Here is a 144,179-nt window from a genome sequence, read left to right as displayed (position 1 = left end):
AAGTGGTAATCCATATATTACAACAAGCAAGATAACAAAACTATAGGTTTATCTAAAAACTTTAAAATGCCCGTGATAGAAGTTTCAAGAAGAAAATAAAAACATTCTAGAAACAAGTTATCAGTGATCCCTCATGAAAGAAAAACTAAAATGAAACAGTAAAATAGTCTCATGTAAAGACCCTAAATGTCTATAGATGAATACAATCCTCATAGAAATTCTGAGATTCTTCATAAGATAAATACACAAAACAACCTCAAAAATCATATAGAAGGGCAAAAAAACCCTGGATAGTCAGAGCAACCCTGAAAGAAAAAGAATGATGTTGGAGGTATCACCAGAACTGAGTTTAGGCTACACTATAGAGCATGGTGCCACAACAAAAGCAGACACATTAATGAATGAATACAAAAGAGATCCACAAACATAAACACACACAGCTACTGTCACTGAAATTTTCACCAAAACTACATGTCAGCGAAAGATCGGCTCTTCAACAAATTGTACTGGGAAAACTAGGTACCAACATATAGAAGAATGAAATTAGATCCATAGCCATTCTGTGTAAAAACAGACTCTAAATGGATTAAACACCTTACTGTGAGGCCTGGAACCCTGAAATTGTTACAGAAAAAAAATAAAGACAAGAGATCAAGATGTAGGCATAGGCAAAGAGTCCCTGAATAGGACTTCTGGCTTCTTTACAGCAAAGGAGCCAATGAGTGAAGAGAGAGATCTGCTGAGAAAGGCAGTAAGCCCAGACAAGCTCAGATGGTCTAGGGAGACATGTGTTTCCCAAAAGGTCTGTTCACAAAGACAGTAAACAAACTGCCTATTTAGGGCCAGACGGTGTATTCCAAAGACACCTCAGTTACAGATGTCAAAGACAGTCGAGAATCTTTGCTTACTCAGGGCCAAAGTGATGGATAGCGTTAAGCACTCTCTTTCCTAAATCTCTGTAATACATGTTCACCTTCTGCCCTCCAGCTTAGTATATGGGAAAAACAAATTCTCTACTCAAATCTTGAGTAAATTACGTTTGTAGACACTGTAACCGAGAATGCAACAAGATCAATACACACACAGACACACACAGACACAGACACACACACACACACACACACACACACACACACACACACACACACACACACCCCACGCATGCAATTAAATAAACAGTTCAATTAACATACTAAGTTATAAGGTGGTTAGTGGTTCAGCAACAGCTACTAAATAAAATAACATTAAGAGGGGATGCACATGTAATATGGTATGCACTGCTTTGTGATCAATCCAATTTTGTCTGCTCTCTACAGTTTCATACCTAGTTCTCCATGTATCACTATACATGACTGCTATGGGATGGTCTGTATGGCAAATGTGTTGCTGATTGGTCAATAAATAAAACACTGATTGGCCATTGGCTAGGCAGGAAGTGTAGGCGGGACAAGGAGGAGAATAAAGCTGGGAAGTGGAAGGCTGAGTGAGAGAGACACTGCCAGCTGCCACAATGACAAACAGCATGTGAAGATGCCGGTAAGCCACGAGCCACGTGACAAGGTATAGATTTATAGAAATGGATTAATTAAGCTGTAAGAACAGTTAGCAAGAAGCCTGCCACGGCCATACAGTTTGTAACCAATACAAGTCTCTGTGTTTACTTGGTTGGGTCTGAGTGGCTGTGGGACTGGCAGGTGAGAGAGATTTGTCCTGACTGTGGGCCAGGCAGGAAAACTCTAGCTACACATGACAGTAATATGTACTTATATTTGCACATATTTTCCAAGCCTCCACATGCCCCAATGTCTATGACATTGCTGGCACACACAGGTTTAGGTGTCATCGGCTCCAAGCCTTTCTTAGCCCCCTGTGCTTACTTCTTACTGCTCACCTTCACAGCATTTCACATGCAATTTTTTAAAGCACTGGTTCACTTGACTATTCTCTAAATTTCCTGTGATTTGGAACTGTAGTTTTTCTGGACAGCCTGACATGCTCCCCAACATACAGTAAATGGATATTATTAATTATTGAATGACGAATTATAACATATACAAAAAAGGGTATGGTTTTCCATTTTTTATAAATTTGAAGGCCATTTAACAACGAAATCCACTCTTTTCTAAATTAGCTTTCAGGTCTCACACAATCTGGAACAAAAAATGAATGATTAGAAGAAAATCCATTGGAGCACTGTCCCTGGATTGCTCTGTCCATGTCTTCTAATCCCTCTACTCATTCCAAAATATAGATGTCTATGTGTCCAAATGCTGCTACTGAGGAAATATAGATTCATCCTCAGTACTCGAGCTTAACACAGATGCCCCAGGATTTCACTCTGTGACTTCAACAAACAAACACACCTGCTTCTCCAGTGAGAATGAATGACTTTTACAGAAGAGTTATTCTGAAACAGAGGGGAATTCCCAATGTCATCCATTCCTCCAGAGAGTGTCTGTCTCAGGTTTCTGGGCCACCATCTGTCTAATGAGTCCCTTTCCTTCTCTGTGTTTAATTCTCCCAGGGGCATACTTACTGATCAGAGCAACTAAGAAAAAGATTTTCAACAGCAGTAAAAATATTATGAATAAGGTGAGGAGCAACTTGGAGAATTTGTGACAACTTTCATGACTCATGGTCTTCTTTTGAGGAGCTGAAAGACAAACCAAATTCATGTCTTCAGCTCTGTTGCTTTTTCCTCTTCTTTCTCCTATTCGACTCTTTTTGTGCATGATAAACACTAAAACATGACGTTCAAAATAATAAAAAAATGCTAACAGAAAATATCAGATTAATTATAGAAACATTACAATTTGTACAAAATCACTCATTTCTGACACTCAGAATGATTGTTGTCAGTATTTCGGCAAAATATTTCCAACAAGTTTAAAGCTTTAACATATAAATGTATACTTTCCACAATTGGAACATCATAAACACTGATTTGTAACCATCATTTTTTTTTACATTATATCACAATTTCTTCCTTTATGATTTTTTTGTTTTATTTTTGAGACAGGGTCTTAGTATGTACCCCAGGCAGACTTTGAATGCATTATATAGTCCAAGCTGGCCTCAAACTCACAGGAAACACCATGTTTCTAACTCCTGAGTTTTGTGACTACAGACTTGTGCCAGCACATCTGGATGAACATTATTCTATATTATCATGTCTTCTTTATCAGTTTTATTATGATTGGATAGTATTTTATTATATACTTTTAAAGACATCCAGCTTGCTTCCAACTTCAAATATGCAATAGTCAAGAAGTCACATTTTGTGATAAAGTCACCACGTTTTTAGTCACCACTTCTAAAAGAGTTACAATACTTCCCAACCATGTATGAGGTCCTGGTTCTGTCCCCATCACAGAAGGGAGAGAGTGAAAGGAACTACTTAACACCTGGATGCCAACAGACTATGACATGTCACCGGATAGAGGGGAAAATCAGTATGTCATGGTTTAACACTGAAAAAATTGTTACACATATAAATGTGTGTTTATATGTAGAAAAGATACAATAACATGTATGGTGGGATTTTCTCTAGATGGTAAAAGACAACACCTTCCTTCTCCATTGTACAATCCCACAACCTTTCACATCTGTGTACAGGCAACACACTTGGTTGAGACTCCAGTGACCCAGAGACATGGCCAGAGGCTAACATCATCTTTGTCCTTTACATCATCACTAACTACGAGCAGCACAAAATGCTTTCTTACCTGGAGGAGAGTCTGCTTCCTTGTTGGAGGAATCAAATTTATTTTTGAGGTTCTTGCTAATATAAATGTTTTCTGAAAATCTTCCCCTGGCCTCAGAAGATGTGTGTCATCCCTTCTTTAAAATAGATCCTGAACAAGAAACAAATTATCCCAATAACAGCTAGAGATGAGAGGCAGTAACAGACAGCTGCCCTGATCATACACCATGAGGTCCAGTCCTCTGACCTGCAAAGGGAGAATCACAGGTGGAGAATACACCCAGGATCTTTATACAGTCATAGACATATGAAGAACTCAATGGGGGAGAGAAGAAAACAAGAAGGAATGAAAAAGAGGAACCAGGCCATTAGAGACGTCAAACTCCTCACAGAGTTGAGATTTTGACACTGGGTCTGAGCTGACCTCTACAATAAAGCCTCCATTTCCAGTCTTGTGCTGTGATTCCTACTCCTTCCTGGTCTCCATAGCTGCTTCTTGGCCTCTCTGAGGCTTTAACACCACACTCAAGTTGCCCCCATGAACAGAAGAGTTCCTCAAACCAAAGGTACCTAGTATACACCCTAGACTGTCCCACCTCATGGGGACAGTGTCTTCACCCTGCTCAGTCTGTAGAAACCACGACAGCTCTGTCTGAGGCCTGGATACTCCCCTAAACCTGCCTGAACTCTGACAGCCCAGTTCTTACACACTCCAGCAAGGATTTCCTCAATCTCTTGTAAGTCACTGAGTTCCCACCTTGTGTTTTGCACTCCCACATTCTGTACCTTGCCTGGTTCCTGAAATCCATGCTTTGTTTACCCTCTGTGAGGAACTTCTCCTCAGTCTGCTGAGTCCCCGGACCTCAAACAGACTTGCAGCTAACACTGCACTGGAGCCCACACTCACCTCCTTCAAGTGCTGAGGTGTCACACCAGGCTGTCCTTGAGAACCCTCTGCTCACTCACTCATTTAGGGTTCTGACTTCCCACAAGAAGTGGCCTCAAGCATGGATGCCTTCTCCCCCTGCTTCAGCTCAGAGGCTCTGCACCTGCCCACTCTCAGACACAGACCTTGTCACCTCTCATGCTCTGAAGTCTCACATTAGGCTGCTGCTTGTGGACTCTCTCCCCATTCAAGACACATTTCCCCTCACTGCTCAGGCTCCAATTCTGCTGTCAAGCCAGCCCTCTGCACAGACAGATCCTTGCTTCCCCACACCCCACCCTACCATGGACGCCTACCCTGCCTTGTCCTGTATAATGCTTTACTGGAAATTGCATTACTTAGTAAGGAAAGGGAAAATAGTATTTTTAAAAGATAGAAGAAGAACAAGAGAATTAGTAGTTCTTCATTATATGGTTTAGGGTCCCTGTGATACATGCATAGACACTCTCCCAACTGTAACCACTTATTCCAGAGTCTCTATCATCCAAACTCCTTATATGAAATTGAGTTTTAAAGTTACCTCTATCTCCCTAGGAAGATAATCACATTGTGCATGAATTATGTATACTGTGTCAACAACCATTCCAGTACCTAACTGGCTTACAACATCATACACTTATTTTTTAATCACATTTTATTTGTGATTAGGGTCTGCCTAAGAATGGCTAATTCTGCCTAGATCATTCTGTGCATTTCCTCATTCTGGAGCCAAGACCACAGAGTAGTTGAGTATGCAATGTACTCCGTTATTTAATATGGTGGTCAGGGCTAGTAATATAGCTTAGCAGGTATAGGTGTTTGCTACCAAGTCTGACAACCCAAGTTCAATCCCTGAATATAAGAGAGAAACATATCCTACAGGTTGTCCTAATGTCCATGTCCATCTCTACACACACACACACACACACACACACACACACACACACACACACACACACATAAATAATGTAGTGGTCATTAAAAAGTCACTCTTATAATACTGGTCAATGGCAGTCACTTGCACAAACCTATAAATAGGTAGAAAGCCAGACTACCTACACTGTAGGTCCCACAGGAAAATGTGTCAAAAGCATCGAAGTTTAATCCTTCCACAGAGAATTATGCAAACACACTTGATCAATTGTGCAAACTCCTTTGATCACTTTACAATATCTAGCTAAAGGACTGCTGACAGCATCCTCAAAAATGTGGTGTAAACAGCAAAAGAAACAATTAACAGGATGGAGAGAGAGCTTATAGGATAGGGGAAAAAAATCTTTTCCAAAAGGACTCATGAACTGAACAGAGAGTTCTCAAAGTATGAAATACAGATGGCCAATAGATACGTTAAAATGTATTCAAAATACTTAGCCATAAAGGAAATAAAAATTTGAACATTTTTGAGATTCCATCTCACACCAGTGAAAATGAAGTGGAGACAAGATTCCCTGGAAGAATCGTGGGCATATACCCAAAGGAATATCAATCATCCCACAAGGATTCTTGCTCAACTATATTCATAGAAATGTTATTCGTAATAGTTGGAACCTGGAAACACCCTAGCGACAGTGTAGCAGGAATCTTGAAAGTTCTTATTAATAAAATCAAACCCAGAGCCAAGTATTGGGGTGAACACTGGAAGATCAGAGAGACAGAGCAAGCCACAGCTTCCTCACCTGGCCAATTTTTCAGCTGTTCTTGTTTCCTCAGACTGGAAGCCTCTCAGTCCTCATCCAGAATGAATCTCAGCTGAACTGCTGCTAGAAGCCTGAAACCTTAACCAGCTAAAAGCTTCTAGTTTCTGGTCCTCATGCCTTATATACCTTTCTGCTTTCTACCATCACTCCCTGGGATTAAAGGCTCGTTTTCTGGGATTAAAGGTGTGAGTCACCATGCTTGGCTATATCCTTGAACAGATGGATTTCTGCCTCTGGAATGCTAGGATTAAAGGCATGTGCTACCACTGCCTATCCTAAGTATCTAGTGGCTTTTCTGTTCTCTGACCCCAGATAAGTTTATTAGGGTACACAATATTTTGGGGAACACAATACCATCACACGACAGGGTTTCTCCCATGATAGGATTTGGTACGACTTGGGCTTGTACATTCTGTAACAACCACTGTGAGTCCACATATTCAGGTGTCCTGCTGTATCCAAAAGACACTGTTTCCTTACAGTCATCCATCACATTTGGCTCTTAAACTTTCTGTTCCCTCTTCCACAATGTTCCCTGAGCTTTGTGGGGAAGGGAGTTGTGGTATATATATATGTCCCACTTAGGGTCGAGCATTCTGCTTATTCACTGTACCTTGGCTAGTTTTGGGTCTCGGTGTTAATCATCATTTACAGTAAATTGAAGCTTCTCAGGAGAAGGTTGATACATTGATAGAGGTTTAATGATAAGTCTTTAAGAGTAAGTATACTTTGTCACTTTAGCTAAAAAATAGTAATAGATTCTCCCCTATGGCCTATGATCTGCCTAGCCATAGGTTCTTAGCCTAGTAATGGTTTCAGGGGTGTGTTTCATCTTATGGAGCAAAACTTTAATCAGAGAGTTATTGGTTGCTGTCATGATGTTGCAGCCACTATTGCACCAGTGGACAAGTCTTGCCAGGTCAATCATAATTGTGGCTCCCAGGGTTCAGAGCTGGATAAGATTGATGACTACCCTTCTTCTCCGGTAGCATTGGTAGCACCTTCAAGCACTATGATAGCTTGATATTAGGGTTGAAGTTTCTAGGTCAATGACAACTTGATTTTTTATGTGATCTGCAGCAACAGGATCTTATAAAATTCTGGAGCATTACTCACAATAGCTAAGTTATAGAACAAACCTAGTTGTCCAACAGCAGAGGAATGGATAAACAAACTGTGGTATATGTGTACAATGGAATTTTTCACTCATAAAGAAATTAAAGTTATGGCATTTGCAGGAAAATGTATGCTAGTAGGGATAATTATATTAACTGGATGAACCCAGTCTCACCATGAAAGACAGCATATGTTTCTCCTTTGTGATCCTTAGATTTTAGACAGATGTATAAACTCTGGTTGCACACAGGACATGAAAATAGAAGTAAAATCTTCTAGAGGAAAGAGGGATTGATGGGAGGCACCGGGGAGAGGAAGGGCAAAGTCAGGGAGTATGTGGGAAATGAGCTCAGTGTGTATTCTGTAGGTACATGAAAATGTCATATATGTAATTGTACCACATCAAAGAATAACACAATGAAACTTTTCCAAAATAATAAAATAAAATAAAACTAAGAGGAGCATTCTGGAGAGTAGTCAAGAGTGATGGCAATAACCTATGATGTTCAGGAGTCTACCAGACCTACAACTAAAAAGAAGTAATACGTTCCTGCCACTGGGGTTTTAGTTACAAACCCTGTCTAGTTGGGACATTGTTTCCCTATTATAGGATAACTCCATTGTAACTCGTGTGTGTGTGTGTGTGTGTGTGTGTGTGTGTGTGTGTGTGTGTGTACATCCACGTGCATAGGTATATGTTAGAAATCCTCTATGGTAATATGTTTCCATATGACTTTTTCATAAGATTTTTAGTATTATTTATCCATCCTATATTACTTCACTTACCCTACCCTCCTCTCCCTGACCCCAATATAACCTTTCCTGTTTCATTATTTCCTTTTAACCCTTTATACCATTACATTCTATTGCTCCTCCTTTGAAAGCCCCTCCTCCTGACCCCTTAGAAATTTCTTGACCTCTCTGGGTGTTACAAACCAAACACATATCTGAAGATTCAAAGCTAGCATCTACAACTGAGAAAAAAATATGCAACATTTGTCTTTCTGTTTCTGGATTACCTCATTCAGAATGAATGTTTTCTGCTCCATTCATTTACCTATAAATTAAATAATTTCATCTTTTTTTTTTTTTTTTGGTTTTTCGAGACAGGGTTTCTCTGTGTAGCTTTGCGCCTTTTCTGGGACTCACTTGGTAGCCCAGGCTGGCCTCGAACTCACAGAGATCCGCCTGGCTCTGCCTCCCGAGTGCTGGGATTAAAGGCGTGCGCCACCACCGCCCGGCAATTTCATCTTTCTTAACAGCTAAATGATATTCCATTGTGTAAATACATATTTTCATTATTCATTCATCAGCTATGGGCATCTAGGCTTTTTCCTTCTCCTGGTTACTGTGAGCAGAGCATCAACGAACATGGATGAGCATGTGTCTCTAGATTCGGATACAGAGTCCTTTGAGTAAATGCCCAAGAGAGGTACAGCTTGATCATGTGGCAGACATTATTTTTAGCTTTCTGAGGAACTCCACACTGATATTTACAGTCATTATTCCAGTTTGCACTCCTGCTGGCAGTGAATAAGTGTTCCCCTTTCCCACATCCAACTCCGCATTTGTTGCTGCTGGGATTCATTGTTGTTGTTTAGTTGTTTTGTTTTTCATTAATCACTCTGACTCAGGTCAGATGAAAATCTCAAAGAATTTTTAAATTGTGTGGCTAAGGATTTTTCTTAAGTTGTTCTCTTTCTTTTTATTGAGTTGTTCATTTCTGTCCTTTTGGGGGAGTACTTTTCTTTCTCTAAAGCTGTTTGTATATTCTAGGTAATAACTCTCTGTCAGATGTATAGCTGGTAGAGAATTTTTTTCTCATTCCATGGACAGCCTTTGCTGTTCAGAAGCCTTTAGTTTCATGAGGTCACATTTATTAATTATTTGTCTTATGCCTGGACCATTAGAATTCTGTTCACAAAGTCTTTTACTGGCATATCACTTTGATAAAGTGATGAGGTGCTATAACAAAGTCCATCAGAAGAATAGCCCAAGATTATTGAGAGTTGCTGGTAGTAAAAGTCCATGGGAGTATACATCAGTGACAACTGGAGTTCAGAAGGCCAACCTATCAGAACTAACAACGAAAAGGGGGAAATGTGGTGATATAGTGTACACCTCAATATATTGTGTACCCTAATAGCGTACCCTATAAACTCACCTAGGGATCAGAGAACAGAACAGCCACTAGATTAGACATAGAAGTCAGGCAACAGAGAGCCCACCAGCACTGATTGTACTAAGAGGTGAGTCTTTGTTCTCATAGCCAAACACCCCAGTCTCTAGGTTTGGGGCCCAAGGGCACAACCCTGCACCCATACACCACCATCCTCTGCAACCCCAGTTTCAGGACAGCAGGCAGGTATCTTGCAGGCAAGTCAGACTACCACCATCCCCCACCAGACCCTGTAACCCACAAGCCCCACCTCCCCCAAACCCACCCACCCTCTGAGACTGCAGCTGCTCACTGCAACAAAGCTCTCCAGCACCGATTGGACTAAGAGAGCCTGCCAGTGCCAATTAGACTAAGCGCTGATCCCTGAGACACAGACTCCATCAGCACCGATTGGACCAAGAGCCCCGATTAGACCAAGAACTTTCATTAGACCAAGGGTACCCATCAGACTAAGAGAGGCTCCCTCAGACACAGACACTGCTTGCACTGAGTGGAGGAAGAGATGGGTAGATGCCAGCGCAAAAATACAGTCAACAACATAAAGAGCAATATGGCACCATCAGAACCTATTGGTTCTACATCAGCAAGACCTGAACATCCCAATGCAGAAGAAGCAGAAGAGATCTACCTTAAAAATGATTTTAAGAACGTGATAGGGCTCTTTAAAGAGGAAATGAAAAATTGCCTTAAAGAAATTGAGGAAAAGACTGTAGCAAGATTCTCAAAGAGTCTTATTAATAAAAACAAACCTGAAGCCAGATATTGGGATAAATGCTGGAAGATCAGAGAAGCAGAACAAGCCACAGCTACCTTACCTCACCAGTCCCTCAGCTGATCCTGTGTCCTCAGACTGGATGCCTCTCAGTTGAACTATGCTGCTCCAAAGCCTAAAAGCTTAACCAGCCAAATGCTTCTAGTTTTTGGTCCTCACACATTATATATCTATCTGCTTTCTGCCATCACTCCCTGGGATTAAAGACTCACTTTCTGGGATTAGAGGCTGGCTGTTTCCAATGTTGCCTTGAACTCACAGAGATCCAGAGGGATTTCTACCTCTGGAATGCTAGGATTAAAGGCATGAGTGCCACCATTTTCTAGCCTTTGTATCTAGTGGCTGTTCTGTCTCTGACCCCAGATAAGTTTATCAGGGTGCACAATATTTTGGGGAACACAATACCACCACATTTCCCCTTATTTTGTCTAAAATTTTAAAAAGCTTATAACTAATACAAGAAAAACTATCCAATAAGTATATACAATATATACAGTCAAAATTTACATTAACAACTTCTAGTCCATTAACATTTGACAGATTCAGACAAAAAACTCCATTATATATATTAACAATGTCCAGTCCAGTAACATTTGATAAACTCAGACAAAAAAAATTTCATTACTTATCCTATTTAAAACAAGTACTTCTCTTTTAAAGGTATATTCCATAATCTCTCTATTTATCTTATCAAAAGACAAACAAAAATTTGGAAGAAATCAATAAATCCCTTAAAGAAGCCAAGGAAACCATGAAAAAGCAATTAAACAGGTGAAGAAAACAGTTCAAGACTTGAAAAGGGAAATAGCAACAATGAAGAAGACACAAACAGAGGGAATGCTGGAAATGCTAAATCCGAGTAGATGAACAGGAACTGCAGATATAAGCATAACCAACAGAATACAAGAGATGGAAGAGAGAATCTCTGGCATTGAAGATACAATAGAGGAAATAGATTTGTCAGTCAAAGAAAACACTAAAGCCAACAAAATCATAACACAAAACACCCAGGAAATTTGGGACACCATGAAAAGGTCAAACCAAAGAATAATAGGAATAGTAGAAGGAGAAGAATACCAACTCAAAGGCACAGAAAATATATTCAACAAAAACATAGAAGAAAACTTTCCCAACATAAAGAAGGAAATGCCTATGAAGATACCAGAAGCTTACAGAACACCAAATAGACTGGATCCAAAAAAACAGTCCCCTCACCACATAATAATCAAACCACTAAACATATAGAATAAAGAAAAAGCATTAAGAACAGCAAAGGAAAAAGGCCAAGTAACTTATAAAGGTAGACCCATCAGAATAACACCTGACTTCTCAATGGAGACATCCTGGATAGATGTTATGCAGACACTAAGAGACCATGGATGCCAACTCAGACTATTATATCCAGCAAATGTCTCAATCACCATAAATGGAGTAAACAAAATATTCCATGATAAAACCAGATTTAAAGAATACTTATCACTCTAAGACCCAGTTGACTCTGCCCCAGTTGATGATCAGCAGGGAAAACTCCTGCAGGAAGACCCCCACCACCAAAACCTCCCATCAGACCCAACAATCTACAAGTTCCACAACCTACCCCAATACCCATCCGCCTGTGACCCCAGTAACTTCCTGAGACACAAAAACCAACCTCCAGTTCTGATTGGACCAAGAGGTGAGTGACTCTTCTCCCACCCAGAGAGTCCTGCCTCTAGGACCCAAGCCGAGGACAATTTTAAGAGCCATGCCATATTGCCTGCCTGAGTTAAGTTTTGGTTGTCCAGTATTGAGCCACTAACCAGAAACTTTTGACATGCCTGGGCAAGTCCTGAGTTATTAGAAAATAACTTAACATTTTCTTATCTTTCTGCTACAGTGACCATTAGTAACAATGTTTTGTGGTTGTGTTGCTTGGTTGGGTTGCTTGGCAAATCCACAGTCCCCTGATCTTTTCCCAAAGAAAATTTCCTGGTCTGCTTCTATAAAACTCACCTGAGAAAAATAAAAGTTTGCGCTTGATCAGAATACTGTCTTGCTGTCAATTCTTTGTGTCTCTTGTCCCTTTCATTCGCCATTCCCCCTTCTAGGGTCTCTGCTGAAGATCCCGCTGGTCAGAACAGGCCCAAGCCCTGGGACACATCCAGTCCCCAGGAACCCCCATCCAACTCTGCCCTAGTTGCCAGTCAGCAGGAAAAACTCCTGCGGGAAAGCCCTCCCACCAAAACACCCTCCATCGGACCCTGCAGTCTACAAGTTCCATGCCCTACCCCAACACCCATATGACTGTGGCCTCAGTAAGTTCCTGAGCCACAGAAACCAAATCGCCAGTTCTCAATGGACCAAGAGTGGCTTTCTGGGACAGAATCTTGCAGCTCTCATTGGACCAAGAGAGGTTTCCTGACACACAGAATCTGTCAGCTCTGACTGGACCAAGAGCCCTAATAAGACCAAGAGCAGCTCTCTGAGTCACAGAATCAGCTAGCTTGGATTGGACCAAGAGCATCTCCCAGAGATACAGAATCTCCCAGCTCCAATTAGACCAAGAGCTAAGATTGGACCCAGAGGGGCCCCCGGAGACACAGACACAGCAAGCACAGACTAGACCAATAGCACCTCGCTCAGACATAGGCACCTCTTATACCTATTGGAGGAAGAGATGGGTAAATACCAGTGCAAAAATACATACAACAACATAAAGAGCAATATGGCATCACCAGCCCTTCTACAACAGCAAGACCTGAACATCACAATGTAGAAGCAGAAGAAAGTGACCTTAAAAATAACTTCATGAAGATACTTGAGGCCTTTAAAAAGCAAATGAAAAATTCCCTTAAAGAAACTGAGGAAAAGACAAACAAAAAGTGGGGGAAAAGATCAATAAATCCCTTAAAGAAGCCAAGAAAACCATGAAAAAGCAATTAAATGTGTGAGGGAAACAGTTCAAGACTTGAAAAGTGAAAGAGAAACAATGAAAAAGACACAAACAGAGGGAATGCTGGAAATAGAAAATCTGAGTAAATGAACAGGAAACACAGATGCAAGCATAACCAACAGAATACAAAAGATGGAAGAGAGAATCTCTGGTGTAGAGGATACAATACAGGAAATAGATTCTTCAGTCAAAGAAAATACCAAAGCCAAAAAGAATCATAACACAAAATGTCCAGGAAATCTGGGACACCATGAAAAGGCCAAACCTAAGAATAATAGGGATAGAAGAAGGAGAATACCAACTCAAAAGCACAGAAAATATATTCAACAAAGTCATAGAAGAAAACTTTCCCAACATAAAGAAGGAAATACCTATGAAGATACAAGAAGCCTGTAGAACACCAAACAGACTAGACGCTCCCCAAAAAAGTCACCTCACTACATAATAATCAAACCACTAAACATACTGAATAAAGAAAGAACATTAAGAACAGCAAAGGAAAAAGGCCAATTACTTATAAATAAGAATCACATCTGACTTCTCAATGGAGACTTTGAAAGCCATAAGAACCAGGACAGATGTAATACAGACACTAAGAGACCATGGATGCCAGCCTAGACTAATATACCCAGCAAAATTTTCAATCACCATAGACGGAGTGAACAAGACATTCCAAGACAAAACCAGATTTAAACAATACCTATCCATAAATCCAGCCTTGCAGAAAGCAATAGAAAGAAAATTCCAACCTAAGTAAGTCAGATACACCCATGAAAACACAGGCAATAGATAACCCCACAGCAGTAAATCCCAAAGAAGAGAAATACACACACTCTAACACCAAAAGATAACAGGAATTAACAATCACTGGTCATTAATATCCCTTAATATCACTGGACTTAATTCACCTATAAAAAGACACAGACTAACAAAATGGATATGAAAGCAGGGCCCATCTTTCTGCTGCACACAAGAAACACACCTCAACTTCAAAGACAAACACTACCTCACAGTGAAAGACTGGGAAAAGTCTTTCCAATCAAATGGTCTTAAGAAGCAAGCTGGTGTAGCTATCCTAGTATCCAACAAAATAGACTTCAAACTAAAATCAATCAAAAGAGATCGAGAAGGACATTACATACTCATCACAGGAAAGAGCCACCAAGATGAAGTTTCAATTCTGAACATTTATGCCCGAAATACAAGGGCACTCACATATGTAAAAGAAACATTGCTAAAGCTTAAACCATACATGAAACCCAAACATTAATAGTGGGAGACTTCAACAGCCCGCTCTCACCACTGGACAGATCTGCTATATCGAAACTGAACAAAGAATAAGGGACTTAACTGATGTTATGACTCAAAAGGACTTAATCAATATCTACAGAACATTCCACCCTAATAAAAAAGAATATAACTTCTTCTCAGGATCCCATGGAAACTTCTCTAAAATTGACCACATACTCGGTCACAAAGTAAATCTCAACATATACAAATAAAAATGCAATAACTGGGCTGGAGAGATGGCTCAGCCGCTAAAGGCTAGGCTCATAACCAAAAAAAATGCAATAACCTCCTGTATTCTATTGGACCACCATGGTTTAAAGTTAGATTTCAACAACAACAAAAATTACAGAAAACCTACAATATTATAAAAATTGAATAATGCTCAAGTGAATCGCCAATTGGTCAAGGAAGAAATAAAGAAAGAAATTAAAGACTTCCTAGAGTTCAATGAAAGTGAATGTACTACATACCCAAACTTATGGGACACTATGAAAGCAGTACTAAGAGGAAAATTCATAGCACTAAACTCCCACATAAAGAAGTTGGAGAAATCTCACGCTAGTGACTTAACAGCACACCTGAAATCTCTAGGACAAAAAGAAGCAAACTCACCCAGGAGGAATAGATGCCAGGAAATAATCAAATTGAGAACTGAAATCAATAAAATAGGAACAAAGAGAACAATACAAAGAATCAATGAAACAAAGAGTTGGTTCTTTGAGAAAATCAACAAGATAGACAAGCCCTTATCCAGACTAACCAAAAGGCAGAGAGAGAGCATCCAAATTAACAAAATCAGAAATGAAAAGGTAGACATAACAACTGACAATGAGGAAATCCAGAGAACCATCAGGTCATACTTCAAAAACCTGTACTCCACAAAATTGGAAAATCTAAAAGAAATGGACAGTTTTCTGGATAGGTACCACATACCTAAGTTAAATCAAGACCAGATAAACTATTTAAATAGAACAATAACCCCTAAGGAAATAGAAACAGTCATTAAAAGTCTCCCAACCAAAAAAGCCCAGGACCAGATGGTTTCAGCACAGAATTCTACCAGATCTTCAAAGAAGAGATAATACCAATACTCTCCAAATTGTTCCACACAATAAAAACAGAAGGAACATTACCAAACTCCTTTTATGAGGCTACAGTTACTCTGAAACCCAAACCACACAAAGATGCAACAAAGAAAGAGAATTACAGACCAGTCTCCCTCATGAACATTGATGCAAAAATACTTAATAAAATATTGGCAAGCAGACTCCAAGAACACATCAAAAAAATTATCCACCATGACCAAGTAGGCTTCATCCCAGAGATACAAGGTTGGTTCAACATATGAAAGTCTGTCAATGTAATACACCATATAAACAAACTGAAAGAAAAAAAACCACATGATCATCTCATTAGATGCTGAAAAGGCCTTTGACAAAATCTAACACCTCTTCATGATAAAGGTCTTGGAGAAATCAGGAATACAGGGAACATACCTAAACATAATAAAGGCAAGTTATAGCAAGCAGACAGCCAACATCAGATTAAATGGAGAGAAACTCAAAGCAATTCCACCAAAATCAGGAACAAGACAAGGCTGTCCACTCTCCCCATATTTATTCAATATAGTACTTGAAGTTCTAGCTAGAGCAATAAGACAGCAAAAGGAGATCTAGGGGATACAAATTGGAAAGGAAGAAGTCAAACTTTCACTATTTGCAAACGATATGAAAGTATACATTAGTGACCCCAAAAATTCTACCAGGGAACTCCTACAACTGATAAACTCCTTCAGTAATGTGGCAGGATACAAGATTAACTCAAAAAAATCAGTAGCCCTCCTATATACAAATGATAAAAATGCTGAGAAGGAAATCAGAGAAACATCACCCTTTACAATAGTCACAAATAATATAAAATACCTTGGGGTAATTCTAACTAAGCAAGTGAAAAACCTGTATGGTAAGAACTTTAAGTCTCTCAAGAAAGAAATTGAAGATGTCAGAAAATGGAAAGATCTCCCATGCTCACAGATAGGTAGGATCAACATAGTAAAAACGGCAATCTTACCAAAAGCAATCTACAGATTCAATACAATTCCCATCAAAATCCCAACACAATTCTTCACAGACCTGGAAAGAACAATACTCAACTTCATATGGAAAAACAAAAGACCCAGGATAGCTAAAGAATCCTGTACAATAAAGCAACCTCTGGAGGCATCACAATTCCTGACTTCAAGCTCTACTATAGAGCTACAGTAATAAAAATAAATAAATAAATAAATAAATAAATAAATAAATAAATAAATAAATAAATAAATAAATAAAACCTTGGTAAAGGCATAAAAACCACAAGGACACATGTTTACCTGTGTTTATAGCAGCATTATTCATAATAGCCAGAACCTGGAAACAACCTAAATGTCCCTCAGCTGAAGAATGGATAAAGAAAATGTGGCACATGTATACAATGGAGTACTACTTAGCATTAAAAAAAAACAATGATGCAGGCAAATGGATGAAACTAGAAAATATCATCCTGAATGAGGTAACCCATACTCAAAAGGACAAACATGATAGGTACTCACTCATAAGTGGATGCTAGATATAAAGCAAAGGAGAACCAGACTGCAACCCACAGCTCCAGAGAAGCTAGCTAACAAGGAGGACCCTAAGAGGGCTGCATGGATCGCCCAGTGAAGAAGAAATAGATGAGATCTACATGAGCAAACTGAGATGGGGGGAGGGGAATGGAGGGCAAGGGATAGGGGATGAGAACATAAGGGAATGGGAGGTTCCAGCTGGAACAGGAACAGAATGGGAGAGCAAGGAAAGAGATACCATGATAAATGAAGACATCATGGGAATAGGGAGAAACAGGGTACTAGGGAAATTCCCAGGAATCCACAAGAATGACCCCACCTTAGACTACTGGAAATAGTTGAGAGGATGCCTGAACTGGCCTACTCTGGTAATCAGATTAGTGAATACCCTAGCTGTCATCACAGAGCCTCTATCTAGTGACTGATGGAAGCAGATGCAGAGATCCATAGCTGGGTCCCAGGCAGAGTTCCAGGAGTCCAATTGATGAGAGAGAGGAGGGATTCTATGAGCAAGAGATATCGAGATCAGGACGGGAAAACGTACAGAGGCAGCCAAAGTAGTGAAAACTCATGAACTGTGGACCAATAGCTGTGAAGCCTCCATGGGTCTGAACTAGGCCCTCTAGATAGGCGAGACAGTTGTTTAGCTTGAACTGTTTTGGGGACCCTTAGGCAGTGGGATCAGGATCTATCCCTGGTGCATGAGCAGGCTTTTTGGAGCCCAGTGCCTATGGTGGGATATCTTGCACAGCCTTTGTGCATGGGGGAGTGGCTTGAACCTGCCTCTACTGAATGTACCAGGCTCTGCTGACTCCCCATGGGAAACTTTGTCTTGGAGGAAGTGGGAATCGGGGGTAGGATGGTGGGGAAAGCTGAGGGGCAGGAGGAGGGAGGATAGGGAGATCTGTGGTTGGTTTGTAAAATGAATAGAAAATTTCTTAATAATTAAAAACATGAAAAAAAAGAAGTCAGGCAATGGTAGCATATGCCTTTAATTCTAGCAATTGGGAGGGAAAGATCCATCTGGATCTCTGTGAGTTCAAGGCCACACTGGGGAATAGAACCAGGCATGGTGATACATGCCTTTAATCCCAGCACTAACCATAGAGGTCTGGAGGTCTGTACAGACAGACAGGAAGTGATGTAGCTGGGCAGAGAGAGGAAGTGAGATGCAGAACAGAAAGCCATGTAAGCGTGGATATAAAGGAAGTAGGTCTCTTTGGAAGCTGAGGTGTCAGTGAGGTGAGGTTGGCTGTGGCTTGTCCTATTGCTCTGATCTTTCAGTTTTTCACCCCAATGAAAGGCTCTGGGTTTGTTATTAATAAGACCATTTAGCAATTTGTCTTACATAAGAGTTCTGTTAGAGAAAACCCTCATGCAAGGTGATATGGAATTACTGCCATTTGAATGAGCTGGCTGTTTCTAGTGATAAATCTCTTGTACATTAACAGCTATGATTCTCCCCATTTAACATGCATTTCCATGTTATGTGTGCATTCCCCTGTTGTGGCAGGAAGTCATACATGCAGATAGAGCACTTCACATATATAAATAAAATACTCAAACTTGTGCTTTACTTATCTCTGGTATTGAACTAAATTAGTGTCATATGGGTTTAGTGTTGGGTGTCTGTCATGTACAACATGGGGTCTGTCAGGAAGCAGTGAGGGATGCCTAGGACGGAGATGGTGCATATTCTCCTGTTGACCTACATCTACAGTCATATCATTTTACACCTACATGTAAAAGAATGAATTTCTCTGGACTTATAACCCGGTCATGGGAGGTGACCTCTCTAATTCTTTGGAATTCCTGGAGCTATTGGGAAATCTATTTTACCATGGTAGGCCATGAAGCCTTATGCTGCTCAGTTCTTTCATACTTCATGCTGACAAGATGATTCATGGTGGATGCTCACTATTTCAAAAGCACTGACCATGTGATTAAAATGTGGTGCTTTTGAGCCATGAGATGCTCATGCTGGCAGGGAAGTGATGCTGAAGACTGAGTTCACTCTCTTATCAACCAAACACTCACACCTATATAATGAACCCTGGTCAATCTCTGAACATCAGAGCTCAGATGAGTGCCCGCTGATTGGTTATCCTGTATACTGCCACTCATTAACATTCTGGGAAGGAGATGCATCCATGGGGTCAATGGAAGTTCCCTTTATGGGACCCTCCCTGACCTCACCTGAAATGTCACTCACTTTAGTTCTGCTTTGTACCTGTCTACATAAAAAAAAAACTACAATCCTAGTAGAACAGAATCGTTAGTTCAGTGTGTCATCCTAGCAGCTCATAAATCTGCAGGTATCATGGGATCCTGGGACTCTGCAGACAGATGACTTAAAGTAATGGCATCCTTGGGAACTCCTGAACTTGAAGCTCGAGTCTGAAATGAGGACAGCCTTGTGGAGGCATGGCCTGAAGTTGTAGAACAATTTAATTAGTAAATCTAATGTTTGCAGCTATGGATAACCAGAACAGCCATAAGAAACATTTTGGGGATGGCTGAGGAAATACAAGCAATATCACATACCATATCAGAAAAGAGCTGTTAAATTTTCTAAGAGTGATAGTGGTATTGTTTTCTTGTACACTGACAATTTCAGATGATATATACTGAAATATTGCCAGAAGTGTTATGTATCAAACTAACTCTCAAGTACCCTATCAAAATATCAACAATTGATAATATCATCCAGTCAACTTCTGTTTCAAAATTTGAAAGGGCCTCCAAAGTGTTAAGCAGCATGCAGGCTTTCATGGGACATATGGCTCTCCTCAATGTTCATCCACAGGGCAGAGGCTGTCCCTAATGTGGCAGGCACAAGGTGGGACGCCAAGAATAACTGGTAGTGCCAATAGAAAGTTGGCTATCATCTTCTTTTTTTTTTTTTTTTTTTTTTTGGTTTTTTTGAGACAGGGTTTCTCTGTGTAGCTTTGCGCCTTTCCTGGAACTCACTTGGTAGTCCAGGCTGGCCTCGAACTCACAGAGATCCGCCTGGCTCTGCCTCCCGAGTGCTGGGATTAAAGGCGTGCGCCACCACTGCCCAGCGGCTATCATCTTCTTAAACTTGCTCTTGAGGAAGGTCACCCAGTCCAGGATCAGCCACCATTAGAGGCCCACATCAGCCTCACGGCACCCACAGCACCTGACACACTAGCCATGGGGACCAAGTTCCTGAATGGGTCCTGGAAGTGCAGGTTTGGGGGACAGGAGAAAATGCTGATGGAAGGGCACAAACTGCCAGACAAAGTGTGAGTAAGCACTGAGGATCAAAGTGACAATAGGTAACAATGTCACCCTGTCTGTCTGAATTTGCTAAAGAAGATCTAAATGGTCTAACGACAGACACACAAAACAGACAACTATGTTAGGTAATAGAGGCTGTTGTTCACCTGATTGTGGTAGACATTGCATAATACATTTCCATATCAAGTCAAGACAGTGTAATGTACATATACATAATTTATTTTTCAATTATACATCATTAATCTAAAGACAGAGGAATAAGAAGAGAGAAATTGGTGGAGGGTCCACACCATACAATTGTGTCATCAAATAAGACTTTAAGAATCTAAGAATGGACAGAGAAGCAGGAGTGCTTCCACATATGCACAAAGGGACCTGTAGAGTCTCGGGCACATGGGAAATTCTCATTATATAAAGAGCTAAGGATGAATAAATAAGTATATGGGGACCAGAATTATCATATGGATAACTGTTGATGCCTACCTAGATTTCTATGGTCATCTCTTCCACAAGAAGGTCTTTCCAGGTGTCTGTGTAATGCTGGAAAAAATGCAATCCATGTCCATGGAAAAAACTTGATTCATAAATATATTTTCTTCATCTGACAAACTGACTTCCTCATACAATTGCAAGGGATGTCATTCCAGTCCCATTTGGAAGATAGATGACGTATTACAACACATTCTTCGTTGTTCTTGTCGTTGTTGGGCTCACCCGGGTGCCAGAACCTGGAAGGGAGGAAAGAGCATCAGGGTGTTTCCCACAGTGATGCTGGGAAAGAGAAAACAAGAGTAAGCAAGCCTGAGGATGCGGTGGGAATTTGTGGAAATCAGATTCAGGTGTGTACAAATCAACCGTTCTCCACCACCCATGTCTGACATGTCCCTGGAAAACAGGGTCCACCACACTCAATATTCTCTTAGCTTGTTACCTAACTGTTCTCCCAGAACACATCCCAGAGGCTACTTTATTCTACTTATCCCTAGGTCTTGGTACCCAGGGACTATCATTCTGTGTGCTTCCTTACATGATGAAAAGGTCTCTCCTTATTCTTGTGTTTTAATACAGGGTTTTTTTTTTCATTTTACAAGAGTCTTATTTTAGAGACTGAAAAGATGTTTAAATATCTAGATAATCTGCTTATTTCTAATATCTAGGACAAGTAATTTAACATCCTCGATTTCTACTTTTCTTCTCTGAAGACTGAGAACGAGAATAACATCACTACCTATATCTCACAACAGAAATCAGGAGAGAATATGGGAACATACTAAGATATTAGAGTTTTTAAATAATTATATAAATACAACAAAAGACAATATCAGAATGCGGGCTTTTGATTTCAGAGAATTAATCATTTATGATCTTGACATTAATTTTTATTATAACGCTATAAATGAGAGCTAGGGAGAGGACTCAGACATTAAAAGTGCTTGTGCTTTTGCAGAAAGTGTGCGAGTTCTGTTCCCAGCACACATATTGACACAGTCACACCACCAGTGACCTCACCTCCAGTGAATCCAACACCCTCTCCTGGACTCCATGGGCACCCACATACACATGGCACACACTCAAGAGAGACACTGATATACACACAAATAAAAATAAATTAAATCCTATTGTTAAATATAGATGAGAGACTGAAAGCATAATGAAACCCACCATGATGTAGCACCTTGGTTGGGTGCCCTGGGTACTTATCATGCTACACTCTTCAAACTCAATTTTCTCATTTCTCCTGGAGTATCAGTGACATGTGTCTCACAGGACTCCTTGGTGAGGAAATGGGGATAAAGTAACTCCATTGCCAGCACTCACACCAGGAGTAAGCTGTTTTAGTTTCATAACCAACAGCTGGAACACCCTAAAGTCTTCTCATGCTACAGGACCCAGGACTCCTCTAGGTAACTCTGGACTCACGTGGCACTTTCATTGTATGGTGTCTGATCAACCCATCGCCACTGTCGGTGACCAGGATCCGAAAGCCCAATATAATAAGCAGCTTTAGGATCCAGGATCTTGGTGATGAAATCCTAAGAGGAAAGAAAGATACAGCATTTAGCCTGGATGGAGTGTTCCTTTTTCTGTTATACAATTTTTATAAGATCTTTTAAAAGTTTTCTAACTATACAAAATTAGAGGTCAAATATGATGCACCTATGGAAATATATAATAATCAAATCCTATTCATCTCTCTAGGCCCCTCAACAGTTTTCAAATTATGGACTAATACTCACTAACTATACATTTTAGAGCTACACTGTGATATTTTGACTGACTTATTTCTGCTCACACAGAGATGAGAAGACAAAGAGAGGATCAAGGAATAGAAGAGCCACCCCCACCCCCAGGAGTGCCATCTTCTCCAGCTGACCAGGTCACAAAGTCATCACTCAGAGGCCTGATTTCCATGACATTGGAAACAATCTCTGTTCATGATCATAATGAATTCTCATCTCAGATTTACTCCATCTTTTCTTCCCCAACACCATTCTTAAAAGTTGTGCATGAGAGAATTTAGCAGATGTAAGCATTCTCCATTCATAACCTCAGATATTTCATTTCTGATGGCTGGCTGTGACTCTCCTGATTTGATCCCCTTTCCCTAGTCAGCTCTGCGCCCTCCTCTGTTAGGCAGTGGGTACTACAGGAAGCATTAGAGAGCTGAAATCACAAACTGCTCTTTCAAGCACAAACATTTCACCCTTCACTCCACCTCAGATGTTGCATTTCTGTTGCCATTGTTCCTTGCGGGTTGTTCAGCTTCACTGATGCAGGGACAAGGTGTAGAATGCCAAGGCTGAAGCAACCTTCCCGGCTACCTGATGGAAAGGATTCTGCCACATCAGCAACACCCATGTCAACAAAACTCCCTCTTAGTAAAAAGAGGCAGAGAGCAGGCCAGGCCCAGGCCCCATTCTCTCCCAGGATGCACCTGCTCTTCCTGGCTGTGGATCACCATCAGATGAGCACCCATGCTGGAGCACTTCTCCTCACTCTCTTCCCAAGATGCCGTGTCATTCGAAGTGAAGTAGCAGTGGGAACTAAATGGCTTCCAGTCCTTTGGGCAACAGCTCCAGACTTTGTCTTTGGGGGAAGAAGGAAATGTAAGTGCAATGTCATAGAGTCGTTTTAAAAGCTGTTTGATATGGAGACCACATGGAACCTGGGGCTTCAGACTTCTCCAGATACAACAAGGAGTCCCTCAGATGTCAAGCAACACCAGTCTACCTCTGTGGACACCAACTTCAAGGCCCCATTGTCCTACTGGGGTGCTGTCAGGAAAACAGAGTGTAAGAACACTCAGACCCTGAGGACATGATGCCAAACAGTCTGGGTCTCCAAAGAAGAGAACTCATCATACCAAGAACCAGAAAGTTCTCATATTACATAAATATATACATATTTATACATGAAAACAATAGATAGCATTAACCAAGGCAGCAAAATTTCAGAGTTAGCAGACAGATATTTTTAATTAGTGATGATAAAAGTGGTAATCAATATATTACAACAAACAAGATAACAAAACTATAGGTTTATCTAAAAACTTTAAAATGCCCGAGATAGATGTTACAAGAAGAAAATAAAAACATTCTGGAAACAACTTAAAAATATGTAAATCATCAACAATGAAAGATATAAAGAACTAAATGGAAAATTTTATCTGAAAAATATATTTGAAGTATTCCAGGATGTTAATTACATCCTGAAGGCAACAGAGATATCAGTGAACCCTCAAGGGCGGAAAAGGGGAAATGAAACAGAAAAATAAAGTTTCACATTAAAACCTTAAATATCTACAGATGAATGAAGTTCCCATAGAAATTCCAAGATTCTTCATCAGATAGATGGACAAAACAATCTCAAAAATCATATAGAAGTGCAAAAAACGCTGAAGAGGCAGAGAAATCCTGAAGGAAAAAGAATGATGTTGGAGGTATCACCAGATCTGACTTCAGGCTACACTATAGAGCATGGTGCCACAACAAAAGTACGCACATTGATCAATGAACACAACAGAGAACCACAAACATGAACCCACACAGCTACAGCCACCGGACTTTTCACTAGAAATACATATCGGAGGAAGATCGGCTCTTCAACAAACTGTGCTGGGAAAACTAGGTACTGATGTGCAGAAGAATGAAGCTAGATCCATAGGCATTCTGTGTAAATATTATCTTCAAAACAGACTCTAAATGGATTAAACACCTTACTGTGAGGCCTGGAACCCTGAAATTGTTACAGAAAAAAATAAAGACAAGAGATCAAGATGTAGGCATAGGCCAAGACTCCCTGAATGGGACTGCAGGCTGCTTTACAGCAAAGAATCCAGTGAGGGAAGAGAGAGAGATCTGCTGAGAAAGGCAGGAACCCCAGACAAGCTCAAATGCTCTAGGGCAACATGTGTTACCCAAAAGGTCTGTTGACAAAGACAGTAAACAAATTACCTATTTAGGGTCAGACGGTGTATTCCAAACACACCTCAGTTACAGATGTCAAAGACAGTCGAGAAACTGCTTACTCGGGACCAAAGTGATGGATAGCCTTAAGCACTTCCCTCTCTTTCCGAAATCTAAGTAATACACGTTCTTCAGTCCACCTTCCAGCTTAGTTTACGAAAGACAAATTCTCTATTCAAATCTTGAGTAAATTGTACTTTGTGGACACTCTAACTGAGAATGCAACAAGATCATCTCTCTCTCTCTCTCTCTCTCTCTCTCTCTCTCTCTCTCTCTCTCTCTCTCTCACACACACACACACACACACACACACACACACACACACACACACACACACACACACACAGATACACACACACACAGATACACACACACACACACACACAGATACACACACACTTATGAAAACACTCAAGGGACTACAGAAATGGCTCAGTGGTTAAGAGTGTGTACTGCTCTCACAGAGGACTCGAGTTCAGTTCCCAGCAGCCACCACCTGTGACTAACAACCACATCTAACTCCAGCTCCAGGGATCTGACATCCTCTTCTGCCTCTGCAAACAATGCACTCACGTACACCAACCCACACACAGGCACGTGTATATATATGTATATTAATTAAAAATGAAATCTTAAACACACACCATTGAGCATGACTCCCTGGAGACACTCACATTCACGCCATTAGATTTGCTTTATTCTTTCTGGAACTCCTTTCTGTTTCTAATAAAATTCTGCTCAGCCTAGTATTACTTCTCCCTCCTTGAAACTCTTCTTTCTTGACACTAGGGGGCACAAATCCCAATTATGTCTGAGTGGAGACCTCTAAAAATAACCCCACAGGCAGCTGGTACTGAGTGTGGGGTATGAAGTCGTGTCTCCATAGTGCCCATTGCTGATGGAGCTATGTGAGAATCGTGTTGGAAATGCTGATTTTAGGCACATTAAGTTTTACCTTTCGAGAGTGAATGCTGTTTTGTACACTCCAAGTCAGTGTAATTCAGATCTCTTGTAATTGCTTTTTCATCAAGAAGTGGAGAATGTTTTTTAAACAAAGCTGTAAAACAGAATAAAAACAATTCATTTTCCTGGTAGTGCTAAGACTTTTTTTTTTACTTTTAACTTCTTACATTCTTTGTAGAAACAAAGCCTATAAATGTACAGTTACCTGAGTCGTTAGAGTCTGCCTGGGACAGATTCCCCATCACCACAGAGTGTGGAGCCTGTGGTCCTAACACTTGGGTATTAGAGTGTGGAAGAATGGAAGTTTCAGGTCATCCTTAACTATACAAGTTAGTATAGTTGGGTGGTTGGTTTAGCTAGCTAGTTAGTTTAGTTTAGTTGGCTGGTTGGTTAAGTTAGTTGGTAACTTAGTTTTTGTTAGTTGATTAGTTAGTTAGATAATTAGTTAGTTAGTTAGTTCATAGCTAGCCTGGGCTACATGGGACCTTACCACAAACAGAGATATTTTTCCAATCCCTCACAGCCCAGTATTACCCTGCTCCTAGGGATTTATGACCACAGATAGCTTCAGGAAGAGCTGGAAGGACAGGACAGAACCATGACCCTGGGGACTCTTCAACATTTCATGGAGGACACACTAAAGACTACATCTAAGGTGATAAGTTCTATTAAGTATGTGAGCACCCCCAGGAAAGGTGAGGGAGAAATGAGCTAATCGAGAGCAGTTCCAGGTTACCTGAGAACGGAAGTTATAAAAGCCCGACTCTGATCAAAACGACTTTGTTTTCCTCCTCTTCTTTCCTGTATCTCCCTCCACCCCAGCTCTGACTTCTCAGGGTCCCCACACTTTCACAGTGCTCCTAACTTAAAACTAACTCACCTTTCCTCTAGAAATTGAATTTTCTTTCTTCTCTTCCTCATCTCCCACTTGTTCCTGGAGTCACTAGATTCTGGCTTTCCCTTCTGCTCATTTATCAAACATTCCTGAACTAGATGTCAATGGCTCCTCCTGTCCACTGACCAGTCATCTTCCTGTGGGACTTCTCACATGACCCTGCCTGCTTCTCTTCCTCCTTAACTGTTGGGAGACGGTAACTCCCTCCTGTTTTGCCTGGCCCTGTTTGCTGCTGTTTCCTGTGCTCTTTCCTACCTTTTTCCTTCTACACCCACCTCTCTTAAAATGGAACACTGCATCCAGTTCCTTCTGTATCTCTCTTTCTCCTCCAAATTCCTCTTCCTTAGTGATATTCATTGTTCTGGGTTGTTGGGGCTGGAGTTAGAAATGGTTGTTTTGGTTTTTAGTCTGTTTTTGTTATCTGCTGCCTATAAGCAAAGGTCTTCTAAAATGTACACCTCTTTCCTAAAACATGTTAATATGCATCACTAAACTGTGCATCTGAGATTTAGATAAACATAAACAAAACTTACATCATCTTATTCCAACTCAAATCTGCTACTCATCTTCTTCCTCTTCAAATAACTTCATGACTGCTGACTTTATGAAATAAGAATATTAAAGTCATATCTCACTCCTGTGTGCCCTAATTCTCAGCTATCAATAATTGACCAAAACGTCACATCATTTGTTCCAACTTATCTCCTCTCCTGTGTATCACTAGCATGATCTTTAGATCAAACCCCTAGTGCTGCTCAAATGGATTCTGAATAACATCCTAATTTCTGCTTCCCTTTGTTTTTATATCTCTGTAAAAGCACATTTCTCTAAGTCAGTTTTAATTTTATCATGTCCTGCTTCACATTCTTCAGGGGATCTCCATGACTGGGGCACATTGCAAAACTGGACACACTTCTTATCCTTCCCTATATGAATATTCATTTAGACTATGCCTTTGCAGTTCCCTTCTCAAGAGACTGGTCTGTGTCTACTTCATCTGATCTGAGCTGCCTTTAAGAGCTCTTTGGCCATTAAAACACACAAAGGCAAATGTGTGTGCGCTCCATGTTGGGCTTGGCTTACTGCCACCATCATCCTGAAAGTCTGAAGTGGCCATGGGAAGCTGGGTTGTCTGTTACTGATGTATGACTACATGAAAATGAATAAGCTCACCTAGGACCATGGGAATCTCCCAAGAGAGACCAGTCTCGGCTAAGCCACCAAGAAAGAATTAAATCAATAGTTCAATTAACATACTCACTTTTATGTTGGTTAGTGGCTGAGCAACAGCTACTAAATAAAATAACATTAAGAGGGGATACATGTGTAATATGGTATGCACTGTTTTGTGATCTGAGTCCAGTTTTGTCTGCTCCTACAGTTTCATGCTTAGTTCTCCATTGTTGGAGCCCATGTAGGTTTCCTAGCAGCTTTACCCAGCATGTCTGCATAAAGAGGAGGATTGGATCACAGGCCCCAGTACCAGGTGTCTGGGATGGTCTGCACTTGGCTGTGCTGGGGAGGTCTTTTGCTCCACCCATTGGCATTCCTTTTCAAACCCTAGGGCAGAGACAGTCAGGGCCCGATGGATTAGGATCCAGGCCCACACGAGGATATCTTGTTTTGTCTATCTTTTTCTCTCCCCTCTATCCTTCTATCTGATATTTCTGCTGCTTCTACTCAAGAGTACTCTGGGGAATCGTAGGGTGTGATGGCCCCCACACTCCATGTAGCACTATACATGACAGTAATGTGTACTTATATTTGCCCGAATTTCCCATGCCCCCACATGTCTAGGACATTGCTGGCACACACAGGTCTAGGTGTCATCTCCTCCAAGCTTTTCTTAGCCCCATGTGCTTACTTCTTACTTCTCACCTGCAGAGTATTTCACATGCAATTTTTTAAAGCACTGGTTCACTTGACCATTCTCTAAATTTCCTGACACTGGAGTCTGTAGTTATTTCTGGACTCTCTGACATGCTGCCCAATATATAGTAAACGGATATTACTAATTATTGCATGAATGAATAACACATCTACATGAAAATATAGTTTATGCTTTTTAGTTTTTGATAAATTTGAAGGCCAGTCTATAAAGAATTCCAGTATTTTCTAAATTAGCTTTCAGGTCTCACAGAATCTGGAACAAAAAATAAGTGATTAGAAGGAACTCTACTGGAGCACTGTCCCTGGAATAGCTCTATCCATGTCTTCTAATCCCTCTACTCATTCCAAAATATAGATGTCTATGTGTCCAAATGCTGCTGATGAGGTAGTACAGGCTTGTTCTCCTTACTGGATCCTAACACAGATGCCCCAGGATTTCACTCTGTGACACCAACAAACAAACACACCTGCTTCTCTAGTGAGAATGAATGACTTTTACATAAGAGTTATCCTGAAACAGAGGGAAATTCCCAATGTCATCCATCTCTCCAGAGAGTGTCTGTCTCAGGTTTCTGGGTCACCATCTGTCTAATGAGTCCCTTTCCTTCTCTGTGTTTAATTCTCCCAGGGACATACTTACTGATCAGAGCAATTGAGAATAACATTTTCAATAGCAGTAAAAGTATTATGATTGAGGTGAGAAGCAACTTGGAGAATCTGTGAAAACTTTCATGTCTCATGGTCTTCTTTTGAGGAGCTGAAAAACAAACCAAATTCATGTCTTCAGCTCTGTTCCTATTTCCTCTTCTTTCTCCTATTCTACTCTTTTTGTGCATGATAAACACTTGTAACATGATGTTCGAAATAATAGGAAAATGCGAACAGAAGATATCATTAATATTATAAAATTAATATCTATTAATTATAGAAACATTACAATTTGTACAAAATCACTCATTCCTGGCACAAAGAGTGACTGTTTTCAGTATTTTGGTATGTATCTTTCCAACAAGTTTAAAGCTTTTAAATATAAATATATATTTTCCACAATTGGAACATCATAAACACTGATTTGTGACCATCATTTTCTTTGACATTATATTACGATTTTTTTAGTTTATGAGTTTTTTGGTTTTATTTTGAGACAGGGTCTTGGTATGTACCCCAGGCAGACTTTGAATGTATTATGTAGTCCAAGCTGGCCTCAAACTCACAGCAACCCCACTGCCTCTAACTCCTGAGTTTTGTGACTACAGTCTTGTGCCAGCACATCTGGATGAACATTATTCCATATCATGTCTTCTTTATCAGTTTTATTATGATTGCATAGTATTTTATGATATACTTTTAAAGACTTCCACCTTGCTTCCAACTTCAAATATGCAGTATTCAATAAGTCACATGTTATGATAAAGTGGCCAATGTTTTCAGTCACCACTTCTAAAAGAGTTACAATACTTCCCAACCATGGGTGAGTTCCTGGGTTCTGTCCCCATCACGGAAGGGAGAGAGTAAAGAAGATACTCAACACATGGATGCCAACAGACTATGACATGTCACCAGATAGAGGGGGAAATCAGTATGCCATGGTTTAACTTTGAAACAATTTGTTACACATATTTATGTGTGTTTATATGTAGAAAAGATACAATAACATGTATGGTGAGATTTTCTCTAGATGGTAGAAGACAACACCTTCTCTTCTCCATTGTACAATCCCACAACCTTTCACATCTGTCTACAGGCAACACACTTGGTTGAGACTCCAGTGACCCAGAGGTATGGCCAGAGGCTAACATCATCTTTGTCCTTTACATCATCACTCACTAGGAGCAGCAGAAAATGCTTTCTTACCTGGAGGAGAGTCGGCATCCATGTCTGAGGAATCAAGACTATTTATGAGGTTCTTGTTAAAATAGATTTTTTAGAAAGTGTGTTGAGAAGAAATCTTCCCCTGCCTTCAGAGGATATGTGTCATCCCTTCTTTAAAACAGGTCCTGAACAAGAAAGAAATTATCTCAATACCAGCTAGAGATGAGAGGCAGTAACAGACAGCTGCCCTGAGCGTACACCATGAGGTGCAGTCCCCTGACCTGCAAAGGGAGAATCACAGGTGGAGAATGCATCCAGGATTATTATACAATCATAGAAATACCAAGAACTCAATGTGGGAGAGAAGAAAACAGGAAGGAATGGAAAAGAGGAACCAGGCCATTAGAGAAGTCAAACTTCTCACAGAGTTGAGATTCTGACACTCGGTCTGAACTGACCTCTACAATAAACTCCATTTCCCGTCTTGTGCTGTGATTCCTACTCATTCCTGGTCCCTGTAGAGCTGCCTCCTGACCTCCCTGAGGCTTTAACGCCACACTCAAGTCGCCCCCATGGACAGAAGAGTTCTTCAAACCAAAGGTACCTAGTTTACACCCTAGACTGTCCCACCTCATGGACACAAGGTCTTCACCATGCTCAGTCTCTGGAACTCACACCAGCTCTATCTGAGGCATGGATACTCCCCTAAACCTGCCTGAGCTCTGACGGCCCAGTTCTTACACATCCCAGCAAGGATTTCCTCGTTCTCTTGAAAGTCACTGAGTTCCCACATTGTGTTTTCCACTCCCAAACTCTCTACCTTGCCTGGTTTCTGATTCCACGCCTGGGTTTACCCTCTGTGGGGAACTTCCCCTCAGCCTGCTGAATCCCCGGACCCCAACCTGACTTGGAGCTAACACTGCACTGGGGTCCACACTCACCTCCTTCAAGTGCTGAGGTGTGACACCAGGCTGTCTTCTAGGACCCTCTGCTCACTCACTCATTCAGGGTTCTGACTTCCCACAAGAAGGGGCCTCAAGCATGGATGCCTTCTCACCCTGCTTCAGCTCAGAGGCTCTGCACCTGCCCACTCTCAGACACAGACCTTGTCACCTCTCAGGCTCTGAAGTCAGTCACATCAGGCTGCTGCTTGTGGACTCTCTCCCCATTCAAGACACATTTCCCCTCACTGCTCAGGCTCCAATTCTGCTGTCAAGCCAGCCCTCTGCACAGACAGATCATTGCTTCCCCACACCCCACCCTACCATGGACGCCTACGCTGCCTTGTCCTGTATAATACTTTACTCAAAATTGCATCATTTAATAAGTAAAGGGAAATAGTATTTTTAAAGGGTAAAAGATGAACAAGAGAATTACTAGTTCTCCATATGTGGTTCAGAGAACCAGTGATTCATGCACAGACATCCTCTCAACTGTAACCACTTATTCCAGAGTCTCTATCATTCAAATTCCTTATAAAAAATTGAGTTCTAAAGTTACCTCTATCTTCCTAGGAAAAAAATCACATTGTACATGAACTATACTGTATCATCAACCATCCCAGTACCTAACTAGCTTACAACATAAAACACTTATTTCTTGATCACATTTTGCTTGTGCTTAGGGTCTGTTTAAGGATAACTAATTCTGCTTAGATGCTTTCGTGCATTTCCTCATTCTGGAGCCAAGACCACAGCATATTTGAGCATGCAATGTACTCCACTATTGTGGTCAGGGCTAGGAATATGGCTCAGCAGGTATAGGTGTTTGCTACCAAGCCTGATCATCCAACTTCAATCCCTAAACATAAGAGAGAACCATCTCCTACAGGTTGTCCTAACTTCCATGTCCATCTACACACACACACATACACACACACACACACACACACACACACACACACACACACACACACACAAATGAATAATATAGAGGTCATTAAAAAGTCACTCATATAACATTGGACAATGGCAGTCACTTGCACAAACCTATAAATAGGTAGAAAGACAGACTACCTACACTGTAGGTCCCACAGGAAAATGTGTCAAGACCATCGAAGTTTAATCCCTCCACAGAGAATTATGCAAACTACTTCCAATCACTTTACATTATCTAGCTAAAGGATTGCTAACAACGTCCTCAAAAATGTGGTGTAAATAGCAAAAGAAACATTTATCAGGATGAAGAGACAGCTTACAGTATGGGGGGGGGGGGTCCCAACAGGACTCATGAACTGAACAGAGTTCTCAAAGGATGATACAGATGACCAATAGATACGTAAAAAAGTGTTCAAGCCGGACAGTGGTGGCACATGCCTTTAATCCCAGCACTCGGGAGGCTGAGCCAGGTGAATCTCCGAGAGTTCAAGGCCAGACCGGTCCAGGATAGGCCCAAAAATACAAAGGGAAACCTTGTCTCAAAAGAACCAAAACCAAAAAAAAAAAAAAAAAAAAAAAAAGCAAAGAAATAGTAAGTTTATGGAGCTCAAATACATGAGGTGTTTTTCTTCAGATTTACAGTTTAAAATAAGTATGTTTAATGTGCCATAAGAAAAAAATCAATATTGAGAATTTCTATGAAGAACTGGAAAATCTTTAAAAGCAAATGGTGAAAGTTAAGGGTTGAAGAATGCAGTGTCAGCTCTGAAGTACTCAGTGGCTGGGTCATGCAATCTGCAGTCATCATGAGATCCTTGGGACACATCAGCTAAGTGTGGAGAGGCCAGAGCCTGCAGGCTTTGCAGATTCCCGGTTCTGAACGGTGCTTTCCTGTGAGCACGGCAACAGCGGGTAGAAAGCACTGGATCCAGACACCGTGCTCAGACCTAAGCCAGTCAGAGGTTCTTGGAGGAAGAGGCTGCACCTTCCTGCAAAGGAAGAGCTGTTGGGATGCCAGTACAGACTGCGCAGTCCGTGAGGCCACCAGATCCAGCGAACCCTGAGCTGTGTGCAGAGGGCCAGCAGGGTGAGGGGCAGTGTACACAGTCCCCGAGGCTGCAACAGGTACAATTGAGAGCAGTCACACATGGCCGCAGGAGCCTGGCCTGGATGGAGGGAGGCGCTTCGGGCGGCAGTGCCCTCCTGTGTTCAACATCTCCTTGAGTCAGGCACTACAGGATCCTTTCTCAACCTTCCTAACGATGTGACACTTTAATACAGTTCCTCGTTTTGTGGTGACCACCAGCTAAAAAATTATTTTCATTGCTGATTCATAACTGTAATTTTGACACTGTTATGAATCGTAATGTAAATAGCTGCGTTTTCCAATGGTCTTAGGAAACCCCGATGAAAGGGTCCCTCGAACCTCCCAGGGATTGTGACAAACATGTTGAGAAACCATGTGCTACACGGACCAGAAGATCTGAGTTCTGCTGGGGAGGAGGGTGACCACGCCCTTCTCCACCTGGTTCACCATTCTGCTGCTCCCACCCAGCAGTGCTCATCCAGGACAGAGGCTCTGGTGTGGTGGGGGACTCACACCTCATCTTCACACAGTGCCCTTCCTGGGGTCCCTGGGGAGATGGAAATGAGGCCCAGTGGCTGGTGGCACTACTGCCATCTCTCCTCATCCCACTGTGTGGACCTCAGATACAAAGGACCCAGCTCAGTGCCCAGCACTTTCCTGTCTCACTGTGCATGCTGCACATCTCGTCTGTGGTCTGAGCAGCTTCTGCTGCTGGGCGCCTTTTCAGACATCAAGTCCAGCTGAGACTATGCGAGAGACAGAAAGCCAAGTTTCAGTATCTGACCCCAGACACTCGCGGGGATGCTTGGAAATACTGGCTATTCTGCAAAATGTGCAAATGAGCTGCACAGGAAGGTCCAGAGATTGCAGAGGCCTCCCCAACGCACAGCAGTTCAACCATTCCGATACCAGTGCACAAGTAATAACAGTAAGTCTGAGCAAACATTTCTTAGAACTCCAGTAACAGAAAAGGAAAGCCTGGCCCAGCCCTCCCACAGATGTTTTTCCAGAGAAGTAGGTCTAGGAGCTAAGACACTCAACAGTGCCGCTGTCCTAGCTTCCCTTGGAGGCTTTGTCCTTACCCTGGGTTTGTTCTAGCAAGTGTCAGGGCTAAAACAGAACATCATCTGCAGTTAAACCCAAGCTCCGAATATTTCAGCCAGATGTAGCAGCTCCCACACACACACCACGGAAACAGCCACTGCCTAGAGGCATGGGCTCCATGTGACAGGAGACTGGGCTCCTGGAATGGGCTCAGGTGATCAGAATTCTCCTGGCTCCTGGCCCTTTGCCTCCAAGAACACAAACAGCTCCTCTCTGGTCCATAGAGAAACTTCCCTGCCCTGGCATTGTGGGAATTTTCTGGTAAAACTGTTCCCTGTTGCCCCCGTGTGGTTTAAATTACAAACCACAGGTCTCTCCTCTCCTGACCCCTCTACTCCACTTCGGAACCAAAAGTGACACTTGTTTCCCATTACTTGGGCAGCACCTAGTCCCAGCACTCAAGACCAGAGCAGGATGATCATGATATTAAGGGGTGTTTGGTACATTGGAAATGGTTGAATTTTGTAGAAGTAGAAGGTGATTGAATGTGCTTTGCAGAATCTTAGTTCGGAAACATATAATACAATTAAAAACTTGTTTCAGTTGAGGAGCTGATGAATCACCCAAACCCTGGACCTACAAGAAACTGCCAATTCGGTTTTTCTTACAGGACCATTCATTGACCTGGGCTCACCTGGGTAGTTTTTAGTTTATTATTACCCTGCAAACACAGACCTTATTTAATTTTGTGACATGTCTGTGTATTTAAAAGTGCTCTGAGGAAAATTAAAGAGCACATAATATACAGAGTAGCATGAAGCCGTCAACACTGAGTACTGGGGCGATGTTACAGTTCAAGTTCACTCTACTGTGCAGTCAGAGGAGCTTAGTGAAGTGGGACCTTTCTGCTTCCTTTGTCCCGACCCTGTTGTAGAAACAATAATGGTGAAAGTTCACTTTAAACAAAGTAAAAGTCCCCTAGATGTCAGGCAGTGATGGCCCACACCTTTAATCCCAGCACTTGGGAGACAGATCTCTGATTTCAAGTCCAGACTGCTGTACAGAACAAGTTCTGGGACAGCCAGGGCTATACAAAGAAACTCTGTCTACGGAACAAAAAAAAAAGCCCCCCAGAATTATTGTGCACCTTCTTCTCTGGGAAGTGAACTTGTAAATCTGAAAACACATGCAAATGAAACCTGCATAGAAAGAACTTGAGTTTGATTGTGGTCAGGAAATGAGCAGCTAATGAAAGGCACAGTTGCAGGAACTCTGGTGGTCACATTGGGATGGCCATGTGTAGATAAGATCCCACTTCTGTGTGGAATCTTCACAAGGAAATCTCACAGGATAAATTCAAGAGCAATTTCAAGGTCCTGGGTATTAGGAAAAATAGGATGATGATGGTGAACTGAAAATTCAGATCCAAGAGAAGTTCTGGAGACCAGTGTGCACCGTGGTGACAACAGTCAATAGTATTACAGCGTGACAGGAATTTGTTTAGGAAGACCTTAAGTGTTCTTTCTGCACAAACACAAATAAATAGCCACTGTCTTCTGTAATGCATGTGTTGGCTAACCTGTAATCATTTCCTAGTATATACGTACATCAGATCAGCACATCAGTATCTTAGGCATACAGAAGTTTATTTGTCAGTTATACATCAACAGAGCCAAAGAGGAAAGACAAACGGCAGATGGGGGCAGAACCACAGCATCCAATCAATGAGTAAAACCTTAGCATCAGACAGACCTTATCAGAGAGACACATGTGCATTCTGTGTGTGCACAAAAGGCTCTCTAGCATAGTGGCTGGCAAGGAGAAAATGCTTCTTTTATGATTGAGAAAATGGATGAATAAGAGCAAATGTGAGCCAATGTTCCTGTAAGTGGAAGAATCTGTGACCCAGCTGACTAAAATTCTGCAGACATGGAGAAATTACTAGAGTCTGGGTGCAGTGTCAAATGCCTTTAATGCGAGCACTCGGAAAGGAAAGGCAGGAGGATCCTTGTGAGTATGAGACCAGCCTGGTCTACATAGTGAGTTCTAGAACAGCCAGAGCTACATAGTGGAGACCCTGACTCCTGAGACAGAGAGAGAGACAGAGACAGAGACAGAGACAGACAGAGAGACAGAGAGACAGAGAGAGAGAAAGAGAGACAGAAAGACAGAGAGACAGAGAGACAGAGAGAGAGAGATTATTAAGACACTGATTTACTGATACAATGCTAAGCACTTACGTTTGATCCCTAAGAGGACCAAATGAGGACCTCTCTAGCTATCTCCATGATTATGGATTCCACTCCAACCATGTCATGTGTCCATAGAGAATGTGTGATTCATAAGACAGCTGCATCATCTCACAAACTTGACTATAATAACCATCATAAGAGATATCACTCAAGCCCCATTCTTTAACGTTTGGGTGATAATTAAGCATAACACAAAATCCCTTCTTGCCACTGGGTTCCTCTGATTGCCAGAGTCTGAAAAAGAAAAAGATGAGGGTAATTCTCACAACAATACTTTGAAAAGAGACAGAGGCAATAGGGGTCTGAAAGCAGAGAGTGAACTTTGTGGAAATCAAGGTCATGTGTGCCCAAATTACCCATCCCCCACTAGGCATGCAGCTTCTCCTCCACTTGAATCTCTGACTTTCCCTTGAAAACTGAGCCCACAGCACCTTATTGTATTATGTAATATGCAGGCAAGTATCCCAAAGGCTCACCTCTATTTGATCATTCCTACACCCTTTCTAAAGCTCTCTTATCGGATGAAAATATTTCCCGTCAGTACTACGGGCCGACAGTTCTATCCTTTTCTAAATAACATTTTTATTTACTCTTTGAGACCTTAATACAACATATTTTGATCATAGTCTTTCCCGTCCTCACCTTCTTCTGGATCTTCCCCAAACTCCCTACCCACCCAACTTCATTTTTATTTTCTCTCATTAAAAGAACAAAAACATGGAGTCCATTTGTGTTTGTTGACTGCTCATAAGCATGGGGCCTGCCCTGGAGTGTGGTTGATATACCTAGTGACACTCCACTAGGGAAAGCTGGTTTTCCCTCTTCCAGAAGCTATCAATGGGAAGAGCATCTCTGTTAGGGGTGGGACTCTGTGCCCACGTCCCCTCCTCCATGCTGGGATTTGGTCTGACTTGAGCTTGTAGGTCTAATGTAGCTGTCACAGTCTCTGGGAGCTCATCTGTGCATCTGACCTTCTTAATGGAATGATTTACAGCCTGAGGAACTAACTAAAGTATACACACCTTCTATTTATTATACCTTGGGCAAGTCATTTAATTTCTTGGTATTCTCAGTTCCCTATCTTAAAATTTGGGACTACAGTACCATGGGAATAAGTTGTCATATCACACAATTGTATAAGAGAAGAGGAATTTCCCGATGGGATATACCACATGAGAATGAGAAACCACGGAATCACTTGGGCCACATACAGAGATGCAACATCTTAAAACAAGAGGAAAAGAATTTTTGCATTCGGCCGGGTGGTGGTGGCGCTCGCCTTTAATCCCAGCACTCGGGAGGCAGAGGCAGGCGGATCTTTGTGAGTTCGAGGCCAGCCTGTTCTGTAGAGCAAGATCTAGGAAAGGCTACAACAGAAAAATCCTGTCTCGAAAAACCAAAAAAAAAAAAAAAAAAAAAAAGAAAGAGTAGTGGCATTCAACCCTACTCAGCATGATATGCAAGTACTTTAAAGTGGGAACTCAAAGGGGACGGGGAAACATAGGAAGGAGGGGTGAAGAGGAACCATGCGGTTAGAGAACTCCGTCCTAAGACACTCTGCAGCAAACATAAGTTCATGCACTTCTGTATGCTAACATGGTTTCAGACGAACCAGACAACATGAGCAAACACTCAAGGCATGACAACATCCATTTTGACTGAACAGCCAAGTTCTGACACCACATTCTAGAGGACCATTGGCCCCTCAACATTGTGTGGGCTCCCACTTCCCACTCAGCTGCCTCCTGCAGGGGGAAGGCAAAGCTCACATCCTGCTTTTTCTGAAGCTGCTCCTCTGAGCTCTCTGCTTCCCACTGTCTTCATAACTCACTCATGGGCACTCTCCACTCACTGGGCCATTGACCACATCCTGACACAGCTCTGGTTAGCGGCTGTGGGAGGAGGCTGTCTCTCTCCTCATGCCTCTCCTCCCTTGATCCCTGCACTGCTCAGCACCAGCCTTGAGCCTTGTGGGTTCACAGCACTGTTGGGAACAGTTGGGAGAATTAACGGATCACAATATACCAGAGGGAAACTTAAACTAGTTACTAATAATGGGATCATTTGAGTTCCACCTGCAAATGTCTTCCAGCTCACACCCACATGCTCAGCCTCCAACTCTTCCAAACACTTCCCTTCTTGAAATCTCCTGTGGCTACTCGCATGTTCATACACATAACAAGCAAACAGCATCTGGTTGCTGCCTTGAGGACCAGCTTCCAGCAGCACAGGGCTTGAGGACATGGACTTTTTTATCTGCTATAGAGGGAACACACACACACACACACACACACACACACACACACACACACACACACATCTATCATCTCTCTCAGTTTTTCATTTCTCTCCTCACCTCTATCCATAAATGTCCCTTCTGTCTCTCCTGATGTCTTCATTCTGACTAATTTGATTTTTTCCCTTACAGCTTATATACCCCAGCAACATCTTTCAAGCAATATAAAAATTACAGTGTGGTTACATTGTGTTTTTCAAGTGAATGATTACAATGAATACAGGTAAAAACATGTTTTTCATCTCCCTTACATAATTAAACAAAATCATCCCAAGAACCCACATGCATTCACCTCTAAGTAACTTGTTATAGATTAACAGAGTGTGAGCAGTCAGGGTTTTTTTTTTCTCAGCCAGTTCTTTTGCTGGCAGGCTGTATACTGTGGTTACAAAGAAAGGACCAATCATTTTATTATTTATCTCTAAAAGTTAACTTATAAGAAATCTTAGAATAATCACAAATCTAAACTTTTATATATGAAAAACAATCAGTCATCTCTACTTTAAATCTTTAGGATGCATACCCATTCATCAACAGGAAATTGAGAGCAGAAACGGGTACAAGGAATTAATCATCACCTTTGGTCATCAACCAATCATGCAAGAAAGGCACGTGAGCTAGTAATAATTGGGCTGTTTGTTCTTCTTCCCTAACCTTATCGAGTCCTCACTCAACTATGTGCCTTTCTAAAACTTTAGATTGTTTCCTGGATTTTCCCCCTCAAAGCTATTCACAAAAATTTCACAATCTAACCTTAAGTTACTTTTCAAAGCTTTGTTTCAGCTGTGATGCACTCTGAAACCTATGAACACATTTTCCAACACTAAGATTAAAAGAATTTAAGCTCCCTAGGCTGCTGGGACTTAATCGTTAACCTAAGCCACAGTCTATATGACTCTTCAAGAGAAATAGTTGTGTGACATTTCCTAGTTTTATTTTTTATCCTCTGCAGGCTCTGCTTCATCAGAGGCAGGAGCAACATTTTATCCTCCCTTTACCTATGTTAATTTTCCCACTAAACTAACCTCTATCATAATCCCTTATTATGTTGATTAAAAACCCTCAATCAGCCGGGCGGTGGTGGCGCACGCCTTTAATCCCAGCACTCGGGAGGCAGAGGCAGGCAGATCTTTGTGAGTTCGAGGCCAGCCTGGTCTACAGAGCGAGATCCAGGAAAGGCACAAAGCTACACAGAGAAACCCTGTCTCGAAAAAAAAAAAAAAACCCTCAATCATCAGACTTTTCTATACAGTAACACTATTATTGTATAAAATCATTACTTCAGTTAAACAGTAAAGCTTAGGAGGATATCATCTCCACAATAATCCTCAGGTAAAAATGTCCAGTAGAAAGGGATACTACCAAGAGATTATCATACTGCTTTTAGGGTAGTGGGGATCTCCCCGTGCCCATTCACACCATGCCAGATACCAGAGAAAATGGCAGCAGCAAAACTGGAAATGCACAGCAGTAGCAAGAGAAGTTCTGGGCCTAAGATCTTGGAGCCATACCTATCCGAGATTCACCCATCAGGGTTTTGTTTCCTGGTAGGCCAGCTCTCTGAACCTTAACTGCCACCTGCTGCTCCTCTGACACAGCCATGGGCACACATTCATGCAGAACACAAACACACACACACACACACACACACACACACACACACACACACACACACTTAGTTCATGTTTCTAGGTTTTCTCATGCTTTTGTATCCAAACATACTGAAAACCATGGGTTCACACTATTATCCCATTTTAATTTAATGCCACCACAGGTCTTATTTCTTTCCCAAATTTCAGCATTTCTAACCTACTTCTTTTTTTTTTTTTTTTACAGTTTTTTTTTTTATTTATTTTGCAATACAATTCAGTTCTACATATCAGCCACGGATTCCCTTGTTCTCCCCCCTCCCATCCCCCTCACCTTCCCCCCAACCCCCCCCCCCATTCCCATCTCCTCCAGGGCAAAGCCTTCCCCACAGACTGAGGTCAACCTGGTAGACTCAGTCCAGGTAGGTCTAGTCCCCTCCTCCCAGGCCGAGCCAAACAATCCTGCATAGGCCCCAGGTTTCAAACAGCCAACTCATGCAATGAGCACAGGACCCGGTCCCACTGCCTGGATGCCTCCCAAACAGATCAAGCCAATCAACTGTCTCACCCATTCGGAGGGCCTGATCCAGTGGGGACCCCTCAGCCATTGGTTCATAGTTCATGTGTTTCCATTCATTTGGCTATTTGTCCCTATGCTTTATCCAACCTTGGTCTCAACAATTCTCGCTCATATAAACCCTCCTCCTTCTCGCTAATTGGACTCCCAGAGCTCTACCCAGGGCCTAGTCATGGATCTCTGCATCCAGACCCCTCAGTAGTTGGATGAGGTTTCTAGCATGACAATTAGGGTGTTTGGCCATCCCATCACCAGAGTAGGTCAGTTCGGGCTGTCTCTCGACCATTGCCAGCAGTCTGTTGTGTGGGTATCTTTGTGGATTTCTGTGGGCCTCTCTAGCACTTTGCTTCTTCCTATTCTCATGTGGTCTTCATTTACCATGGTCTCCTATTCCTTGTTCTCCCTCTCTGTTGTTGATCCAGCTGGGATCTCCCGCTCCCCCAAGCTCTCTTTCCCTCAACCCTCGCCTTCCACTACCCCCACTCATGTCCAGGCTGTTCATGTAGATCTCATTCCATTTCTCTGTCATTGGGCGATCCCCGTGTCTTTCTTGGGGTCCTGTTTTCCAGGTAGCCTCCCTGGTGATGTGAGTAGCAGACAAGTCATCCTTGTTTCATGTCTAGTATCCTGCTATGAGTGAGTACATACCATGTTTGTCTTTCTGAGTCTGGGTTACCTCACTCAGGATGATTTTTTCTAGATCCATCCATTTGTCTGCAAACCTCATGATGTCATTGTTTTTCTCTGCTGAGTAGTATTCCATTGTGTAAATGTACCACATTTTGTTTATCCATTCTTCAGTTGAAGAGCACCTAGGTTGTTTCCATGTTCTGGCTATTACAAATAATGCTGATATGAATATAGCTGAACAAGTGCTCTTATGGTGTGGTTGAGCATTCCTTGGGTATATGCCCAAGAGTGGTATAGCTGGATCTTGGGGGAGATGGATTCCCAATTTTCTAAGAAAGCGCCATATTGATTTCCAAAGTGATTGTACAAGCTTGCATTCCCACCAGCAGTGGAGGAGAGTTCCCCTAGCTCCACATCCTCTCCAGCATAAGGTGTCTTCAGTGTTTTTGATCTTAGCCATTCTGACAGGCGTAAGGTCTAACCTACTTCTATGAGTGAAAGATCTGTGTTCATTATCTCTATGGAAAGCTCTCAAGTGACAATCTCTTGGATGCTGCCCATCACCCTCCCACATCCTCTACTAAGCTGCCTATCTCTCCAGGATGGGCTCCAGCCCTGAGGTCAAGCCTGTGTCCCCTGAACTGATGCCTTCCTCCCTTTAGCTGGATGTTCCCTCTCATATCAGACACCTTGCTGAAGTTCTCACACTAAGGCTGAGGAAAGCCTCCTTCACCAGTCTTTTGTGCTGACTCCTGTTGCTAATGCCTGAGGAATCTCTACTTACCCCTGAGGCTTTAGCACTCCACCTAGGTCACCTTCATGTGCAGAAGCCCTCATCCCCCTGGAAGGTACTGAGTGGCCACACAGAGCTATCCCACCAGGTAGACAGCATCCTTACTTTGCCAGTCTCTGAAACCCATACCAGCTCTGCCTTCTGCACAGACACTCTCCTCAGCCTATTTGACCAGTGCACCCAATGCCAGGACATCCACAACCAGGCAAGGATGCTCTCCTCACCCTACTAGACACTAAGGTCCCATGTTCACATCCACCATAGAGACACTCTTTACCCATGTCTGGTCTGCCCTCTGCAAGGAAGCTCCTTTCAACCCTCTGTGTCTCTGAATTCAACCCATATGGAGCCAACACTATGGACAGGTGACCTCCTCACTATGCCTGGTGCCCTCCTCACCATGCATGGGTACCATCGTCACCATGCATGGATGTCCTCCTCACTCTACACAGACGCCTTCCTCATTCTACACAGGTGCACTCCTCACTCTACACAGGTGCCCTTCTGCTTATGCATTGGTACCTCATCACTCTAAACAGGTGTTCTACTCTGTAGTCAAAGTTTTCTTGACCCAAATGCTGGTCCCCCAAATAACTGGCAGCTATTTCTTTAATAACTGACTCAGGAACTTAATACAAATTATAAATCCTCAGCCAATAGCTCAGGCTTGTTACTAACTAGCTCTTACACCTTAACCCATTTCTATTAATTTATGTGGTGCCCTGAGGCCCATGGCTTTTTACCTCTATCTCATTTTGTGTCCAACTCATGCTCCTGGAGACTCCTCTGACTCCACCCTTCCTCATTCCATCATTGTCAGGTCAGCTTTACCATCTAACATATCCTGTTAAGATACTGGCCAGTCAGTTTGCTTATTGAACCAATCATAGTGACCTATCTTCACAGTGCACAAAACAATTATACCACATCACTCCTCACCCTGCATAGGTGACCTCGAAGTCTGCCCGGATGCCCTCCTTCACTCTGCACAGGTGTGCTCCTTACCCTTTTGAACACCCAGTTCCTCCATCAGAACCCTCTCCTCTGCTATTTGCAATTCTGACTCCCCACAGAAAGTGACCCAATGAGTTGATACCCTCCTCACAATGCTGGAGCACTGATTCCCTACAAGTGACCATTCCACAGCATAGCTGCCCTCTTCACCTCTCAGGCTCTGGCGTCTCACACCAGACGGCTGCCTGGAGACTCTCTCCTGAATCCAAACACTTTCTCACCAGCATGCTGACATTCCCCTCACTGCTTGGGCTCCAGTTCTGCTGTCAGGCCAGCCCTCAGCACGGTCACCCAGACCCTGGACCAGACCATTGCTGCCCCACACCTGACCCTTCCACAGACACCTGCCTTGCCCTCCCTACACCATTCTTTATTCAGTAAGTTACTAAGTAACTGAGGTGCTGCAAGAAAAGAAACTAGATATGACAGAGTTAAAGTCCTGTGTAATTATTGAACTTATCGAGTATTTCCATGGTAATAAATATGCCTACACACCACTTCATTCCAGTTATAGATGCTCAGGGGTTTTCCATTCTCAGCAAAATATATTTCTAAGTTATCATATCCTACATATACTAGAATAATCTATACACAATATTCAAGTGGCTTCCAATGACAAATATTTCTCATTTGCATATGTCCTAAGGATTTGGTTATGGGTCACTGAAACGCTGTTCATCTTCTTTCCACATTTATCACTTTGGAGCTAGGTCAGAGAATCACAGCTTCTTGTAAGTTGAATGTGTAGTAGCCGCCTATATTTAGATAATCAGATTGTTTCTCATTCTATGGGTCAGTGAAAGTGACCTGGACAAACCAGACAATTAGGGTTGAAAGCATACTCTGTAAAAAGAAAGATGAGTCAAAGGCTTTGAAACAGTCCTTTAACAGAGAATTATGAAAGCACTGGGAACCAGCATAGCATCTACACCTAATCCCTTTACTGTTACTCAAGAGATGTATGTTATTGGGTTTTAAAATGAAACATTAGTCCCATCAGCAGAAAAGAGGTATCATTGCAACACAAGCATGAAATACTAAAACTCGCTGGAGAGATGGCTCAGTGGTTAAGAGCACTGACAGCTCTTCCAAAGGTTCCCAGCAACTATATAGTGGCTCACAACCATCTCTAGAGGGATCTGATGCCCTCTACTGGCATAAAGCCATACATGCAGATAGAGAACTCATACATAAAAATAAATAAATAAATAAAATATTCAACTTGAGCTTTATTTTCTCTGATAGTGAAGTAAACTAGTGTCATACAGGTTTAGTGTTGGGTGTCTGTCATGTACACCATGGGGTCTGTCAGGAAGCAGTGTGGTTATGTCTGGGATGGTGATGGTGCACATTTTCCTGTTCATAAACATCTGTATTCATATCTTTTACACCTGTCGAACAAAGACTTTATCTAGACTTTTACCCAGTTCATAGGAGGTTACCTCTCTAATTCTTTGGAATTCCTGGAGCTATTGGGAAGGCTGTTTTATGATGGTAGGCCATGAAGCTTTATGCTGCTCAGTTCTTTCACAGTTCATGCTAACAAGACAATTCATATTGGGAGTTCACCATTTCAGAAACACTGACCGTGCTATTAAAGTGTGTTGGCTTTGAGCCATGAGATGCTCACCCTGGCAGGGAAGTGATGCTAAAGGCTGAGTTCAGTCTCTTGTAAACCAAACAATCACACCTATATAATGAACCCTGATTAGTCTCTGAACATCAGAGCCCAGATGAGTGCCTCCTGGTTGGCCTATTCTGTATACTGTCTCTCATTAACATTGTGGAAAAAGATGCATAAATGGGGTCAATGGAAGTTCCCTATTTGGGACCCTCCCTGACCTCGCCTGGGATGTCCCTCCCTTTAGTTCTGCTTTGTGTTCTTCTACATAACAAAACTATAATACTAATAGAACAGAATCATTAGTTCAGTGTGTCATCCTAGCAACTCATAAATCTGCAGGTATCATGGGATCCTGGGACTCTGCAGACAGTTAACTTGAAGTAATGGCATCCTTGGGAACTCCTGAACTTGAAGCTCAAGTCTGAAATAAGGACAGTCTTTGGAGTCATGGCCTGAACTTGTAGAATAATTTAATTAGTAAATTAAATGTCTTCGGCTGTGGCTTACCAGAACAGCCATAAGAAACATTTTGGGGATGGCTGAGGAAATACAGGCAAGATCACACATCATCTGAGAAAAGAGTTGTTAAATTTTCTAAGAGTGATAGTGGTATAGTTTTTTTGTACAATGACAATTTCAGATGATATATACTGAAATATTGACTGAAGTGTAATGTATCAAACTAACTCTCAAGTACCCTATCAAGTAACATGTGCATATATGTGCACATACATACACATATCAAATTATCTAAATGTCAACAATTGATGATACCATCCAGCCAACTTCTGTTTCAAAATATTTCTGACAAGAAGTTGAAAAGCCTTCCCAAGTGTTAAGCAGCATACAGGCTCCCAAGGGACATGTGGGTCTCCTTAATGTCCATCTACAGGGCAGAGGCTGTCCCTAACGTGGCCTGCACCAACCTGAGACACAAAAAATCATGGGTGTGGCAGTAGAATGTTGTTCATCGTCTTCTTAAACTTGATGTGGATAAAGTCCACCCAGCCAGGATCAGCCACCATTAGAGGCTCACATCAGCCTCACGGCACCCACAGCACCTGACACACTAGCCATGGGGACCAAGTTCCTGAATGGGTCCTGGTAGTGCAGGTATTGGGGGATATGAGAAAATGCTGATTAAAGGACACAAACTGCCAGAGAAAATGTGAGTAAGCACTGAGGATCAAAGTGACAATAGGTAACAATGTCACCCTGTCTGTCTGAATTTGCTTAAGAAGATCTTAAATGTTCTACACCACACACACACACAAAACAGACAACTAAGTTAGGTAATAAAGGGTGTTGTTAACTTGATTGTGGTAGCCATTGCCCAATACATTTCCATATCAAGTCAAGACAGTGTTATGTAAATATATATACTTTATTTGTCAATTATACATCAATAAATCCAAAGACAGAGGAACAAAGAGAGAAAAATGGGTAGAGGAACCAAACCATACAAAATTATCATCAAATAACACTTTAGGGATCTAAGAATGGACACAGAGTCTCTGGTATATGTAGCATGAATCTTAAAGAGTCTTTATTAATAAAGTCAAACCTGAGCCAGGTATTGGGGTGAACACTGAAAGATCAGAGAGACAGAACAAGCCGCAGCTAACCTCATCTGGACAACTTCTCAGCTGATCTTGTTTCCTCAGACTGGAAGCCTCTGTGTCCTCATATCTGAATGACTCTCAACTGCACTGTCCTGCTCAAAACCTAAAAGCTTAACCAGCCAAATGCTTAACCAGCCAAATGCTTCTAGTTTCTGGTCCTCACGCCTTATATACCTTTCTGCTTTCTACCACCACTCCCTAGGATTAAAGGCTTACTTTCTGGGATTAAAGGCGTGAGTCACCATGCTTGGCTGTATCCTTGAACAGATGGATTTCTGCCTCTGGAGTGCTAGGATTAAAGGCGTGTGCTACCATTTCCTCTCTTTTTGTCTAAAATTTTAAAAAGCTTATAACTAATACAAGAAAAACTATCTAATAAGTGTATACAATATATACAGTCAAAAAATTCCATTATATATATTAACAATGTCCAGTCCAGTAACATTTGATAAACTCAAAAAAAATTCATTACTTATCCTATTTAAAACAAGTAGTTCCTTTTTAAAAGTATTTTTCTTTTCATAATAGATTCAGTAATCTACCTTTTGTCATTTTTATATCTTCCCCTTCTTCTTTCTAGAGTAGATTCAATTATCTACCCATTTATCTTATTATTTCTTTATCTTTTTTCTCAGAGTAGACTCAATGATCTACCTCATATCTATATTCTCTTTTTTCATTTTCTTTTTTTTAAACAAAACCTCTGAATATAATCTCCATGTTCAGCTTTTTTCCTGACCATTGACAATTAACAACTTGTAACCAACCATTGTAAACAATGACAATACCCAAAACTCATTAAATGACCGAAAAACCTTCCATCCCACCTCTTGGGAATGTGGGTGTCATTTTCTTAAAATTACTTCCTCTTTCTAGGGTGAAGGCATCTTTAGGGGATTCTGAAAAGAAAATTTTTGGGTTAATTGTCAAGTCCTGTCATTTGTACAGTCTCTGCATAATAGGAAAGTTCAGGGCTTGTCACAAGTCCTTGTTCGAGTAATCTGTCAGGCTGGATCATCTCAGCTAGCCATCTTGAAATTGTCCTGAGCAGTTTGTAGTCCAAAGCTGTCAGCTTAATGGCTTTACCATAGTCCATGTGGAATCATCTTTGTGGGGTCCTGTCATCCTTTTGAAGATTCCAAAGTCGCTGTTAGGCTTGGTCATGGTTCCCTGCAGATTTTTTGTGTGTGTGCCTCCTCTGTGGTTTGGAGCAATCACAGTCAGATAACTATCTGTCTCTTGGAACCATGAATGTTCTTCCCTAGAAGAGAAAAATCTTCACAGCAATTTCTCCCCACCATTTGTCTTGCCAAACTTTTCCAAACTGACCTTTGCCAATGCTTTCTTGTAACATGATGATCCTGTCAATTTTTCTCTGAACAAGCAGCAGTAAACCCTTCATCCCAGGTGGCAGCATCACCACAGTCACCAACAGGATGAGAAGGAGACAGCAACTAGGAACAGCAGCCGCTGCCTCCATGGTCCCGCTGCCTCTGTTTGTGGTTCAGTCCAGGCCAAAGCTTCTCCCAAGCCTCCTAGGCCAGCCTCAAACTCGGGATCTTCCTGCCTCTGCCTCCCTCAGTAAATCCTACCAGCGTGTACCACAACTGGCAACATGTAGCTTAGGTCTGAGCTGGGGCCCGAAAAGCCACAGGCAAGCAGCTTTTTCATGAATTCGTAACACGAACGTTGGGCACCAGATGTAGCATGAATCTTAAAGAGTCTTTATTAATAAAACCAAACCTGAGCCAGGTATTGGGGTGAACGCTGGAAGATCAGAGAGACAGAACAAGCCACAGCTAACCTCATCTGGACAACTTCTCAGCTGATCTTGTTTCCTCAGACTGGAAGCCTCTATGTCCTCATATCTGAATGGCTCTCAGCTGAACTGTGCTGCTCAAAACCTAAAAGCTTAACCAGCCAAATGCTTCTAGTTTCTGGTCCTCATGCCTTATATACCTTTCCGCTTTCTACCATCACTCCCTGGGGTTAAAGGCTGGCTTTCTGGGATTAAAGGCGTGAGTCACCATGCTTGGCTGTATCCTTGAACAGATGGATTTCTGCCTCTGGAATGCTAGGATTAAAGGCGTGTGCTACCAGGTATATGGGAAAGTCTCATTATATAAAAGAGTAAAGGATGAATAGATAAGTTTATGTGAAGACCAGTATTATCAAATGGATAACTGTTGGCTGCCTACCTAAATTTCTATGGACATCTCTTCCACAAGAAGATCTTTCCAGGTGTCTGTGAAATGCTGGATAAAAATGCAATCCCATGTCTGTGGAGAATAATTGATTTATAAGTATATTTTCTTCATCTGACAAACTGACCTAAATTTAGCACTGCAAGGAACGTCATTCCAGCCCCAACCAGAATATCGATGATTTACTACAACACATTGTTCGTGGTCACTGCTGGGCTCACCCGGGTGCCAGAACCTGGAAAGGAGAAAAGAGCATCAGGGTGTTTCCCCCGGGGATGCTGGGAAAGAGAAAACAAGAGTAAGCAAGCCTCAGGATGTGGTGAGAATTTGTGGAAGTGTGTACAAATCAACTGTTCTCCACTGCCCATGTCTGACATGTCCCTGGAAAACAGGGTCCACCACACTCAATATTCTCTTAGCTTGTTACTCAACTGTTCTCCCAGAACACATCCCAGAGGTTACTTCATCCCTAGGTCTTGGTACCTGGGACTGTCATTCCATGTGCTTATTTGTATGATGAAAAGTTCTCTCCTTATTCTCGTGTTTTATTAAAGTTTTTTTTTTCATTTTACAATAGTGTTATTTTAAAGACTGGAGAACTACTTAAAATCTCTAGATATTCCACTTATTTCTGTCATCTAGGACAAGTAATTTACTATCCTGGATTCCTACCTGTCTCCTCCAAAACCTGAGAATAATATTACTACCTGTTTCTGACAGCAGAAATCAGGATAGAATGTGGGAACATACTATATATTAGATTTTTTAAATAATTACATAAATATAACACACAATATCAGATTGAGGACTTTTGATTTATGAGAAATAATCAGTTATCATCTTAACATTAATTTTTATTATAAAGATATAAATGAAAGCTGGAGAGATGGCTAAGGAATTAAGAATGCTTATACTTTTCCAGAAATTGTGAGAGTTCTGTTCCCAGCACCCATATTTGCACAGTCACACCACCTGTAACCCCAGCTCCAGGGGATCCAACACCATCTTCTGGGCTCCATGGGCACCCACATACACACTACACACACTCATAGAGAAACACAGATATACACACAAATAAAAGTAAATTAAATCTTATTTTAAAATATAGAGAGAAACTGAAAGCATAATAAAACCCACCATGGTGTAGCAACTTGGTTGGTGCCCTGGGTACTTATTATTCTACACTCTTCAAACTCAGTTTCCTCATCTCTCCTGAGAGTATCAGTGACATGTGTCTCACAGGACTCCTTGATGAGGAAATGGGGATAAAAGTAACTCCATCCCCAGCACTCACACGAAGAGTGAGCTCTTTTAGTTTCATAACCAACAGCTGGAACACCCTAAAGTCTTCTCATGCTACAGGACCCAGGACTCCTCTAGGTAACTATGGACTCACGTGGCACTTTCATTGTATGGTGTCTGATCAACCCATTGCCACTGTCGGTGACCTGGATCCGAAAGCCCAATATAATAATCAGCTTCAGGATCCAGGATCTTGGTGATGAAATCCTAAGAGGAAAGAAAGACACAGCATTTAGTCTCAATAGAGTGTTTCTTTTTCTGTTATAGAATTTTTATAAGATCTTTTAAAATTTATTTCAACCATACAAAATTATAGGTCCAATACTATGCACATAAGCAAATACATAATAATCAAATCCTACTTCATCTCAGTAGGTCATTAAGTAGTTTTCAAATTTTAGATTAATACACATTTATTATACATTTTAGAGGTATACTGTGATACTTTGACTGACATTTTTCTGGTCACACAGAGATAAGAAGACAAAGAAAGGATCAAGGAATAGAAGAGCCACCCACACCCCCAGGAGTGCCATCTTCTCCAGCTGACCAGGAAACAATGTCATCACTCAGAGGCCTGATTTCCATGACATTGGAAACAATCTCTGTCTATGATCATAATGAATTCTCATCTCAGACTCACTCCCCTCTTTTTTTCCCCAGCACCATTCTTGAAAGTTGCGCATGAGAGAATTTAGCAGATGTAAGCATTCTCCATTCATAACCTCAGATATTTCATTTCTGATGGCTGGCTGTGACTCTCCTGATTTGATCCCCTTTCCCTAGTCAGCTCTGCGCCCTCCTCTGTTAGGCAGTGGGTACTACAGGAAGCATTAGAGTGCTGAAATCACAAACTGCTCTTTCAAGCAGAAACATTTCATCCCTCCCTCCACCTCAGACGTTGCATTTCTGTTGCCATGGTTCCCTGTGGGTTGTTTAGCTTCACTGAAGCAGGGACAAGGTGTAGTATGCCAAGGCTGAAGCAACCTTTCCGGCTTCCTGATGGAAAGCCTTCTGCCACATCAGCAACACCCATGTCAACAAAACTCCCTCTTAGTAAAAAGAGGCAGACAGCAGGCCAGGCCCAGGCCCCACTCTCTCCCAGGATGCACCTGCTCTTCCTGGCTGTGGATCACCATCAGATGAGCACCCATGCTGGAGCACTTCTCCTCACTCTCGATCCAAGATGCCGAGTCATTCAATGTGAAGTAGCAGTGGGAACTAAATAACTTCCAATCCTTTGGGCAACAGCTCCAGACTTTATCTTTGGGGGAAGAAGGAAATGTAAGTGCAATGTCATAAAGTCATTTTAAAACCTGCTTGATGTGGAGACTACATGGAAGCTGGGACTCCACACTTCTCCAGATACAACAAGGAGTCCCTCTCTGTCAGGTGCCAAGAAACCCCAGACTACCACTAAGGACACCAATGTCAGGGCCCCTTTATCCTAATGGGTTGCTGTCAGGAAAACTGAGTGTATAGAACACTCAGACGCCCAAGACATAATGCAAAACAGTCTGGGTCTCCAAAGAATAGAACTCATCATACCAAGAACCAGAAGTTCTCATATTACATAAATATATACATATTTATACATGTAAACAATAGATGCCATTAACCAAGGCAGCAAAATTTCAGAGTTAGGAGACAGATATTTTTAATTAGTGATGATAAAAGTGGTAGTCAATATATTATAACAAGCAAGATAATTAATTATAGGTTTATTCTAAAAACTTTAATGCCCATGATATTTTAATTTTCAGGATGAAAATAAAAAGATTCTGGAAAAGGTTTTAAAAACATGTAAACCAGCTCTGTGAGTTTGAGACCAGCCTGGTCTACAGAGCAAGATGGAGGACAGGCACCAAAACTACACAGAGAAACCCTGCCTCGAAAAACAAACAAAAACAAAATATATGTAAACTGAACAGAGAGAGATGTAAAGAGCTGAATGAAAATTTTATATCTGAAAAACATATTTTAAGTATTCCAGGGTGTTAATTGCATCCTGAAGGCAACAGAGATATCAGTGAACCCTTAAGGAAGAAAAAGTGAACTGAAACACAAAAATAAAGTCTCATGTAAAAACCCTAAATGTCTACAGATGAATGCAATCCTCATAGAAATTCCAAGATTCTTCATAAGATAAATGAACAAAACAATCTCAAAATTTATAAAGAAAGCACCAAAAAACCCTGGATAGCCAAAGCAACCTAAAGGAAAAAGAATGATTTTGGCGGTATCTCCAGACCTGACTTTAGGCTACACTAGATAGCATGATACCACAACAAAAGTACACACATTGATCAATGAACACAAAAGAGAACCATAAACATAAACACACACAGGTACAGCCACCGGACTTTTCACTAGAAATACATATCGGAGGAAGATCGGCTCTTCAACAAACTGTGCTGGGAAAACTAGGAACCGATGTGCAGAAGAATGAATGTAAATCCATAGCCATTCTGTGTGAAAATTGACTCTAAAATAGAGTCTAAATGGATTAAACACCTTACTGTGAGGCTTGGAACCCTAAAATTGTTACAAAAAAAAATAAAGACAACATTTCAAGATGTGAGCACAGGCAAGGACTCCCTGAATAGGACTGCAGGCTTCTTTACAGCAAAGGATCCAGTGAGCAAAGAGACAGAGATCTGCTGAGAAAGGCAGGATGCCCAGACAAGCTCAAGTGGTCTAGGGAAACGTGTTTCCCAAAAGGTCTGTTGACAAAGACAATAAACCTTTGAGCATGACTCCCCTGGAGATGCTCACATTCACACCAGCAGATTCGCTTTATTCTTTCTGGAGCTCCTTTCTGTTTATAATAAAATTCTACTCAGTCCAGTATTACTTCTCCCTCTCTGAAACTCTTCTTTGTTGACACTAGGCTGCCACACATTCCAATTATGCCTGATTGGAGACCTCTAAAAAAAAAAAAAACTCCACAGGCAGCTGGTATAAAGTGTGTGGTATGAAGTCATGTTCCCATAGTGCCCACTGCTGATGGAGCTACCCCAGAATCTTGTTGGAAATACTGATTTTAAGCACATTAAGTTTTACCTTTCAAAAGCGAATGCTGTTTTCTCCACTCCAAGTCAGTGTAATTCAGTTCTTTTATGATTGCTTTTTCATCAAGAAGCTAAGAATATTTTTTAGACAAAGTTGTAAAACAGAATGAAAACAATTCATTTTTCTGGTAGTGCTAAGACTTGACTTTTTACTTTCACTTTCTTACATTCTTTGTAGAAACAAAATGTATAAATGTCCAACTACCCGAGTAGTTAAAGCCAGCCTGGGGAAGATTCCCCATCACCACAGAGTGTGATGGCTTTGGCCCTAACACTTGAAATGAGAATAAGATATAGAATAAGAATCAGGTCATCCTTAACTATACAAACTAGTAGAGTTGGTTGGTTGGTTTAGCTAGCTAGTTGGTTGGTCAGTTAGTTTGGCTTAGTTAGTTGGTTGATTGGTTGGTTTAGTTAGTTGATTAGTTAGTTAGTTCATTGCTAGTCTGGGCTACATGAGACCCTACCATAATAAAGACAATTTTCCATTACTCCACAGTCAAGATTACCCTACTCCTAGTGATTTATGACCACAGATATTTTCAGGAAGAGCTGGAAAGACAGGACAGAACCATGACCCTGGGGATTCTTCAACATTTCATGGAGGACACACTGAAGACTACATCTTTGGTGCTAAGTTCTATTAAGTATGTGAGCACCCCAGGAATAGTAAGGGAGAAATGAGCTAATCCAGAGCAGTTCCAGGTTACCTGAGGACGGAAGTTATAAAAGCCCAACACTGATCAAAAGGACTTTGTTTTTGTCCTCTTCTTTCCTGTATCTCCCTCCACCCCAGCTCTGACTTCTCAGGGTCCCCACACTTTCACAGTGCTCCTAACTTAAAACTAACTCACCTTTCCTCTAGAAATTGAATTTTCTTTCTTCTCTTCCTCATCTCCCACTTGTTCCTGGAGTCACTAGATTCTGGCTTTCCCTTCTGCTCATTTACCAAACATTCCTGAACTAGATGTCAATGGCTCCTCCTGTCCACTGATCAGTCATCTTCCTGTGGGACTTCTCACATGACCCTGCCTGCTTCTCTTCCTCCTTAACTGTTGGGAGACAGTGACTCCCTCTGGTTTTGCCTGGTCCTTTCTGTTTGCTCCTGTTTCCTGTCTTTCCTACCTGTTTCCCTCTACATCCACCACTCTTAAAATGGAACATTGTGTTCAGTTCCAGCTGTATCTCTCTTTCTCATCCAAATTCCTCTTCCTTAGTGATATTCATTGTCCTGGGTTGTTGGAGTGGGGGTAGAAGTGGTTGTTTTGTTTTTTAGTCTGTTTTAGTTATCTGCTGTCTATAAGCAAAGGTCTTCTAAAATGTACACCTCTTTCCTAAAACATGTTAATATGCATCAACTAAACTGTGCATCTGAGATTTAGGTGAGCAAACAAAATTAAATCATCATATTCCAACCCAAACCTCCTGCTCATCTTCCTCTTCAAATTACCTCATGACTGCTGACTTTATGAAATCAGAATATTAAAGTCATATCTCACTCCTCTGTGTCCTCTATTCTCAGCTATAGATATTGACCAAAAAGTCACCTACTTTTGGACCAACTTATCTCCTCTCCTGTGTGTCACTAGTATGATCCTTGGATCAAACCCCTAGTGCTGCTCAAACGGATTCTGAATTAGTGTCCTAATTTCTGCTTCTCTTCGTTTTCACACCTCTGTAAGAGCACACTTCTCTAAGTCAGTTTTAATTTTATCATGTCCTGCTTCAGATTCTTCAGGGGATCTCCATGACTGTGGCACATTTGAAACACTGGACACACTCCTTATCCTTCCCTATGTGAATATCCATTTAGACTATGCCTTTGCAGTTCCCTACTAAAGAAACTGGTCTATTTCTAATCACCTTATATGAGCTGCCTTTAAGAGTTCTTTGGCCAATAAAATACACAAAGGGAAATGTGTGTGTGCTCCATGTTGGGCTTGGCTTACTGCCACCATCCATCCTGAAAGTCTGATGTTGCCATGGGAAGCTGGGTTGTCTGTTACTGATGTATGACTCCATGAGAATGAGTAAGTTCACCTAGGACCATGGGAATCTCCCAAGAGAGACCAGTCTCTGTGAAACCACCAAGCAAGAATTAAATAAATAGCTCAATTAACCTACTAATGTTTAAGTTGGTTAATGGTTTAGCAAGAGCTACTAAATAAAATAACATTAGAGGGGATACCTGTGTGATATAGTATGAGCTATATTGTGATCTAGGTCCAGTTTTGTCTGCTCCCTACAGTTTCATGCTTAGTTCTCCATGTAGCACTATACATGACAGTAATGTGCACCTATATTTCCCCTATTTCCCATGCCCCCACATGTCTAGGACATTGCTGGCACACACAGGTCTATGTGTCATCTGCTCCAAGCTTTTCTTAGCCCCCTGTGCTTACTCCATACTTCTCACCTGCAGAGCATTTCCCATGCAATTTTATAAGCACTGGTTCACTTGAATATTCTCTACATTTCCTGAGACTGAGGACTGTTGATCTTTTTGGACTCTCTGATATGTGGCCTGATATATAGTAAATGGATATTATTAATTATTGAATGAATGAATAAACATCTGCATAAAATATATTTTATGCTTTTTATTTTTGATAAATTTGAAAGCCAATCCATAGAGAAATCCACTATTTTCTAAATAGCTTTCAGGTCTCACATGATCTGGAACAAAAACAAATGATTAGAAGGAACTCCACAGGAGCATTGTCCCTGGAATAGCTCTGACCATCTCTTCTCCATCACCCTGCTCATTCAAAAATATAAATATTTGTATATCCAATGGATCTGGCTTCTAAATACTGCTGAGGAAATACAGATTCATCCTCAGTACTGGAACCTAACACAGATGCCCCAGGATTTCACTCTGTGACACCAACAAACACACAAATGCTTCTCCAGTGAGATTGAATGACTTTTACAGGAGTTATTCTGAAACAGAGAGAAATTCCCAATGTCATCCATTCCTCCAGAGAGTGTCTGTCTCAGGTTTCTGGGTCACCATCTGTCTAATGAGTCCCTTTCCTTCTCTGTGTTTAATTTTCCCAGGGGCATACTTACTGATCAGAGCAACTAAGAATAAGATTTTCAATAGCAGTAAAAATATTATGAACGAGATGAGGAGCAATTTGGAGAATCTGTGAAAACTTTCATGAGTCCTGGTCTTCTTTTGAGGAGCTAAAAGACAAACCAAATTCATGTCTTCAGCTCTGTTCCTATTTCCTCTTCTTTCTCCTATTTTACTCTTTGTGCATGATAAACACTAAAACATGATGTTTGAAATAATAGGAAAACATAATTGGAAATAATTATATTCCTTATATATTATGTTTATATACTATATACATAATGTATACATATATAATTTATGTTAATTATAGAAACATTACAATGTACATAAAATCATTCATTCCTGACATTGAGAATGATTGTTCTCAGTCTTTTGGTATGTATCTTTCCTAAAGTTTAAAGCTTTTACATATAAAATACATATTTTCCATAATTAGAACACCATCAATACCACTTAGTGACCATCATTTTCTTTGACATTATATCATGATTTTTCCTTTGTATTTTTTTGTTCTATTTTGAGACAGTGACTGGTGTGTACCCCAAGTTGACGCCAATTCATTTTGTAGTCCAAGCAGGCCTCAAACTCACAGCAACCCCCCTGTCTCTAACTCCTGAGTTTTGTGATTACAGGCTTGTGCCAGCACATCTGGATGGTAATTTTTTTTGTATCATCATGTCTTCTTTATTAGTTTTATTATGATTGCATAGTATTCCATTATATACTTTTAAAACTTCCAGCTTGCTTCCTACTTCAAATATGCAATAGTCAAGAAGTCACATTTTATGATAAAGTCACCACGTTTTCAGTCACCACTTCTAAGAGAGTTACAATACTTCCCAACCATGGATGAAGTCCTGGGTTCTGTCCCCATCACAGGAGGGAGAAAGCGAAAGAAGATACTCAACACCTGCATGCCAACAGACTATGACATGTCACCAGATAGGGGGGAAATCAGTATGTCATGGTTTAGCTTTGAAACAATTTGTTACACATGTATATGTCTGTTTATATGTAAAAAGGATAAAAGGATACCATAACATGGGTGGTGGGATTTCTCCGGATGGCAAAAGACAACACCTTCTCTTCTCCATTGTACAATCCCACAACCTTTCACATCTGTCTACAGGCAACACACTTGGTTGAGACTCCAGTGACCCAGAGCATGGCCAGTGACTAAGATCATCTTTGTCCTTTACATCATCACTCACTAAGAGCAGCAGAAAATGCTTTCTTACCTGGAGGAGAGTCTGCATCCATGTCTGTGGAATCAAATTTATTCCTGAGGTTCTTGTTAATATAAATGTTTTCTGAAAACCTGTGGAGAACCTAATCTCACAAAATGTATGCCATCCCTTCTTTAAAACAGATCCTGAAAGAGAAACAAATGTGGCAGCAAATTGTCCCGATACCAGCTAGAGATGAGAGGCAGTAACAGGCAGCTGCCCTGAGCGTACACCATGAGGTGCAGTCCCCTGACCTGCAAGGGAGAATCACAGATGGAGAACGCACCCAGGATCTGTATACAATCATAGAGATACCAAGAACTCAAAGGGCAAGAGGAGAAAACAGGAAGCAATGGAAAAGAGGAACCAGGCCATTAGAGAAGTCAAACTTCTCACAGAGTTGAGATGCTGACACTGGGTCTGAGCTGACCTCTACAATAAAGCCTCCATTTCCCGTCTTTGTGCTGTGATTCCTACTCCTTCCTGGTCCCTGTAGAGCTGCCTCCTGACCTCCCTGAGGCTTTAACACCACACTCAAGTCGCCCCCATGGACAGAAGAGTTCTTCAAACCAAAGGTACCTAGTTTACACCCTAGACTGTCCCACCTCATGGACACAAGGTCTTCACCATGCTCAGTCTCTGGAACTCACACCAGCTCTACCTGAGGCATGGATACTCCCCTAAACCTGCCTGAGCTCTGACAGCCCAGTTCTTACACATCCCAGCAATGATTTCCTCATTCTCTTGAAAGTCACTGAGTTCCCAAATTGTGTTTTCCACTCCCAAACTCTCTACCTTGCCTGGTTCCTGATTCCATGCCTGGGTTTACCCTCTGTGGGGAACTTCCCCTCAGCCTGCTGAATCCCCGGACCTCGTCTTGTGCTGTGATTCCTACTCCCACAACCTGAAGAGCTGCCTCTTAGCCTACCTGAGGCTTTAACACCACACTGAAGTCACCCCCATGGACAGAAGAGTTCTTCAACACAAAGATACCTAGTATACACTCTAGACTGTTCTACCTCATGGGGACAGTGTCTTCACCGTGCTCAGTCTCTGGAACCCATGCCAGCTCTGTCTGAGGCATGGATACTCCCCTAAACCTGCCTGAACTCTGACAGCCCAGTTCTTACACACCCCAGCAAGGATTTCCTCTTTCTCTTGAAAGTCACTAAGTTCCCACCTTGTGTTTTCCACTCCCACATTCTGTACCTTACCGGTCCCTGGAACCCATGCCGGTTTACACTCTGCAAGAAAGGTTGTCTCAGCCTGCTGAGTCTCCGGATCCCAACCTGACTTGGAGCTAACACTGCACTGGAGCCCACACTCACCTCCTTCAAGTGCTGAGGTGTCACACCAGGCTGGCCTTGAGGACCCTCTGCTTACCCACTCATTCAGGGTTCTGACTTCCCACAAGAAGTGGCCTCAAGCATGGATGCCTTCTCCCCCTGCTTCAGCTCAGAGGCTCTGCACCTGCCCACTCTCAGACACAGCTGACCTTGTCACCTCTCAGGCTCTGAAGTCTCACATCAGGCTGCTGCTTGTGGACTTACTCCCCATTCAAGATACATTTCCCCTCACTGCTCAGGACCAATTCTGCTGTCAAGCCAGTCCTCTGCACAGACAGATCATTGCTTCCCCACAGCCCACCCTACCATAGACACCTACCCTGCCTTGTCCTATATAATACTTTACTCGAAATTGCATTATTTAATAAGGAAAAGGAATATAGTATTTTTATTTTTGGTTGTGAGCCTAGCCTTTAACGGCTGAGCCATCTCTCCAGCCCTGGAATATAGTATTTTTAAAGGATACAAGAAGAACAAGAGAATTAGTAGTTCTCCATATGTAGTTCAGGGACCCAGTGATTCATGCACACATACCCTCCCAACTGTAACCACTTATTCCAGAGTCTCTATCATTCAAACTCAGTTTACAAAATTGAGTTCTAAAGTTACCTCTCTCTCCCTAGGGTAAAAAACACAATGTGCATGAACTATACAGTGTCATCAACAATTCCAGGACCTAACTAGCTTGCAACACCAAACACTTATTTCTCAATCACATTTTATTTGTGCTTAGGATTTAGCGAAGGCTAATTCTGATTGGATCCTTCCATACATTTCCTCATTTTGGAGCCAAGACCACAGAGTAGTTAAGCATGAAATATACTCCTCTATTCTAATGTGGTGTTAGGGCTAGTGATATGGCTCAGCAGGTATAGGTGTTTGCTAACAAGCCTGATCATCCAACTTCAATCCCTGAATATAGTAAGAGAACAAAATCTCCTACATGTTGTCCTAACTTCCATGTCCATCTACACACACACACACACACACACACACACACACACACACACACACACACAAATGAATAATGTAGTGGTCATTAAAAAGTCACTCTTATAATACTGGTCAATGGCAGTCACTTGCACAAACCTATAAATAGGTAGAAAGACAGACAACCTACACTGTAGATCCCACAGGAAAATGTGTCAAGAGTGTCAAAGTGTAATCCTTCCACAGAGAATTATGCAAACACACTTGATCAATTGTGCAAACCACTTCCAATCACTTTACATTATCTAGCTAAAGGATTGCTGACAGCATCCTCAAAAATGTGGTGTAAACAGCAAAAGAAACAATTAACAGGATGGAGAGACAGCTTACAGGATAGGTTAAAAAAAATCTTTCCCAACAGGACTCATGAACTAAGCAGAGAATTCTCAAAGGAATAAATACAGATGGCCAATGAATACCTAAAAATGTGTTCAAAATACTAAGCCTTAAAGTAAATAAAAATATAAACAGTTTTGAGATTCTATTTTGCACCAGTTAAAATGAAGTGGAGACATAAGAATCCCTGGAAGAATATTGGGCATATACCCAAAGGATGATCAATCATTCTAAAAGGACACTTGCTCAACTATGTTCATAGCAGTGTTATTTGTAATAGCCAGAACCTGGAAACAACCTAGAGACAGGTTTTCTCCCATGATAGGGTTTGGTATGACTTGGGCTTGTGAGTCCTATATTCAGGTGTCCTGCTCTATCCAAAAGACACTGTTTCCTTATAGTCATCCATCACATTTGGCTCTTAAACTTTCTGTTCCCTCTTCCACAACGTTCCCTGATCTTTTTATGGAAGGGAGTCATGGTATATATGTCTGTACCTAGAAGTTGCCCTGTGTCCCGCCCAGTCCACAGCTGCTCAGACCCAAGTAAACACACAGAGGCTTATATTAATTAAAACTGCTCAGCCATTAGCTCAAGCCTACCACTGACTAGCTCTTAGCATTTAAACTCAGCCCATTTCCGTTAATCTATATGTTGTCACATGTGTGTGTGGCTTAACCTGTGTGCCATTACATGCTGCTCTCTGAATGGCAGGATGGCATCTCCTGAATCAGCCTTCCTCATCCCAGAATTCTCCTTGTCTGCTTATCCAGGCTATACTTCCTTCCTGGCTACTGGCCAATCAGCATTTTTATTAAATCAGTGTACAAAAGCATTATCCCACAGCATTTCCCCCTTTCAATTTAATTAGAAAGGAAAGTTCTAACTTTAACATAGTAAAATTATGTATAACAAAACAGTTATCAAACAAAAATTACAGTTACAATATCTAGTCTATTTATATTTGGCAAATTCAAAGAAAAAATTCTATTTATCCTATATTTGTGAGTCTAAGGTTTCATATCTAACTTATCTTTTATCATAACTAAGGAAAATTATAACTATATAGTCTTCAACTACATCAAAGACCTCAGAAGGATATAATATTACCTAATAAAAGGGAAGGGATAGGTATAGGATACTAAGGTAGATTATTGTATATACTAGTAAACTAATTTAGTAAAATATCAGCCTTAGATAAATTGCACTGTTATGGATTCTTATATATTGATGCAAATGTAAACTACTTTTATATTCTTATTCCAGATAATTTGTATATTGATACAAATACAGAACCATATTTGTTGTAATGTACATATATTTCTACTCTTATTTGAAATGTTTTGTATATTGATACAAGTGTAAAATTATATTTGTTATACTGTATGTATGTTCTACCTCTGCTTAGGATATTTGGTATATTGATATATATTTAGAATTATTGTCATATTGTACTATACATTCCTACCTGTGCCTTAGCTATTTTGTGTATTGTCACAATTTTGAAGTCATTGTCCTTTTACCGCACATTTGCTTACAGACTGTTTACCCTGTTTACATGAGGCCTTAGTCCTTAGGTTATCTAGGTAGATAAGACTTACAGATTTATAGTCACCTATGTTTGTCATCTCTATAGTTATGTTAGTTAGGTTCTCCAGACTTACAGAAACGTATGTCAGATAGGTAAGTAATCATCAAAACTTTATAGACCTGGAGAATATGGTCATTAAATAACATTTAAATGTTTTGATTGCTCCTGGCAGCACTGATATGTACCCAAGACAATGTTGAGCTTCTGAGACATTTCCATTTGGAAGTTTGTCTTCATCTTGGTACAAAATGGCCTACTGGGCAAACACCTGCCCTTGCCTCGACTGCTTACAGTAAAGTGGTCTGACAGATACTCTAGGCCTGTAGCCAACTTGAATGCACCAGCAATGCTGAGTAACTTTAGGTGACTGTTCAGGCTGCCAGCTGTCTCTGTCTACTCTTCCAAGACTCTGGAAAGTTGCTTGCATCCTTCTCCCATTTCTCAAGTATTATTGTATTCCTTCTCAGGTCTTTGATGGGATTGAAGACTAACAGTTGTAGTTACAATCTTTTTGTATCTTAGCTAGAACATATTAAGTATTAGATTTAGGTTCTTTAGGATAGGACACCTTTTGGAATGGTCTTTGTAACATTCCATTTACCTATGTTCTGGACATCTCTGAACTTTAGTATGTGTCTCTTGTTTGATATTGTTCGTGTTGGTTGTAGCTCCATCTTATCTAGGTCATTATCCCTTATTCCTCATGGACAATATTTGATAATCATTCCTATAGTGTATAGTTTTGTATTAGGTTAGAACTTTCTTATTTAGACAAAAGGGGGGGATGTAGTAGGTAGCTGTTCCAGCTTTGACCTGGAAGTTCTACCCCCAGTGAGGCTTTTGGTAACTGTCACCCCTACCTAAGACCTGAGATCTGGATGTGCCAGCTCTCTTGGTTCCTGGTGATCCTGGGTGTTGGATGGTAGACCGAGCAGAGTTCTCCAGAGAACACCACTGGACTGCACTTCACCTCTCCCGGATCTTGTAAACTATCCATTTACGTGTTGTAAGTTACCCCAAAATAAACCTCCCTTCTAATTACTTGGAGTTGCCTTAATAAATCCCCGATTACATGTCCCACTTAGGGGTGAACATTCTGCTTATTCACTGTACCTTGGCCAGTTGTAGGTCTCTGTATTAATCATCATCTACAGCAAATTGAAGCTTCTCAGGAGAGGCCTGATACATTGATTCAGGTTTAATGATAAGTCTTTAAGGGCCAGTATATTATGTCCCTTTAGCTAAATAATAGTAATAGATTCTCCCCTATGACCTATGATCAGTCTAGCCATAGGTTCTTAGCCCAATAATGGTTTCAGGTGTGTGCTTCATCTTATGGAGCAAAACTTAAATCTAATCAGAAAGTTGTTGGTTGCTGTCATGATGTTGCAGCCACTATTGCACCAGTGGGCAGATCTTGCCAAGTCAAATCATACTTGTAGCTCCTAGGGTTCAGAGCTGGATAAGATTGATGATTACTTTTCTTCTCTGGTAGCATGCATAGCACCTTCCAGCACTATGATAGCTAGACAGTAGGGATGAATGTTTCCAGCTTCATTCATTTACCCAAAAATTTCACAATTTTATCTTTCTGAACAGGTGAATAATATTCCATTGTGTAAATATACATTTCATTATTCATTCATCAGCTGATGGACATCTAGGCTTTTTTCTTAAGGCTATTGTGAGCAGTGCATCAATGAACATGGATGAGCATGCATCTCTAGATTAGGATACGGAGTCCTTTGGGTAAATGCCCAAGAGAGGTACAGGTTGATCGGATGGCAGCTATTAATTTCAGCTTTCTGAGGAACTCCACACTGATATTTACAGTCATTCCTCCAGTTTGCACTCCTGCTGGCAGTGAATAAGTGTTCCCCTTTTCCACATCCAGCTCAGCATTTGTTGATGCTGGGTTTCATTGTTGTTGTTTTGTTTTGGTCTTACATTAATCACTCTGACTGGGGTGAGAAAAAAATCTCCAAGAACTTTTAAATTATGTGGGTAAGGATTTTTCTTCAGCTGTTTTCTTTCTTTTTATTGAGTTGTTCATTTTCTTTCTTTTGGGGGGAGTACTTTCCTTTTTCTAAAGCTCTTTGTCTATTCTAGATAGTAACTCTCTATCAGATGTACAGCTGGTATTGAATTTTTTTCTGATTCCACTGACAGCCTTTGCGGTTCAGAAGCCCTTAGTTTAATGAGATCCCACTTATTAACTATTTGTCTTAATTTCTGGTCTATTGGAGTTCTATTCACAAAGTCTTCTCCTGTGCCATTGAAGTCAAGCATATCCCCTACTTTCTGACCCATCAGATTCAGGGACCAAAATCTTATGTCAAGGTCCTTGATCCATTTGAATTTGAGTAAGTCTGAGCAAACATTTCTTAGACTCCAGTAACAGAAAAAGAAAGCCTGGCCCAGCCCCTCCCACAGATGTGTTTCCAGAGAAGTAGGTCTAGGAGCTAAGACACTCAACAGTGCCGCTGTCCTAGCTTCCTTTGGAGGCTTTGTCCTTTCCCCTGGGTTTGTTCTAGCAAGTGTCAGGGCTAAAACAGAACATCATCTGCAGTTAAACCCAAGATCCGAATATTTCAGCCAGATGTAGCAGCTCCCACACACACACACCCTGGAAATGGCTACTATGGGGAAGCAAGGGCTCTGTGCCCTGGCATTGTGGGAATTGTCTGAGAAAGGCTGGATTAAAACAGTTCCCTGTTGCCCCAGTGTGGTTTAAATCACAAATCACAGGTCTCTCCTCTCCTGACACCTCTGCTCCACTTCTGAATCAAAAGTGACACTTGTTTCCCATTACTTGGGCAGCACCTGATCCCAGCACTCAACACCCAGAGCAGGATGATCATGATATTAAGGGGTGTTTGGTACATTAGAAATTGTTCAACTTTGTAGAAATAGAAGGTGATTGAATGTGCTTTGTAGAATCTTAGTTCGAAGCATGTAATACAATTAAAAACTTGTTTCAGTTGAGGAGCTGATGAGTTACCCAAACCCTGGGGCTTAAAGTAACAGCCAATTCAGTATTTCTTACAGGACCATTCATTGACCTGGGCTCCCCTGGGTAGTTTTCAGTTTACTATCACCCTGCAAACACAGACCTTATTTAATTTTGTGACATATCTGTGTATTTAAACGTGCTCTGAGGAAAATTAAAGAGTACATAAAATACAAAATAGCATGAAGCTGTCCAGCACTGAGTACTAGGGCAATGCTACAGTTCAAGTTCACTCTACTGTGCAGTCAGAGGAGCTTAGTAAAGTGGGACCTTTCTGCTTCCTTTGTCCCGACCCTGTTGTAGAAACAATAATGGTGAAAGTTCACTTTAAACAAAGTAAGAGTCCTCCCAGATGTCAGGAAGTGATGGCCCACATCTTTAATCCAAGTACTTGGGAGAGAGATCTCTGAGTTCGAGTCCAAACTGCTATACAGAGCCAGTTCTGGGACAGCCAGGTCTACATAGAAACCTTGTCTAAGGAAGAAAATAAAAAGTCCCCCCAGAATTATTGTGCACCTTCTTCTCTGGGAAGTGAACTTGTAAATCTGAAAACACATGAAACAAAAACCTGCGTAGAAAGAACTTGAGTTTGATTGTGGTCAGGAAATGAGCAGCTAATGAAAGGCACAGTTGCAGGAACTCTGGGGTCACATTGGGATGGCCATGTGTAGATAAGATCCCACTTCTGTGTGGAATCTTCACAAGGAAATCTCACAGGATAAAGTCAAGAGCAACTTCAAGGACCTGGGTGTTGGGAGAAATAGGATGGTGATGGTGAACTGAAAAATCAGATCCAAGAGAAGTTCTGGAGACCAGTGTGCACCGTGGTGACAACAGTCAATAGTATTACAGTGTGACAGGAATTGTTTAGGAAGACCTTAAGTGTTCTTTCTGCACAAACACAAATAAATGGCCACTGTCTTCTGTAATGCATAACTAGATGGTTAAGTTAGCTAACCTGTAATCATTTCCTAATATATACTTACATCAGATCATCGCATCAATATCTTAAGCATACAGACGTTTATTTGTAAATTATACATCAACAAAGCCAAAGAGGAAAGACAAAGAGCAGATGGGGGCAGAACCACAGCATCCAATCAGTGAGTAAAATCTTAGCATCAGACAGACCTTAGCAGAGAGACACATGTGCATTCTGTGTGTACACAAAAGGCTCTCTAGCATAGTGGCTGGCAAGGAGAAAATGCTTCTTTTAAGAATGAGAAAACGGATAAATGAGGACAAACGTGACCCAATGTTCTCATAAATGGAAGAGTCTCTGACCCAGCTACATAAAATTCTACAGACATCAAGAATTTATTAGAGTTTGGGTGCAGGGTCAAATGCCTTTAATCCCAGCACTCAGGAAGGAAAGGCAGGAGGATCTTTGCATGAGACCAGCCTGCTCTATATAGTGAGTTCTAGGACAGCCAGAACTACACAGTGAGACCCTGACGAGAGAGAGAGAGAGAGAGAGAGAGAGAGAGAGAGAGAGAGAGAGAGAGAGAGAGAGAGATTACTAAGATCCTGGATTACTAATACAATTCCAAGCACCTATGTTTGATCCCTAGCTATCGCCATAATTAGGGATTCCACTCCAACCACGTCACGTGTCCATAGAGAATGTGTGATTCATAAGACAGCTGCATCATCTCACAAACTGACTATTGCTGTGGGATGGTCTGTATGTCAAGTGTGTTGCTGATTGGTCAATAAATAAATCACTGATTGACCAGTGGCCAGGCAGGAAGTATAGGCAGGACAAGGAGGAGAATAAAGCTGGGAAGTGGAAGGCTGAGTGAGAGACACTGCCAGCCGCCACGATGACAAACAGCATGTAAAGATGCCGGTAAGCCACGAGCCATGTGGCAAGGTATAGATTTATAGAAATGGATTAAATTAAGCTGTAAGAACAGTTAGCAAGAAGCCTGCCACGGCCATACAGTTTGTAACCAATATAAGTCTCTGTGTTTACTTGGTTGGGTCTGAGCGGCTGTGGGACTGGCAGGTGAGAGAGATTTGCCCTGACTGGGGGCCAGGCAGGAAAACTCTAGCTACAGACTATAATAACTATCATAAGAGATGTCACTCCAGCCCCATCCTTTAACTTTAGGGTGATAATTTGCACAACACAAAATGCCTTCTTGCCCCTTGTTCCTCTGATTGCCAGAGTCTAAAAGAGAAAAGGATGAGGGTAATTCTCACAATAATTACTTTGAAAAGGGATAGAAGCAATAGGGGTCTGAAAGCTGTGAGTGAAGCTTGTGGAAATCAAGGTCATGTGTGCCCAAATTACCCTTCCCCCACTACGCATGCAGCTTCTCCTCCACTTGAATCTCTGGCTTTCCCTTGAAAACTGAGTCCACCATATACCCACAGAATGCTCAAGCATACCACAAAGATACATGCTCAGCTATGTTCATAGCAGCACTATTTGTAATAGCCAGAACCTAGAAACAACCTAGATGACGGTCAACTGAAGAATGGAATAAGAAAATGTGGTACATATACACAATGGAGTACTACTCAGCAGAGAAAAATAATGACAGCATGAGGTTTGCAGGCAAATGGATGGAACTAGAAAATATCATCCTGAATGAGGTAACCCAAACCCAGAAGGACAAACATGATATGTACTCACTCATAAATGGATACTAGATATAAAGCAAAGGACAATCAGACTGCAACCCACAGAACCAGGGAGGCTACAAAGCAGGGGGGACCCTAGGATGATGTGGCTTATAATAAGTTTTGGTTTTACTCAATCACTGGGCAAGCATCAGTGAAACATTTCACTAGTAGGATAAGAATTTGTACTGTACAAAGCCGATAATAGAAAAAATAAATAAATAAATAAAAATGAAAAAAAAGAAACAAAAAAAACTGAGCCCACAGCACATTATTGTATTATGTAATATGCAGGCAAGTATCCCAAAGGCTCACCTCTATTTGATCATTCCTACACCCTTTCTAAGACTTTCTTATCTGATGAAAATATTTCACATCAGTACTATGGGCCGACAGTTCTATCCTTTTCTAAATAACATTTTTATTTACTCTTTAAGACCTTAATACAACATGTTTTGATCATAGTCTTTCCTGTCACCACTTCTTCTGGATTTTCCCCAAACTCCCTACCCACCCACTTCGTATTTATTTTCTTTCATTAAAAGAACAAAAACCGGCCGGGCGGTGGTGGCGCACGCCTTTAATCCCAGCGCTCGGGAGGCAGAGCCAGGCGGATCTCTGTGAGTTCGAGGCCAGCCTGGGCTACCAAGTGAGTTCCAGGAGAGGCACAAAGCTACACAGAGAAACCCTGTCTCGAAAAACCAAAAAAAAAAAAAAAAAAAAGAACAAAAACCATGGGGTCCAGTTGTGTTTGTTGACTGCTCCTGAGCATGGGGCCTGCCCTGGAGTGTGGTTGATATACCTAGTGACACTCCACTAGGGAAAGCTGGTTTTCCCTCTTCCAGAAGCTATCAATTGGGAAGAGCATCTCTGTTAGGGGTGGGACTCTGTGCCCACGTCCCCTCCTCCATGCTGGGATTTGGTCTGACTTGAGCTTGTAGGTCTAATGTCGCTGTCACAGTCTCTGTGAGCTCATGTGTGCATCTGATCTTCTTAAATGGAATGATTTACAACCTGAGGAACTAATTAAAATATACACACCTCTTATTTATTATAACTTGGGCAAGTGATTTAATTTCTTGGTATTCTCAGTTCCCTATCTTAAAATTTGGGACTACAGTACCATGGGAATAAGTTTTCACATCACACAATTGTATGAGAGATGAGGGATTTCCCGCTAGGATATACCACATGAGAATGAGAAACCACGGAATCACTTGAGTCACATACAGAGATGCAACATCTTAAAACAAGAAGATAAAAATTGTAGCATTCAACCCTACTCAGCATGATATGCAAATACTATAAAGTGGGAACTCAAAGGGGGAAGGAAAGAAATAGGAAGGAGGGGTGAAGAGGAACCATGCGGTTAGAGAACTCCGTCCTAAGACACTCTGCAGCAAACATAAGTTCATGCACTTCTGTATGCAAACAAGGTTTCAGACGAACCAGACAACATTAGCAAACACCTAAGACATGACAACATCCATTTTGACTGAACAGGCAAGTTCTGACACCACATTCTAGAGGACCATTGGCCCCTCAACATTGTGTGGGCTCCCACTTCCTACTCAGCTGCCTCCAGCAGGTGGGAAGGCAAAGTTCACATCCTGCTTTTTCTGAAGCTGCTCCTCTGAGCTCTCTGCTTCCCACTGTCTTCATAACTCACTCATGGGCACTCTCCACTCACTGGGCCACTGACCACATCCTGACACAGCTCTGGTTAGCAGCTGTGAGAGGAGGCTGTCTCTCTCCTCATGCCTCTCCTCCCTTGATCCCTGCACTGCTCAGCACCAGCCTTGAGCCTTGTGGGTTCACAGCACTGTTGGGAACAGTTGGGAGAATTAACGGATCACAATAAACCAGAGGGAAACTTAAACTAGTTGCTAATAATGGGATCATTTGAGTTCCACCTGCAAATGTCTTCCAGCTCACACCCACAGGCTCAGCCTCCAACTCTTCCAAACACTTCCCTTCTTGAAGTCTCCTCTGGCTACTCCATTCAGACATATTATAAGCAAACAGCACATGTTTTGCTGCCTTGAAGACCAGCCTCCAGCAGCACAGGGCTTGAGGGGAAGCTTAAGGAACCAGTAGACCTGGACTTTTTTATCTGAGGGAGTAAAACTTAACAGTCTGGGGCCTGCTAGAGAGGGAACACACACACACACACACACACACACACACACACACACACACACACACACACACACAGAGGAGCTTTCTATCATCTCTCTCAGTTCTTCATTTCTCTCCTTAGCTCTATCCATAAATGTCCCTTCTGTCTCTCTTGATGTCTTCATTCTAATTAACTTGATTTTTTTCCCTTACAACTTAAATACCCCAGCAAAATCTTTCAGGCAATATAAAAATTATAATATGATTACATTTTATTTTTCAAATGAATGATTACAATGAATACAGGTTAGAAAAATATGTTTCTCATTTCCCTTACGTGATTAAAACAAAATCATCCCAAGAACCCACATGCATTCACGTCTAAGCAACTTGTTTTAGATTAACAGAGTGTAAGCAAGCAGGGTATTTTCTCAGCCAATTCTTTTGCTGGCAGGCTGTATACTGTGGTTACAAAGAAAGGACCAATCATTTTATTATTTATCTCTAAAGGTAAAGTTATAAGAAATCTTAGAATAATCACAAATCTAAACTTTTATATATGAAAAACAATCAGTCATCTCTACTTTAAATCTTTAGGATGCATACCCATTCATCAACAGGAAATTGAGAGCAGAAACGGGTACAAGGAATTAATCATCACCTTTGGTCATCAACAAATCTTGCAAGAAAGGCACGTGAGCTAGTAATAATTGGGCTGTTTGTTCTTCTTCCCTAACCTTATCGAGTCCTCACTCAACTATGTGCCTTTCTAAAATTTTAGATTGTTTCCTGGGTTTTCCCCCTCAAAGCTATTCACAAAAATTTCACAATCTAACCTTAAGTTATTTTTCAAAGTTTGTTTCAGCTGTGATGCACTCTGAAACCTATGAACACATTTTCCAACACTAAGATTAAAAGAATTTAAGCTAGCAAGGCTACTGGGACTTAATCGTTAACCTAAGCCACAGTCGATATGGCTCTTCAAGAGAAATAGTTGTGTGACATTTCCTGGTTTTATTTTTTATCTGCTGCAGGCTCTGCTTTATCAGAGGCAGGAGCAACATTTTATCCTCCCTTTACCTATGTTAATTTTCCCACTAAACTAACTTCTATCATAATCCCTATTATGTTTATTAAAAACTCTCAATCATCAAACTTCTGTTTACAGTAACACTATTAGGGTATAACATCATTGTCTCAGTTACACAGTACAGCTCAGAAGGAAATCATCTTCACAATAATCCACAGGTAAAGATTCCCAGTAGAATGGGATACTACCAAGAAATGATCATACTGCTTTAAAGGTAGTGGGGATCTCCCTATGCCCATTCACACCATGCCAGATACTAGAGGAAGATGGCAGCAGCAAAGATGGAAATGCAGAGATGTTCTGGACCTAAGCTCTTGGGGCCATACCTATCCGAGATTCACCCATCAGGGTTTTGTTTCCTGGTGGGCCAACTCTCTGAACCTTAACTGCGACCTGCTGTTTCTCTGACATGGCCACTGACACACGTTCATGCAAAATACACACACACACACACACACACACACACACACACACACACACACACACACACACACACCTTTAGTTCGTGTTTCTAAGTTTTCTCTTACTTTTGTATCCAAACATACTGAAAACCATGGGTTCACACTATTACCCCATTTTGATGTAATGCCATTACAGGTCTCATTTCTTTCCCAAATTTCAGCATTTCTGACCTATTTCTGTGAGTGAAAAATCTGTGTTCATTATCTCTATAGAAAGCTCTCAAGTGATAATCTCTTGGATGCTGCCCATCACCCTCCCACATCCTCCACTAAGCTGCCTGTCTCTCCGGGATGGGCTCCAGCCCTCAGGTCAAGCCTATGTCCCCTGAATGATGCCTTCCTCCCTTTAGCTGGATGTTCCCTCTCAGGACCAGACACCTCGCTGAAGTTCTCACATCAAGAGGGAGGAAGCCTCTTCACCAGGCTCATGCTCTGACTCCTGTTGCTAATCCCTGAGGAGTCTCCACCTACCCCCTGCGGCTTGAACACTCCACCAAGGCCACCTCCATGTGCAGAAGCCCTCATCCCCCTGGAAGGTACTGAGTGGCCACACAGAGCTATCTCACCAGGTAGACAGCATCCTTACCTTGCCAGTCTCTGAAACCCATACCAGCGCTGCCTTCTGCACAGACACTCTCCTCAGCCTATTTGACCAGTGCACCCAATGCCAGGACATCCACAACCAGGCAAGGATGCTCTCCTCACCCTACTAGACACTAAGTTCCCACACTGAGGTCCACCATAGGAATACGCTTTGCACATGCCTGGTCTACCCTCTGTGAAGATCCTTTCAATCTTCTGTGTCTTCGAATCAAACCCAGTTTGGAGCCAACACTATGCACTGGTGCCCTCTTCACCACAGATACTTTCCTCACTCTGCACTGGTACCCTCCTCACTAAGCACAGGTGCCCTCCTCACTAAGCACAGATGCCCTCCTTTCACTTCCAAATGCCCAGTTCCTCCATCAGGACCCTCTCCTCTCCTAATTGCAGTTCTGACTCCCCACAGGAAGTGACCTAATGAGTTGGTACTCTCCTCACCATGCTGGAGCACAGACTCCCTACAAGTGACCATTCCACAGCATAGCTGCCCTCCTCACCTCTCAGGCTCTGATGTCTCACACCAGACTGCTGCTTGGAGACTCACTGCTGAATCCAGACACTTTCTCACCAGCATGCTGACATTCTCACCAGCATGCTGACATTCCCCTCAATGCTTGGGCTCCAGTTCTGCTGTCAGACCAGCCCTCAGCACGGTCACCCAGTCCTTGGGCCAGACCATTGCTGCCCCACACCTCACCCTTCCACAGACACCTGCCTTGCCCTCCCTACACCATTCTTTATTGAGTAAGTTACTAAGTAACTGAGGTGCTGCAAGGAAAGAAACCAGAAGTGACAGAATATGAACTCCTGTGTAATTTTCAAACCTATCGGGTATTTCCATGGTGATAAATATACCTACACACCACTTCACTCCAGTCACAGATGCTCAGGGGTTTTACCCCCTCAGCAAAAATATATTTCTAAAGTTATCATATCCCACACACACTGGAATAAACCATGCACAATATTCAAGTGGCTTCCAATGACAAATATTTCTCATTTGCCTATGTCCTAAGGGTTTGGTTATGGGTCACTGAAATGCTGTTCAGCTTCTTTCCACATTTGTCATTTTAAAGACCAGATCATAGAGATTCACAGCTTCTTGTAAGTTGAATGTGTAGTAGCCTCCTGTGTTTAGATAATCAGATTCATTCTCATCATATGGGCCAGTGAAAGTGACCTGGACAAATCAGCCAATTAGGGTTGACAACATACTCTATAAAAAGGAAGATGGGTCAAAAGCTTTGAAACTGTCCTTTTACAGAGAATTATGAAAGTACTTGGGAACTAGCATAGCATCTACACCTAATCCCTTTACTGTTTACTCAGGAGATGAGTTGTTATTGGGTTTTAAAATGGACCATTAGTCCCATTAGCAGAAAAGAGGTACCATTGCAACACAAGCATGAAATACTAAAACTTGTTGGAGAGATTGCTCAGTGGTTAAGAGCACTGGCTGCTTTCCAAAAGGTCCCGAATTCAATTACCAGCAACTATATGATGGCTCACAACCATCTCTAGAGGAATCTGATGCCCTCTATTGGCATAAAGTCATACATGCAGATAGAGCACTCATACACATAAAATACTCAAACTTGCGTTTTACTTATCTCTGATATTGAACTAAATTAGTGTCATATAGGTTTAGTGTTAGGTGTCTGTCATGTACAGCATGGGGTCTGTCAGGAAGCAGTGAGGGATGCCTGGGACAGTGATGGTGCACATTCTCCTGTTCACCTACATCTGCAGTCATATCATTATACACATGACCTGTTGAAGAAAAATTTTCTCTGGACTTCTAACCTGGTCATGGGAGGTGACCTCTCTAATTCTTTGGGATCCCTGGAGTTATTGGGAAGTCTGTTTTATCATGGTAGGCCATGAAGCCTTATGCTGCTCAGTTCTTTCACACTTCATGCTGACAAGATGATTCATAGTGGGAGCTCACCATTTCAGAAACACTGACCTTGTGATTAAAGTGTGAAGCCTTTGAGCCATGAGATGCTCACCCTGGCAGGGAAGTGATGCTGAAGGCTGAGTTCACTCTCTTATCCACCAAACACTCACACCTATATATTGAACCCTGGTAAATCTCTGAACATCAGAGCTCAGATGAGTGCCCGCTGATTGGTTATCCTGTATACTGCCACTCATTAACATTCTGGGAAGGAGATGCATCCATGGGGTCAATGGAAGCTCCCTATTTGGGACCCTCCCTGACCTCACCTGGGATGTCCCTCCCTTTAGTTCTGCTTAGTATCTTTCTACATAACAAAACTATAATCCTAATAGAACAGAATCGTTAGTTCAGTGTGTCATCCTAGCAGCTCATAAACCTGCAGGTATCATGGGATCCTGGGACTCTGCAGACAGTTGACTTGAAGTAATGGCATCCTTGGGAACTCCTGAACTTGAAGCTCGAGTCTGAAATGAGGACAGTCTCGTGGAGGCATGGCCTGAATTTGTAGAATAATTTAATTAGTAAATGAAATGTTTTTGGCTATGGCTTACTAGAACAGCCATAAGAAATATTTTAGGGATAGCTGAGGAAATACAGGCAAGATCATACATCATACCAGAAAAGATTTTTAAATTTTCTAAGAGTGATAATGGTATTGTTTGTTGTGCAATGAAAATTTCAGATAATAAATACTGAAATACTGACTGAAGTGTTATGTATCTAACTCTCAAGTACCCTATCAAATAACATGTGCATATATATACATACACAAACATATATGTATCAAATTATTAAAATGTCAACAATCACTACTATAAATGGTAATTATATGAGTATTGATGACACCATCCCTCAAATTCTGTTTCAAAATATTCATGATAAGAATTTGAAAAGGCTTCCAAAGTGTTAAGTGACATACAGGCTTCCATGGGACATGGGGGTCTGCTCAGTGTCCATCCACAGGGCAGAGGCTGTTGAGGAAGGTCATCCAGCCCAGGATCAGCCACCATTAGACTCCTACATCAGCCTCACAGCACCCACAGCACCTGACACATTAGCCATGGGGACCAAGTTCCTGAATGGTTCCTGGTAGTGCAGGTATTGGGGTACATGAGAAAATGCTGATGGAAGGGCACAAACTGCCAGAGAAAGTGTGAGTAAGCACTGAGGATCAAAGTGACAATAGGTAACAATGTCATCCTGTCTGTCTGAATTTGCTAAAGAAGATCTTAAATGTTCTAACACCACACACACACAAAACAGACAACAATGTTAGGTAATAGAGGGTGTTGTTAATCTGATTGTGGTAGTCATTGCCCAATACATTTCCATATCAAGTCAAGACGAAGTAATGTAAATATACATGATTTATTTGTCAAGTATACATCAATAAATCCAAAGACAGAGGAACAAAGAGACAGGGAAAATGGCTAGAGGAACCACACCATACAATTCTATCATCAAATGAGACTTTATGAATCTAAGGATGGACAGAGAAGCTGGAGTGCTTCTACATATGCACAAAGGGATCCTGTAGAGTCTCTGGTATATGGGAAATTCTCATTATATAAAGAGTAAAGGATGAATAAATTAGTATATATGTAAACCAGTATTATCATATGGATAACTGTTGGCTGCCTACCTAAATTTCTATGGACATCTCTTCCACAAGAAGATCTTTGCAGGTGTCTGTGTAATGCTGGATAAAAATGCAATCCATGTCCATGGAGAATGCTTGATTCATAAGTATATTTTCTTCATCTGACAAACTGACTTCTGCTTACCACTGCAAGGGACGTCATTCCAGCCCCAACTAGAATATGGATGATTTATTATAACACATTGTTCGTTGTCACTGTTGGGGTCACCTGGGTGCCAGAACCTGGAAGGGAGGAAAGAGCATCAGGGTGTTTCCCACAGTGATGCTGGGAAAGAGAAAACAAGAGTAAGTAAGCCTGAGGATGCGGTGGGAATTTGTGGAAATCAGATTCAGGTGTGTACAAATCAACCGTTCTCCACCACCCATGTCTGACATGTCCCTGGAAACAGGGCCACTGCACTCAATATTCTCTCAGCTTGTTACCTAACTGTTCTCCTAGAACACATCCCAGAGGCTACTTCATTCTACTTCATACCTAGATCTTGGTACCTGGGACTGTCATTCCATGTGCTTATATGCTGAAAGGTCTCTCATTCTTGTGTTTTATTAAAGTCTTTTTTCCATTTTATAACTGTCTTATTTTAGAGACTGGAGAACTACTTAAAAGACCTAGATAATCCACTTATTTCTGTCATCTAGGACAAGTAACTTACTATCCTGGATTCCCACCTGTCTCCTCTGAAGACTGAGAAGGACAGTAGCATCACTACCTGTTTCTCACAACAGAAATCTGGATAGAATGTGGGAACATACTAAGACATTAGAGTTTTTAATAATTACATTAATATAACACACAACAATATCAGAATGTGGGCTTTTGATTTATGAGAAATAATCAGTTATGGTCTTGACATTAATTTTTATTATAACTATATTAATGAAAACTGGAGAGATAGCTCAGACATTAAGAGTGTTTGCTGCCTTTCCAGAAAATGGGAGAATTCTATTCCCAGCACACATATTTGCACAGTCACACCACCTGCAACCCCAGCTCCAGGGGATCCATCACCCTCTTATGAGCTCCATAGGCACCCACATACACATGGCACACACTCACAGAGAGACACACAAATAAAAATAAATTAAAATCTATTTTTAATACATAGAGAGACGGGAAGCATAATGAAACCCACCATGATGTAAGCCCATGGTTGACTGCCCTGGGTACTTATCCTACACTCTTCAAACTCAATTTCCTCATCTCTCCTGGAGTATCAGTAACATGTGTCTCACAGGACGCCTTGATAAGGAAATGGGGATAAAGTAACTCCATCCCCAGCACTCACACCAGGAGTGAGCTCTTTTAGTTTCATAACCAACAGCTGGAACACCCTAAAGTCTTCTCATGCTACAGGACCCAGGACTCCTCTAGGTAACTCTAAACTCACGTAGAATTTTCATTGTATGGTGTCTGATCAACCCATCGCCACTGTTGGTGACCTGGATCCGAAAGCCCAATATAATAAGCAGCATTAGAATTCAGGATCTTGGTGATGAAATCCTAAGAAGAAAGAAAGATACAGCATTCAGCCTAGATGGAGTGATTCTTTTTCTGTTATAGAATTTTTATAAGATCTTTTAAAAATTGTTTTAACTACACATCATTACAATGTTCAATACAATGGACCTATAGAAATACATAATAATCAAATCCTAGTTCATCTCTCTAGCCCATTAAATAATTCTAAAATTACAGATTAATACACATTAATTATACATTTTAGTGGTACACTGTGATACTTTGATTGACTTTCTTCTGGTCACACTGAGATGAGAAGACAAAGAAAGGATCAAGGAATAGAAGAGCCACCCCCACACCCAGGAGTGCCATCTTCTCCAGCTGACCAGGACACAAAGCCATCACTCAGAGGCCTGATTTCCATGACATTGGAAACAATCTCTGTCTGTGATCATAATGAATTCTCATCTCAGACTCACTCCCCTCTTTTCTTCCCCAATACCATTCTTGAAAGTTGTGAATAAGAGAATTTAGCAGACTTAATCATTCTCCATTCACAACCTCAGATATTTCATTTCTGATGATTGGCTGTGACTCTCCTGATTTGATCCTCTTTTCCTACTCAGCTCTGCTGAAATCACACCCTGCTCTTTCAAGCAGAAACATTTCACCCTTCTCTCCACCCACAGATGTTGCATTTCTGTTGCCATGGTTCCTTGTGGGTTGTTCAGCTTCACTGAAGCGGGGACAAGGTGTAGAATGCCAAGGCTGAAGAAACCTTCCCGGCTTCCTGATGGAAAGCCTTCTGCCACTTCAGCAACACCCATGTCAAGACAACTCCCTCTTAGTAAAAAGAGGCAGATAGCAGGGCGGGACCAGGCCCCACTCTCTCCCAGAATGCACCTGCTCTTCCTGGCTGTGGATCACCATCAGATGAGCACCCATGCTGGAGCACTTCTCCTGACTCTCACTCCAAGATGCCGCGTCAGTGGAAATGAAGTAGCATTGTGAACTAAATGGCTTCCAATTCTTTGGGCAACAGTTCCAGACTTTGTCTTTATTGGAAGGAAGGAAATGTAAGTACAAAGTACATAGATTCAATATTTCATAATACAAAAATACACCCAGGGCTCAGAAGAAAGTAACTCATCATACCAAGGAACCAAAAAAATTTCAAACTTAAAACAAAACAAAACAAGAGGTAATAGATGCCAAGAAGCAAGGTAAACACCCCTCCAAGACTCTGGGAACATCAAGGAAGATGGAGCAGAAATAATTTAAGAGCCAGAGGATAGGAAGGAGTGCTGTCCTCTGGACATGACATGGTTGTTGCACATTACAGACTCACAGTGATGGTGAGCCACATGAGACTGAGCCCTTCACCTCCCCTTCCTAGAGTGAAAGACTGCAGAATGAGGAAGTCGTGCTCTTCAGTGATGTAGCCATGGATACATTGTTCTCACTCAAGTAACGAATCCCTAACCATGCTCATGCAGGACGTCCTCCCTAAATGCAGTGAGTCGCAGAAAGCGAGACATGAAAGTAAGAGGAATGGTGATAAAGGGGAGGGGATAAAAAGAGGATAATGGGGGGCTTTGATCAAAGAACATTATATTTGCATGAAAATGTGAAAGAATATTTGACGAAGAAGCAAGATAGCAAAGATGTTAGAATTTTCTGAGCAAGCTTTAAAGCCAACCATGATAAAAGCAGGATAACCCTCAGGGTGCAATAGTGGCCTGCATACCTTGTAACCTTGTAACTAACAGCTCTCTAATTAGATTTAATACCCACTCAACAAGAGGGAAAGCATGCCTGGTACTAGAAATCCAACCAACTACCCAGGGCTAGTGAAGTCATAAATGTCGGAGAAAAACCTACAACTACCATGTTATTAAACCTGCAAGATCCCTAACTACATCCTGAATATTTGTCCTTACACCACAGGTAAGTGCAGTCCTCACCTCTCATCAAGGAGACTTCTCTTTGCAACAGACACAGACCATTACAGAAAACCACAACCAATCAAAGTACAGAGTCATGGAGCCCAGTCCCAGGGGACATCTACAAAACAACTCCAGCACCTAAGGTTCAGGGATCCTTTCAATAAGAGAGGGTGGAAAGAGTGTAAGACAGAGAGGAACAGGAGTTTACTCTGAGATTGTGTCTCCTAGGAATGTCAGAAGCTACACCCAGAAAGTCTCACCAACATGACTGCCTAAACATGAGCTGAACAAGGACAACAATAGACATGCCCACCTAGACTGGGTGTGAGACAGGGAGTCTACAAGGCCCCAGCCCTACACAAAGAACGACAGGCAACTAAGGGATGCTGAGAATGGGAGAAACAGTCTTCCTCAAGGAAGAGCACGCCCTCTGGTTATCCAGTATCAAATGGTCAGCTCTGAAAACATACATGCAATTAACATTCTACACAATGAGCAGGCTGTACTATGGTGGTATTTTATTTGTACTGAAATGTGATTTTATTTGTATGTTAATAAATAAAGTTGCCGGGGGGTCAGAGCTATTAGAGCCATAGCAAGAGCATGGCGGTGGTGGCGCACGCCTTTAATCCCAGCTCTTGGGAGGCAAAGCTCGGTAGATCTCTGTGTGTTCAAGGATACAGGCAGCATGGAGACACACGCTTTTAATCTCAATACCAACCATAGAAGACCTGGAGGTCTGTACAGACAGGCAGTGACGAGGCGATCATGTGGTTGGGTTTACAACCAATGAGAAGGCAGAACAGAAAGTCTAAAGACAAACACACAGGAAGTAGGTCTCTTGGCTGAAAAGGATAGCTGCAGCAGTGAAGGGTAAGGCTCTTAGCTCTGACCTCTTGGGCTTTCATCTCTGCATTGGCTCTGTGTTTCTTATTTAATAAGATAGTTACTTCTACACTGTACTTACTTATTTTTTTCTTCAAGGAGAGCCTTTGGGAATAGATAGATGGATAGATGAGAGAAAGAGAGAGAGATAGGAGATAGATAAATAGACGAGAGATAGATAGATGTATATATGTATATAATATACACATATGCATGTACATATGTAGCAATTAATTTTTTAAAAAGAGGCCATGAATTTGAAAGAGCAAAAGGAGCATATGGGAAGGTTTGGATGGAGGAAGGGAAGGGGGGGAAGTTATGTAATCATAATCTCAAAAAATCAAAGACATCATTTTAAATGCTTCAGTGAGAATATACAGACATCTTGGAAAAAACAAAAACCAGCAAAGAAGCAGATATAGTAAGAATCAAAATGGAATTATTTTTACTTGAAAATCTGCAATACCCTTTTCAGAGGAACAATAGATGGGGCCAGTAACAGAATGGAGGGGACAGACAAATTGTCAAATAAAATAATAAAACTTAACAAAATGAAACTTAACAAAAGTGAAATACACAGAAAAAAATACAGCCTCATATCATGATCCCAAATGTGTATATAGAAGATAGCACAGGGCCAAGATATGTGAAGTGTAAACTGATACATGGGAAAGGAGAAATGAGGCACTCGGAGATAGAGACACCACTAAAAACAGGAGGAGAATAAAAAGGCACTTCCCAACATGATGAAAATAAATCATAAGCCAGTAAATAAAACACTGAAAACCTAGAACTGATTAATACACTTCTAAATAATATAGGTGTCAAAACATTAAGGGCTATTTTTAAAACGTATTTGACTGGGGCTGGGACTGAGGCTCAGTTAGAGTTTTTGCCTAATGAGCAAGAAGCACCAGGTTTGCACTCTGTAAAACCAAATGTGGTAGTGAGCACTTATGATCCCAGGACAGAGAGGTGGAGGCAGGAGGATCCAAAGTTTAATGTCATCTTCAGCTACATAATGAATCTGAGGCCAGCCAGGCTGCATGGGACTTTATCTCAAAATAAAATTGACCTGAACAAAAATGAAAATACAAAATGTCAAAACTTGTAGGACACTATTCTTCAATAAAAGAATCCAGGGCTGCCCCGTGAAATAGCTGAGATGGGGATGGAGACAGAGACTATCCATCATGGGTCTAGGACAGAGCCTTACTAAATCCCAGAAGTAAGGAAGCAAACAAATTGTTGAAAGAGATACGTCAAAAGGGCAGAAGGACCAATGGGAAGTGGCCCCAAAGCACAAAGACAGAAAACACCAAAGTATCAAATTATAATACAGAATAAATGTTTTCAGGTACATGCAGATACAAATCTCATATGCACGCAAATTTCAAAATCTTGTGTTGCTAGGTCTAATGGTTACTATTCCACATCTTAGCATATCCTGGAAATACTTAGGTAGGGTGCTTACACTCAGCATTTGACAACTAGATTCAAGGCACATTAAGTTTTACCTTCCATAGATACATGGTCTTTCATACAATCCAATTTTGTGTGATTCAGTTGTTTCATAGTATTTTTTTCTTCAAGGAGATCAGAATACATTTGGAACAAAACTGGGGGAAAAGAATAAAAGGTATTCATTTTCCTGGTAGCATTACAATTTTAGTCTTTACTCATGTCTTCCTACACACACACACACACACACACACACACACACACACACACACACACACACTTTTTGAATGGTTGGTTGGTTGCTTGCTTGCTTGCTTGCTTTTTTGAGACAGTTTCTCTATGTAATAGCCCTAGCTGTCCTGGAATCCGCTTTGTAGACCAGACTGGCTTCGAACTCACAGAGATCCACCTGCCTCCGCCTCCCGAGTACTGAGATTGAAAGTGTGCACCACCACTGCCTGGCATTTGTTTCTTTGAGGCGATGTCTAGCTGTGTAGCTGAGACTCATCTCACACTCACAATTTCCCACCTCCCCTCCAGAGAACTGGGCCTGAACCCTCACACCTGGCTCCTAGTTAATGAACCAAACTGGCATGGTAATCCCAATTCATAACTAACTCCCAGACACAAATCGGGGAGCTAGGAAGCTGAGGGTTGATCAGGGAGGAATTACAGGAAAGAATGTGGGTGAATATGATCAGAATACATTGTATGAAACTCTCAATTAATAGAAATATCTTTTAAAAATAAAAAGGAAGGAAATACTTTTTGTCTGATTTGTAAGGAACATGATTTTTTTTTAACTTGAGCCATCTGTTTAGAATTGGGGCTTTTCTCTTTCTCCATTAGACCCTATTTGCTCCTTGACCCCCCACATCCTGGCTGTTGCTTCTGCCATTTCACTAAAACCATCCTTGAGCCAAGCATGATGGTGCCTACCTAAAATCCAAAAACCGGGGAGGTAGAGACAGGAGGATTGCAAATCCCAGGCCATTCTGGACTATGTACGTAGTTCAAATCCAGTCTAGGATACAAAGTGGGACAGTGATTTTTTTAAATCAATGAAATAGATTATCAATACTATCCAGGGCAGTCATTGTCCAGCTTGCTGTTGGCCTTGACCCCAGCCCTCTCCCTCCTCAGCTCTTAGGACACTGCTCTGTTTTGTCTCACCTTTCTTGCTGTCATTTCTTACTGTCTTTTATAATCCCCTCTCCCTCCGGCCACCCCTTTAGAAATGCAACACTCCCAGCTGTCCATAATTTTCCTTCCTTCTCAGACTTTCTTCCTCCCAACTGATGGCATGTATCCCAAGGTCTCACCTGCTACCTAAATGGGAAGGACTGGAAAACCTCAGACCTTCCTCCTGACACCCAGACAAGTGTGTGCTCACTAAACATGGCACTTGAAGATAAACTCAACACACTCAAAAACCAAATCAACATCTTCTATCCTAAACCCGCACCTCGCCCTGTATTATCTACCTATGTGAACACCTTCATCATGGCTGAGTCTAGTGAGTCCAGGTGTTGGAGCGACTTCACTTCCGGGTCCCGTAATCCCCAGTTCATCAAGCCTCTTCCTCCTGGGCACTATCGCCGTTACCATTCTCCAAGGACTGTCCTTGGGTCAGGCTCTGGTCACCGTTTTCTAGCTTGTCTCTTTACTTCTGGTTTTCTCTATTGCTGTGGAATGGTCTGTATGTCAAATGTGTTGCTGATTGGTCAATAAATAAATCACTGATTGGCCAGTGGCCAGGCACGAAGTATAGACGGGACAAGGAGGAGAATAAAGCTGGGAAGTGGAAGGCTGAGACAGTGCCAGCCGCCAGGATGACAAACAGCATGTGAAGATGCCGGTAAGCCATGAGCCACGTGGCAAGGTATAGATTTATAGAGATGGATTAGTTTAAGATATAAGAACAGTTAGCAAGAAGCCTGCCATGGCCATACAGTTTGTAAGCAATATAAGTTTCTGTGTTTACTTGGTTGGGTCTGAGCAGCTGTGGGACTGGCAGGTGAGAGAGATTTGCCCTGACTGTGGGCCAGGCAGGAAAACTCTAGCTACACTCTATTCCATTTTCATGCAGCTCTGACTGCACACTTCTGCATGTCTAATCTGACAGTTTCAACTCCCTGCCTAAAATTCTTCTCCTGACTGTGACACACTAGAAAAATGCAAACAATTTTCAATATTCCTATATCCATGCTTCATCTTACCAACCAATCATTCAAAAGCAGCTCTGGCTATTTCCAAGTTGAGACTTGGAGGGGCATGACTAACTCTCACTCTCCATCTCTGTGTCTAAGTTGTCCCATGAACAAAGATGGGCTATCCTGATGAATGAGAGAACTGGGGCCATATTGCTCTTGTAATTCCAGGTGACAGTCTCTTCCTCAGAAGCTATGCTGCATATGCCTGGCTACATGTATGTGGATGGCTGAGTTCAAGAGAGCTGAAGGAACCTCCTGGCTGATGTCAATATAACCTGCCAAGCCACAAAAGCATGAAACAAACAAACAGCTGTTTTAATCTGTGAAACTTTAGAACTGTTTGTTAAGAAGCAACAGAAAAAATGTTTAATAGCCAGGTGGCGGTGGTGGCGCACACCTTTAATCCCAGTACTTGGGAGGCAGAGACAGACAGATCTCTGAGTTCAAGGCCAGCCTTGTCTACAGAGTGAGTTCTAGGACAACCAGGGCTATGCAGAAAAACCCTGTCTCAAAAAAACAAGACAAAAAAGGAGAAGAAAAGGAAGGAAGGAAGAAAGGAAGTTTAATGGAAAAATCCAAATCCTTTTTTGTTTTGGAGACAGGGTCTTACAGCATAGCCCAGACTAACCTTGAACATACTATGCAGTCCAGGTTGACCTAGAATTTGCAATCCTGCTGCCTCAGTTTCCCAAGTGCTAAGATTATTATAGGCATGCAACACTACGCCCAGCCCAAACTTTTTTCCAGTGCTCCACAACACTTTTCACATTCTGAGTCCTGTTTATGTTCACCACATATGGCTTCATTTCTTCTTCACTTGGTGTTATGTGTTCCAGACAAACTTTCTTAGTCTTCCCTGTATTTTCCCATGCTGTCATACTTCCAGGACACTGCTGTCCCACACAGGTCTAGATGTCACCTCCTCCAAGCCTACCGCAGCCCTCTGTACTTACAACCTACCTGCACAGCGCTTCTTACACAATTTTGTAAATGTTACTTCACTTGACCACTCTCTAAATTTTTTAAGAACAGGGGCTATTGTTCTTTCTGGACCCTCTAACACACTGTCTAGCACACAGTAAATGAACATAACTAATTACTGAGGGGAAAGATAAAATACACAAAAATATACTAACTTTACACTTTTATTTTTTAGAGAAGTTCTCACTATGTAGACCAGTCTGGCCTAGAACTCACAGAGATCTACCTGCCTCTGCCTCCTGAATGCTGGGATTAAATTAAAGACATGTGCCAACATGCCTGGCCATGCCTTTACATTTTTTAATAAATTCCGAAAACCAACCTTATACAGAAATCCTCTATTTTTTAAATTGGCTTCGATCTCACATAGTCAGGAGCAGGAACAAAATAATTAGGAGTTGCACTGGAGCACTCACTGTCCCTGGAATAGTTCTGTCCATCTCTTCTCATCCTATCATTCCAAAATATGAGTGCCTGTGTGTCCAATGGGGCTGGCTTCTAAATGTTGCTGAGAAAATAAAGATGCATCCTCAGTACTGGAGCCTAACACAGATGCCCCAGGATTTCACTCTGTGACTCCAACAAACATGAACTTGCTTCTCTAGTGAGAATAAATGACTTTTACAGAAGAGTTATTCTGAAACAGAGGAAATTCCCAATGTCATCTGTCTCCCCAGAGAAAGCTTCTGTCTCAGGTTTCTTGGGAAAAGCACGGATAATTATCTGTTTCTAATGGATGTCTCTCTTTGTGCAAGACGGACATTGCTTGCTTATTCCGTCAGCATACTTACTGATCAGAGCAACAGAGGATAAGATTGCCATCAGCAGGAAAAATATCAATGAGGCTAGGAGCAGCATGGGAAAGCCAGGACTACTTTTATGAATGGTGGTCTTCTTTGGAGGAGCTAAAGGAACAACCAAACTAATTAAATCAGTAATGAATTGTCATTTCCTCTTCCCCATCTTCTTCTTTTCTACCACGAAATATTAATAGTACAGACTCTTGAAACAACACAAAAACTGAGAAACAATGTTGTCCATTGGAGAAAATGGAAGCACAATTTTCTACCAGTGACAATAACTCGTTAATACTGATATTTGAGAGACACATGTGAGTGCAGATATATATCCTTTCATGGAGTTTTAAAGTGTATGTACATGTACGCATATTTCCCCATATGACTGACATATCACAAGCACTCATTTCTGCCCTGTTATTTTCCTTCACATTCTATCATGAACATTTTTCTGTCACCACATTTTCTTCTTTAACATTCTTTATTTTGGCTACATACTACTTCATTGCATATTCAAATAATCTCCCAAACTGCTTCCAATGTTACTTTAAAGCATGCAAAAACAGAGAAGTCTGTATAAGCATATTTCACATGTTTAGGATATGGCCTAAGGTTATCTTTTTAGCTACTATCTCTCTTGGTCAGAAACCATTTTCTGGGTTGAAGGGGACGAAGAAGGGGAGAGGTATAAAAGGGGGGGAGAAAGAACCAGAGAGTAGTTGGGGGGACAAAGTATCACAGCTTCTTTTGCATTTGCTGGATCTGGAGGTCACTATGTATAAATACATATATTAACGTGTGACATGAAACCCGTAAGGAGGAATGTTTCAGGAAGGGAAAGGGATGAACAAGAGCAGGGAAGGAGGGTGGGGGAGGGATAGGGGTACACACAAGGGATATGATGTGTTTCATATTGGTTTGCACACTAGCTAAAAAAAATAGTTTTAAAGTATAAAATTCTCTAAGAAATAGCATAGGCTCTTGTAACTGTAGTAACAGAGCTTACATGCAGCATGCGTGTGGTCCTGCATCCATCCCCAGGATGAGTGAAGAAAGAGACACTCAAACTGTCCTTCAAGATAAAACTACCCCCAAACACAAACTAATTTCTTAAAGTTATAATATGCTGTCAAGTAAATAGAAAATTAAGAACTTCAGTATTACATCACATGAATTTATTTTCATGGAGAAAATACAGTTTTACATACATCGAAAATATGCAGTAGAATTCAGGCTTTCCCTAAATGGCGAGAGTAAAATGGTATCATGAACTTTCTCGTTTCCCATGGAACAAGGCCACATCCCCTTCAGGCCTCCCCACAGACAGTTCAACCAGCTGAGACTCCGGTCTCCCATACACAGCACTCAGTCAGCCTGCAGCAAAGATCCCCCAGGCTTGCTCATAAGCACTCCTTTCTTCACCTGGCCATTAGCTTAGACCACCAGAAAACGAGGTTGCGTTGTTCTGGAGGTGGGGGAGGTTTACCTGAAGATGAGTCTGAGATAGTGCCTGAGGAAACAGGTTGAGTTTTGAAGTTCACATCTGTATAAATGTTTGGTGAAGCCATATTGAGAAGAGACCTGCTTTCTTCAGAAAACCTGCTTCATTCTTAATTTTTTTTCTTATAAACAAGAAATAAGAATGGTGATAATTATCCCACCATCAACTAGAAGGTGCAGAGGCACTAAGTGGGCAAAGAGCCTCTGAGAGTACAACATGAGAATTTAAAACCATGGGGTGGAACTCTACGGGCCACAGACAGAGAGGCCCGATCCCCACAGTCAGAATAAAGACTCCCAAGCTTGAAAGCTGTTCATGTAGATATGCAAATACTGTGGACAGCCGACTGAAACCAGGGAAGGGAAGAAACAGGAAGGAAAGGAAAAGAGGAACTAGGCAATAGAGAAGTGTGCCCTGAGACCCGAGCTCCATGCACTCTGCAGCAGAGTTCGTGTGCTTCCACGAGCAAACATGATTTCTGAAGAAGCAGCCAGCATGAGCTAACACTGCTAACCCTGCAGCCACAGCATCCTCTTTGGCTGGACAGCCGAGTTCTGGGCATCACATGCTAAGACGCTCCTTGACCTCGGCTCCTTTCCAGCTCTGTAGAATGTGCACGACTGTAAGATCGGAGCAGATTTTCTAAGTCTCTCTGGCTCCCAACGTCTGCAATGTGATCCTTCTTCGTGGGAGTGATGAGCTCCTGAAACCAAGCTAACACCCTGGGATGGACTCTGGACTTCTTTTCTGCTGTGTCAAGTTCCTCGCTTTGCTTTTCTGGTTAAGGAGGAGTTCCGGTGTCAGCCGCCTCTTCCAGCTGTTCTGCTTTCTCTAGATTATTCCATGGAGATTCCGGCAGACTGTGCCTGGATATCATATACTATCCTCACTCACGCTGAGTGCTGCTTTTGAGTTACCCTACAGTCAGCCGTGCTCCACACACCTAGTGTCTCGGGTTGGTTCTCTTCTTCATGGGAACATTAACCCTTATATGTCTTCCCTGCTGAGGCAACACAGTTCTTTTCAACTCAAGAACAAGAGGATATGCTTCGTCAGGTGCTGCAGGCCGCAGGAATCTATCATAAAAACTCAGCTGGTTATGGCAAAGTCACTACCTGGAGGAATCAGGGAATTCCTCCAGAGGAAGCCAAATCCCAAGGAGTTTTTGGTGTTACTTGGCTTGTTATATATCAGCTGTCTTCTGTTATGAAAATCATGTGTGCCTTCATAGTTTTTCCAATTGACTTTTCCCTAAGAAGGACTAACAGTGTGGACTGATCACTCTCTGGACATACACATTCCAGGTATTTGGAGAACAGCCTCAGGAAAGGCTTTCTCTGGAATCAGATATCTCCCTTGGCCACTTTCAAGGACTAGCAGCAATAACAGTCCACATGCAAGTCTCCTGATTTAAGGTAAATTCCACAAGGAACCACCACCTAGGTCAGGTGGACGTTAAGTAATAGCTTTACACAATTCAGCTCAGACCCTCCTTTCTTACAGCCTTACTAACTTTATAGACCGCTAACTCCTTACCTAACCACTTCTAGGAATATTTAGATAACCTTCTGTGCTGACAGCTATGCTCAGCCAGAACTCCAGTTCAAGTCTCCCTGTAATTATCATCATTGGCAGCATCTGGCCAGGTCCATCCCCAGATGGAGGAAAGTACCTTATCAGAGATACCTCCGTACTTTCTAAGAACAGACTTAAGCATCCAGCCTACCCATTTGAGAAGGCCTGGCAGATGTGCCAATTAAGCTTTACTTCTTGCTTTCCCAAACCTTACCTCGAGTTCCAGATCTCCCTTTAACTATCACCAAAGGCATCTAGCTGTACACAGGTTGCCTAGCGACTGAGCACACTTTTCCCCACCCTGCAGAAAAACGGCAGATAGCTTGGACAGATAGGAGCCACAGGAAAAAAGAAGACAGTTTTATTTTCTCCCATTGGCCTAGCACCTTATAGATTCTTAACATTTTCTACTAATGACGTTTAAGAGTTTAATAGGTGAGCACATAAGATCCCTCTTCTTAGATATTACCCGAATTTAGTCTTTAGTTAATTCATTTCCCCATTGGTCACTTCCCTTTGGGGTTGCAAATGATAATTAATGGTTATTGCCTTTCAATGTGATTTTTATCACCCCTCCGTTTGACCCTGGAAGCCTGGCTTTATATACCAGGACTTCCAGGGCACGGAGAGACGGAGAAGAGAAAAGAGAATGGAAGAACTAGATGGGTAAGAACTAGGAACAAACTGAGATGGGGAAGAACTAGGTTGAAGGGCTAGAAGAGAGGACTAGAGGAACAAGATGGAAGATGAGGAAGAGCCAGATGGGAAAGCCCTAGCTGGGTAAGAACAAGGTGAAAAGGACCTAGATGAGGCAGAATTAAGACGAGAGAATTAAGATAGAACTTAAGAGGGAACAGTAGATAAACAGAGAGAAATCAGGCAAGAAAGGAGCTAGGCACGAGAACAGAACTGAAGCTGTGTATATAGGATGTTATGCCAGAGGAATTAAAGCAAGTGAACTGTAGAGCTCAGGGTGCTGAGATTCTATTTCCCGAAAATAGTCCTCGCCATTAGTAGTTCTCTCTCCTGAGCCCCTGGGATGTATAATATTAAGGCTGGTCCCTCAAATAATATACAAGAGTCAGGCTTGACTATGAAGCACGGGTGCCCCCACCACCCCCCTCCACACTGTGGGGCTGGAGGGGACGGGCCTTCCAGTAATGTGGCGAAGTTGCAATAAGCAAGAGAAACCACAGAAAATCTCAGAAGTAGACACTGGAGGTGTGGCAAAAAAAAGGCCAAATGCTAGCAAATCGATAAGCATTCTTAAAATACCTGAAACTCAGAAAACAAACAGTATATATAGATATAGATAGAGAGAGACATACATACATATATCTATGTATACACACACACACACACACACACACACACATATATTTGGTTTTTTGAGACAGTGTTTCTCTGTGTAGCCCTGACTGTCCTAGAACTTGCTCTGTAGACCAGGCTGGCCTTGAACTCAGAGATCCGCCTGTCTCTGCCTCCCGAGTGCTGGCATTAAAGGCGTGCGCCGCCACCACCTGGCAACATTAAATCTCTTAAACTGAGTGCTATGAAATATTTAAAAAGGCATCCAAACAACTAGCTCAGAATAAACCAATGAACCATCCACCAAACCAAGGGAGGGCCAAGCCCAAGAAGGAACTCTTCAACATCCACCCAAGAAGGCAGTGATGGATGGCTGGGCACAAGGGTCCCATGCAGGCACCTGATGCCAATCTGGGGAATTTCCCCAATGAAAATGAACCATCTCGGGATCCCACATTCAACTACCAAAAACTGTCAACCCAAAATTACAGCTCTCACCACAAGGGAAATAAGTGACAGATTCTGGAGCCAAATATGAGTAGCAGTGATCTGGGAACATGGAGTCACACTATTCCCAATATCATGTTCTAATGTGCTGACAATTTCATAAAGTTTTTATAGTTGTGTCACAGAGGAGAGACATAAACTGGAGTGCTTTCGACTGCACTGGTGGTCTAGGGAAATGGCTCAGCAGTAAAGAGCACTTGTTGCTCTCGCAGAGGACTAGGGTTGGTTCCTAGCACACACATGGTAGTTCACAACCATCCTTAACTGCATTCCAGGGGATCAGACAATGAGGATCTGTCAACCTCTTTTGACCTCCAGAGGCACCAGGCATGCGATGCACATACATATGTGCAGGCAGAGCACTCACAAATACAGAACACATAACATTGTTAAGCGTTTTATTTTATGCGCATGGGTATTTTGCCTGCATGTATGTCTGTGCACCATGTGTAGGGCACACTGAGGTAAGAAGGAGGCATTGTATCACCTGGAACCAAAAGGTTTATGTAACAGTCACAAGAAGGTTAGGTAAAACACAGACGTGGGTAATGAATAATTAATAAGGGGTCTAAAAAAATTCCAAAAATGCTGAGGCTGCAGCATTTCAAATTCCACAGTCATGTGAGTTCAACTAATCAGTCCCGGAGAATCTCCAACACAGGTGATGCTTTCTTCCTGAGAACTTCAGCTCACACAGTCAAGAGGGCATCTACGTGATAGGATGGTCAGGTACAGGAAGACCAACTTCAAACAGGGTGAGAAGGGCATCATGCTGAGGGTGGGAATGTGAAAGCATTGAATCAGGACTGCACAAAGTCTGGAAGCCAAAGCAGAGGAACGTTCTCACAGACTCCAAGCTGCTCACAGATTGGAAAGAATCTCACAGAGGTAAGGCGAACATGTAAACCCCAAAGGAATGCACAGAGAAATGGCCAGCATCCAAGACTCCGCCAGGTCCATCAAAGGAAGATGGGTTTTGAGCCCCCTTTTATAGTAAGAAGTAAGCATTAGCCATGGACAAAAGAATTTTTACAATTTCTAAGTTCAAACTTAGAGACATATTGCATTTTAAGATTTACAATTTCTGCTAACAAGGTTTCAGCTAATTGATGTTTGCCAAAACCTGCAGCTTTCCTGATACAGCTGGTTTTCCATGGCAGGGAAGGATACGAAGCAATGCAAAGCGGGTCGTCAAGTAGGGGCATTTGGTTAAAGTTTTATCGGATGGGATGGGATGTATGAGGAGTCACGTAGAACTCATTAAAAGTTAACTTTGGTTCATGGCAGTTGTCAGCTATAAGGGACAAAGGGGTTGTCATGAAAAGCTAACCCCTGGCTGCAGAGAGCCATTGTAAAAACTAGCATTAGGTTCCTGACAGAGCTGCCTGTCACAAAGCAAAGACACCTCAGTTAAAAGTTCATCCCTGTTTGCCGACAGAGCTGATGGCTGTCAGCTTCCATCTCTTTAGGCTTATAACTTTATATTCCTGTATTTCTGTCTTCCTACTCCCAGACCCTTCATTTCTTTGGTCATGGTGTTTTATCAACAGCATTAGAAAAGTAACTAATATACACAGAGCAAAATGGCTTTGTAGGGTAAGTTTCGCAGTGTTGTTTCCCTGTATATTTTATGGGAAACTTTGGGAAATATTCTTATTAAATGATCCTTAAAAGTCTGGTAGAATTCAGCAATGAACCCATCTGCTCTTGGGTTTTTCTTTGGGAGAAATGTTAACTACTGTTTCAGTCTGCTTGTTACAGTCTGTTTAAATTGTTTCTTTCTATTTTAATTGTTTATCTCTTCTTGCTTTCATTTTGGTAGGTTGTGTACATTCAGAGATTTATCCATTTCTTATTGGTTTTCTATTTCTAGCATTTTGAAATATATGTCTTCAAATTTCCCTAATAAGCTTCTGGGTTTCATTGGAGTCCATCGTAAAAACTCTTTTGTGTCTAATTTTGTTTGGTTAGTTCAACGAGGGGTTTCTCAATCTTGCTAACTTTTTGAAGAGCAAACTCTTTATTTACTTCTATGTATTACTGTCTTAGTCTCGTTTCACTAATTTCTGCCCTAACCGTTGTGACTTCTCGTGGTTACTGCATTTGGGTTTGGCTTCTTGTTTCTTCTACAGTCCTGGGGAGCATTGCTAGATTACTATTGGCAGTCTCCTGCATTGTTTAATTCAAGCTCTTGTAGCTGTAAACTTCACTCTTAGGACTGCCTTGGCTGTTTCCCAGGGAACATGCAGATTGTGCTCTTTTTCATGGTTTCTAGGAACATTATCTATCTACTTCTATCTCCCCATTTCTCTGTATGTGTGTGTGATGCATGTGTATGTGTGCACATGAAGGGGGCTCCATGAACATGTGCAAATGTGTACGGCCACCAGAGGTCAACATCAGGCTTCCTCTGTTGATCTTCACCTTATTTTTTTAAGACAGCATCACTCATTAAACCTGAAGCTCACCATATCAAACCTAGCTGGCCAAGAAGCCCCAGGGAGCCTCCTGTCTTCCTCTTCTTGGTGGTAGAACCGTAGGTGCATACCACCAAACCCAGCTTTGTGGTCACTGGGGATCAAAGCTCAGGTCTTTATGACTGTACTGCAAACACTTTACCAGCTGAATCATCACCCAAGTCCCTTGTGCTGGCTAGCTTTTTATCAACCTGCAACAAGCTAAGAGTCATCTGAAAAGAGGGAACTTCAATTGAGAAAATGCATCCTTAGGATCAACCTGTAGGCAAGCCTATGGAGCATTTCCTTGATTGATGTGGGAGGGCCCAGCCCACGGTAGGTGGTGCCACCCCTTTGCAAGTGGTCCTGGAGTATATAAGACAACAATCTGAGCAAGCAAGGTGGGCCAAGCCAGTAAACAGCATCCTCCGTGGCCTCTGCATCAGCTCCTGCCTCCAGCTTCCTGCCTTGAGTCCCTGCTCTGACTTCCCCAAATGATGGACTACAAAATGTAAGATGAAATAACCCTTTCCTGCCTAATTTGCATTTGGTCATGATATTTTATCACAGCAACTGAACCCCTAACTATGACATCTATACTTCTATGAGAGGGTTTTTTCTTCTCCATCTCTTGTTATATCAATTATTCCCTGTTCATTCAAAAGCTTGTTGTTCAATCTCCAAGTATTTGTATGGTACCGATTTCTAACTTTATTACTTTGTTGTCTGATAAGATACAAGGAATTATCTTATCTTTTTGTACTTTTTAAGGCTCATTTTGTGGCCTATAATGTGATCAGTTTTTAAGACGGTTCCACAGGCTGCTGAGAAGAATTATTCTCTATTTGATTGGATCATTTGTAGACAGCTATTAGTCCAGTTGGTCTTTGCTGTGCTGAAGTTTTTTTTGCTGACTTTTAGTTTTAAAAACCTATCTAACTATGAGAGTGGTGCACTGAAGTCTCCCCTATTACTGTATCAGGACCCTCTGCGGGTTCTGGTGCTTGCTTGATGAAATTGAGAGCCACAATATTTCATACATAAATACTTACAACTGTTAAATCTTCCTAATGAATCATTTCCCAACCTGGACCAGCAGGTCATTCTTCAGTGACAGGTTCCTGAGAGGAAGGACCAGAGGATGAGAGAATAATAAAGGAGACCAGAAAGTCTGGGGTCCGTCTTGCCCAAGCTGATAGTCATGCAAGCATGTTCATCAAGCACAGCATCTTATATACAGTTTGCAGGGGGAGAATGGAACAGAGTCAACAGAAAGCTATCACACAATGAGACAAACTCATCAAAACTAATGGTGTGCAAAGGGAACAAGGATATCTCAAATGCATCACAAACCAAGCACATGGCAGTTTTGGAAGTGATAACCATAGCTCTTTGGGGTAAGAGTTGAGTTCCCAAAGTCCAAAGCCACGGCTCCCCCAAGACCACGGCCCCAGGCCAATACAGCCTTGACAAGCATGTTCCTGGTTTTAGACAAGGAACTTTTTGGTTCATCTAGTCCTCTCATCAAATGTACTGTCCTGCGTTCTTGTGGGTGAGATTCTTTTTCTCCTTCCTCAATGTATATTTCCTTTGCGGTAGGAAGACAAGTTCTCATTATGTACCCTTGGGTGTCCTGGAACTCTCTAAGTAAACCAGGCTGGCCTCAAACTCACAGAGATCTATCTGCCTCCTGAATTCTGGGGTTAAAGATGTGTCACCACACCCAGCTAACTATTCTTGTAAAAAACTGTCTGGACTGCTGGGTGAGTTGTCATGAATTGCCTTCATATGTATTTGACTTGAAATGTCTTTATTTCTCCATCAATTTTGAGAAAGAATTCAGACTCCTACTTTTAGAAAGGATCAATGGCCTCAAATAAGCAGATGAACAAACTAATATAATCAATTCAGGACCTAGACAAGACAGTTACTAAAGTGAATGGACCAGGTAGTAACTTGAAGGAGAAATTCAGCAAGGAATCAAAATACCAAAAAAGAACCAAGAGAAATTCAGAAAATGAAACAAACAAAGGTTTGTTTGGTGAAGGTTCTTCAGGTACCATTCTTGCAGGAGAGCCAAACTTGGTTCCCAGCACCCATGTTAGGCAGCTTGCAATCACCTGGAACTCCAGCTCCAGGAGATCTGACATTCTCTTCTGACCTCCTCGGGCACCTGCACTCATATGCCCATACCCACCACATACAGAAACATGTACACACACGTGTTTTTGAAAATAAAAAAAAATAAGTCTTTTAAAAAATCAGTCAAATAAAAAATATACCAGAAAAAAAATCAGTAGACAAGACCAAGCAGAATTATTTCAGCAGTGGAGTATTATGCTCTCTGTCTGTTTTGAGTTTGGGGGTATTGTGGGCTGTTTTTGTTTTGTTTTGTCTTAGGGTGTATGTAACCTTGATGTTCCAGAATCCACTATGTAGATCCAGACTGGTCTCCAACTCACAGAGATCCACCTGCCTCTGCGTCCAGCGCTGGGATCAAAGGGGTGTGCAGGACTAGTATTATGTTTTTAATCTAAATTTTTCCCTTAATGGGATGATGTGATTTCTCCCTCCCCTGAGATCATTTGTACAGTATCCACAGGAGTGAGAAAGGTTTTCTAGTATCAGCAGTTCAGACATGTTAAGTGAGTGTGTCCTTCCAAATGAGAACAGAGCATAGACAACTCTCCCTCAGGATTTCCTAGCTAGAGTTACCCTACCCCACTTCCAGGAAGTCACAGTGTTGCCCATGATGAATTAAGAGACCACGCCTTCCATGTGCAGAGCGTTCTGTGATGTGGGCTCCAAACTATATAGAAGACCCACCCTCCTGAATACCTTTGTGTGCCAGCAGCTCGCTGGTGGCCGCAGCATGGCTCTCCCTGAGGTATTTTCTCTGGCTGGCAATCTGGTGTTCGGGTTTCCTGGCCATGCTTCACATATTCACTCTCTTGAAATGACTCTGCTCCTGTCTCTCTCTGCGTACTTTCCACCAGCCCAGTTCTATCTGGTGCCTCTCCAGCATGAAGCTCATTGGTAGAAACAATTAACGCTGGTCTGCAGAATGCCACCACAGCAGCAGCAGCAGGGTCTCCACTTCACTAATGATGCTGCTCCTAGGAGGCAACTCACTGGCAGCAACATTTGAGGTTGACTCACAGTGTGGCTCCGCCAGTTGTGGCCCCAGAGACTGCATTAGTGGGAGCAATGGTGGTGGGCACTCAGGCCCATTCCTGGAGATGTTCACTGTCGACCTGGTAGATGGTGGTGGGCAGGCACTCAGGCCCATTCCTAAAGATATTCACTGGCGACCTGGTAGGTGGTGGTGGACACTCGGGCCCATTCCTGGAGATGTCACTGGCCTGTAGCAAAAAATGCTGGTGTGAGTCGGGGACCTGGTAGGAGCAGCTTAACCCAGTGGTAACAACAGCCCTAGTCCTCTTTCCCTTAACTACATAGTCACTCACTCACTCAGGCACAGCTTCTAAGCTTCCATCTTACCCACAGCCTTAATCATCTTGTCCTAAACATACTGATTAAACATCTCTAGTGTTCCACCAAGAAACATTCTCAGGATTTATACTGATTATATATATTAGGCAGAATATATCAAAAATCTATCAAATTTTAAATGAGAGCTAGAGATACAGTTGGTAGAGCATTCCCCTAACATGTACAAAGCCCTGACTGAACTCAATCCCCAACACTACACAAGTTGGGTGAGCTAGTATACACCTGTAATCCCATTACCCAGAAGCAAAAGGAGTTCAGTGTCGTCCTTGAATACATAGTTCTGGGCTATCCTGGTATACAGAAACCCTGTTGCAAAAAAAAAAAAGTCTAAATATTAAAATGGAACCTTTTTTAAAAAAAGATTTATCCTTTATTTTATGTATATAAATGTTTACCTGTAGGTATACACATGTACCACATGCATGCCAGAAGAGGGTCTCAGATCCCCTGGAACTGGAGTCACACAAATGGTGAAATTGGGTGTTGGGAGCTGAACCCTGGTACTCTACAAGAGCAACAAATGCTCTAACCACTGAGCGATCTCTCTAGGGCCAAACTATTTTTTTTTATTATTTATTTATTTATCTGGTTGGTTGGTTGGTTGGTTGGTTGGTTGGTTGGTTGGTTGGTTGGTTTTTTGAGGGGATAGAGTTTCTTTATGCAGTCCCAGCTGCCCTGAAACTAGCTCTGCAGACCAGCCTGGAGCCTCAGGCTCACAGCCTGGAGCCTCAAACTCACAGAGATCCACCTGCCTCTGCCTCCCAAGTGCACCACCACTGCCTGGCTACTGTTATACTTTTTATGTACCAATTTTATCTTTGAAAATATATGTCTTAAATGTCCTCACTGAAAAGACATTTGTTGGGGAAGATTGTTTTAAGGTGTGTTACTTTTGTTTATGTTGCATTTGTTGAACTCTGTGAAGCTGTGTTAGTGTGCCTGTCTAAAACACCTGATGGTCTAATACAGAGCTGAACAGCCAACAGTGAGGCAGGAGAAAGGATGGGGGGGGGGGGGGGGCTGGCAGGCAGAGAGAATAAATAGGAGGAGAAATCCGGGAGGAGGAGAAAAAAAGAGATGGAGGAGAGAAAGGAAGAAGTAGTCAGGGGAGGAGGAGGACATCAGGGGCCACCCAGCTACACAGCAAGCCTCGGAATAAGAAATAATGAAAGGTATACAGAAATATAGAAAAGTAAAAGCCCAAAGGCAAAAGCTAGACAGAATAATTTAAGTTAAGCAAAGCTGGCTAGAAACAAGCCAAACTAAGGCTCCATGTGTGATTTATTTGGGAGCTGGGTGGTGGGCCCCCCAAAAAAGTAAAAAACAGCCAACCACAGACATTTAGTGGGGTTTTTTGTTGTTTTTTTTTTTATCAAAAATGTAGGAAATGGGGCTAGGGACAGCTCAGTAGAAGAGTGTTTGTCTAGCCTATGTGAGACTGGAGTCAATCCTCAGCACCACAAAGCAAGCTGGTGGGTAACAGGGTCACCAAGAGCACTGGTTAAATATATGACAGCACATGCGTGTACTGAGGACCCGGTCAGATGCTGAAAAGAATCATCTGAGCATTAAGAACATAAACAGGGCTGAGGGGATTGCCCAGCAGACACAGAATTTGCTGCACAAGCCTGAGGACCTACGTTTGGATCCCCAGCACCACCTAAGAAGCCAGGTGTGATGGTGTGCACTTGGAATTCCAGTGCTGGGCAGGCAAAGGCCGCTGGGCAGCCAGTCTACCCAGTCAGCCAGCTCCAGGTACAAGAGAGACCCTGTCTGGAAAAGAAGTGGAGAGTGATTGAGGGAGACACTCAACCCAAGCCTCTGGCCTCCGCACACACGTCTACCCACATACACACAGAAACATGTACATACACACACAGCAAAATACATCAATGCATGTGAATATATAGGCACAGGAAAGAGTCCAAAACATTTTAAGTTCTAAAGTAAAACTTATTTTAGTGTAATTTTTATGTAAGAATATTTATGTAGCTAGTTACACAGAAGCGCACAGAAACTGTTATAAAATGTATCGAGACTTTGCAGCTGTCCGCAGTAACTGCAGACTCATAACTGGTCAAAGTTCTGAGAATGACGGCTGCTGAGCGTCCAGCCGTGCACAGGACATCTGTGTCACCACCCCCCCAAGGTCGCGGAACATCTCAGGAAGGGAGGGGCGATCTAACAGCCAGAGGAGTAGGTGTATGGAGGAGGGTTGACACTGGCTTCTGCTCTCTTGAATTCAGAGCAACTGGGATTACTGTATAAGACTAGAGACCTGGACCGGGGAGAGACAGAGTCCTGAGGCCCCGCCCCTCCCTAAGGGTTTTTATGCAGCCAATGGTCAGTGGGAGAGGGAGGGACATATTCTTCGGTGGTGTGCCCACTAGCAAGGTGCCCATGCTGCTATACACAAACCCTCACCCATGCTCCTGTAAGCATCCCTAATGAAACTCACTGGGTCATTTAAAACAAGACACAAGAGTAGAAAGGATATCAGTAGAAGAGGGTGAGTGACAAGACAAGGTAACAGAGGATGTGAACATGCTCCAACACATTATACACAAGTGTGGCGATGTCACAAAGAAACCCATTATTATATTAATTAATATATGCTAACAAAACCATTTTAAAGGCATAAAGAATACATCCCAAATTACCGGTATCAATTGACTTTGCAACTGGATTATTAACCCATTAGTGGATCAAGCCATTGATCACGACACAGCCCTTGTACTGGCTGGTTTCGTGTGTCAACTTGACACAAGCCAGAGTCATCTGAGGACGGAGCCTCAGCTGAGGAAATGCCTCCTTGAGATCCAGCTGTAAGGCACTTTCTCATTTAGTGATCAATGGGGAGAGCCCAGCCTATGGTGGGTGGTGCCAGCCTGTTGTAGAATATTATTTTAAAATGTGTTACTTTTGTTTCTGCTGCATTTCTTTAACTCCGTGAAGCTGTGTTACTTTGCCTGTCTAAAACACCTGATGGTCTAATAAAGAGCTGAACAGCCAATAGTGAGGCAGGAGAGAGAAATAGGCGAGGCTGGAAAGCAGAGAGGATAAATAGAAGGAGAAATCTAGGAGGAGAAAGAAGTAGCCAAAGAAGTGAGAGGACTCTGGGGGCCAGCCACCCAGCTACACAGCAAGCCACCAAGTAAGAATAAGATTTACAGAAGTAAGAGAACAGGAAAAGCCCACAGGCAAAAGATAGTTGGAATAATTTAAGTTAAGAAAAACTGGCAAGAAACAAGTCAAGCTAAGGCCAGGCATTTATAATTAAGAATAAGCCTCCATGTGTGATTTATTTGGGAGCTGGGTGGCAGGCTCCCCAGTAGAGTAAGAAACAAACATTTTGGCAGACCAACGTGGCCCTCATATCCCTAGGGCCTGAGAAAGCTAAAAAGAAAAAGAAAAGGGACATGACTCCTTTAAGAGGCGCTGCTGTTCAGCTGACAGCACTAAATAAAAATGGCAAACTAGGTAAAAAAAAAAAAAAAAAAACAAAACAAAACAAAACAAAAAAAAACACTTGTGGCAAGAGAGGTACCAGCTTCCATAGCTAGGAAGGTTTAATACAGTTCTCCGTCACCATTAGGAACCTCCAACCGGCTGCAGCGAGTTTCATGCTTGGCTTTCATGACCTGAGAAGTGGGCGGAGCCATCTGAGAGCCACATGCGGAGGATCCAGGTGTAGGTAAGCAGTTTAAAGGTTTGCTTATACGGTTAAAAAAAGACTAGAGATATGCAGTAAAGAGATCCAGACGGAAAAACCTCTAAACAGGTTACAGTGTGTTTAACCATGTGTGTAGGTTTAAGAAAGAAAGAAAAAGCGTATAGTCATAGAAAAAAATGAATAGTTTATAAAATAAAGTCTTTAAAGAAAGAGTAAAGAGCAAAAAACAACCAACACCACCATCTCTGGGCTGCTGGTCCTGGGTTCTATAAAAAGGTAGGCTGAGAAAGCTATGGGAAGCAAGCCAATAAGCAGCTCCCCTCCAAGGCCTCTGCATCAGCTCCTGCCTCCGGGATCCTGCCCTGTTTGAGTTCCTGTCCTGACTTCCTTCAGTGATGACCATCGCTGAAGTGTAAGCCCAATAAACCCTTTTCTCCCCAACTTGCTTTTTGAGTCATGGTGTTTCATTGCATCAACAGAAACCCTAAGACAACCCTCATGGCCCAATTACCTCTCAATGTCTGGATCAGACTGGGCACACTTCACATCCAAACCCTAACACCATCATAGTTATTTGGAGCAGAAAGACCAGACAATGCAGGGACACTGAGGAACAAAACAGAACTGAACGTAACTGAATCAGAATGGCTGCAATATGAAGATGAATCGGGGCGTTTCCTTTTTTAATTCAAGCACATATAACGGCCAGAGTCAAACATTACACACCATCCCTTTAGGTGCACGTGGGTAAAGTTGCACTTAACTTCTCTATGCTTGAGATGTAGGTAACCATACAACACCTTAGAGATTCTGTGGAGACTGAGATAGCTCCTAAAGCACTTAGCTAGTGCCTAACAAGGAACCAATGATCCAAAAAAGTAGACAGTAAGGCTGCACTTGTTTTGGGGTTTCTGGGTTTCTGACTTTCTGGGGGTCCGCATGGGATACAGAATGAAGAGTGTCGTCCTCGAGGTACGTTCAGTCTCCCTAAGCTCGGTGTATGCAGTTTGTCCCCCAACACCTCTTACTCTCCTTTGTCCTTTATCCAATGACTCCTCCACTCCATATCCCAGAGGGTACCGCTCAGGTGTGGAGCGATGCTATGCCCTAACACTTACCATCCCATTTCCTACTGTGGCAGCCAGAATAAGACCTGCCATCCGGGCGCATGCGCAGGGGGTGGGCGGGGCTACGCCATTAGTAGTGGTGTCAGATACACAGAGTTTACCACGTACCAAGCATCACTCCATGCACTTCAGTTATTACAATCGATGATGAAACCTACAGAAATTAATCATAAGCTCCTTGACTATTCAAGTCACTTTACTGTCACCAGGACTCTATGATGTGCTGTTATCCTCATGTTGCCTACAAGGAAGCCGAGACAAACTTGAATAATTTGTCTGGATGACAGTGACAGAGAAAAAAAATGTGCAAAGGCAATCGCTCATCCCAAATCCACACTCCTGGCCAGTAGTCTTTACCAGCCACTAGCTACCTTTTATACCTGAGCTACGGCAGAGAAAGTCATTAATAAGTACATCTCCCATCAAATGTTTACTTAAGGAATAAAGTCTGAAAACTATCATTCTGAACCTTACTTTCAGCCTGAGTAAACATCTGTTATTTCTACAGTCTCCTACTCTGGCTTGGGTAAAGGCTCCAACTCTGTACATAAAGTGGCCCCAGTCAACTGTGGTGGTGCACACCTGTAATTCCAGAACTTGGGAGGTAGAGACAGGAAAATCAAAAGTTCAAAGTCATCTCTGGCTGCCAGGCAGTGGTGGTGCACGCCTTTAATCCCAGCACTTGGGAGACAGAGACGCAGGTGAATCTCTGAGTTTGAGGCCAGCCGAGTCTGCAGAGTGAGTTTCAGGATAGTCATGGGTACTCAGAGAAACTATGTCTCAGAGGGGGGTAAAAAAAGTCATCTTTGCCATGCATCCAGCTCAAGGCTTTCCTAAGCTACGTGAGATTCTATCTTAAAACACACAAATAAGTCTGGTGTGGTGGTACATGACTTTAATCCCAGCACTTGGGGGCAAAAGCAGACAAATCTCTGTGAGTTCAAGGCCAGCCAGGGCTATGTAGAGACTAATAACCAAACAAAAAAGACCCAGATGATCTTCATGTCTTTCTTTCTACAGAGTCCCCTTTATCAGCAAGTCTGAGACACATAGCCTACAATTGTTCCAGTTGCTAGAGGGAGCATGCCCTCTAGTGGTCCACAGTGACACATGAAGTGTTGCCATGACATTTCTTTCCTGCCATAGCAGTGTCAGAACGTACAAGAATTTTAAAAAATAAGAAAAAAATACTGAAAAGCAAACAAAAAACATCAATAGTCAGCCTTTTTACACCGATTCTTAGAATATGATATTGTTATTAATGGGATAAAACATGAGTTCACAATAGAAAATCATTTTACTTCTGCCTCAAATGAGAACAAATGAGCACACTAGACATTTTTTAAATATATGCTGTCCTCATATCTTGTATCTTTCAAAAGGAAACTAGAAAGGGACAGAGTGCTGGAAAGGTGGCTCAACAGTCACAATGCTCTCTGCTTTCACAGAGGACCTGAGATCAGTTTCTAGCACCCATGTCAGGCAGTTCACAGGCACCTGGTGCTTTCTTCTGACCTACACACACACACACACACACACACACACACACACACACACACACACACACAAAACAATAGTAATAAATAATAAGTCTTTAAGTAAAAAGTTATAAAACACACACACACACACACACACATATATATATATATATATATATATATATATATATATATTTTTTTTTTTTCTGGTAAATGGGTAATCTCTCTGAGATATTTATCCAGAAGACAGATTCCTGGATCACATATAGTTGTTTTTATTTTTACTTTTTAAGATCCATTTATGTTTATGTGTATGTATGTGCACCCTGTGTGTGCAGGTGCCCACAGAGGTCAGAAGAGGGCATCAAATCTCCTGGAGTTCATCCAGGTCCCCTGCAAGAACAGCAAATGCTCTTAACCTGTTTTTAATTTAAAGAACTGCATACTGTTACCAGTAATGGCTGGGACATCTGCTTTCTCACCAACAATATGAAAGGTGTCCCTTTTCTGCACTCTTCACCAATATTTGCTGTATTTACTGTGTATGTGTCCACCTATGTCTGTGAACATGTGCCAGCCACAGCACAGGAGTGGAACTCAGAGGACAATCTAGGGGACTAGGTTCTCTCCTTCCATCATTTAGGTTTCAGGTACTGAACTCAAGTATTCAGGCCTGAGTAAGCACCTTTATCTACTGAGCCATTTTGCCAGCCTAACACTTGCTATTTATTATTTTATTTATTGTTTACATTTTATGAGTGTGTCTGTCTGTCTGTCTTAGTTACGGTTTCTATTGCTGTGACAAAATACCATGACCAAAAAGCAAGTTGGGGAGGAAAGGGCATATTTGGCTTACATTTCCACATCACTGTTCGTTATCAAAGGAAGTCAGAATAGGGCTGGAACTTGGAGGCAGGAGCTGATGCAAAGGCCATGGAGGGGTGCTGCTTACTGGCTTGTTTCCCATGGCTTGCTCAACCTGCTTTCTTAGAGAACCCAGGACCACCAGCCCAGGGATGGCACCACCCACCATAGGCTGGGCCCTCCCCAATCAATCACTAAATGAGAAAATGCCTTACAGCTGGATCTCAAGGAGGCATTTCCTCAACTGAGGCTCCTTCCTCACTGATGACTCTAGCTTGTGCCAGGTAGACCAAAGAACCCAGGCAGCACAGTGTCCATGGCACACGTGTAGTCAGAAGACAACGTACAGATTAATTCTCTCCTACACTGTTGGTCCTGAGGACCAGGGTCGGTTCCGTAGGCTTCTTGGCAAGCACTCGCCTGCTGAGCCATCTCACAGGCCGCCTTTTTGACTTGTTGATGCTAGTCATGCTTTATTTCCATACAACAAAAACATGTTTTCTCCTTTTCACAATGCCTTCAGTGTGGAAGACACTTGACAGAGGAGGTACATTATAAACGTGAGCCAATCTCAGTGGTTATATTTCAATTCTTAGAGTTTAAGCCACTCCATCGGATGGACGCAGGGCTCTGTGCATGTAAAATTGGGTTGAAGTTTGAGTAACTGTTGCTTTTAACAAAAAGGTCAATTGTCCAATTTTACCAATAGACTCCAGAGCCAGATGCTAGAGTCAAAGCCTGCTAGCTCAGAGAGGAAAAGAAAGCACCCAGCGGTCCTTCCTCCTGTGCCATGTCCCAGAAGCCTCCTCCTCCTCCTCCACCATCTCAAACAAAACTCCTCAAACTGAATGTCCCTCCCTTCTACTTCCTGTGTGTCTATCTGTCCTCCTGACTCCCTCCTACTCTCTGTTTTTTTTCTTAATAACCCTATCTTCACTTCCTGTTGCTTGCTCTGCCTCTTTGATCTATGGTTGACTTTATTTAATCCCATTTACAATATTCAAGCAGAAAGCTTTTGGATTAAAGGTGTGTGCTAGGGCTGAGCCACACCACACCTAAAAACAGGTTTTTCCAGTAAATAACACAATCTCAGGCTTCACAGTGTGATCAACTATCCTGCAACAGGGACAGCTTTCTGTCCCTGGGAAGTGTCCGGCTAGCCAACAGAGGAAACCCAGCACAAAGGGGCATGACACGACCAGGCCTTGGGAAGGCCACAGGGGACTTCAAAAGCTGCCAGACAGCTGTGCCCCAGCCTAAACGCCCAATCTCCGGGAACACCTTGGGTTTGTCTTGAAGTTCAGTGGCTGAGGCAAGTGACTCTCGGCGTGCCACTCTCGTGAGGGCGTCACATTCCATACCAACACATGTCACTTGGGTACAAGCAGGTATGCAGAATCACTTCAAAACCATGTATCACAGGTCCTTGGATCATTTTCAAGGCAGATTATTTAATTGTTTTGTTCGAGTGGTAAGAATTCCCTATACTTTTTGGATGTTATTCCCCCTTATTTAGTAATTCTCAATTTTTCCATTATGTTGTCTTTTGTTGAGTGTTTCTAACATTATACAGAAAATGCTTCTTGGACTCGTTATGTAGCCAAGAGATGAATTTCTGGTCCTCCTGCTTCCGTTTCCATGAGTGCTGGGATCACGGGCATGCACCGTGTCCAGTGTTATGTGGTGCTGAGGCCTGAACCCAGGCTCTGCACATGCTCAGAAGCGCCTATCAACTGTGTCTGTGCTTTTGATGCCACAGCCAAGTGTCACTGCTCCAATGATCACCAGGGCCCTTTTCTGTATCCTCTAGTTCAGTGGTCCTGGATAGTAAGTGCTGAAGCGGGGAGGGGGTTAAGTGACAAGTGTCTGCCACAGTCCTGTTTCTTAAAGAGTGACAAGTACCTGGGCCTCTTACTACTTGCTGGCCCTTTTGTCCTGGTCCAGTTAAACTAAAAAGACAAACAGGGCTGGGAATGCATCTAAGCAGTAAAGTGCTTGCCTAGCATGCACAAAGCCCTGGATTTAAATCCTATCACTAGTAAAGAGAGAGAAAAACCAAAAGATAAAAACAACACCTTTTTTCGTATCTTTAATTACCATTATTGCACCAATACAGCATACGCTTTATATACATATATCTTCAACTTCATTTTCAGCAATTCAAATACATAATATATTATCATCTTAAGAATACAAAGAACACAAAATGGAGGAAGATTGAGAAAATAGGTTTCCCAATAGTTAGTCACTATATTTTCTATATTTTCCTCTTAGTGTTTTTATTGGAACCTTAAATGTCCTGCCATGGCTCTGCAAGAAGAGAGCTGCCTGGAAAGGGGAGGCAATGTGAAACAAATGGACCCCAAGTTTGAAAAAGCTAAGAAAAATATCCAGGGGAAATAATGTATTTGAAATTAAATATAAGGACCCTCTTCAGCCAGAAGGTACATATCCAAACAGATGCTCACAGAACAATATAAATCCTCCCGTCCCATTCTCCAATTGCCCAACGAACAAATGGACAGTACCCACTGGCCTGAACAGGACTTTCTTCACAGCAATCACTGTAAAAGGAATGGTGGGCAGAGGGACAGGAAAGTGATGGGGACAGTAACTTGCTTTAAAACATACTAGCTGGGTATCGAAGTCTGGGGCAAAGGCTGTCACAGGTAAAGCTGTGACTTAACCTCCTTCACACTGACAATTATATGACAGCAGTTTCCGTGGATGGCTAAATGGACTGAAAGAAATGCTTATGAGAAGGGATCCAGACCAGGCAGCAAGGCATGTGGGTACTGCATGAGAGCTGAGTGGCTCCACCTCTCTGCTCTACACATCAAGTTCAAACTCGGTAAACCGTTAGGTCACACACAGGGTGAGTCAAAATTAATGCTATACTTCAAAAGCAGCAAAAACACTTCTGGAGACTACAACTTGGAAAGCATAGCCCCTTGATCCTCCTTCATCTCAGAAATATCCACCATCAAAGATGCTGCACTGTTCAACAAGTAGAAAACAGCAGGGTGCCTTTTATGAAAGGAAAAGACATGTAAACACACAAGGTGAGGGTGCTGTGGCCAGCACTGGATGCTCACTAAATGGTGGAAGCCTAAAGGAGGCCTTACAGAAGAGACCCAGTTGCTCTTTCTGCAAACCTACCCCCATGAAAATTCTAACTCTGTAAGCACTGAAGCCCGACCGCCCACTTTTAGTCTTCAGTTAGTGGGAAAGACAGTTCCAAGGCATTTGCCTCTCCTGAAATTGCTAACTAGGGCATCACAAAAAGATACACAAGAATCATAAGATGATTCTGAAGTAAGTTCAAGAATTTACAGATGTCAGAGGTCACTCCCAAAGCTGGCCTTCTGAACTCTGCAGTCGGCCAGTGTGATAATTTCCGCTACTCCTCTGCCTTGGTTGTGAGCAGGAAACAGCAGATGGTCTCCTGGTTGTACAGCAAGTAACACAGAGGTTAACAAAAAAAATCCAGCCTGGAAGCAACAGAGAAGCTACGGAAAAGATTGTCCATGGATTTGGTTCTGGGAAATGAAGCGGTCCCAACTCCCTCACAGAACGCTGCCCTCGAGGTCACTTTTATTCTTCAAGTGTGTCCTTAACATCTTGCCAAAGATACTCAAAACTGGACCCAGTTGGATGGCTGCGGTGCCTGGTTTGGAACAGAGCTGCAAGAGGGGACAAGACAGAAAGCCAAGGTGGCACATCAGTGTGGGGTTCCAGTGTTCACTTCTGAGTCTCTAAAACTGCTGTCAGAATGTGTGAAAGAACTCCTCCCACCAACCCCACTTCCCAGGGCCTGAAACGCACGTCGGCCTCTCCCTGAGCTTTCTTACCCACTAGTCCCAGCCCTTCTTCCTTGTTTCCCTGGAACTCAAACTGAAACCCACAAGACGGCAGTTGCTTTCCTGACGGTACACATCCTCTACAACAATGATTCTCAACCTGTGGGTCACAACCCCAATGGAGGTTGAACAACCCTTTCAGGGGAGTCATGTATCAGATATTTACATATGCTTCATAACAGTAGCAAAATTAAAGTTATGAAGTAACAAGGAAAATAATGTTATGGTTGGGGGTCACCACAACAGGAGCTGTACTAAAGGGTCACAGCATTAGGAAGGTTGAGAACCACTGGCCTCCACCCTAAGGGAGAGGCTGCTGGGTGCACTGTGTCTACTACCTGGATGCAGTGCTGAAGTCTCCCCACAAGTCATTGCTTGTAGAAACTGGAGCTGGTGCTGAAGTCGTGACAGGAGCAGGGGAATCCAAATCTAAAAGGATATCTGAAGGAGGTGGGGGTGGAGTTTAATCACATGTTCACGTAAAATCATATAATCACTCAAAACTGGAAACAGTTCAGATGCTCTTAGGTGACGGTTAGAAACACTGCAGTAAATACATATACTCAGCAATAAAAAGAAAAAACCTGACATATAGGACAATTTGGGGTGTATCTCCACAGACTCACACTAAATGAAAAGAGCCAATCCCCAAAAGTTTACATACTGTATGATTCTACTTACCTAACAGTCCTAAAGCAATAGCTTTATATAAACACAAAGCAGATGAGAGATTGACAAGAGTCAGGGATGGGAGAAGGAAGGCTCAGACGGGCGTGGTTACAAAGGTGACACCAAGGATTCTTAGAGTGAGGCTGGAGAAATGGTTCAATGGTTAAGAACATTCTCTCTCACTCAAGTGCTGCTCTTCCAGAGGACCCAGGTTCTCTGTCCCTAAGTCTGGTGGCTCACAACCATCTCTAACTCCAGCTCCAGGGGCTCAATGCCTTTGGCCTCTGGGAGACCTGCCCTTAACGTTAAAAATAATAAATCTTAGCCAGAAGGCACACACCTTTAATCCCAGCACTCGGAGGAAGCAGGAGGATCTCTTGAGTTTGAGGACAGCCTGGTCTACAGAATGAGTTCCAGGACAGCCAGGGCTACACAGAGAAACTCTGTCTCAAAAACAAACAAAAAAACAAAAACAAACTAAGCAAATGATAATAACAACAACAATAAATCTTTTAAAATAAAAGACTGAAAGTGATCAGACTTGTGCTACAGCCTGACCATCACAGTGGGTCCATGAACCTACACAGGGCAAAACTGCACAAACCCAAAGCCACCTACCTATCCAGACGTGTACACAGAATGAGAAACTTCAAGATTAGAAGACAATGTCAATGTTAATTTCCTGACTCTGACGGTCAAAAGAAAGTCTTGTAAGATGTTAGTAATGAGGGATACTGAACAAAGAAGATACATATTCTTTCCTTTTTCTTTCTTTTTTAAATTTGAGATAAAGTTCCAATAGTTCAGGATGACCCGGAAGTTATGTCATTTTGGATGACACTGAACTGCTTCTACCTCCAAAGTTCTGGGATTTGGGGTGTGTAGCACCACATCCACTTCCTTTCATTATTTCTTATAACGTGTATGAATCTTTAATTCTCAAAATAAAAAGTTTAATTAAAAAACTAATCTTTAGCTGCATGGTCACGGTTTTTAAGTTATTTCATTTATATTCCCTTGTTTGATGACTAAGTTGATCCCAGCACTCAGGAGGCAGAGGCAGGAGGATCTCTGTGAGTTCGAGGCCAGCCAGGTCTACACAAGGAGTTCCAGGACAGCCAGGGATACAAAGAGAAACCCTTTCTTGAAAAACAAAAACAAAAAAATGAACAAACAAAAACTACCAAATTCTAATACCCGGTTTTCTAATATTAAATGTATATATGTGTCTCTATATATGAATATACACACACACAGACAGACTTTCATTTCTTAGTGAGTTCTCTAGGCCAGCCTAGGTTACACCGTAACATCCCCTCAAACAAACAAACAAAAAAGAAAGTAATTCCTTTGATTGCTAATAGTCTTGCCTTTCAAACGAGGAAATGCAACCACATCTGCTATTTTACGTCTGGTCAGTAAGGACAGACATAAATGTTGTTTGGTTGGTTTCTGTTTGGGTAGAGCTGCACAGATCCAGCTGGTCTGGAGCTCACTGTGTCGCCATGCAGGCTCAGACCTGAGAGCCTCCGGCTGCAGCCTCCCAAGTGCTGCACCGCATGTGTGGGCTACACCTGACTGGAGGACCACAGACGTGCACTGGCCTTGATGCCGTCTTTTTAGATGGCTACTGTGCTCCAGAGCTGTGCGAGGCACTGTACAGCATTAACCTCACCAACCTGGAGTAGTCTTTCACCTCCATTTTGCAAGCAAGCACACTGAGACGTAAAGAATTTAAGCCATGTGCTGGCACACTCATAATCCCAGCACTTGGGAAATGGGCAGGAATTCAAGGTCATCTTCAGTTACACAGCACATTCAAGGCCAGCCTGGACTACCTAAGACCCTGTCTCAAAAAAAAAAAAAAATGAAATTAATTGAAAGTAAATAATTTTCTAAAATTTTATTTATTTATGTATTTTTTTAGGTATGAGTGCTCCATCTACATGCATGCCAGAGACCTTCAGATCCCATTATAGATGGTTGTGCACCACCATGTAGTTGCTGGGAATTGAACTCAGGACCTTTGGAAGAGCAGCCAGTGCTCTCAACTGCTGAGCCATCTCTCCAGCCCCGAAAGTAAATAAATAATAACTTTTTAAAGAGAGCTTAAGAAATGTTTACCAGTTGCATTCAGACAGGAGTAGTAAAGCCATAGTCAAAACCATTTTATACCTCTCACTCACAAGCCTTCTGCATCTAACCAACAAACAATGAAGGACAGAGTCCTTTTTTTCCTCATTATTTTACTATTTTTAATTATGTGCATGTGCATCTGTATGTGGGTATGTACACGTGAGTACCCGTACCCTCAGAGGTCAGAGGCCTCATGCTCTGGAGCTGCCTGACCTGTGGGGGGGCTGGGAAGCACACTCAAGCCCGCTGTAGAGAAGCATTGATACTCTGACCACCTCTTCAGCGCAGAAACAGTCTTTTAAATAACCACAGGACTTCTATCAAAGTACCTACTAGACACCACTTCACCAGAAAAATTAGTCCCTTGCCAAAATCACCATGTCAGTACCAAAGCAACTTCCTAGCAAAAACTCCTTGGCAAATGGGTATTATCCATTTATACCAAAACTGAAGGTAATTTCCAGAGTTGAACATTAGATTTACCTGCATCACTCCCTCCATGGTTAGATTTTGGAATCGGCGGTGGGGTGACATGGTTGCTGATGGCGACTGAGGATGGCGGGGGAATAGTGACTTTGCCTCCAGGGGGAGGTGGGAGTAAGCTCAGGCCCCCAGACCCTGTGGCCCGGGGCTTAGAAGCACCTCCTTTCTTGGTTGTAATGTTCTACAAAAGAGAGAGAGGTGTGTCACTGACCTAAAGAATAACAGGAAAATAACTGAAAAACAAAACTGATACTCAGTCAGCATACACCCTTAATTCCAGCACTCCGGAAACAGAAGCAGGCAGGTATGTGAATTCAAGGCTAGCCTGATCTACACAGCAAATTACAGGCCTACCAGGGCTACATACACTGATACCTTGTCTCCCAAAAGAAAACAGGGGCTGGAGAGACGGCTCAGCAGTAAATAGCACTGGCTGCTCTTCCAGAAGACACGGGTTTGAATCCCAGCACCACAACCCCCACAGCAGCTAATAGCCATCTGAACCTCCAGTCCCGAGAAGTCAACACCCTCTTCTGGTCTCCACAGACACTGCATGCCTGTGGTGCATAAACATATGCAGGAAAATGCTGTGGGATGGTCTGTATGTCAAATGTGTTGCTGATTGGTCAATGAATAAATCACTGATTGGCAGTGGCCAGGCAGGAAGTATAGGCGGGACTAACAGGAAAATTGAGAGAATAGGAAGCTGGAGAGGGAGACACTGCCAGCCGCCATGATGACAAGCCGCATGTGAAGATACCGGTAAGCCACAAGCCACGTGGCAAGGTATAGATTAATAGAAATGGGTTAATTTAAGCTGTAAGAACAGTTAGCAAGAAGCCTGCCACGGCCATACAGTTTGAAACCAATATAAGTCTCTGTGTTTATTTGATCGGGTTTGAGCGGCTTGGGACTGGCGGGTGAGAGAGATTTGTCCTGACTGTGGGCCAGGCAGGAAAACTCTAGCTACAGGAAAACACCCATACACATAAAATAAAAAATAAAGAAATCACTTACCCCAATGCTCAACTTAATAGTCTGTCCTTCCTTGAAGCCTAAATCCAACTTGGGACGATTATCCATTTCCTGGGATTCTTTGGAAATCTCAGTTTCCTGCTTGACCCACCTTTGGGGAAATAATTGATCTCAGTTAGTTTGGAATTCCCTGACGCAGAGTCTGACACAAATTTGGCTGTATCTCACTCAGATGAACTGGATTCCAGAGAGCAGAGTGGGGACCCAAAGACAGAGAGAGAAAAGGGGAACTATCCGAGAGAGGCCGCTGGGTTCAGGGAGAGGAGCAACTCGGAATGCGTGGTAGATACACCCCTCCCAACAGTTCTCAGGCCTGTAGCAGAGCACTGCCCAAAGAAGATGTGGTAGTTACCATGGCCTTGCAGGTTCCATCTCTGGGCTTTAGATTTCAGAGTCTCGAGAGATAAAGAGAGAGAGAGCTACACTATCCTAGAGCCAGGAAGTGATGTGGCGCTAGGTGCTGCTCACTACAGCTGTGCCCAACTCAGCTGGGCTGAGGAAATAAATACAGGCACAAAACAGAGCGGCCGCAACCCAACAAGACCGGCAAACACCAGTCCACGGAGAGGCCACGGCCACGGCCACTGCGCCACCCTCCACCACCTTTTCAAAGTAAGAGCAAATTCCCCACAGGTATAAACAAGGGTCAACACAAACCACCGCCCATGGATCTAAAAGATTAATACAGGCTGTATGGACAGATGGGAACAGGTACAAAGATAAGGAAAAGGGAAAGAACAGACTACTGAATAAACCATGTGGCAACAGAAACACCCACACAGAAGCAGCACCCCCGTAATTATCTACCCTGAAATCTAAGGACAAGCTTCACTCACTTGAAGTGATCTTGCAAGGAAACATTAAAGTCGAAGGCGTCCCCCCGATCTGTGAAGCCAATGCCAATAAACGCACTACGACCTGTGGAAAGGAGGAATCTCAGAAAATGTGTTCCTTATGACAACTTCTGCCTATCAGAGAAATACATGTCACACGAACTGCAGAAAATCTGCTCAGTATTTCCTCACAGACCAGCAGTCAGCAGGTAACATGCAGCTGAAAGGCCAACTCTTCCCACACAGTATAAGTCTGAAAATGAAGTTCTTTTTTTTTTTTGTAAAACACTAAATCTATATTTACATCCACATATAATAACATAACTTTAAGCTGAAACATATCATGATAATGAAGTTCCACTGATACGGCCACATCGACTTGGATAGATGTGTCCGTGGCTACTTCACCCTGCAACCACCAAACTGGTGGTTACAACTTGGCCCACAAAGCCAAAAATACTTATTGTCTTTGGTTACCAACCTATTAAAAAGTCTGAAGAAGCTGGGCGTGGTGGTGCATGTCTTTAAGCCCAGCAAAGGCAGGCCGGTCTCTGAGTTTCAGGCCAGCCTGGCATACACTACAAGCTCAAGGCCAGCCAGGACTACAACATAGTGAGACTCTATCTTTAAAAAAAAAAACCTGAAATGGCTGAGAACTACTGCCCTAGAAATGGATGATCCAAGGCCCCCATCAAAACCACCACAGCAATTTTAACATGCTCTCTTTTGCTAAATAATCATTTTGATTAATTTAGCTTAAACTCAACTGCACTTAAGACTCTTATCTATAAAATGTTAATCCTTTCCCTTCAATAACCATAGCAACTTTGAAAAAGAAGGAAGGAAAGTTATCGAGAGGAAGAGAACTGTAATAAGGACACAACTGTATTAGAGTGCATTCACTATCTCCTGACCTTATCCCACTGAAAACCCCAGCTCTCTTACCAGTACCATCCTGGATCCTGATCACAAAGTAGCGGCTGGAGTCTGTCACCGTCTCCACAGCAATACCAGGGTACTGCTCTACTGGTGCCTGGGCAAAGAGCTCCCCTAACAGCAAGAAAGAGAACTCCTTGAGCAGCAGAAGAAAAGCTAACTCCACTTGGGTTTTTCCATGCCGGTCCCCAATCTGAGGGCTGACAGAAGCCCACCAGCCCAGCCCCCCATGTTTGAGGAGCCCCTGCACTTACCTGAGGCTTTATCTTCCAATTTGATGTAGGCGACCTTCCCTTTTGAAGTGATTCGCAGGCGGCCCGTCCAATCCGGCTGGTCTAACTTCCAGTCAGATGCCCTACGAAAGGAAAATGACAAGCCTGAGGACTCAGGTACATTCCTTTTGTTTTCTGTTTTTTTCAGGACAGAGTCTCCTGTGTAGCCCTGGCTGTTTTAGAACTCACTCTGTAGACCAGGCTGGCCTCAAACTCAGAGATCCTCCTGCCTCGGCCTTCCAAGTGCTGGGTTTCCAGTGCCCATATTTGTTTTCCTGTGCTAGAGGGCTTATTCTTTCTGCCTATTAAATAATCGTGAGAAATAACTCAACTCCCCTTAAACTGGGCCCTCATGTTTTAATGTCTAGTGAAGACGTGGTGGTACAGGCCTTTAATCCCCGTACTAGGGAGGCAGAGGCAGGTGAATCTCTGTGAGTGCAAGACCAGCCTGGTCTACAAATCAAGTTCCAGGACAGCCAGGGCTGTTACAGAGAAACCCCATGGTAGTTTGAATGTAATTGGCCCCCATAATCTCATAGGGAGGGACACTTAGGAGATATGGCTTTGTTGGAGTAGGTATGGCTTTGTTGGAGGAAGTGTTTCACTGTGGGGGCAGGCTTTAAGATTTCCTATGCTCAGGATACCACCCAGTGTCTCAATTGACTTCCTGCTGCCTGCAAGATGTAGCTACAGTACCATGTCTACCTGTACGCCACCATGATAATGGACTGAACCTCTGAAACTGTAAGAGAGTCACCCCAATTAAATGTTTTCTTTGTAAGACTTGCCGTGGTCATGGTGTCTCTTCACAGCAATAAAAACCCTAACTAAGGCAGGAGCTGGTACCAGGGGCTGGGGTACTACTGTGACTGGTCTGTCTTAAGAGAGCCACCCCAATTAAATGTTTTCTTTGTAAGACTTGCCGTGGTCATGGTGTCTCTTCACAGCAATAAAAACCCTAACTAAGGCAGGAGCTGGTACCAGGGGCTGGGGTACTACTGTGACTGGTCTGTCTGTGTTTTTGTTTGGAGGAATCTGGACTTTGGTACTTTGGGTTAGGAAAGCAGTGGAATGTTTTAAGCACTGTTTAATGGGCCATAATAGCAGGAGCATGGAAGACAGAGGTGCTAAGAGTGATTTGAACTGTCAGGGACTCAAGAGGTTTCAGAGGAGAATCAGTATGTCGCCTGGAGATAGCGCTTGAGATATTCTGGTGAAGAAAGTGACTGCTTTTTGCTCTCTCCAAAGAGAATGCCTGAGGCTAAAGTGAAGAGTTCTGGATTGATTCCGTTGACAGAAGAAATCTCAAAACAGCCTAGTATATTTATTCATATCATATCATATTCATATTTATAAAGATTTATAATGAAAAGAAGCAAGCTGACCAGGGTAAATAGTAAAATGTAAATTTTGAGGAGAAAAAGAGCACCAGGAAGTAGAATCGAGCTATATCTTGTGTTCAAGGAGATTAAGAAATAGAACACAGGGAGAGGTGACCTCTGGGCAAGATCCCACCCAGCTAAGTTTTCAGCCTGTGAAAGGAACTGAAAAAAGCTCAGAGCTTGGTGTGGTGGGGCACACCTTTAATCCCAGCACTGGGAAGGCAGAGGCTGGCAGATCTCTGAGTTTGAGGCCAGCCTGGTCTACAGAGCCAGTTTCAGGACAGCCAAGCCTAGGCAGTGAAGGAGAGAAAGCTGGTGAAGATGTAATTGAAAGAGAGGACCATGTTCCAGGCCCAGGAAGCAGCAGAACTGGGCAGCTTCAGTCATATGGTTCTGGAGTAAAGGACAGAAGAACAGGGCCATGGAATGTGCCTCCATGCCTAAGGAAAGCCACTTAGGCAAGAAACGTGTCAGAGGTGTCACTGAATGGGGGCCTAGTAGAAAGGTCATTACATGAAGCTGTGAAGTTGAAGCCTGGATTGCCTTGGAAAACCCAAGATGTTGGAGATGCCAGAGCTGTGGGATACCTGCCAAAGAGAGCTGCTAACAGGGAGTGGAACCAGCCCAAAGAAAGAAGTGTGTAGCAGTCAACAGAGCTGAATGGAGTTGGAGATCTGAAGAACGTTTTGACATCAGACATGGAGTGCGGAGCCTGGAGTTTGCCCAGCTGGTTTTTAATCTTTCTTTGGTCCAGTATTTCCTGACTGTGAGGTCCTTAATTTGATGCCCCACTACAAGAATAAATATATGAATAAATAAATAAATGAATAAAAATTGAGCTGGGTTTCAAGGTGTATGCTTTTAATCCCAACAATCAAGAAGCAGAGGCAGGCAGACCTCTGTCAAGGGCCACCCTATTCTATACAGTAAGCCCATCTCAAAAAAAAAAATTCTAACAATACAATTTCTCCTAGGATGCCACTCTCCTACCTATAGATAACTTTCTACCCAATGGTGCTTCGTTACTCAGGGGACAACAAAGTCCATCCACTAGATGAAATAGCCTGGGTAACAGAAGCTTCTGTGTTTACAGGGTACTTATGAAGTCGGAGGCACTATTGTAGTAGATGCTTGGGATATCACAGCAAACAAAACATTCTTCCCCTCAGAAAGCTTACATCCCAACAGAAGGCAAACAATAAAAAGGAAGCATAATAAATATCAGTATTTTAGGAGAAGGAAATGTAAAGGCAGATAAGAAAGTCTAGGACAATGGGGACAGGTTACAGGATTCAAGAGAGTGACCGGAAGCTGAGAACAAAGCTCAGTGGTCAAGTGCTTGTTTAGCATGCACCAAGCCCTGGGTTCAATCCCCAACACCACCAAAAAAGGAAGCAGTCAGGGTAGCCTCACCAAGAAGGTGAAATGTTAGGCAAAAATGTGGAATAAAGGGTGGCACAAAGGTTGTGGAGATAACCACCTGCTTTGGGATTGGAGCTGGGGCCTGCTCCATAGGAAGGAGCTCAGGCCTGACACTACAAAACTGGTCAAAGGCCTCGGGCTCAGGAGGACACTTAAAAAAGGCAGAGCAGGTGAAGGTTCCTTCTGAGTGTCTGCGGGAAAACACTGTAAGCACAGGGCTAGTGCAGAGAGAGGTGCTGAGGTGAAAGCATGCTCACGGGGAGAAGGAAAAGCAAAAAGGCCAGACCATGCAGGGCCTTGCAAGCCATCAAAAGCACTGCAGCTCTTAGGCTGAGTGAAAAATTAGCTAGTACAGGTTTAGACAGCTATGTGACCCGTCCTCCTTGGATTCTAGGGGGATTACTATGTGTGCCGCCGTGTGGAAAAGAGATGTAGGGATGTGAGGGCTGAAGCAGGGCACTTAGTTCAGAACGCTGCAGTGAGTCATGAGAGGGGCTGGGAAGGCACAGGGGCCAATGACACTCACTAGCTTCTAGATGCGTTTAAAGTAAAGGCAGCAGGATTTTCTGATGCCAGCGTTAGGTGTGGGGGCCAGGGGAGAGAGAAGTCAAGGCAAACTCCAAACTGTTCAGCCTGAGCAAAGAAGCCACATGACTAAAATAAGGAAGGCTATTTGTAGACCCTGTCTGGGCAGATGGAGGCTGAATTTTCAATATGCTTAATGGAAGATGTCTAGGAGCTGACAGCTGAGAATATGAGAGCAAAGTTCAGGAAAGACATCTGAAATGTAATACCACTGTTTACAAACCATCTGAAAACCCAAACACTTGTTATCTGTGTTTACTTGAACCTGAGTAAAATCTAATATGTTATTTATGACCAAGACTATAAAACATTGAATTCAGATTATGTTTTGTTAAGGGTGTAGAAAAGGGGGAAATGTGTTAATAATTTACATCCTATGAACCCAAAGACTGCAAAGTGTGGTGTACCTGCCTAAAATCCTTTACGAATTAAAAGTAGGAATATTGTGATTTCAAGGGAAGCCCCAGCAATATAGGGAGTGTGAGGCTTGCCTGATCCACAAAGTTAAGGCCCTGTCTCAAAACAAAACAAAAACAAAAAACAAAACACCAATAGTTATAGGCAAGAAAAGTAACAAGATATATCTGAACAAGAGAAAGTTTAATAAGACAGTAAATTAAGCTGGGCGGTGATGGCACACGCCTTTAATCCCAGCACTCGGGAGGCAGAAGCAGGTGGATCTCTGTGAGTTCGAGGCCAACCTGGTCTCCAAAGCGAGTTCCAGGAAAGGCGCAAAGCTACACAGAGAAACCCTGTCTCGAAAAAACAAAAAACAAAAAACAAACAAACAAAAAAAAAACAGGAAGAATTTAAAAGGAAAAATTAACCAAAAAAAAAAAAAAAAAAAAACCAGAGGATTTTGTCTTTACAGTGTTTGGTTGGGATCAAACCCAGGACCTTGAATATGTTGGGCAAGCACTCTACCACGAAGACCCCAGCCCCAGCAGAGCTTTTGAACAGGACTGTAAGATAATCCTTCCCTCTTGATGCTCTACCTTCAAAGACTCAAGTTCCTGAATCTGATCCAGATTAGAACATTCTACAAGTCCTCATGGATTAACTTTTTTTATTACATTTGCTTCCTTGCTTGCTTATTTATTTGGGGGGGGGAGTGACATGCATGTCATGAAATGCATGTGACGTCAGATGACAACTTACAGGCATCTGTTCTCTCTTCCTATCATGTGGGTCCTGGGACTCAAACCCGGGTAACCAGGCTGGGCAGCAAGCACCTTTACCCACTCAGCTATCTTGCTTGCCCCTATTAATTTTTTCAATAAATCATTATTTATTGCAGTCATACCATTTCCATAAATGGGAAATATTGGGAACATGCCTATTAGTTGTATTTCTTTGGACAGATACCTTGTCATTTTATCTTGTGTATCTAGTACCTTTAAATATTTAACAAATTCTCAATACATAAATGAATACACGCCAGCAATTTCCTTCATCTTTGATCTTTAATTCCTCTCCCTCTCCAAGACCAAGCCTAAAGAATTCTTGGTTTTGCTGGTCTCCTAATGATACTATAAACAAACCTCACAGGCCAGGTATGGTGACGAAAGCCTTAAGTTCCACCAGATGGGAAGCAGAGGCAGGCAGATCTCTGGGAGTCTGGAGCCAGAAGGCTACACTGTGAGACCCTGTGTAAAACATAAATAAAACTAACCTCACAGTTTTTCATTTGCCTTAGCGAATCAAAATGTACTTATAAAGGAGAGGGAGAGAAGAAAAGTAACAAAAGAGAAGGAGAGAAGAAGGGAACAGCCACCATCAAGCACCTACTACATGCTTACATACATGACATACATATGTTACACACATTCTTAGGACATCCAGGTGAGCGTATCTTGTATGCTAAGTATCAATGTGTTCATTTTCAAAGTCCAAGATGTGACTTTCCCACAAAGTAAAGTTACACTTATTTTGGTTTTTTATGAGGTTTTTTTGGAGGGGAGGGGTAAAAAGGTTTTTTTTTCCTCTATGTGTGCCTGCATACAGAGGACTGTGAAAGCCAGAAGGTATCCGATCCCCTGGAGCTGGAGTTACAAGCAGTTTTGAGCCTCCCACTGTACGTGTTGGGAACTGAACCAGGCCCTCTGCAAAGAGCAGAGCGCTCTTAAGCACTGAGCCTTCTCTGTGGCTCTGCTTTTGTTTTTGTTTCAGATTTTAAGACAGAGCCTCCTGTAGCCAAGGATGGCCTTAAACTCCTGATCCGCCTGCCCCCATCTCCAAGTGCTGGGATTACAGATGTGTGCCACCACTCCCAGCTTCCAATTTCACTTTTCTCTTTTCAGTCACTATTCTGTAGGAGTAAGTAATGACTGAATGCCCCTTACGTAATAATAAATGTCAAAACAAGCATAGCAAACAGAAAGATAAAGGGAAAAGGAAGAAATTGCTTTGAGGGACAACGCAGTGGCCTGGTAAGGAGATAAGACTGTGAGTAAACTAGGAAGTAAAGGAGGTGTAGACGGGGCAGGGGAGCGTAAAAAGGCTTGAGGTACAAGGGAAATAGAAGACTTCAATGTATATGACACCATTTAGAAGTCTTAACCCCCAAAGGAAGTCATGAGAGAGTCCCTTTACCTAACAGTACAGTCATTGTTAGCTTAAGTGATTGGGTAGGTTACATAATCCAATTTCTTCTTTATTAATGTATTATCCATGTGTGTATGATGTGTGTGTGGGGGGCACAGGCATGACACAACACATTTGTAGCAGTTAGAAGACAATCTGTGAAGTTACTTCTCTCCATCTCCCTTTACGTGGACTGGGGGATCAAACTCGGGTCTTCCAGCTGGCACGGTAAGCATTTTACCTGCTGAGATGGCCCCCAGTTTTTTCTTTCAGTAAGCTTTTCCTGAGTGCCTACTATGTGCCAGACACTATCCTGGTCCTGCTAGTCCATACAGATACAAAGTTTAACGGACTTCAATCTGTTCATTCTACCCTGGAGAACAGGAAACTAAACAACCCATTAAAGCAGAGACAGAGATGAGCATAAAGTGCTGTGGAAGTCCACACAGAGCTGGCTTAAACCAAAACGCGTCAGGTAGAGCGTCTCACAGAAGGCTATGTGCACGATGGGTCATAGAGTACCTGTGACTACCACCAAGAAGCATGCCGAGTTTCATTCATGGTCGATGTCAGGCCTCAGGGACGGCTCCTTGAAGGAGAACCACCTGCATCAAGACACAACCCCTGGGGCCAGTGCACAGGTCTGCAAACACAAGCTACTGATTAATGACGAGTGAACCTCTGGTTAAGAAGCAAATGGAGTTGTGGAGAGGATAACTTTCCAGCAGAGGCAATGACACCACCAAGAGAAAAACCAGGATGGTATGTCAGTCAGAAAAGGGGTATGACTAGTGTTTTATTTTCCAATGCTTTAGTTATCCTACATTCTTTCACATCCATTATATTATTTCATTTTACTCTCCAAAAAACCCTGTGAGGGGACTGGAGAAATAGCTCCGTGGTTAAAAACACTTGCTCTTGCTCGGGCAACCAGGGTTCAGTTGCCAGCACCCATATAGTGGCTCCCGAACATCCATGACTCCAGTTCCAGGAAATCTGATGGAATCTTTTGACCTCTGTGAGCACAAGGCATACACATGCTTATATAGGCAAAACATTCATACACAAAATATAAAATAAATAAATACACCATTAAAAAAACAAAACGTTGTTGCTGGGAGGTAGTGCACAACTTTATTCCCAGCACTCGGGAGGCAGAGGCAGGAAGATCTCTATGAGTTCGAGGCCAGCCTGGTCTACCGAGTGAGATCCAAGATAGCCAAGGCTACTCAGAGAAACCCTGTCTCGAAAAACTAAAAGAAAGAAAGAGAGAGGGAGGGAGGGAGGGAGGGAGGGAGGGAGACAGAGAATCAAAACCCTGTGAGGTACATAAGAAGTGCACAGTACACTTACATTACCTTTCCTCCAATTTTACAAATGAGAGAACTAAGGCCTGGAGAAGTTAAGAGATTGGTTCATAAATTATAAAGCTATTTAGTGTCCAGGGTTCAGACTCAACAGTTTCCAACACAAATCCCAGTGAATTCTCTTTGAACTCCGTTAACATCCTATATCCTCAAACCTTCAGTCACTGGATTACAAGGGTGTCGGGCCTTATGAGCAAAAATGCTGCACTGACTCTGGAAACGCTATAGGAGAGGTGATCAGGAGGTAGGAAGACAGAAATCCCTACATAATCAAAAGGTATCCTGTGGGGACGGACACACACGCACGCACGAAAAGAAACGCAATAGCTAATCATTGGAAAACAGGATTTTAACGCGCGCACTTGCACACACACACAACCTGAAAGATGAGGATGATGACACTTGGCGAGATCATTATATCATGCAAACAGTGGACAGCAAACACTATGTGTGCATGGAGTATCAGAAGGGGGGTGGAGAAGAGAGGGAGAGAGTGCGCATGCTGCGTGCGTGTGCAAAGGCGCGCGCGTGGAGGATTACAAGCCAAAGGTCGCAGGAAGAGTAACAGATGGAGCAGGCATGAATGGAAGCAGATGACGAGGAGCAGATGATGCCCCATGGGGGATGGGGAGGTCAAGGGGAATGATGCATGAAGGCAGCAAGAAAATGAAACCAAAGAAAGAGTTCCAGCGAAACAGAAAAGTGGGGAGAGAGACGCTGGCAGCCTGGGTGGTTAGGCTAACCAGGAGACCGCTCGGAGGCAACGGCGCGGGCCGGAGCGTGCTGCCCAAGGACACACCCGTTACCCCGGCGGGCGCGGGCCCCAGATCCCGTTCAGTACCTGTAGCCGCGGTTCGAGGCCCGCGGCGGAATCCGGTAGACGCTGACGTCAGGCTTCACACACAGCACAGACTCGTATTCCAGCTCGGTCGCCATCTTGGCTCCGATAGCGCCGCGGGGGCGGGGCACGGGCGGGGGCGGGCTGAGCTGCCGACGGCTTCCGCTGCGTCACTTCCTCTCGGCTTCGGCTTTGTGCTTCACCTCTGGGCGGCAGTAGTTGACCGAGTGCTGCTAAAACCTGGAAACGCTGATGCGCGTGGCTCGCCATCTTGAGTAATGACAAATGCATGCTCAGTGGTGGAGCACTTGCCTGCCAAGGCCTTGGGCTCTATCTCTAACGAAAAATTAAAAATAAAAGTTCAATTCTCCTTTAGCCAAAACAAACAAAAAAGTCACTGAACATAAAACAGAACAGAGGTTGAACAAAATGAATCTCTGCTTTCTCATTCTGTTCACATACTATAAGCAACTGTCCCATGCACGGTCTATTGTCACCGTGGGGTTTTTTGTTTTGTTTTGGTTTTGGTTTTTTTTTTGCAATTTTGTTGGTGACTCCATATTCAGTGGCCCCAATTACAGTACTAAAAAGCTATCTAGCATTCCTCAGCATAAGAAGACTCTGATGTGCCACACATCATAATCAGTACTGAGCAGTTCTGTCCACAGATATGTTCTTTGTGCGCCCCAAATGTAAACTTACAACACTGCAACTTAGAAACGTTTTAGCTGGCACTGACTGCTGGTGCCAAAACCAAGTCTGATCTCATTTTGTCGCAGGAAACATCAGTAGCAGTCTTCATCATTTCGTTATATTGACTGGTTGACTTATTCTTCTGATTTGTCTACTTTACCTAAGAAATTCAATTCTTAAAATCAAGAAGAATTAGATGCGGCTGGTAAGGATATGGAGACATGCTACTATCAAATATTATTGCCAGGAATATAAATTGGTCCAGTGCAGCTTTGAAAGGACATTTAGCAGAACTGGTCCAAATATTAAGTGTGTGTAACCTACGATTAACAATTTCACCATTTTTTGTTTGTTGATGTTTGTTTATTGACGGGAGCCATAAGTCTAAGCAACCCTTGACACACATGCCTCCATATTTGGGCTTCTCTCCTCTTTTCTTAGATCTAGGCCTTGCTTAAGTCTCCATAGCACCAGAACCTCTTCTCATAAATACCAGAACCTCTTCTCAGAAATCAGGTGACCGAGCTACAGTTAGGCAATTAGGCAGTTAGGTAAGAGTAGATAGATAACCCCCAGAGCAACATTCCCTGCTAGCTGAACAACCCATGAGTAAAGTCCCCTCCCTGCTTGCACCCCCTTTTGCCCCCGTCTATATATGCCTTAAGAGGAAAATAAAATTTTGGAGCTTGATCAGACATCCTGTCTTGCTCTCATTCTTTGTGTCTCTTGTCCCTCTCATTTGCCGGCCCTCCCTTCAGGTCCCCGTTGAAGACCCCAGCGGGCCGGGGCATTTATTTGGAGACAGGATCTCAATGTAGTCCACACTGACCTTGATCTCATTATGTAGTAGAGAATGAACTTGAACTTCTAATCAACCTGCCACCAGAGTGCTGGGATTACAGGTGCATGCCACCACTCAATTTTGTTCAGTGTTTGGCATCAAATCCAAGGTTTCATGAGAACTAGGCAAACATTCTATCAACTCAGCTACACCCCCCCAACCCAAACTATTATTTTCTATCTCATATACTTCTCCACATTTTAAGATTTTATAAAGAGAATACATGCATCCTTGATGAAGAAGTAAAAAAGAGAAAGGACAAAAAAATGATCTATTACTTGTTTCCTATTTCTAAACCTATGATCTCATTAAAGCCTAGGTCATGTAACTATTCCACATTGTACTCTTTCACTTCCTCTTTCTATATCAACAGTGCTGACAATCGCTTACTTAAGAGCCTAGCCCATGATTCACCTTTTAAGTGTTTTTGCATTCTTTCTCTCCAAGTCTGGTCATTCTAGAAACTTCCAGTTTCATACAGTTAACTCTTTCTAATCTTGTATTCTTTCTTGCAATATGTAAGATATGTATACTATAACCAAAAGCAGCTTGCTCCAAGAATTTGTAGTTGGTTTATTATTTTCAAATCAACAAACATAGCATGCTATATTAGCAACATGAAGAGAATATACACACAGATCTCCTCCACATCAGTGTAAAGAGCACACCATTTTCCGTAGTCTTAATCACTGTGTCCTGTCTAGCGTAGATGACCATATTACCCAATTTTTCAGTGGTTATTGATGGTGATTTGTTTGTGGCAGCATCTCATTCTCCAGGCCAGCCTGCCCTTGAACTCATGGCGCTCCTCCTGTTTCAGCCTCCTGAGTGCTGTTACAGGTGCAAGCAACCACACTCACCTCCAGACTTATTTCTGCTTCTGAACATGTGTGTCCGCAGCACAGATCTTGCTCATCTGTTCCTTAGTAAGATTTCCTGAGATCTAATCTAACTACCACTTTCTCTGAAATGTGTTCCTCAACTTTTTAAAAGATATATAGATATATATATAGATATACATATATGTATGTATATGTATATATACATATACATACATATATAGATATAGATATACATATATGTATGTATATATACATATACATATACATATACATATACATATACATACACATATACATATATACATATATATACATACATATATATGTATGTATATATATGTGTGTGTGTGTGTGTGTGTGTGTATATATATATATATATATATATATATATATATATATATATATATATATATATATATATATATATATATATATAAGTGCTTGCCTACAGGTACCCACAGAGATCGGAAGAAGGCACTGGATTCCCTGGAACTGGAGTTACAGATGGCTATGCACTACTGTGTGGGTGCTGAGAACCAAACCTAGTTCCTCTACAAGAACAAGTACTCTTAACCATCACTTCACCCTCTTCTCACCTGTCTTAAATGGGACTAGTAATTGCCCCCTCTCTGAGATTACGTTTTTATATCTGTTCTAGTTCTCATCACATCGCATTCAACTATTGATTAGTGCCTCTGCTCCCCATCGTTTCCTAATGTTAGAGTAGGGAGAAAAAACAACAACAACAACAAAAACTGATCAGGAGAATGGTATCTCTGGCCTGCATGGAGACTTAACATTCCAGTTGGGCTGGTTCAATCACTTTGGCTAAGAGATCATCCCTAGAAAGGAGGGCTCACCTTAAGCCATGCTAAAGAGATGGGTGGATTAATTAGTCCTTTAATGAGATACTGCACTTTTCCTTTCCAGAATCGCTGTACCTAGTGCAGTGACTTATGAACTGCACCCACGGGGGGTTGTAAATCTGCTCACTCTTCTGAATTATTCAGAAAAATATACCTTTTCCTTTTCTTCTTTTTTATCTCTTTTTCTAAGCAAAGTTTCCTTAACACTCTGGGCTTCCCCACCACCCCAACATTTTGGGCTTCCTCACTCTTTCTCTAGAGCTTCATCCTACCCATGTGGTGGCTTCCCTGTCATGTGTCTGACCCGCAGCCAGCTGACATAGCATGGCTTTTCCCTTCTTTCCTCCATCATCCTCTTCTGGGCAGCTGTAAGGTTTTACAGCTTGCCTGCCCTGACCTTTTTCTTTGAAACTAATAAAATTGTCTTTGTACTTCCATTTGAGTCAATTCTTAAAAATCCTTTTATTAATGAGATACCCAAAAGGGGACCCCAAATTCCCCTGTATCAATAGCATTCAGCATAATTTCTAGTATGTAATAAAATTTTAGACATATTTGTATTACATTATCATTACAGCCTGATTGGCATTTGTTCTTTCCCAATCAAGATAATTAAAAAATGCCTTGGTGGGAGACAGAGGCCCACAGATGTCTATGAGCTTAAGGCCAGCCTGGGCTATGTTTAAGGCCAGCCTGGGCTATGCAGTGAACATCTGTCTCAGCAGGGCATGGGGTACCCTGATTAGAACTCACTTCTATCCATGTAGAGGGTATCTGGTTACACAACTCACAGGTTCAGATGACCTACTAAAAATCAAAATAATTCTCTCTTGTGTGACTTCCCAAGTACACATGATTTACCCAAGTTGTATAAAAGCACTTTTCTTGGAAATGATGTCACCTCACCCATTTCAAATTGTGATTACTTTTAGATAAAATGTAAACATGAAAATGAATCACAGTTTTTTGACTGTTCCCAATCTTCTTTACCAATACACAAAAAGTTATTTTTTACAAGTTTATAAATTGTAACCTAATTTGTCCAAAACAACGTTACCAATGGTATTTATTAGAGTATAAAATTCTGTAACTCTTGGAGCTGGAGAGACGGCTCAATGGTTATGTTGTACCCAGAGTCCCCCAAAGACCACCAAGAGACTAAATCTGATGTTAAAGCAAAGAATCTTTGTATGGTTACAAGTTAACTTGGGTCTCTCCATCCATCTGACAAAGCAGCAGAGCAGGAGAGACCCCGAGTAGCAATGGGGCAGAGTTTTTAAAGCAGGTGGGGCTTGGGGTCTCAGACTACATAGGAATGGAATTGGCTAGGGTTAGTTGGGGGTTACAGTTACCATTTTGGGGCAAGCCTGGACAAGTCCCAGGCTTTGTCCTTGAGCTGCCATGGAGGCTGGCTGACCTAGCATGTACTGATTGTGGGGGCTGACTCAGTGGCCCAGGTTCTGTCCTTGACTCATGCACATAGCTCTAAGTTGGTGAGGGGTCACAGACAGTAAACAATTGGCTGAACCTTGAGTGGTCAGAGTATGTGCAGAAAGGGAGCTACTGCAAGGACTATGTCTTTTGTTCCTGGCCCTCCCAGAAACTGCTTGCTCAAGTCTCAGGAAACTGAAACTGAGGCCTGATCTCTGAGAGAAGACTGAGAAGCTGTTATGGTGTCTGCCTGGTACTTTCAGTTAAGCACACTGGCTGCTCTTCCAAAAGACCCAGGTTCAATTCCCAGCACCCACATGGTAGCTTACAACTGTCTGTAATCCAGCTCAAAGGGATTTAACACCCTGATACAGATGTAAATGCAGGCATAACACCAAAGCACATGAAATAAAAAGAAGTAAATCATTTTTTAGAAAAAGAGAAAACAGCGTGTCAGGGTACCCAAGTGATCTAAGGCACTGGACTCGAGCTCAGCTTCCCTGCTTGGGGATTCTGAGCTCCACATGGAGCAATGGGTTTGAATCCCACTTCTGACACAATACTATTGCAGGGGCAGTGGTGGCGCACACCGTTAATCCCAGCACTTGGGAGGCAGAGACAGGCAGATCTCTGTGAGCTTGAGGCCAGCCTGGTCTACAGAGCGAGATCCAGGACAGCCAAGGTTACAAAAGAAACCCTGTCTCAAACAAACAAAAAAACAGAAAGAAAAAAAGAAAGGAAAATCCCTAACTCCTGATGCTCCTACACAGTGATAAAAAAAATTAAAATGAGATTTGAATCATCGTTTGTCTGTATTTCTTTGCTCAAATGACCCTGAGTGGCATTAAGTATAAATCTTGCATTTTACATGTAAGAGATTTGCATCCTGGTCATAATGATTCATTTCTCTAAAAACAGAGTTGATGAAGCGGCCAGGGTGGGAATCTCGTATCTCATAATTTTTGAAGTAACACTTTTCACCGCATCACACTATACAACTTGAGAAGCACCCAAGATGCTAGTTACAAGATAACATATACAAGTTTTTCATTGAATATAAGCCAAAATTTTTTTCTCAAGTAAAAAAAAAAAAAAAAATTGCAGGGTTTGTCTCCTGGGTGATTCCAGATCCTCTCAAGCTGACAATCATGTTAACCAACTACTCAACTACACACAGAGAACTTAGCAAAGGACACACAGCTAGGGAAATGGAGGAAGTGAGAAAGAAATTTAATTCCTCTTTGAGCATGTCTGCATTTGATCTTTACGGTAGACATGTGCTAGGTTTTGAATTCAAAAGAACGACGCTTTTAGCAGAGAACAGGACCTGCATGATGGATGAGTGCATAAAGGCACTTGCCGTGCCAGCAAGTCTAACCACCTGAGGTCACCCAGAGCCTTCTTAAGACAGCCAGCCCTGTGCTTCACAGCACAGCAGAAAGGAGACCCTGCCTCAGGAAGGTGGAAGGAGAGCCAGCCCTTGAAAGTCATCCTTTGTGCTCCACACAAGTCATCACACACACACACACACACACACACACACACACACACACACACACACACACACCTCATACAGGCACACTAAAATTAACCAAAAACAAATAAGGACATAAATGTAGAAAACATGGTATCAGTCATAGCATGATTCCAAGATATCTTTTGTTTTGCTTTGTTTGGGGTTTTTTGTTTGTTTGTTTTTTGAGACAGAGCTTCTCAATGTAGCTCTGGCTGTCCTGGAACTTACTCCATAGACCAGGCTGGCCTTGAACTCAGAGATCTGCCTGCCTCTGCCTCACTCCCAAGCGCTGGGCTTAAAGATGTGTGCCACCACTGCCCAGTCTAATCCCTAATCTCATGGTATCTTAATTAACAGTGGATAATGTCAGCCATTGGCCTGAATGTAACCATTCCTGCTCCTTGTGCTCCAATACCGTGCTAGAGTTACTGAGTCAGGTTAAACTGGCCCAGCCTGCTACTCTCAGCTGACCATCTCTAAATCTAAGGAGAAATAAATTCTAACTTGTCTGTTTACCGTTCTCAGCATCCAGAGCAGCACCTGGGACCTGAGTATTTAGCCCATGACTCATCATGACCTTGTGGCCTAGCACTAGGAACTTAGGATCAAAGCCATCTCAGCCTTGGGAGAAAACATTATCAAGTCCTACTGCTCTGAAGAGCGAAGACTATGTTGACAACACTGACTTAAAGTCCCAAATAAGAACCCTTAAGTTAAGGTTCTGTTTCCTGACAATTTTGGAAAAATGTCTCTGCAGCAGCAACGGCAGGGGATGATGATGATGACTCAGACCCAGGAGGTCTGAAGCAGTGATTCATCCTTTAAGAATCCTTGTAACAAGGCCGCGAGGCATGTCACAAGTGCTAGCTGTAATTAGGAGAATAAGGCACTAAAAGCAGCCTTTGCTTTTCACATTAGCTACAACCATTCCTTACTACACCATGAAACAGGTGGAGTCAGCACAGATGCTACATTAAGTCACTGAGAAAGTGCTTCTTTCCAGCATAGTGCTTACTCAGTGAACAGTCTGACAGGATGTAGCTCACAGCCTTGATTGTCAGGGAAAATCTTTTAAAATTTTTTATTACATCTATTTATTTGTGTATGTACCGGCAGGCATTTGTTTGTTTGTGTGTGCGCTGGGGTTTGAGTGTGGAGGTCACAGGATAACTTGCTAGAGTTACTTCTCTCCTTCCGTGCGGGTTCTGGAGTCAAACTCAAGTTATCAGACTTGGCAGCAAGTGCCTTTAACCATCGAGTTACCGGGCAGCCCTACAGTACAGTTTTTTAAAGGTATGGTGAGGGGCTGGAAAGGTGGCTAAGAGATTAAGAGCACTGGCTGCTCTATCAGAGGATCTGGGTTAGATTCCTAGCACCTACATGGTGGCTCATATGCCCTATTATGGACTCTGTGGGCACCAGGTACACAGTGGTACATAGACATGTAGGCAAAACACCCATACAGGAAAAAAAAAAACAACAACACTTTTTTTAAAAATTAAAAATTTAGGCCCACATCCAAGGCTTTGAGTTGGCCCACCCCAACATCTACCCCATCTATGACCTGTTGGAATGAGTGCAGGATCTCCAGGACTCGGGGCAACAGTAGGATGTCCAAGGGGAGTTTCAGTGAGGGCTCAGTATTGAGGGTATACCAGAAGCCAGAGGCCTTGAACCAGACCACCGACTCATTCCAATGAACATTTGCAAAGAAAGCTTTTTGGACGAAGGGGTCTACTGTGTGACACACCGCAGTCCCAATACCACTGCAACAGATGAGGAGGTGAGGGAGAGGCGGGAAGATGGGGAGCGAAGTGTGGGGTTTGGGTTTGTTTGTTTTCTTTTTTTTTAAATTTTCTTTTGAGAGGGGATGCTGCAGGGGTGAAGGGTGGATATCGAGGGACTAGGAAATGAGTGGGATTGTGGTGCACAATGTGAAATTCCCAAAGAATCAATAAAAAACCATGTTAAAAAAATGAAAAATTTAAAGCCAGCCATGATGACACATGCCTTTTGTTTGTTTTGTGTATTTGTTTGCTTGTTTTGTTTAATTTTTTTAAGATAGGGACTCTCTCTACATAGCCCTGGAAGTCCTGGAACTCACTATGCAGACCAGGCTAGTCCTGGACTCACAGATATCCTCCTGCTTCTGCCTCCTGAGTACTGGGATTAAAGGCGTGCACCACCATGCACAGCACTTTTTTAAAAGATTTTATTCTTTTTATTTTTAATTGTGTAAATGTGTGTGTGTGTGTGTGTGTGTGCGCGCGCGCGCGCACACACACACAGATGACTAGGTGCTCCCAGCATACAAAAAAAAGGATCAGATCAACTAGAGCTGAAGTTACAGGTGTTTGTGGGTGCTGGGAATAAAACTCTCATCCTCTGGAAGAACACTTAACTCTTAACCTCCGACCCATCTCTTCAGTGAGTGCACACCTTTAATTCCTGTACTCAGGAGGCAGAAGCAGGCAGATCTCTGTGAGTTTGAGGCCAGCCTGGTCTATAGAGTAAGTTCCAGAATAGCCAGGGCTACACAGAGAAACCCTGTCTGGAAAAAAAAAAATTATGCTGAGATTCACAGGTCAATGATTTGTCTATCCAAGATCTAACTCTATCGAAGGAAACCCTAAATGCCAAGGCAGCACATATGCATAACCTTCGTTACCTGTTTGCATATATGATTGAGGCAAGTTAGGGAATAGCTTAGCACCCCGGACTCCCATTGGCCTGGGCTGTGCACACGCCCCTCTTCTAACAAAGCACCCGGTAAATCTTAGTAATCTACATCAAGCTGTGCACACATCCCTCTCCAAACAGTGGAGTAAGTTTCTCATCCCCCTTGCAAAAACCAAAAACCACTCGTCTGAAAGAGAATTTCTATTCAACTGTATTTGAGAACATACATTCTATGGAAAACAGATGGCCAATCTGGCCTAGACCGGTTTTGGATGCCTTTGCCATAAGGCAAATTGTGTCCTCTCAGTTTTAAGGAGAACCCCCTGATTACTATCTTAAACCTATTCATAATTGGGCATGCATATGATTAAAATTAGATGCAGTATAGGAAAAAGGATGCACAGTGAGCAAAGGCTTACCTAATCTAAGTCTGTCAATCAAAATAGAAAAAAAAAAAAAACCCACTGGTTCTATACCTCTTAACAACCAAACTCCTTCTTTTGAATCCCATAAGAGGGACTGGAAAGAAGGCTCAGTGGTTAAGAGAACTAGTCGTTCTTGTAGAGAACCCAGGTTTAGCTTCCAGCATCCACAGGGTGGCTCTCAACCATCCATACATAGCTCTAGTTCCAGGATTCTTCTTCTGACCTCTGCAGGCACCAGGCATCCATGTGGTCCACAGAGATACATACAGACAAAACATCAGTACAGTAAAGTAGAATAGATAAATAAATTTACAGAAAGCTCAAACTCGAGGCCCCTGAGTATTCTTTCATCCATGTGGCCATCCCACCGTCAACCTTTACAGATAATTTCTTTCCTGTATATACTACGGCTTTGATTTTGAAGAACCAAAGCACCCCCATTTCGAGCAAGCCCCTCACCCCAGCTTGAAACAGGCCTGAGTCTCAAAATTCTCAGAGCTGCTAACATAGATCCCAGGACAAAGTCAGGATGTTTGAAGAGCCATCTGGTAGCAACTGATTAACCATAGAATGCCCCAGTGCTGGAGGTAGTCTATAAAGTTTGACAAACAACAGGTTAAAACTACAAAGTAAGAAAACACAGAAATTCTGAAAAGCCCCTAAAACTTGAGCCAATCAAAACTGTACCCATACTAGCACCCCTAAATGATGCAACCTTGTGGTTTTTGCCTTTAAAAACTGAGCTTGCAGAGGGGCAGGCACCTCCTCCAGCCTCCACTGTGTTGGATGGCTTGACGAGGGCCCTGCCGTGGCTTGAATTGCTTCAATAAACCTTGCTCTTGCATTTCGGTGAGTTCGTGTCTCTGGTGGTCTCTTTGGGGGTCTCGTGCCCAGGGCACAACAGCTTTGAACAAAGTTTCCTTGGTACTTTAGCTAATCTGTGTGTGCCTTTACTTCATCATTGAATAAGATGCTATCTGAGTTAGCTTTCCATTGCTGTGATAAAACACCATGGAAAAACAACCTGGGAAGGAAAGGGTTTATTTTGCTTACACTTCCACATCACAGTCCTTTGAAGGAAACCATGGCAGGAACTCAAGGCAGGGAATGGCATGCAGGAACTGAAGCCAATAAAAGCCCCTGAGGAGGAGGGCTGTGTACTGATTTGTTCCTCCTGGGTTGCTCCTCTTGCTTCTTTATACACCCAGAACCACCTGCCCCACAGTGGGTGGAGCCCTTCCACATTAGCCATTAATCAAGAAAATGTCCTACAGATTTGCCAATCTTATGGCAACATTTTCTAAATTAAGATTTCCTCTTTCCAGGTATGTCTAGGTTTGTGTCAAATTGACAAAAACCAACCAAGATGCCAAAAACCCGGAATACCTATCCAAGATCCTGACTTATAGCATATTAATATTCCTGTGCTTATGGTTGAATTACACTAACGACTAACATTTTTAAGTATTTAACAGTGTTCTGCATGCTTATGTGCACTGTAGCGCTAATTCTCACACAAAGTAGGTTCTACTGTTATGCCCATCTGACAAGTGAAGAAACTGATACAGTGTGATTAAGTAATTTGCCAATAGTCAAAAATGCCACAAACAAATCTAATTATCTCCAGACTCAGGCCCTGAAACAATATGTAATTCTGCATCGGGAAGTTCTTCCTTTTCTTTGAACATCTTCATCTGTAAGATGTACAGAGTACACTCAAGTTACAGCATTATTTGTGAGCCCCATATTTGTGGTCACCTACCCTCCAAAATTTAGCTATCACCTCAAAATCAATAGTTGAGCCAGGCATGGTAGAATATACCTATCATTCCAGCAGGAGAAAGGATGTGGCTGCACTCCTGCTGGGCTACACCTGACTGGCTCCAGAGAGTAGCACCTAGCCCTGATCCATCTTTTGTGTAGCTGACACCTTTTGTTTCTCTTGTCCCCTATATGACTCTTTTCTCAGAGTCTCCCAAGGATACAGAGGCCTATGCAAAACTTGATTCAGGAAACACGGAAAACTGTGGTACCTGATGAGTAGAGGAATTTGCACTTGGCATTGTGTTTTTGGGAGCTTCTTTCAGGTTGTTTTGAACATAGGGAAATCAACTGGCTAAAGTGTAAATACAGAGAAATAAAAATACACTGGGCGAAGGGAAAGTGTTTCAGTCCTTAGAGACTGGATCCCCCTGCAGCCGAGAAAGGCTAAATTCATTCTTAAGGTGCCTCTGAGTCTTCTTTCCATGGATCCGCCTGAACCACACACCCGTGCCACTACACTTCTCGACATCTGGTGCCCAACGTGATAATTGGGACACTTTGTGACAACTGGCCCCCAACTCGTGGCTTGAAGAAAGACAAAGAATCTGCTGGAGAAGGACAGAGGAGCCGGCCATCTTAAGAACTGGTAGGAAGTGCTCTCAGGGTAAGAGGACTCCAGGATTGGCAGGGTCATGGGGAATTTAAATTCTCCATCTCGGGAGCAACAAAATGCACAGTTGCTAAAATGCTTGTCAAAAGCAAAAGCTGTAACTGCACAGTTTTTCAAGATAGAAACAGAATGGCTCCTGAGACAGGAAATAAATCAAGGGAAAAGACTTTTCTCAATAGAGAAAGGGAAAGAAAGAAAATAAAAAAGGGAATCTTCCCAACAGAGAAGAGGGAAGTAAAGAAAATAAAAGAAAATTTCCGTATAGGAAAGGGATAAATGCTTAGTCAAGAAAAAAAAGATTTTCCTGGTAAACGGGAGGAAAATATGGAAACTAGGCCTAAACATGAAAAGGTCCTATAAAAGAAAAACAAAGGAAAGAAAAAAAGCATCTTCCCAGCAAAAATAGAGGAAGAAGAAAAGATTCTTCCTAACATAAGAAATTGAGGATAGCTAAAACTCTGAGCTCTTTCTGCCTGCCAGAGCAGAGCAGTGGCATCTGAATTACAAAGAATTAATAGGTAGCCTCACGGCTACAGCCTGAACAAGCACAGCAAGCCCAGAGCTTAGAATTTTGTTGTCAGTCTGCTTAACTTTGGTTTAAATATTTTTTATTTTTCCCTCAGAGTGGGAATAACTCAATATTAAAGATCCCTTCATGGGAAATGTTTTTTGTTTTTCCCTAATGATGAGAATAACTCATTTTTTTAAAAATGTATTTATGTATATAGTATTCTGTCTGCATGTATGCCTGCACACCATGAGAGGGTGCCAGATCTTATTACAGATGGTTGTGAGCTACCATGTGGTTGCTGGAAATTGAGAGCAAGGAAGAGCAACCAGTGCTCTTAACTGCTGAGCCATCTCTCCAGCCCCAGAATAACTCATTATTAGTAGTCCCTTAGTGGGAGAAAGAAGAAGTTTAAATAGGCTCAACTTCTGGTGAGGAACAGTTGCTGTCAGGACATGGAATGCTAAGATGATGCTGTTTGAATTTCCAGGGATGTTAATCATTCATTGTATAGAGGATGTTCTGTTCTTTAGATTGCCTAGTAAACGTTTGGATGAATGTTTGATTCTCATGGTAGATAAACTGAAGGAACAGGATTCACAATTTTCAACTCTACATTGAGTATGCTCTTCTCTGATCATCATTACTGAGAATTTGGCTCCACTCTTTAAGTTGCTTCCTAGAAATTCTTGGTTGAATTCTATAAAAATATAATGCCTGAAATGGATTGGGTTGTTAGCTTAAATAGTGTGGTTGCTAGGACAAAAACCCATAGAAAATAATCTCTTACTGATAAAGAGCTTACAAAATTATTTTTCCACTAAATAAAATACAGGTAAATTGTTTGATCCACACTGTTAAAAACTGGCAAGTTGCATTAATGTGTTACTTGGGATCTATAAAAAAGATCTTCTACCTAAGAGTTTGTAAAAAATACTCCAGAGTATTGCCTAAAGTTACCTCTTAAAATCCTGTATGTGTTGTCTTTAATACTTTCACAGATGGCGTATGTAAAAAAGACTAGACAGATAAAGGCTGGTGATAGAACTGCTCAATTGTTTTTACTCCCATATTTGAAAGGCAAAGTAACTCTAGGGAGCAGGACAGGAGTTTTTTGGAAGTACTGGAAAAAAAGGTCAGTCATTAATGATGAAACACCAAAATTAAAAATAAAGTTAAATGGGATTGAGATTGAAGGATTATTGGATTCTGATACTGATGTATCTATAATTTCACAAGAATCCTGGGATCCCAACTGGCTTTTACAAGAAGTCGCCATTCAATTTGTAGACTTAGTGTAGTCAGCAATACCTTATCTCAAGTAAAACAAGAATGTAGAATGGATTAAATGTATAGGGCCGGAAGGACAGGAAGGGATATCAAGGCTTTATGTGGCTGATACAGCCATGAATTTATGGGGGAGAGATTTGTTACAACAATGGGGAGCTCAAATTAATATTCCTATGATTTCAGAAACAGTTTGTAAAATGATGTTAAAAATGGGGTATGTTCCTGGGAAAGGTATTGAAAAGAATTATAAGGGAAAGTCACAAGTTATGCAGGTTGTACAAAGGCAAGATAGGGCAGGAACTAGCTGTCCAAATTTGGAGTAGGGGCCAATGCCAGTAGCCCAACTGCTCTGCCTTTAAAATGGCTGACTAAGAAGCCTGTATGGGTAGAGAAATGGCCCTTAACTAAAGAAAACTTGCGGGCACTTGAAGAACTCGTAAAGGAACAGTTAGACACTAAGTACATCGTGGAAACTACTAGCCCTTGGAATTCTCCTGTATTTGTAATTAAAAAAACAAATCTAGAAAAATTGAAAATGTTAACTAATCTAAGAGCTATTAATAAGATAATTCAACCTATGGGATCTTTACAGCCCAGGATTCCTTTACCTTCTTTATTACCTAAAAATTAGCCTGTTATAGTTATTGATTTACAAGATTGCTTCTTTACTATCCCTTTACAAGAACAGGATACAGAAAAATTTGCTTTTACAATTCCTACTTATAATAATGCTCAACCAGTAAGGAGATATCATTGAAATGTCCTCCCATAGGAAATGCTAAATAGCCCAACTTTATGTCAATATTTTGTAAATAAACCACTGAAAATGGCTCATAAACAATTTCCTTAGTCTATTATTTATCATTATGTAGATGATATTTTATTGGCTGCTTCTGATACAGATACTTTAGAAAAAAAAGTTTAATATGGTTCAGAAAATTTTACCCTGTAGGGGATTACAAATTTCTCCTGAAAAAATACAAAGAGGAGATTCTCTTAGCTATTTAGGCTATAAATTAAGTAAACTGAGAATTCAGCCACAAAAGGTACAAATTAGGAGAGATCATTTGCATACTCTTAATGATTTTCAAAAATTATTAGGTGATATTTGGTTGTTTTTTTTTTTTGTTTTTTTTTTGTTTTTTTTTTTTTTGGTTTTTCAAGACAGGGTTTCTCTGTGTAGCTTTGCGCCTTTCCTGGGACTCACTTGGTAGCCCAGGCTGGCCTCGAACTCACAGAGATCCGCCTGGCTCTGCCTCCCGAGTGCTGGGATTAAAGGCGTGCGCCACCACCGCCCGGCTTATTAGGTGTTATTAACTGGTTTCAGCCTACAATTGTACTGTCTTCTCAAGAATTAACTAATTTGTTTCAAATTTTGCAAGGTGACTCAGATTAAAACAGTCCAAGACAGTTAACAGCTGAGGCTGAAGAAGAATTAGCCCTGGTAGAACCAAAATTGCAAAATGCCTAAGTGGATAGATTAGACCTCACAAAGAGGTGTATTTTAGTAATTTTACCTTCAAATCATTCCCCTACTGGACTCATTATGAAGAGAGAGTATTATATTTTGGAATGGATTTTCTTGGCTCACAAACAGAGTAAAAAATTTAAAACATATATAGAAAAAGTTTCTGAGCTAATCATAAACGGAAGATTAAGACTTGATCAATTGTCAGGTATGGATCCAGCTGAGATTATGGAACCCTATACCAATACTGAAATTAGGCAATTGTGGAAGATTAATGATGATTGGCAAAGAACTTGTAGTAATTTCTTAGGAGAAATTAACAACAAATATCCAAAAAGTAAGCACATTCAGTTTATAAAAACTGAGTGGATTCTTCCCCTCATAATAAAAAAGGCACCTATTTCTGGGGCTCTTACATTCTCTAAGGATGCAAATAAACTATGAATGTCTGGTTATAAGGCAGGGAACATCAGGAAGATTGTTCAAAGTCCATATGACTCAGTTCAAAACTCGGAGCTTTTGTATGATGCCATTCTGATGGTTTTATTAGACTTTAAGGAACCTCTCAACATAATTACTGATTCTCAATATGCTGAGAGGGTTGTATTGCATATAGTGACTGCGGAATTTATTCCTGATAATTCAGAATTAACTTTATTGTTTGCACAACCACATCAGACAATCCGAGAAAGATATTGCCCACTTTACATTACCCATATTCGACCCCATACTGGGTTGCCTGGGCCATTAGCAGGAGGAAATATAGAAATTGATCAATTATTGATGGAATCTGTGTTGGAAGCCTCAGAATTTCATAAGAAACACCATGTTAATAGTATTCTATTACTTGCGAACAAGCTAAGGAAATTATAAAAACTGCCCTGCTTGTTCTTTTTATAATCAACTTCCTTTACCTTCAGGAACTAATCCTAAAGGTACACAAAGGAATAAAATTTAGCAAATGGATATATTTCATTTAGTAGATTTTGAAAAATTAAAATATATTCATCATACCATTGATGTATACTCAGGATTCTAATGGGCATCTGCCTTAAGTTCTGAAAAGGCAGATTCTATAATTACACATTTATTAGAAACAATGGCTGTAATGGGCATACCAGCACAAATTAAGACTGATAATGCCCTAGCTTATGTTTCCAGTAAAATGAAATAATTTTTTATGAGTTATAACATAAAACATGTTACCGGGATACCATACAGTCCTACAGGACAAGCAATTGTTGAAAGATCTAATCACACTCTAAAAGAGATGCTTGCTAAACGGAAGGGGATATGAGGACCCCCGGGGATAGACTGCATAATGCCTTACTAACTTTAATATTTTTTAAAACGCTAATGAAACAGGAACAACCTTGAGTTATGGAAAGAATTGCTGAATCGAGTCAGCCCACATAGTATAAATGTTTTAACATCAAAATAGTCCAGGGAAAGTGCTAAGTTAGGGCCAAGGTTACCTTATGTTTCCACAGGAGATAATAAACTGTGGATCCCATCAAACTGATAAAAATCCCAGTATGAGCAAGAGACATCTCCAAGATGCTGCAGAGGCAGGGATGCCTCTGCCAAAGTTGAGACACAGGAGACCTTTGCAACAAACAATTGTCCCCCCCCCCCCCCCCAACCTGGGGACAGCTAAAGAGTTTGTGTGACTCACAAGCCTCTGAATGCTACAAACTTGTTTGTTGACACGCTTCCTGTGGTAACAGTGCAGGTAAAAGGGATGGATCATAATTATTGGGCTTATATCCCCAATCCTCCAATTAACTTAGCAGTAAGTTAGGGAGATACAAATATTCCTGTAACGGTTAGTGAATCTTCTTGGCTACCTGGTCCTTATGACAACCAAGGTCCTCCTTAGCCAATGGAGGCGGGTAAAGTGATTGACAATTACACTGTTGGAGTACAAGGAATTCTGATTTGTGTGGGAAATGGAATTCGATGCCTAAACATAACCTCTCAAGTATGGCTATCCATAGTCAATACTACCCAAGATTATCGTAATAAGTTTTATATGCTTCATGCATCTGGCTTTAAAGGACAGGAAATTAATGCTACTAGTTCCATAAATCTACCGTTCTGTGAGAAGAGGGTTACCAACAAGGAACCTGACTGGGTAACAGTGTAAGAGTGAGAACCTCGAGTGCTAATTAATATCTCCCAAGGAGACGTCATAGAATGGAGCCCTTACGGCTCCCCCCAAGGGAAATATTCTCACTCAGTTAAGTTGGAAATAGTATAATTTAAATGGAGCTGTGGAAATCAATGCTTCTGTTAATGAACCTATTCGGTGGCATGGAGTTGGAATGGCAAGTCCTCTCCTGCAATTTGGCAATTCAATTTAGATTCACTTGTGGAAACCGGCAAATGCCTTTCACCTTCTTAAAGCATAGGAAGCAAAATTAAATATTAAGGATGATAAGTACACTCTGTCTTTTAGACTAAATCAAAGCCATCCTTTTATGGAATGTGTACCATTTCCTTACTTGCTACTTTAAGGGCCTGTACAATGGCACCCAAATAATTACAGCATTACTCGTGAACTCTGTACCCTTCAGACTTGTGTTAATTCTAGTATGTTTTTTTTTTTTTTTTTTTTTTTTTTTTGGTTTTTCGAGACAGGGTTTCTCTGTGTAGCTTTGCGCCTTTCCTGGAACTCAGTTGGTAGCCCAGGCTGTCCTCGAACTCACAGAGATCCGCCTGGCTCTGCCTCCCGAGTGCTGGGATTAAAGGCGTGCGCCACCACCGCCCGGCCTCTAGTATGTTTTTAAATTTGACCTTTAAAAGCTTATGCACTCTTAGAGCAAGGCCAGCAATCTGGATACCAGTGAAGTTGTCAAGGCCATGGCAAGACTCTCCTGTGATGGTCCTGGTACAGAAGCTCACTGAAAGAATATTTTAAAAAACATGTCAAATGGTTGGACTCGTGGTTGCAGTTATTATGGGAATCATTGCATTGACAGCTCCAGCAGCAACAGCTGGAGTGGCATTTCATAAAGAAATCCAAACTGTTGAATTCATTAGAGACTGGTATAAACATTCAGAAGAACTTTGGACTGAATGAAATAAGATTGATAATGAGATAGTAAATGAATCAGCTGAATTAAGGGAAACTGTTGTATTGTTAGGGAATCAGTTAGAAATTTTGAAGGAGCAGATAAAATTAAAATGTGATTGGAATGTTTCTTCTTACTGTATTGCACCCTTAAGATTTAATGAAAGCAGTGTGATTGGGAAAAGGTTAAGATGCATTTGTTAGGTCACCCTAATTCTTCTCAAATGGTTTATAATTTACGGAAGGGAATTAAAGAAACTTTTGTGAAAAAGTTACCTGATATGACAGGATTGGACATTATGGAAAGTCTTGCAGATACCACAGCCTCATTCAATCCTATGAATCACTTTAACAGATTTCTTATCCTGGCAGGTGTTGCTCTTGTTCTAGCAATAGTAACTTTATTGGCCTTAAACTGTGTTTTGGTCTTACTTACGTAAGATTATAAGACAGATAGATAGAAAAAAGGCTGTGTATGCTGTGAAACTGCATAACCTTCAAGATAATTGATTTTTGGATATATAAAGGGGGATCTGTGGCTGCATTCCCATTGGGCTATACCTGGCCTGGCTCCAGAGAGTAGCACCTAGCCCCAATCCATCTTTTGTTTAGCAGTCACCCTTTGTTTCTCTTGTCACCCTATGTGAGTCTTGTCTCAGAGTCTCCCAAGGATACAGAGGCCTGTGCAAAACTTGATTCAGGAAACATGGAAAACTGTGGTACCTGATGAGTAGAGGAATTTGCACTTGGCATTGTGTTTTTGGGAGCTTCTTTCAGGTTGTTTTGAACATAGGGAAATCAACTGGCTAAAGTGTAAATACAGAGAAATAAAAATACCCTGGGCGAAGGGAAAGTGTTTCAGTCCTTAGAGACTGGATCCCCCATGCAGCAGAGAAAGGCTAGATTCATTCTAAAGACACCTCTGAGTCTTCTTTCCACAGATTTGAGTGAACCCACATACCTGTGCTGCGACACTTTGAGACATGAGTTTAAAACTACTCTGAGTCACACAGATTGATTCAAAAAGAAGCAATGGATTTGGGGATGCAGCTCAGTGGTAGAGTACTTGTCTGGCAAAGCCTTTAGCTCAATCCCAAGGGGAGAGGTATAGGATTTAAATCAATATTCAACTCATTTACTTCATTCTAACTTTAAAATAGTAACCAAAAAAGAAAGAAAGAAAGAAAGAGAGAAAGAAAGAAAGAAAGGAAGGAAGGAAGGAAGGAAGGAAGGAAGGAAGGAAGGAAGAAAGAAAGAAAGAAAGAAAGAAAGAAAGAAAGAAAGAAAGAAAGAAAGAAAGAAATCACCGAACATAGGGAAAACAGAACAGAGGTTGAACAAGATGAATCTCTCTTTTCTCATTCTGTTCTCACACAGTAAACAAATGTCTTTTCCACAGCTTATTAGGTGACACCATTTTGCAGTTTTGTAGGTTTTGTTGGTAACTTAGCATTCCTTAGCATAAGAAGGCTTGACTGTGCCTCACACAGAGAATGTGTGTCTTAGATAAAATTCATTCATGGATGAACTACGGCGCTGTTAGTAAAAAGTTCAGTATTCGGGCTCAAGAGATGGCTGCTGTGGGAATTCTGCCATTCAGTCCAATGACCAGTTAGATGGAGCATTTTTGGCCTTATGGGTGTGGTTTTCTCTGAAGATATATGACCCCTTAAAAATGGTGGAGCAAGGGTCTCACACTCTCGGGTGGTTGAAGTAGAAGTGTGGCTTGCAGTTTGATCCCATCATCCTTGGGCACAAGAGCAGGACAGCAGCAGCTGAATCAGTGGTGGCGTCTCAGCTCTGTTCTGTGTCATGAGTGTACCTTATAGGTTTTTATTCCTTAATAAATGTTGCCTGATCTAAGACTCCAGGATCCTGAATTAGATGGCTATTGTGGGATATTTCTTTACACTACATGAAGATGTGTCTATGTTTTGCCTCACCTACGTAAGGCACCTGATTGGTTTAATAAAGAGCTGAATGGCCAATAACTATGTAGGAGAGAATAATTGGAACTTCTAGACAGAGAGAGGGACTCAGGGGTCAGAATCTGGCATGGCAGGAGACGCCAGCAAGACATGGAGGGAGTTGGACATACAGAATGGAGGAAAGGTAGGTTAATAGCAATGTAGATTAATAGAAACAGGTTAATTTAAGTTATAAGAGTTGGTTGGGAACAAGCATAAGCTAAAGACCAAGCTTTCATAATTAATAATAAGTCTCTGTGTCATTGTTTGGAGTCTGGCAGTCCAAGAAAGTCCTATGAGAAAGACTCACCACATTTGGTGTCCAATGCAACCCACAAAAGGCCTGAAAAAGCTGAAAAAAAGTTCTGAACACAGAGCTGGACACATGGCTTCCCAGTAACCACAGTCTTTCATGCAGTCCTGGTGCTTGTGACATACAGAGGCACGGATCCTTTAAGGTGCCCTGCTTTGCAGCTGAGCACTGGAACGGTGCACTACTAAATTGGGAGACTAATTAGAAACTGCTGCTGCAGCACAAACTCAGCAAACTCCTAGAGGTGGGGTTGGTAAATGCAGCTCTGGAGCCAGCACCCACCTGCATGAGGCTAGGTTCTTAGGGAAGGGAGCGGGGAGGGGCCAGCCACCAGAGCCTTGTGCTAAGTGGAAGTGGAGCTGCATGACCTGTGGTCTAGCTGTTTAAGGTTTGGCAGTCAGAGAAGGCTGCAGGTGCAAAGAAAGTCGGGTCCAGACTGAAAAAGACCTCTGAAAAGGTACAGTATGCTTGAAAATGTGCTTAGACGCTAAAGAAAGGAAAGAAAATGTGTATAGACAGTCATAAATTGTTTCAAAATAATAAAGTCTTTTTAAAAATATTTTTTAAATTTTTTAAAAATATGCCATGTAAGGATGGATGTCTGGATTCTATATGGTGTTTTGATGACTTTGAACTTTGAATGCTGATGAGCAAAGGGAAAATGCTGCTAAGATACATTGGATAATTTAAAAACTTCCAAATTATACTAGCCTATATATTTTAAGGATGTCTTAACCTCAGAATGGAAGTCAGAAAGTGTGTTTCATTGGGGGCGGGGGTGGGGAGATTATGCTTTTGTTTCCAAGGGAAACAAAAAGCTATGGATTTCTTCAAAATTAATAAATATCAGATTTGACCAAGGGAGACCTCCTGAAAATCTTAGCTACAGACATGAAAAAAAAAAAAACAAAACAAGAAAAACTACAAGACAGGTGATGTATATGCTGATCCCTCTACTATGGGAATAGTTCTGAGACTGGTTGAGACATGACAAACCTTGTTGACTACAGAGTCCTCATGACTTATTACTACATGCCATCCTTTCATATGTCATGGATAGAGATTTATATTACAGTTTGGTTATGCAGTCCAAATGGATTTATAAAGTTGACAGATGTCTTTTACCTACTCAAACATAGAACAGAAAATCATCTTTAACCAACTTGTGCACACTGTACATTCCATACTTGTGTTAATGCAGGTATGTACATTATCTTTGAAAGTTTATATGTTTTAAGAAAAAGGGATCAGATACCAATAAAGACAAGTAGCCCAGGTGATCCAGCTTCTCAGAATTCCTCTGTTGCAGTGTCCTCAAAAATCTACATCCAAAACAACTTCAAAGCAGCTAGCTGAGATGGTCTAGCCTCACAGACTATCTCGCCAAGACTTCATATAAGCCCTACACTTCCCCATCACACACAGAGACTGGACAACAAATGACACAGCTAGTTCTCCCAGGACTTGATCATTATCAATTTTCTCACAGTCCTCTAAAGATGCTGGACCCCCAGACGACAGGAAGTAATTTTAAAAATAGGACACCCACATTCTCAAGCAGTGGGAAATGATGGTTTTTGGTCGTTTGAAGGGTTATGGATGTTTGTCATTGTTTAGAGGGGTTGGTTGCAAGTTGTTACTGGTCATGGTCAGGGGAAAACAATAAGCAAAATTGGTTACATTCAGGGACCTCCTTCTAAAAGGAAAAAAGGGGGGATATAGGAATGATAGGATGAAAGGGTAGATTGTTGAATCTTCTTTTAAACTAAAAAGCAACTATTAACCTCAAATATTTTAGTGGTATGGATTTTTGTATATTGATACAAATTTAAGGGTTTTTTTGTTGTTGTTAGAACATACTTGTATATGTGTTTCTGTTCTTGTTTAAGGTATTGTACCTATGAAGCTCATTTTAAAATATAATGTAGCCGGGCGGTGGTAGCGCACGCCTTTAATCCCAGCACTCGGGAGGCAGAGCCAGGCGGATCTCTGTGAGTTCGAGGCCAGCCTGGTCTACAGAGTGAGTTCCAGGAGAGGCGCAAAGCTACACAGAGAAACCCTGTCTCGAAAAACCAAAAAAAAATAAATAAATAAATAAA

At 42.0% G+C, this 144,179-nt stretch overlaps 3 protein-coding genes and 1 pseudogene across 4 annotated transcripts; all 4 read right to left on the bottom strand.

Moving 5' to 3' along the window:
- Positions 1 to 21,060: 21,060 nt before the first annotated feature.
- Positions 21,061 to 40,664, bottom strand: LOC128099749 (C-type lectin domain family 4 member A-like). The gene is made up of 8 exons (XM_052721568.1): positions 40,574 to 40,664; positions 33,369 to 33,499; positions 30,549 to 30,600; positions 29,335 to 29,451; positions 25,902 to 26,003; positions 23,416 to 23,567; positions 22,401 to 22,513; positions 21,061 to 21,208 (listed from the first exon to the last, which is right to left on the bottom strand). Exons 1-8 carry the CDS (start codon positions 40,662 to 40,664, stop codon positions 21,061 to 21,063), a joined length of 906 nt encoding a protein of 301 aa, XP_052577528.1.
- Positions 40,665 to 48,471: 7,807 nt separating this feature from the next.
- LOC128099748 (C-type lectin domain family 4 member A-like) lies at positions 48,472 to 59,027 on the bottom strand (annotated as a pseudogene).
- A 16,251-nt stretch (positions 59,028 to 75,278) lies between these two features.
- LOC128099446 (C-type lectin domain family 4 member A-like) lies at positions 75,279 to 87,118 on the bottom strand. Of its 2 annotated transcripts, none has more exons than XM_052721370.1 (6): positions 86,818 to 87,118; positions 85,326 to 85,439; positions 81,397 to 81,498; positions 77,952 to 78,103; positions 76,978 to 77,090; positions 75,279 to 75,811 (listed from the first exon to the last, which is right to left on the bottom strand). In XM_052721370.1, exons 1-6 carry the CDS (start codon positions 86,897 to 86,899, stop codon positions 75,670 to 75,672), a joined length of 705 nt encoding a protein of 234 aa, XP_052577330.1. In that variant the 5' UTR covers positions 86,900 to 87,118; the 3' UTR covers positions 75,279 to 75,669. The 2 variants fall into 2 exon arrangements, with proteins under 2 accessions (XP_052577330.1, XP_052577331.1); XM_052721371.1 differs by having other exon boundaries at positions 77,952 to 78,097.
- Positions 87,119 to 105,407: 18,289 nt separating this feature from the next.
- On the bottom strand, positions 105,408 to 121,872 carry Necap1 (NECAP endocytosis associated 1). The gene is made up of 8 exons (XM_052720632.1): positions 121,738 to 121,872; positions 113,540 to 113,640; positions 113,295 to 113,399; positions 112,353 to 112,434; positions 111,499 to 111,607; positions 110,482 to 110,662; positions 107,532 to 107,634; positions 105,408 to 107,016 (listed from the first exon to the last, which is right to left on the bottom strand). The coding sequence occupies exons 1-8, from the start codon at positions 121,830 to 121,832 to the stop codon at positions 106,968 to 106,970; spliced, it is 825 nt and encodes a 274-aa protein (XP_052576592.1). The 5' UTR covers positions 121,833 to 121,872; the 3' UTR covers positions 105,408 to 106,967.
- Between the last annotated feature and the right edge of the window lie 22,307 nt (positions 121,873 to 144,179).

Source organism: Peromyscus californicus, unplaced genomic scaffold, assembly GCF_007827085.1.
Source record: "Peromyscus californicus insignis strain IS unplaced genomic scaffold, ASM782708v3 Scaffold_6__1_contigs__length_162567912, whole genome shotgun sequence".
In the NCBI taxonomy this organism is placed as follows: domain Eukaryota; kingdom Metazoa; phylum Chordata; class Mammalia; order Rodentia; family Cricetidae; genus Peromyscus; species Peromyscus californicus.
Note: the sequence above shows the minus strand (reverse complement) of the source record. Positions and strands in the feature narration are given on the sequence as shown.

Coding starts and splice junctions, on each gene's coding strand:
- LOC128099749 (XM_052721568.1), bottom strand. CDS start 40,664: ATGGCTGTGTCAGAGGAGCAGCAGGTGGCAGTTAAGGTTCAGAGAGCT. Junction 33,500..40,573: donor GATGGGTGAATCTCGGATAG/GTATGGCTCCAA, acceptor TACCTGTTGCAG/CCTCGGGGACTGTGTACACT. Junction 26,004..29,334: donor ATTCTCAATTGCTCTGATCA/GTAAGTATGTCC, acceptor TCTGTTTTACAG/CTTTGTTTAAAAAACATTCT.
- LOC128099446 (XM_052721370.1), bottom strand. CDS start 86,899: ATGGCTTCACCAAACATTTATACAGATGTGAACTTCAAAACTCAACCT. Junction 85,440..86,817: donor TATCTCAGACTCATCTTCAG/GTAAACCTCCCC, acceptor TTGTTCCTTTAG/CTCCTCCAAAGAAGACCACC. Junction 78,104..81,396: donor AGACCATGTATCTATGGAAG/GTAAAACTTAAT, acceptor CTTCCAATAAAG/ACAAAGTCTGGAACTGTTGC.
- Necap1 (XM_052720632.1), bottom strand. CDS start 121,832: ATGGCGACCGAGCTGGAATACGAGTCTGTGCTGTGTGTGAAGCCTGAC. Junction 112,435..113,294: donor CAGGATCCAGGATGGTACTG/GTAAGAGAGCTG, acceptor TCCTTTCCACAG/GTCGTAGTGCGTTTATTGGC. Junction 107,017..107,531: donor GACTTCAGCACTGCATCCAG/GTAGTAGACACA, acceptor CCCCTCTTGCAG/CTCTGTTCCAAACCAGGCAC.